Source organism: Tamandua tetradactyla, chromosome 2 (genome assembly GCF_023851605.1).
Source record: "Tamandua tetradactyla isolate mTamTet1 chromosome 2, mTamTet1.pri, whole genome shotgun sequence".
Classification (NCBI taxonomy): domain Eukaryota; kingdom Metazoa; phylum Chordata; class Mammalia; order Pilosa; family Myrmecophagidae; genus Tamandua; species Tamandua tetradactyla.
In genome coordinates, this window is record NC_135328.1 from 159,543,571 (window position 1) to 159,687,749 (window position 144,179).

Consider the following 144,179-nt stretch of genomic DNA (forward strand, 5'->3'; position numbering starts at 1 on the left):
TTGTTTAGTTCCCAGTTTTGAAATTTATCAAAGGTATCTGTAGCCATAGTATATTTTTACTCAAAACTATAATTAAAGACAGCTTTCTCCCAAAGCAGGGCATTGAGTTGGATGTGCGTTTTAATATTATCTTTTTCTTTTCAAAATGTGAGCCATCTCTACATGTCTAACTTTATTTCCAGTTGTTTCTCAACACATACGTTTTTGCGCATTCTCACGAATATGCTACATTTATTCACCCATCTATCTCCTTAGTAACGTTTTTCCAGTGCTTGGAATGTCTTTCCTTTTCCTCTGCTTCACCTTCCCCAAACTTCTAGGAAACATTCTAACCTCCATTTCCTCCTAATTCCTTTGCACCTATGCCCAGTATTATTTTATTGATTATATACTGTCTGATATTGCTTGAAAATTGCAAGCATGTTTACTTGCTAACCCAATGAGTAAAGGAATCATGATGCATAGCTTGTTTTCATTATCTTAAGGAAGACAGTACAGTGTGTTGGAGGAAGCCTGGGATTTGGAAGTAGAAAGTGAGGGTTCTTTTAGTGACATCGTTGATAAGAACTAGGGTATTGCTATATTTCCTTTAGATTATATCATGGCAAAGTCTCCCTGTGCACTGCTGTGTGATACCTTAGAGCTACATTTACTGACTGTTCTCTGTAGAATAGAAATTTGGGCCCAGTATGTATCCAATTCATAGTATAGTCTCTAGTTTGGAAAATATACTTATTGAGCTTTAGATTTGAAACTTAACTAGTCATTGTTAAAAGATTTGTCCTTACTGTGTAACCAAATTTTATTTAGTGGAATTGTTTCTCATAGAATAAGGAAGTCTAGCTGGGAATAGAGGACGTAAATTAAGGAAAGCAAAGGATGATGATTGACTTTTTAATCATATGCCATGTGCATACTAAAATGTTCAGTAAAGGTCTTTTTGGCTGAAGAGTTGTGCAGACGGAAATGTGGACATGTATGACTTAGTTCAATAACAAAAAACTGCATGCACATTTAAAGACGGTGGACCCACACTGAATAGTCTGTTGGACAGACTAAGATGAGAATCTGCTCTAAGACATTCAGGAAAGCAAGTGCTTATACTGCTAATCGCAGGTAAAAGTCAACTTTGTATTTGCCTTATTTTTAACCCTCTTTGAAACTGTGTGCTATTTCATTTCACATTGACTGCCCTTTTACTGTTTTGTGAAGTTGAACAGGTGGATTCTTGAGTTTCTTTTTGGCTGGACACTTCATGTAAAATGCTGTCTATAACAAATAGATATGTCTGAAACTTAATTGGTTTAAGATCAAGACCATACTTGATCCACTCAAATTTTATCTCTATTTGTGAGAACATCTAGAGTCACAGATGTTAGCTCATGGGAAAAAGAAGACCAGACCAAGACTATCTTGCAGCACTGAATCTTCCCTTATATAAAAGTGCCAGACACCAGGCATGAAGATTAAAAATGCAAACAAAGATAGATGTGATTCCTACCTTCATTAGAATCTGTACTTAAAGGCCGTGGGGGCTCATTTAAGATGGCCACTTAAATCAGCCCTTCAGGTCCATGAAAGTTTACTATAGGAAAAGGCATTTAAACTGAGATGCAAAGTCAAATAAGAATTAGCCAAGTAAAAATTGGGTGTGCTGGTTTGAAAGGATGTATATCCCCTAGAACAGCCATATTTTAATCAAAATTTCATTTTGTAAAGGCAGAATAATTCCTCTTCAATACTGTATGTTTGAAACTATAATTAGATCATTTCCTGGGAGATGTGATTTAATCAAGAGTGGTTGTTAAACTGGATTAGGTGATGACATGTTTCCACCCATTTGGGTGGTCTTGATAAGTTTCTGAAGTTCTATAATAGAGGAAACATTTTGGAGAATGAACGATTCGGAGACAGCAGAGCAGAACGACATAGTCACGAGAAGCAGAGTCCACCAGCCTTTGGAGATGAAGAAGGAACATGCCTCCTGGGGAGCTTCATGAAACAGAAAGCCAGGAGAAGAAGCTAGCAGATGATGCCGTCTTGCCAAATGCCCTTCCAGATGAGAGGGGAACCCTGACTGTGTTCGCCATGTGCCCTTCCACTTGAGAAAGAAACCCTGAACTTCATAGGCCTTCTTGAACCAAGGTATCTTTCCTTGGATGGATGCCTTTGATTGGACATTTCTATAGACTTGTTTTAATTGGGACATTTTCTCCACCTTAGAAATGTAAACTAGCAACTTCTTAAATTCCCTTTTTTAAAAGCCATTCTGTTTCTGGTATATTGCATTCCGGCAGCTAGCAAATTAGAACATTGTGGGTGTTGGATTCTGGCCAGCATGTACACTACTCAGAGGAGAGAGAAGTTGGAGTGTTGGAGGATTTGCAAATCATTTGTTATGATAAGAACAGAGTGAGAAAAAGGAGTGTCTTCAGATGAGCATCACCTCATTGGCTGGGGATTAGGTCATAGAGGGTCTCTGTTCTAGTTTGCTAGCTGCCGGAATGCAATATACCAGAAACAGAATGGCTTTTAAAAGGGGGAATTTAATAAGTTGCTACTTTACAGTTCTAAGGCTGAGAAAATGTCCCAGTGAACGTACGTCTATAAAAATGTCCAATCTAAGGCATCGGCCTTCTTGATACAAGAAGGCTGATGAAGTTCAGGGTTTCTCTCTTACGTGGAAGGGCACATGGTGAACATAGTCAGACTTTCTCTCTCATCTGGAAAGGCACATGTTGAACATGGTCAGGGTTCCTCTCTCATCTGAAAGGATACATGGCGAACACGGCACCATCTGCTAGCTTCTTCTCCTTCTTCTCCTGGCTTCCTGTTTCATGAAGCTTCCTGGGAGGAATGTTCCTTCTTCATCTCTGAAGGTCGCTGGTTGGTGGACTCTGCCTCTCATGGCTATGTCATTCTCAGAAATCTCCTTCATTCTCCAAAATGTTTCCTTTCATAGGACTTCAGAAACTTATCAAGACCCATCATAGGAAGATGATCTGATTACAGTTTCAAACATACGGGATTGAATAGGGATTATTCTGCCTTTATGAAATGGAATTTAGATTAAAACATGGCTTTTCTAGGGGACATATATCTTTTCAAATCAGCACAGTCTCAATTAACAATTAAGAGAATGGGTTTTCTAATAAGGGAATGTAGAACACTTAAGAACTTTTTCAATAAAAGGTGGCAAGATGAGAAAATATTTTCTTTAGAATATGTTCTTAATACAGTGTGAAAAATGGGTAGAAAGGGAAGGACAAGGGGCAGGAAGACCATATAGGCAGCTAGTGCAGTAACATTGGCAAAATATGGTGATAGCTCATATAAGCACAGTGGTAATAGGGATGGAGAAAACGGATGGATTCTAGAGATATTTTAGAGGTTTAATGCACAGATTTCCATGATTTATTAAATATAAGCAGTGAGAAAGAGGTAATACATACAGGTTTAAGCAATTGGATGATGTGGAGGTCATTAATTAAGGCAAGAGGAAAGAAGCATCTTTTTTGGGATAGAAAATAAATTCAGTTTTGAATGTATCTAGCCAAGCAAGATGAAAACCTAAGAAATAACAATAGCACAGAAGCCAAGGAAAGAAGGTTTTTCTAGAAGGAGAGAATGGTCAACTGTATCAAATGCTGCCGAAAGTCAAGTAAAACAAAATAAATTTGAAAATTTGCAGGGAGATCCATGTTTCAGTTAAGAAAAGATGGTGGAAGGGTCATTCATCAAACAGGTTAAAGAGGTTAGGGGGTTGAGGTTATTATGGAAAAGGGTTTCCAGTGGGGAAGTTTGGAGAGAGGGAAGCAGTGAGAAAATGTGCCTGCAGAAAATAAAATAGTAACATCAATAATATTCTTGGAGTGCTTACTGTGTGTCTTGGAAAGTGCCTTATGGTAATACAGCATTTACTGTTTCCCCAAACCCACAATATAAGGCACTCTTAAGCCCCCTTTTAAAGATGAGAAAGCCAAGGTTCTGAGAGATTAAATCAATTGGCCCAAAGTCACAAGGCTAGCAAGTGACAGGGCCAGGATTTGATTACATAACCTATATAGTTCAACATCCTGCTCATATCCACGAACTATGTTACTATGTAGATACCCTGCACAAAATGCTATGAGGAAAAATATATAGGAAATAACAGATGAGCACGAGGATTTGTATCTTTGGAGTTTGATCCTTTGGATTAAATCACTGGGATCCCTTGCTGGTTGCCTTCTGACTTGGGTTGTTCAATGCAAGGCTGGTAGCAGGAGGAGAGAGAAATCTCCTCTACTTTATTGCTCTACAATGGTCCTTCCCTACAATAGCCACATCCCTTTGGGTAGCCCCTTCTCTTTCAGTGTTCCAGTTTCCACTGAGCTCTGGTAGAACCATTTCCTCTCCTTGCGCCTTCATCCATAGGGAGTAATAACTGCTTCCAGGCTGTTTGTACCTCATCATCCTCTGTTCCCTTAACTTTATCCATAGCTTTCCAAGTAGGGACTCATTAAAGTCTCCTTATTTGAACCATCTGGGCATGAATTCTGTCTCCTGTTGTGAACCTGAATGAAAGAGACAGTAGCTAAGGGGTAATGGTGACTTGAGGGGGCTGAAAGATTTAACTGGCAGCAAAGTCTATACACTCCATCACCATAAATAATAATGATGAGAGTTATAACACTCATATGCAATTGTTGGCACTTTACGATTTATAAAGTACCTCTGCATAAGTTATATAATTTGAGTAAAAAAAAAAAATCCCAAATGGTAGGTGGTATTATTCACAAGTTCGACTAGCAAACTGGGGCTCAGAAAAGTTAATTTGCCCATGGTCTCCTGGTTGAAAGAGCTGAGCTTCTGAATCCAGGCCTCCTGAGACCAACACCAACATTCTTTCTACTATACCTCATCTGCTTCTTATTAGTTAGTGAGATGACAGGATGCCTTTTCTGTAAAGCCTCCTGCAGTGGGCAGGCAAAGAATGTCTAAATCATATCAGCAATCCCCAAAGACTCAGTGCATTTCACACATAACTAGATTCACATGAAACAAAATTTCTCTCCACCTCCAGGGACCTGTCTCACCGTGTGTAGGTTAAAGAAGACAAAACACATGCCAACTTCATAAATGATATTGGTATAGAATGGGAACAAATAAAGGTCTCTGGAAGCTGAAAGTAACTGGACAAAGTATTTAAGAAAACAATCCACAATGCCAAGAGATTATGCTGCCGATCTTGTTGAGCTTGTTCAGGGGTCTGAAGTCCTTTCCCAATATTTTAGACATTTCTCAAAATCAATACGATTTGACTATTGGTTCAGACTTGCTAAGAATCTTTTAAGGACTTACTATACACCAGGTGTTTCATGTGCATAATCTCATTTTAATTCATGTAGCTGTCTGGAGATGTGAGATGTCTTTCTCAAGGCCACAGGGCTGCTGAGTCAGAGGGTAGAGAATATGATCCAGGTTCTCTAGTTGTTTTAGAGTACGTGTTTCTTGATTCTGCTGCCACAGGTTTGGAAGCTGTTCCCACAATTCCTCTCCCCCCCACCCCTTTTTTCCTTTCCTTAGATATGTCTAGTAGAAACCTTAAAGTTGAATTAAATACCTGGAGTTGGATCTGCTGATTCAGTCTAACGGCATGGAGAAGGAGCTCTGCCAAATAAATAGGGAACAGGGCTGGTGACATGGAAATTTGTGTTACTCAAAACCCAAGTATATTGCTCATCTTTCCCTAGTTGTTTAGAATTGAGACCTGAATTTGTTTTTTGGTATTATGAGGCTATAAACATGGAAAATCCCCCACCAATATCTAAGCCACTGTCCTCCCCCTCCAAGCAATTTTATTGAGATATATTCACATAATCATACAATCCATCTAAAGCATGCAATCAATGATTCACAGCATCACCATTGTTCTTTTTATTGTTTACTTGTCTGGATTATTCAGATTATCTGAAGCGTACTAGTCCCAGGCTTTGTATCCTTAATAACTGTGCTAGTTTGCATCTGTTGTGGACCCCAGAAAAGCCATGTCCTTTAGTCATCATTCAGTATTGCTAGGTGGGAGGTTTTTGATTGTTCCCATGGGGATGTGACTCACTCAGTTGTGAATGGAACATTTGATTAGTTGGTTTCCATGGAATTGTGTCTCCACCCATTCAAGGTGGGACTGCTTACTGTGGTCTTTTAAAAGAGAACCATTTTGGTAAACGCTTCAGAGCCTACGCAGTCAGAGATTTGGAGATGAAAAAGGAAAATGCCTCTGGAGGAGCTTCACGAAATAAGAAGCCTGGAGAGAAAGCTAGCAGATGTCACTGTGTTCAGTATGTGCCTTTCCGGTTGAGAGAGAAACCCTGCATGTCATTGGCCTTCTTGAACCAAAGTATCTTTCCCTGGATGCCTTAGATTGGATATTTTTATAGACTTGCATTAGTTTAGATATTTTCATGGGCTTAGAAATGAAAAAATTACAACTTAATATGTTCCCCTTTTAAAAAACTGTTTCTGGTACATCGCATTCCAGCAGCTTGCAAACTAGAACCATAACTAATGATTCATCTAGACAGTCATTCTTGGTTATTACAACTTCCCTGTGTGACAGTGCTTGAATGAAGCAGTAGCAAAAGGGATGAAGAGAAGAGTACCGCTGGTAAACTCCTCAACATTTAGCACAGAATTCAAGGCTTTTCACAGTTGATCCACACTCACATACTTGTAGCGTGACCTGTCTCTGATTCTTTGCCATCCGTTCTGAGAAACTTTTGCACCAAATTGCTTGAGTTCTTGAACACACCATACCTTTATACCTCTGTGAATTTTTACTGAAATGAACTTCTATCTTACTTATTTAGAAGAATATCTGCATATTCTTTAAGACCCAATTAAAAAACCATCTCCTCTCTAAGACTTATTTGATCCTCTTACTGCTACTTTAGAACTAAATACTACTTTTTCTGTGCTCCAAAACTAGTTGCTTCTTACCTTTGTTATAGGGTTTATCACTGTGTAGATAGCAAGTTGTGTGAATTCCTGACCCCCTGATAAACTCTCCTCCAGGGCAGTAGCTATTCCAAGGTAGATCCACAGTGGAAGGGATTGAGTTCTCATTCTATGAGTTGAAGATTCTCGGATTTGATCATTCTCTGATCCTCAAAAAACATTCTAGACTGTGGTTACATGATGATTTATATCTTTGCTCTCAGATAGAACCAAGCTTTGGCTGGGTGCCTAACAGTATAGTGGACATAAATTAACAGTGGAACAATTTACAGTCTGTCATGTCTTATTGCTTAATGAATTTGTCAAAAATCATATTACTCTGAAAATTATGGCAAGTGGGCTTATATCTTTAAGAGAGAGATTGTTTTAGCCTCACCCAAGCAAAACTGCCTCACAACTTTCCTCTTTTTAATGTGAACATCAGAATCACTGAGCACTTCTGTTTATTTATCAAATCTCTGTTGACTTTCACTCTGCATTAGGGCTACCAGGGATGACCTTGACCAGTTTGCAAATCCCCAGCCCCAGTCCATCTGCTGTCAGAGACAAATAGGATTTAGGAGTCTCTCTTAAACTCCTGATTTTATGCTAATATGATATCATTCATATCTGGCTTATGCCTACCCCAGACTTTATTACTCACTTTTCAAATAAAGCCAAAACCTTGTCCTCTATTATGAGGGCACCAAACAGAGCCCCCTTTTACTTCTGCCCCAATTTCCCTCCTCCTCCTTTTCTCTCCTGTTCACTTTTTCTTTTTCCCATCCATTCCCTCCCCAAACCTCTCCCAACTTTTGTTCCCCTCTGTTTTCAGAATATGAGTCCTCTTTGAGTGGTGCTATTTTATGGGGTGAAGAGTCAGATGACTTGGGTTTTCTAGGCATTGATTTCCTCATTTGTAAAATGGGATTAATAATAGGTAACATGCTATATTATTGTGAGGTGTAGAGTGCTGGACATTCATTCATTCATTCATTCAGCTTATTCATTCTTTTCAAAATATTGGTTGTTTATCTAAAATGGGTCAGTCCGATGTTTGGCATTTAGGATATATACTAGACCCTGCTTGAGGACCTTAGAGTCTATTGGGAGGGTAGAAAACTTGAAAAGTAACTAAAATGAATGTGAAAAGATTAGTGATTGAGATATGCTCAGGCCAGAAGACAGTTCACAGCAGTCTGCACAGGGCTCCTGTGTGGGAAGTGTGTGGAGGGCTGCCAGGACTCTGTTCGGGGAGAGATCTGCCCTTGGGTTTGAGGCCATAGTTGATACTCAACAGTGATGATGTCACTGCTGGTGGTAGCAGCAGCACTGGCAATGAGTTCTGGTTATTATTAATATCGTTTTCTGTCAGTTTCTCTCTCTTCTTTCAACCTTTTTGGTTTGACTGCATCTCTCAGTTTTGTTTTTACTTTTCATTTTTTCATTTCTCTCCCTCCTCCCTCTTGTATTTCCTTTGGGTTCATGGCCTAACTGATGGCCGGTTAAAGCACAATTGGATCTTTGATTACATTATTTCCTAAGGAAAGATTGCCCCAGTGGCACCTGAACATATGGAAGAATTGACTGGTGGGGGCTGCTCCATGGAGGTGGCAGATGCCCCCAGGCAGCTCCCTAGCCCATCTCAAGATCTGTTTGGTTGGCCAAATGGAAGCAGGCCAGCCACCTAACAGTTAACTGTGATTCTTTTTTCCCCATTTCATTTTAATCTCTTTGTTCCATGCAACCAAAGAGCTAATGGCTGGCGAATTTATTATGACCCATTGTTTGGCTTGTGGAATAAACCAATTCTTTGCTTTTCTATGTTCTGACTCCCCCCTTTGTCTGCAATTTTGTTTTACGGTTCTTTTTGTACACATCCAACACATGCTGAGGTTATTGAAAAGCACAAATTACACAGAATTCAATTTGCATATCTATTGAGGGTCCAATCCCAGAGTCCTTAGTCAGGCAAAATGCCCATTGACTCTTACTTCTCTTACCCTGTTCTTCCTTGGCACCAAAACTGGCAGGCTGCCTCTCTGCTGTTTCTAGCAGACCAGGCAAATGGCCTTTATGAGCAGTTTAGGCAGAGAAGCACCGTGGTGGACAACAAGGTAGGTTTTAGGAAAGTTCAGACAAAGTAGAATGGGCAAGATGGAGAAATAGAGGCCAGATAATGGTAAAATGGGGCCAATTTAGCACTTGTCTACCTGAGAAAGTACAGGCATTGGGAGTCACACAGGGTTATATGTTAATCACTGCTTTGCTTATTATATGATTTTTTTAAATTGAACTTTTTATTTGGAGATAATTAGAGATTCTCATGCAGTCTTAAGAAATAATAAAGAGAGATTTGTATCCTTCACCCAATTTCCCTCTTTACTTTCTTTTTGACCTAGTGTAAGTCACTTTAGCTAAATTCAGTGTTCCTCATCTGTAACATGGGAGGAAAAATAGTAGTAGTCAAACTACATAAAATTGGTTTGAAGATCATCTGAAATAATACATGTGAAGCAACTTAGCACAGTGCATGTACCTAGCCTGCTCTAAATACACAGAGATACTCAGAACTAAATGTTGGTAGCCAAAGAATGCTGGTTAATAGAGTAATATTAACTTGGAGAGGGTCTCTAGCAGGATACTAAGAATTTCGACTTAAATCCTTTCAAGAGAAATAGAATTTCAAAAAAAATTTCATTATAATAATGATGTTAGCTCTTTGTAAAGAATTTAAAAAATATAAACAAAAATAAACTAACCTATAATCCTAGCATCCAGTTAAGATTAGTGCTAACATTTTGTTGAATATCTCTTATAGAAAATCTTGTAAACAAAAAAATATAATTATACCTCACATACTTTTTTGTAATCATTGTAAAAATTTGGCAGCCTATTTTAGGGTTGCATAGTATTGCCCAATAAGGAGTACAATATTTTATTTTTACTGTTTTTGAACCAGTACTTCATTATCTCATTGCTGGAGAATCGTCTACATTCTCCATTATTTTTACTTCCTCCTCTTTCCGCCCTCCTCCTCCTCCTTCTATTTATAAAAAGATCTGTATTAAACATCCTTGTATACAAATCTTTACACTCATCTATGACTCTTTCCTCAGGGTTAATTTTTAGAAGTGAATATTTAAGGCTCAAAGGACTGCACCTTTTATTGTTTTTGATACATACATGTTATTAACAGTTACTTAGAACAGTGATTCTTTAACCAGGGTGCATTTCAGAATCATCTGAGGAGCTTTTAAAGCCTATACTTCTCAAGCTTCGACCCCTGGAGATTTTTATCAAGGGAACTCGCATAGGGCCTTGTCATCTGCATTTTAAAGATGCTTCCCAACTGATTACCATTTGTACATCAGTTGGGTACCACTAGATGAGAGAGAGACAATGGTAAAATGCCAGCAAAATTTTCAAATGAGCTGAGGTCATTTGGATAGAATAATTAATTAATTGAGTGATGTTACATCTTTGGATGTTCATATGGTAGGATAATGGTAGAATGTATTGAGGGAACTTAATATATATTATGCTTTTTCTGTAAGTCAGACACTTACAGAAATGTGTTACCACAGCTTATGCATTATCTTAATCATCACAACAATCCAGCAGTAATATGTTCTTCAATACAGAGGAGGGAATCAAAACTCAGGGATTTAACTAATTTGCCCAAGGCCTGTATTTGCAAAGTCAGTTTTGAACACAAGCCTTCTTATCTCCAAAGTCAATGCTTTTATTGACCACAATTTTCATTGGTGAATTTAAGAAAGTTCAATGTAAAATTATTAACTTGGACCTTCTAAGCCAAATGCAAAAAGGCCACCACTGATGGATGTCCTTTATTTAAAGCATCCATGGGAAAGATTTAAAGCAGTGTTCTTAAGGCGTTGTCCACTTATAGACACTAGAATTACTTATGGAATTTGTAAAATTGCAGATTCTCAAACTTTACTATAGATTTACTGAATTAGGATGTCTAAGTTGGGACCCAGAAATCTGCATTTCTAAAAAGCACCCCAAGTGATTCTCATGCACACCAAAGTTTCAGAACCAGTGGTTAAGACTTTATTTAACGTTGGATTTAATATAAATTAACAGAGTGATATGTCTGGGGAAAAAATAAACCATTATGTAAATCAAATTTGTATTGATAAAGAGAAAACACATTGCGGTGTTGAAGTCAATTTTGAGCAACTCACTTTAAGGATATTTAAAATTTGTAACGGACAGCATTTTTGGGGAACTTGATGCACTTGAAGGAGCTGTGTATATTCATCCTGGAACTGAGAAGACTTGTGCATCAAACAGTCTTGCTATGATCCGGATAGTTAAGGGGTGATGTTTGCAGTTTAGTATACACCAGAACCTAATTTTTAGGAAGGTCAGAATTAGGCTTTAAACTCACATAAAAAATTCTACAGCCTTGCTCTTTTTAAAATTTTTTATGCTTTATTTTTATTTTCTTGAGATATATTTACATACCCTATGATCATCCCAAGTGTACAATCAATGATTCACAGTGTCATCATATAGTTTTACATTCATCACCACAATCAATTTTTGAACATTTTCATTATTCAAAAAATAAGAATAGGAATAAAAATAAAAATAAAAAAGAATGCCCCAAACACCCCATTCCTTTTATTTATTTTTGTCCTTATTTTTTCCTGTCCATATACTGGGTAAAGGGAGTGTCAGCCACAAAGTTTTCACAGTCACATGGTCACACTGTAAAAGCTGTATAGTCATACAATCCTCTTTAAGAATCAAGGCTATGTATGGGATTGCAGTTCAACAGTTTAAGGCATTTCCTTGTAGCTATTCTAATATACTAAAAACTAAAAAGGAATATCTATATAATGCATAAGAATAACCTCCAACATGATCTTTCTACTTTATTTGCACTCTCTCAGCCCCTGAAATTTTATTCTGTTTTACACTTTTCCCCCTTTTGGTCAAAGAGTCTTTCTCAATCCCACAATGCTAGGTCCAGCCTCATCATTGGGAGTCATGTCACATATTGCTCAGGAGATTCACACCCCTAGGAGTTATGTCTCATGTAGGGGGGAAGGAAGTGAGTTTACCTTCCAAGTTGGCTCCTAAGGAAAGGTCACATCTGAGCAACAAAAGAAGTTTCTGGGGGGTGATTCTTAGCAATAATTAAAAGTAGGCTTAGTTTCTCCTTTGTGGGAATATGTTTTATAAGGGTAAACTCCAATATTGAGGGCTTGGCCTATTAAATTGATAGTCCTCAATGCTTGCAAGAATATCAGGAATTCCATGTGAGGAATTTTAATATTTCCATATTCCCCAGTCCCTCAAGGGGACATTGCTAATACTTTTTTTATTCGTTGCCCAAATTACCCTGGGTTGTACCAGGGCATCACATTAACCTGTACAAACCACAAGATCTCACTCCCTATTCAAGGTTCCATGTAATTGTGGTGTTCAAATAAACTGACCATACAAGTTAAATTAGATGGCATGCTACAGAAAATATAAATTTTGTATCAACTAAACATCTTTTCTTTTGGTCTGACACAGAAGTTAAAGTTTTAAAATTCTTCTGATGTACCATGGCCCTAACCAGATGTGTTTCATTCATACGCCTAATTGAAGTCTGATCTCTTTTTCAGCTTCTTTACCAGCTGCTGTATGGGGTAATGGTGATTTTCATAACTGCAGAACTCTCACACTGAGTCTAAGGTGTCATACAGATACCAAAAGTTCCAGAGTACGACCAGGTTATACACAAAGAATTCAGCGTCTCAGAATTTAGAAATAACAGTGTGCCATTTTAAAGCTATTATGTACCCCAGAAAAGCCATTAAAGTCCTTTAATCCTCATTCAATGTTGCTGGGTGGGAGCTCTCTGATTGTTTCCATGGAGATGTGACCCACCCAATTGTGGGTGGTACTTTTGATTAAATGGTTTCCATGGGAATGTGTCTCCACCCATTCAAGGTGGGGTTGCTTACTGGAATCCTTTACGAGGGAACCATTTTGGAAAAAGCTTCAGAGCCACCAGAACCAACAGAACCTACAGGACCAACAGAGTGCACACAGACAGAGACCTTTGGAGCAGAAAGAAGCCTTATGAAATGAAGAAAGAAAGCTAGCAGATGTTACCATGTGCCCTCTCAGCTGAGAGAGAAACCCACTTTATCAACCCTTTGTTTGGAGTTAAAGTATCTCTTTTCTGAATGCCGTAATTTGGACATTTTCATTTCCTTAGAACCATAAATTTGCAGCTTAATAAATTTCCTTTTTAAAAGCCATTCCATTTCTGGTATATTGCAAATCCAGCAGCTTCAGCAAAGTAAAACAGATTTTGGTACTAGAGAAGTGGGATTTTGCTGAGGTTTGCAAATACCAAACATATTGGAACAGCTTTTTAAATGGATTAGGGGAAGGTTCTGGAAGGCCTAGAATGCTCTGAAGAGATTGTTGGTAGAAATGTGGACTCTAAAGATACTTCTGATAAGGCCTTAGACAGAAATGATGCATGTGTTATTGCAAACTGGAAGGAAGGTGACCTTTGTTTTAAATTTTCAGATAATATGACAAAATTGACTAGTGGTTTTGACTGGAAGGTAGATTTAAAAAGCCATGAACTTGGGTATTAAGCAGAAGAGATTTCCAAATTAAATGTGGGAAGTGCAGCCTGGTTTCTCCTTATAGCTCATAGTGAAATACAACAGGAAAGATAAAAGCTGGGAACTGAACTCTTGGGTGCAAAGAAACCAGAAATTGATGGTCTGGAAAATTCTGGGTTTCCAGAAAGGGAGACCCCAGAGAAGAGTGTCCCATGTGAGGACTTAACCAAATATGGAACTAATCAGCCATTTCAGAAAAAGCCAGGTTTGGAGATGGAGTTATCTGGGAAGTATTTGTGGAAAGCCCTTTTGTCTCATGGGTATGATCCCAGTTTATTGCATAGAAAACCAACAAGAATGTTGTGGGATCTGTATAAACAGAACCACTGCCAGTCTGGACTGAAAGGGACAGAAAAGGGACAAACTGAAGGAAAAATAACTTCACAGGCAGAACCATGAAAGCTAAGGTTTAAAGCCAAGAAATCTCAGGCCAGGAGAGTGGACCTACCAATGCATTTGGAAAGGTGAGTTTTCCCAGATGGCGGAGGGTGGACCTTCCACCTCACTGCTCCCTTCCAGGCCTTGGAGAGGGTGGAGCACATTCCTTCGGGATTGGGGTGAGCTTGGCTGCCACCACATTGTTCTGGAGGGGTTGAGCATGTGCCCCAGAGTTAGCAGAGAGCCCAGGTGTGGCCCAATGCTTGCAGAAGGTGGAGTTGAGAAAAATGTGGTCTCTCCAAAGTTCACCAAGGTTGCATTTGGAGAGAGTTGGGCTACTGCATAGGCCCTTGGAAAGGGTGGGACTGCTGCTTTCTAAAGCCCCAAGGATAAATGACTCTCACACTTTAAAATCTAATGGAATTTGCCCTGCAGGTTTTAGGAACTATGTGGGTCCAGTGACTCTGTGTTCCTTCCAGTTCCTCCCTATGGAAATGGAAATATGCATCTATAAATGTTCCTCCTTTGTATATTGGCAGCAGATAACTTGTTCTGGATTTTACAGGCCCAGAGCCAGAGGAAAAATTTGCCTTAGGACCATGACTGTAATTGACTTTGATGAGATTTTGTACTGTTTCTGACTTTGTATTGTATTTGCATTGTCATTGAAATGGTTTAAGGCTTTCTGATATTGTTATAGAATGAATGTATTTTGCTTTTGGAAAGAGCGTATATTTGGGGGGTCCAAGGGTGGAATGTGCCTGTTTGAAGTTATTGTGTATCCTAGAAAAGCCATGTCTTTTAATTGTCATTCAATATTGCTGGGTGGGAGCTCTCTGTTTCCACCCAGTTGTGAGTAGTAACGTTTGATTAGATGTTTCCATGGAGATGTGTCTCCATCCATTAAAGGTGGAGTTGCTTACTGGAGTCCTTTAGGATGGAAACATTTTAGAAAAAAACTTTAGAGCCCATAGAACCAATAGATCCCACAAAGACCTCAGAGACCTTTGGAGCAGAAGGAAAATGGCCCCGGAAAGCCTTACGAAATGAGGAAAGAAAACTAGCGGACATTTCCATGTGCCCTCCGATCTGAGAGATACCCTGAAATTCATCAGCCCTTTCTTTGAAGTTAAGATATCTTTTTTTCTGGATGCCTTAATTTGGACACTATCATTTCCTTAGACTGTAAATTTGCAGCTTAATAAATTTCCTTTTTAAAAACCATTCCATTTCTGGTATATTGCAATTCTGGCAGCTTCAGAACACTGAAACAACAGTTATGACCCTGGAATAGATGTGACTCCTGTAAGAGCTTACAATCAAGAGAACTTTATAATAAGCCTTCCCTGATGACCTGTGCTCTCAAATTCAATTTTCAGAGCATGCACAGTATAGTTAATCCATATTAGTGAGGCATTATAATATTTATGGTTTAGTTTCTGGCTTATTTCACTCAACATGCTATTGTCAAAGTCCATTCACCTAGTTGCATGCCTCACAACTTCATTCCTTCTTGTAGCCTGTCCATATCCATTGTATGCACACACCACAGTTCAGCCCTTCTGTTCATCAGTGGATATACCCTTGGGCCACCTCCTTCCCATTGCAAATTGTGAATACTGCTTACATAAATACCAGTGTGCAAATGTTCATTCATGTCCATGCTATCAGTCCTTCTGATTCTATACATAATAACAGGGTTTGCAGGATCATTAGCAATCCTATACTTAGCCTCCTGTGGGACCACCACACTAAGGTTGCACCATTCTGCTTCCCTCCCAACAGTGAATAGATACATTCCTCTTCCCACATTTTCTCCAGCACTTGTATCTTTCTGTTTATTTTTAAAGTTTTATTCACACACCATACAATCTATCCTAGTAAACAGTGATTCCCAGTATAATCACATACTTAGGCATTAACTACCACAATCTATGTGAAGACATTTCCGTTTCTTCTACAAAGGAAGAACAAGAAGAAAAATAATAAAAAAGGAGGAACAACAATGCTACCCCCAAGATATCCCTCTCTTATTGACATTTAGCTTTGGCATATTGCCTTTATTACATTTACTGGAAGCATATTTCAATGTTACTGTAAACTATGGATTCTAGTCTGCATTGATTTTATTTTTTCCATGTACCATCCCATATTCAACACCTTGCAATTTGACAACAATTTGTTATCCCTCATGTAAAAATATTCTTATACTTGTACATTTAATCATCATCATTAACCATGCTAGGTCTTGCTAAGTTATCCCCAGTCTTTATCTTCTATCTTTGCTTCTGATGTCATATATGCCCTTAGCCTTTCTCTTTCAACCATACTCACATTTATCTTAGTTCAGTGTACTTAAAATATTGTGCTACCATCAGATAGCATTGTCCTATCTATTTCTAGATCTTTACAATCAATCTTATGAAAATTCTGTACTCTTTCATCATCAAATGTCCACTCCCTACCCTCTTCCTAGCTCCTGGTAAATGGTGTTCTCAACTTTTAACACTCAAAGTTTTCTCATTAATGTTGGTTCATACTAGCGAGACCACATAGTGTTTGTCCTTTTGTTTCTGACTAATTTTATTCAACATTATGGCAAGGTTCATCCATGCCATTGCATGATTCACGACTTTATTCTGTCTTATCATTGCATGATTCATGACTTTGTTCTGTCTTATAACTGTATAATATTCCAACATATATATGTACCACAGTTTGTTTATCCACTCATCTGTTGATGGACATTTGGGCTGTTTCTATTTCTTGGCAATCATGAATAATGCCACTATAAATATAGGAGTGCAAATATCCATTTGTGTCCCTGCCTTAATTTCCTCTGAATAGCTAGTAGAGGGATTGATGGATCATATGGCAATTCTATACTTAGCTTCCTGAGGAACTGCAAACTACCTTCCAACCAACAGTGAATTGGTGTGCCTCTTTCTCTATATCCTTTCCAGCACTTGTGGTTTTCAGGGTTTTTTTATGATGGCCATTTTTTTTTAGTAGGTGTGACATGGTATTGTGATTTTGATTTCCATTTCCATAATAGCCAATGAAGTTGAGAATCTTTTCCTATGTTTTGGAGCCATTTGTATTTCCTCTTTGGAAAAGTGTCTGTCAGTCTTTTGCCCATTTTTAAATTGAGTTGTTTGTCTTTTTGTTGTTGAGTTGTAGGACCTCTTTATATATTCTAGATATTAAACCCTTATCTGATATGCGATTTCCAAATATTGCTTCCATTGTGTTGACTACCTTTTTACTGAAAAATCCAATTTGAAGGGATTCCATTTATCTATTTCTTTTTCATTGCTTGCACTTTGGGTGTAAGGTCTAGGAAAGCATCTCCTATAACAAGATCTGTAAGATATTTCTCTACATTTTCTTCTAAAACTTTTATGTTCTTAGCTCTAATGTTTAGGTCTTTGACCCATTTTGAGTTAATTTTGGTATAAGGTGTGAGATATGGGTCCACTTTCATTCTTTTTCATATGGATATCCAGTACTCCAAACACTATTTATTAAAGAAGCTGCTCTGTCCCAGTTGAGTTGGCTTGATTGCCTTATCAAAGATCAATAGTCTGTAGATGAGGAGATCTATTTCTGAACACTTAATTTGATTCCATTGATCAGTATATCTATCTTTATGCTAGTACCATGTTGTTTTGACCACTGTAGCTTGTAATATGCTTTAAATTCAGGTAGTGTGAGACCTCCAGCTTCATTCCTCTCTCTCAAGATATTTTTAGCTGTTCAGGGCATCCTGCTCTTTCAGATAAATTTGGTTATTGGTTTTCTATTTCTGCAGAGTAAATTGATGGGATTGTAATTAGTATTCCATGAAACTATAAAAAAATGTGGGTAGAACTGACATCTAAACTATATTTAGTCTTCCAACCCATGAACACAGTATGTCCTTCTATTCATTTAGGTCTTCTTTGCTTTCGTTAGCAATTTCTTTGTAGTTTTCTGTGTATAGGTCTTTTGTGGCCTTGGTTAAATTTATTCCTAAATATTTTATTCTTTTGTTTTCTATTGTAAATGGAATTTTTTTCTTGATTTCCTCCTCAGATTGCTCATTACTTGTGTATGGAAACACTACTGAATTTTGCATATTGATCTTGTGTCTTGCCACTTTACTGTATTCATTTATAAGCTCTAATAGCTTTGCTATAGATTTTTCAGGAATTTCAACATAGAGTATCATGTCATCTGCAAACATTGAAAGTTTTACTTCTTCCTTTTCCAATTTGAATACGTTTTATTGCTTTTTCTTGCCTAATTGCTCCAGCTAGAACATCCAGCACTATGCTGAATAACAATGGTGATAGTGGGCATCCTTGTCTTGTTCCTGGTCTTAGAGGGAAAGTTTTTAGTTTTTCCCCAGTAAGTATGTTGTTAGCTGTAGTTTTCCATATATTCACTTTATTATGTTGGGGAAGTTCCCTTCTATTCCTATCCTTTGAAGTGTTTTCATCAAGAAAAGATGTTAAATTTTGTCAAATGCCTTTTATGCATCAATTGAGATGATCATGTATTTTTTTCTGCTTTGATTTATTGATGTGGTGTATTACATTAATTGCTTTTCTTGTGTTGATCCAGCTTTGCATACTTGGAATAAATCCCACTTGCTTATAGTGTATAATTCTTTTAATGTGCTGCTGGATTCGATTTGTGAGTTTCTTGTTGAGAATTTTTACATCTTTATTCATTACAGAATTGGCCTGTAATTTTCCTTTCTTGAAATATCCTTGTATGGCTTTGGTAGTAGGGTGATGTTAGCCTCATAGAATAAGTTAGGTAACTTTTACTCCTCTTGAATTTTTTTGAAGAGTTTGAGCAGGATTGTTCAAACTCTCGAGCAATCTTGAATTCTTGGTGGACTTAACATGTGAAGCCATCTGGTCCTGCACTTTTCTTTTTGGAAGCTTCCTGTTAACTGATTCATTCTCTTCACATATGATTGGTTTGTTGAGCTCATCTCAACATGTAAATCATCATGTATTTACTTTCATTTGTCTTGAGAAATTTACTGATTTGTCTAGTAATGTCTTCTTTGATCACAGGTTGTTCAAGAGTGTGTTGTTCAGTCTCCATATATTTGTAAATTTGTCAGTCTTCCACCTGTTATTGATTTCCAACTTCTTTTTGTTATGATCTGAGACAGTATTTTATATAGTTTCAAACTTTTAAGATTTATTGAGACATGCTTTGTTACCCAACATATAGTTTATCCTGGATAATGTCCTATGAGCACTTGAGAAAAATGTGTATCCTGCTGTCATGGGGTGTAATGTTCTATAAATGCCTATTAAGTGTAGTTCATTTATTGTACTATTCAACATCTCTATTTCCTTATTCATACTCTATCTAGATGCTCCATCCGTTGATGAGATTGGTGTATTGAAGTCTCCAAATATTATTGTAGAAGTGCCTACCTCTCCCTGAAGTGTTGTCAGTGTGTGTCTCATGCATTCTGTATCACTCTTGTTCAGTGCATAAATATTTATGATCGTTTTGTCTTCTTGATGAATTGTCCCTTTTGTTAACACATAGTATCTTTTTTTTTAAATCTCATTTAATGGTTTTACATTTGAAGTCCAATTTGTCCAATATTAGTATAGCTATCATTGTTCTTTTTTGATTGTTATTAGCGTGAAATCTCAGTTTCCAACCTTTTATTTTCAATCTATTTTTATCCTTGGGTCTAAAGTAAGTGTCTTGTAGACAGCATTTAGATGGGCCCTGTTTTTAAACCCATTCTGCCAGTCTATGTCTTTTCATTGGGGTTCTTGGCTGAGTCACCTTTCCTTGCCTCCAGTAGAGACTCCTTAAAGATATGCCCTTTAAGGAATTATTTCCTTCACCTGACTAGTTATTTTGTCTCTCAGACATACCTTAATTCCTTGCCTGGGGCAGTGCTAAAGTCTGAGATTGCCCATAGCTCTATCTGATGGGCTGTTAAAAAGTAAAATGAAACAAAAAGCAAAACAAAAACAAAAACAAAAACAAAAGAAAGAAAAATAATGAAGAGAAAAAAAGAGTCCTTTTTCTTCTAGCCCCCTCCCTCCCCACCCCCTGCAATTGGAGTTTGGTTGAGCTACCTTTCTTGCTCCTAGTAGAGACTGGTTTTTTTCCCTTCAGAGAACCAACTCCAAAATAGCCTGCCGTGTCATTGAGAGAGGGGTGCCAGCCTGCATGGCTCGGGAGACTTACAGTTCTGCATGTGATATAGGCTGTTCCTGACTGGTATATGATGCGTGTCCAGTCATGGAAGTCCCCCAAGCAGTTGTTCCAGACAGTTTCTGGCTATTTACTAGTGCCCTAAAGGACAAACTAAATTCCACACTCACTATGATGATCTTTTTCTTTTATCCCTTTGTCTTCCTATGTCTCTCTCTTTTTTCTCCTCTCTGTAATTCCTGCTTACCCTTGCCTTGGTTTGTCTGTCTTTCTGCCTCTCTGTTTCTGGCCCCTGATCCTGGCTCTTCATTATACTTTTACTATGTATTGGTTGAATAAACGATTCAACAAAAGGGCTAATGGAAATTGTCAATTTCTTCTGGGATCTAGTATAAGTCCATTTCCAGCATGCCATCTCCTTTGCTCATGAAAATGAAATTTATTTTATTTTATTTTTTGGGAAGGCTGGAATTAGTGTGGGGCCCTTATGTAATTTGAAGAATTAAAAAAATGATATAAAATACTTAACTTAAAACTCAAAGGAAGATTAAAGATTTTTAAAACAGAAATTCACTCCCAAAATAAAATAAAGAAGATTAATAAATTAAATCATTAAGATTAAGAATTTCTGTTCATTAAAGTAAACCATGAAGGGAGTGAATATGAAAGCTGTACACTAGGAATAGATATTCTCCTTAATTATTTGTAGGAAAAAGGACTCATATTCAGAATGTACACATTCTTGACCCATAGGTCAAGTAAATGAAAATATGACACAATTTATAAAATAAGCAAATAACCTGAACAGTTATTTCATAAAGGTGGACAAATAATTTGAAAAATTACTCAACGTCATCTGTGAAATGCAAATAAAAACCACAGTGATACACCAGCACACACCAGTCAAACGGGCTAAAAAAGATGGATAGTAGCAAATGTTTGCAATGTTGTCGATCACTCGTACATTGCTGGTGGGAATACAAATAGATGCATATATGTTGGGAAACTGTCCAGCAATGTATTCTAAAGACAAACACCAGCCTTGAGACCTAGCCATTCCTCACACCTAGGTATATATGCAGGAGAAATGAGTGTATACGTCTACCAAAGATGTGTCCCAAACTGTTCATACCGAAGATTTATTCAGCATAGCCAAATAGTGAAACAATTCAAATGTCCATCAGCTGTGGGAGAGATAAGTTGTGGTACATTTTATGCAGCCAGCTCAGTAATAACAGAAGAATGAAGTACTGCTATATGCAATAACATAGATGAATCTTGAGACATAATAATGAGCAGAAGAATCCAGACATAAAAGAACACATATTTTAAGATTCCGTTTATGTGAATTTCAAGAATAAACAAAACTAATTGATGATGATAGAAATCAGAAAGTGGTTATCCTTACCTGGGAGTGGGTGGGTGGTGGTGAGTATGGATTGGGAGAGGAATCTGCTGGGTATTGGAAATGTTCTATATCCTGAGTTGTGTTGTGGTTTTATGAATGCATATATTCAAAATTCATAGAATTTTAACCTAAGATTTAAGACTTTACTGTTAAAACTACAATGATAAAATAAATAATGATATGCAAAGGAAGGAAATCAACACTTTTGATACATTAGTATAAACCAGATACTGTAATAGACGCTTTTCAGTGACAACAATAAGAAAATTGACTACCATTTATTAAGTGCCAGGAACCTTAAATTTTTTGTGTCATCTAAAAATCACAATGATCCTGTGAGACAGGTGGTATTTTTTATATTTACAGATGAGGAAAATGAAATTCCTAAAGGTTAAGTCACTTTCCTGTGATCTGTGAAGCCAGGATTCAAAAGCAGCTTTGCTATATTCCAAATAATCCCATTTAGAATTTTAGGTTCTTGGGATGAAAATGTTTATTACCTAAGCTGTGTTACTCTAGCACCTGGCACGGGTCTGACATACATTACACAGTAAATAGAGTTGGTTAGATGGATAGATGAATGAATGAATAAATGGTCATGTTCTTTCCATTCTATCAGGCCAGAAGCCTCTCTGCTGGTGATGTCAAAAGTAGGGAAGCGGTGGGGATAAAAATGCATTTTTTCCCTGACTTCATTGATGTGCACACTTGGAATGTTTCAGAACCCAGCAAATCAGGGCTGCCTTGGATTGGTCGCTTTCTCCCTATTAGCCCGCCTCCCCCATTCTCTTTAGCCCTGTGCACTTAGTGAAAAGACCTCCCACAGATAAGCGATTACATCTGTTATGTATCATCTTAATGCTTAACCTGGGCATGGGAGGATGTGCAGATGGCATGTACTGGTCAGTCCTGCCAGTTCTGAAATATTTTACTATCACTCTTATCTGAGCTAAAGGACAAAAAGCATCATAGAGGGATGGATCACTACTTAACACAAGGAAGAAATTTATAAAAGTTGGACATGGCATGAACTGCCTCCTGCTGTAGCTGCATTCTTATCATGGGGTTGTCAAGTTCTTTGGACAGGTTTCTACAGATGCTATAAAGAAGAATGGAGTATCAGTCCAGAGCACGAATGAAATTTGTGGACTTCAAACTATTTATTTGTTTGTTTATTAGCAGCTGAACCCTTTCTGAAAGGGAATCTTAAGTGCAGGTGCAATCCACAAAAGAGATAAAAGAGGTGCTAAAATGGGATGTCAGGGCCACAGTACAGGTGAAAGCCCTAGAACTGGGGAGATCATGTTTTGGAGAGCTCTGTGCGGAAGCAGGGCAGCAGAGACTTTCACTTTTAAATTGACTGTGAAAGTCTTTCTCTATCAGGAGGAAGAGCTGTAACTATAACCTGGGACCTCCTTGTTAGCTCCCCTCCCTCATCATAGGAGCCTGAAGATTTCAGGTGCTGGCTGTACTTTTGTTAGTTAAATAATTGCATAGCTCCAGAGAAGGGGCCCCCCTCTGGGAGTTTGCTGTCGTTTTCTTCACCTCCTTTGCCATTAGAGGCAGGGTGGCCCATTGACAGAACCTGAGTTATGGTGTTATGGAGCTGCATCAGGTCTTAGGTTTGCAATTTGCAGATGGGTAACATAGGACCTTTGGTTTCTCTGGACTGTTTTGTCATCCACAAAATGGAAATCATTGTGTCTGTTCTGCTTCCTCATGGTATTGCTGAGAGGGTCAAATGAAACAATAGCCAATGAAAACTGTGCAACCACCAAACTCTAAGCAAATGCTAGCTATTAATACAATTCCTACAAGCTTTTTAATCAAATATATTTAAACACTTATATTGTTTCAAACCGAGAAAAAATATTGTAAGTTAAATTATGGTCAACTACAACAAAACAGACTCTGCTAAAGTATGAAGTATTGGAACAAATTAATTACAATAATAAGTGCTTGTCACTTTATACCAAAGCCTTCCTCTCTACCTTACAGGGTCATTGTAAAAAATGAGTGAGTACCTGTATTATTAAGACCCTTATAATGTGTCAGTTGTAGTTCAAATGTGATGATGATTATATTCCTACCAGAATCCTTAAGAAGCAGCTTTTAGATGAGCTCTATTTTATATTTGATCCAGAAAGCTTGGGTCATAGCCCATAGCAGCCACTGTCAGAACTGGAACTTGAATCCACGTGAAAGGGGATTGTTGACAATAGGCAGGAGTGATGGGGGAGGGCTGTGTTCTTCTGTGATGTCATTGATGAAAAAATGTACAACCATTTAGGTAAGATGGAGCATCAAGGAGGGCCAGGGACAGACAAGCTGTTTGATAAAGGATAACCCTGCAGAACAACTAGTCTTATTTCACATGTACTAGTCACTGGAGATATAGCCAATAACACCTGGTTCTCGCTCTTACAATGCTCTCAACACTTGCAAAAACAGTTTGCATTTATAGTTTCTTGTACATTCTGTCTTCTTTCTATTGTTGTGTTTTCTTCCCTCAATTCTCAGCCTATAAAAACAGTATCAAAATAAAGTTTGAATGACCCTTCCTCCCTTTCTTTTCTCCATCTTTCCCCCCCCCTCTCCCTTTTCCTTCCTCCTAGTAACCATTTCTTACATGCTTACTATGGGCCAGATTTTATGCTAAGCACTATAACTGAACCATTTAATTCGTTCTCATAGCAGTGCTATAGGACAAGTTCTATTATTCCATTTGAAAATATATAGATTTGGGAGGCTAAGTAATTTGTTCAAAATAGCTTGTCATTACCAGTAAATATCAGAGCTGGCTTTTAGGTCTGGTTCTTTATACTCCAAGTACGTCACACTTGACATGATACTAAAGCTACTTCTATTCAACCTCTATATATGTTTGCTGTTGACACTGATAATCACTCTAATGGAGGTTAAGAATAAAGGTTAGTAGCTTCTGGAAGTCATATTTTAAGAGAGTCAATGCACTATATGTGAGAGTTATAAGTAATGGTTATAAGACTTGGAGTTATTTATCCTGTAGAAAAAAAATAGGAATGGCTATCTATATATTGTCATAATTAAGAGTTGTAGAGTTAGAAAACTTGAATTTGAGTCTTGACTCTGTCATTTAATGGACATGTAACTTAGGAAATTTTATTCAATTTTGATAAGCCTCATCTGTATACTTGGAGTAACAATAGTGTGAAATATATAATTATATGAATCTGAAGCACTTAGCATAATTTAGAGTGTATAGTAAGTGCTCAATATTTTTTGTTATTATTATCGTTAATGTTTTTTCAGATACTCTCAGCAGTCTTGTAGAGGATACTATAATTGTTATATGCTCAACAAGGGTAGAATCTGATGGGAAAAGTTGGTGTTATTCAATACAGTTAGAAGAGAACACCCTTTTCCTATCCTTTGCCCTATGCATATTCTTGTTTCTCTTTCCTTGGGAACTTGCTCTTCCCAAGGAGAGGTGGCTTGACTTTATGATTAGTAAATTAAGTAATAATAATTGGGGATGCTCTTGAGAAGGAGCACTGTCCTGAAGATAAGTTCTCCCCTGCTCAGCCAGGCTGTATGTACCAGTTGCATAGGCCCCCCTGGCTAACTTTGGCATGAATGAGCTTAAGTTTCAGTACTAGGAAAGACATTTTGTCTCTCATGTTAGCGTACACTTTGCAACCTAGACAGAATAAGCAATAAAGTTTATATTTTGACCTTCATAATTCACTCTTTTGCTTGTTGCTCAGTTTATTCAAGATTCAAGTGAAGAAGAGGAGTTCTATTTATTGTGAGCTACTTCAGAGACCCCCAGTAAGCAGTTTTCAGTTTGTATTTATTGAACAATTATTTACTGAACAACTCAAGTGAGGCTTATGCTGCAAGGGGTTGGTGAGTCCAGGTTGAAAAGGGGCTGTCAGAATGAGAGAAGAAGATTTATACAACAGGAAGCCGATAACCCTAAATGATAACGTGGGTGAACGGCCAAGCCAGGGAAGGGAAAAGAGAAAAGTTGGTGGGCCATGTGAGACTTGAGATGATGTCTGGAAGGAGGACGAAGATTGGGTAATTGGAGAATACGTGGGAGGCCTTCCAGAGAGCAAGAGGAGCAGTGCTGACGTTGAGGAAATGACTGGGCTTAGGAGTTTGGAGAGTTTGATTACTGTCCAAACTGAGTGTGTACTTGGTACATTGGTGGAGTCATCAGTTTTGACATTTACTCACTGAATGAACTTGGACAAGTGAATTCCTCTATATAAACCCCAGTTACATCATCCTTAAAATGAGGGCAATGATTTTGTCCTTGTGTCCTTGCACTTGTGAAATCTTAAAGAGACAATGGCTAGAAGGCATTATAACTCCATGCCTGGCAAATGGTAAACACTTCGTACTTTTATTTGTTATGACTTATGAGTAATCTGGGGTTCATGTAAATGGAGTGATTTGCCTATAGTCAGTGAACTTTGGTTTTGCTTTCCATAAAATTGTCATAGTTCTTTGAGCTCTAGATAAAAAAAGCTTTTCTTTGAAATGAAAGTTTTAAATGAAAACAATGATTATCTACTAGACTGATTTTTAACCTTTAACTTGTAGTTTCAGAATTCCTTACTTATTTTTACTAAATTCTTAATAAAATAAATGTAGATAAAGAATTGGCATGATCAAATTCAAGTCTCAATATTTTGTGCCATTTATTGCACTTATGTTAAAAAATATTAAAGAACAGGTTTACTAAGCAGTACTTTGTGAAATCAAGTCTTGCTAGAGGTTCCATCTGCCTCGATGTCTTGTTATAGGTCCTCTATCAAAGTTCCATTTCCTGCCATCAACTCAATTGCTTATTATTTTTGTGTGTTTTGAAATAGTTCACACATGGCAGTTGGGTGAAGATGACCATGTTCTTTGACAAGAGCTATTTCACAGCTAGCAGAATAACAAACATTCCACAGGAGATGAGGAACAGCTATTGACATGCAATCAGAAACAGATGTGTGACACGAAGAACACAATCCTGCATTCATCATGGGTCTCATGAGTCTCAGCCAGCCCCTTGGTGACCATTTCCATCTGTACACAGATGACTTCCAAATCAAGAGTTCCAGCCTAGAACTCTCTTCTCTGCTCTACAGTCACATTTCAGGCTTCCTGCTGGGCTTTTCCACCATGATATCACAGGTGCCTTAGTCAACCTGCTCCCAAACAAGCTTGTTTCTTTCCTCCACATTTGCACTTCCCCTGTCAGGGTGTAAAAGGCACATCTAGTCCCTAACTCAACCAGAAGCCTGGGAGTTGCTCTTTGCAGCAGAACATTAGTGGTTAAGAACGTAGATGCTGGAGGAAGACTACCTGCCCATTAGTTATAGGACCTTTGATAAGTGACAATATCTGCATGTTTTATTTGTCCCGTCTGTAAAGTGGAGAGTAGAGTAGTCCTCGTAGGTCCAGTGTGACAATTAAATGAGTTAATATTTCTCAGTGTTTTTTAACAGAGCCTGGTTTGTAGTAAGTGCTTTAAAAGTGTTTGTTAAACAAATAAATCACACATAGCATTCCTTGAAAGGTATTAAATTTACACATTTTCCTTCCTCTCCGCAGATGCTGCCTTAGTTCAGACTCATCTCTCTGAAAAAAGAAAAATGCAATGATTTTCATTTTCTCAGTGAGCTCTTGCCTCCAGTCTTGTCCTCTGCTGCCTGGGCTCCCTGTAGCAACTAGAAAGACTTTCACGGAGTACAGACCTGATGATGCTGTTCTCTTGTTTACAACTACTCATTGCCTTAGCCAGCCACTTGTCTGTGTATGATCTGGCTGCTGCCTGCATCTCCAGCTGCCTTTTTCCTTCCCATTCACTTTATGCACTAAGCATTACAAAGTAATTCCGGCTCCCTAAGCAAGTCCTATTTGCTCACCTTCCTGTGGGTGGGAGCCCGTTTCTGCCTCGTTCACCTTCAGGTCAAGGTTAAACATCACTTTTTGTCTGAAAATTCCCTGACCGTAGAATCCCTTTACCTTTGCTCCCTTTGGATAGATGATTATCATTGCACCAATTATTCTTTATTGCATTTATATGTTTGCATATATCTCTCCAGTTAGAATGTCAGCTCCTGTATGAGCTCCTGAGGGCATGAACTCTGTTCTCTCTCATATATGTAAATAAAAATATATAAAATATATGTGAAAATTAATTACTTTTAAAAATTCTATTCCAGTATATTATTCAGTATCTGACACAGAGTAGATGCAAAATCAAGATACATTGAATGAATGCAGAAATATTAAACTGAAAGAAATCTTATTGATCATTTAATTAAGTCTTCATTTCATACGTGAGAAAATGGAGGCCCAGAAAGTGAGAGAAGTTAAACTAACTTGTTCAAGGTCTCCCAGCCAGGCAGCATTAGGATATAGACTAGAAGTAGCGTTCAGTCTAGAAAGCTCTCATGACTACACAGCTTGTTATCAGGGCCCTTTTGGATCAGTTATACAATTTTTAATTTTAGTCTGAGGAAGTTAAGTGCTGCCCCATTAGAAACCCCTTTTTGATGCCCTGGATTCAGACCCTGTTGTCGGGAATGTTAGTTGAATCCTCAAACCATTAAGAACTCCCAGGGCAGTAATTTGATTTGTCTACCCTCCAGTTACTCTAAGTGACCTTTTCCCTTTAGCATTTTCATTGAGGTTGGGGATAGGATAGTGAGCTACTTTTTGAAATCTTAATGTGGGAAATCTTTAAAAAGTAATTATTTTATCTGTGAGAACCCTTGTGTGTGTGTGTGTGTTTGGTGTGTTGGGAAAGGGGGTGATGGGTTACATGAGAGTGGATTAGAGGTGAGAACCTGGAGATGCCTCCAGTATGGTATTCTAGTTGAGAAGTCATCAGAAACGAGGAAGGTCAGCTCTGAATTCTGCCAAGTTTTGCCTTTAGTGCTGCAAAATGAAATGAGGTAATGTACTTTATTAACTGTGAAGAGCTTTAGAAATGTGAGGAGTTTTTGGAATCATTGATTGATGGAATAGGAAGGCCTTTAGAAATGATCCAGCAGTCCCGCTTCCTCATTGTGCAGAGAGAAGTGACTTGCCCAAGGTCACAGAGAGGGTAGCAAAGTTGGACCCTGCTCCCTTTCCACACCATGTCTTCTTTCCCGCAGGTGCTGTGCACCCTCACCAGCTACTGGGGTGCCTGAGTGGGATGGGATCTTTCCCTTCCTCTAATTTTTTGTAAATGCTGTTCTCTAAGCCAGGATATTTTCTCTTTCATGCATGCCTGGTGGCACCTCCTCATTCTGTTAGATTCTGCCTCTTCCAACATCCCTATAGTTCCCAGCCTCGCACCTCCTCTTTAGCTCTGCCACCCCCCATGCTTGGTCACAATATAAAGCATGTAGAAAAAACAGCTGCTCTCCTAAAGAAATTGACAATAAACTCTTTCCATTTCAAAGCCCCCCTTCCCCTCCCCACCCGAGGACAAGTTCCCAAACATAATTATGATTCACACTGGAGACATTTTAGGTGGTGGAGATGGGACTGGGGCACAGAGAAGGCTCTGTTAGACACGTTATCTGCCTGATCCTCTCCAAATCAACCTCTTAGGCTCCTTCCTATTCCACCAATATTTAAAGTTAGGAATGTTGCAGGAAGCAGATATCTTGGGACCCAGAACAGCGTACAGTGTCTGTCAGGAGAATATTTACTTCTTCTCGGAGAGATGAAATTACTTGGACACTGATATTTGAATTAGCCGTAGGAAACCCTTCCTATCAGTAAAAGCTGAACAGCCATGGGTGGGTGAGTTCTTTGAGATCAGGGACCATTTTGTTTTCATTTATAGCATGTGTATAAAGCCTGTCTTGCCTGGATGAGGGCTCCATAAATATTTCTTGATTGAATAATTGAAGAATAAAGACTCTGGCTATAACTAAAAATGACCAGGCAGAGGGAAGCAGGGAAGAGAAAGTACAGAATATCCTTTTTCCTTCAGTGTTTCAGGAGCATTCAATATTCAGGAAACCTCACAGTTTCTGTAACCAAATAGGCCAAAGTGATGTCATGAAAATCCCGCTATCACCCACGTGAACACCATCTCATTGCTGTTAATGGAAATAAATGTACCATTTAGTACTTTAAATCACGAAGCAACATTACTGCCTTCTATTTGCAGTGACCTTCTGGCGCCCTCATTATTTTCTTGCTGCGGATATCTGTGCCTGTTCTTGTTGATTCAGCACAAGGAGGCGCATCCAGATGGCACAGGTAAGGTACAGAGAGGGGAGAGAAGAAGGAGTGTCCTGAGGAGTGGAGAAGGGTCACCCTTGATTTCTCCAACCCTCATCCGTGTATTCCTCCATGACAGCTTTTAACACAATGCGTTGCAAGTGCCTTACAAGTCTCCTCACCAGACTGTGAGCATCCTGAGGGCTGAGAGCAAAGTTAATTCCCCTCTGGATGCTTAGTGCAGGATATAGTGTGTTGTACAGTGGAAGTTCTCCATAAGCGGGTGTCATGTAAATGAACAAATGAATGAGTGAACAATTGATGTAAGGAAGGACTAGATTCTTTTTAGCCTCTACCACCGAGTCAGGAGAATTGGCTGAAAGGGTTGGGAAGGGAGTTAGGCTTCTGTGAAGACGATGGTAATTGAATTTGGGGGTGAAAGCAAACAAAGGTAGAACTTTTTGTCCTCCTGGTGCCCACCTCTTCCTCTCTGACAGTCCCCTTGCTCGTTTTTTTTGTGATCTGCATCCATCACTAAGTTTTGGCACTCTCAGTGCCGTGGCTGTTCTGTTCAATGTTATATTCTCACTGACTTGCATGTTACTTGGCACACAATAGGATCTCAATGCCTATTTTAAGAATAAATTTTAAGAATAAAGTTAAAACTTCTGTTCTTTTCTCCTCTCACAGTCAGTCTCCTCTTACCTCCCCACCTCTATGCTGAACACATTCCTTGATCTGCTATGCTCAAAATCTCATTCCCTTGGCATGGAACTTCTTAAATGAAATCAAAAGGGGGGCTAAGCTTTCATGTTGTTAAGCTTTCCCATTTTACAGACAAGGTAAACAAAGTCTAGAAGAAAGAAGACTTTTGCCTTAAATCATAAAAGTTATCAGACCTGGTGTTAGAAAATGCAGCTCTTGTCTCCTTTCTTTGCCATCATAATAGGACACTGAAGTTGAATTTTCTTGTTCGGTGACTTTCAACCTTTCATTTTAATTTTTAAAGTTAGGAAATCCTTTGTTCAAAGGAAATATTATCAGGACTCGTCCATAAGTAGACCAGATAAAGCTAGAACTGCTGTGATTAAAGTAACAGTGAAGGGGTTTGCCTTCGCATCTCACTCCATCCCCCAAGATCACCCAAACCAAATGGGTCCTGGGAGCTTGGAGGAGCACAGTTTGAAAATTGCTGACATAATGTGGCAATCTTTATTCAAAGATTCTGGTTAGGGTGGAGGGAAGATGAACTGAGATTGAGCCCTTACGCTTAGCTTCATGCTAGCCTACATAGTGGCAGTGGAAATTATGAACACCCTACCAGAGAAGAATTGACCAAGACAATGGATAGGCAAGCTCACTGGGAGGTGCATGGAATTTACAGTCCAAGATTCTAGGTTTGAGGCTCAGATTTGCTAGTTACTAAGGACAAACTCCTGCCCCACCCATCCCATTCAACTCAGTATTTACAAGATGTAGATAAAGCATGATAATATCAGTAATGAGCAAGCTATTTTTCTTCTAATGCTGACTATTTCAGGAAACAAAAATGTTTAAGTGCCATTTATTTTTTTAAAAAGTCCAAAATGAAAATAACTTTATTGACTTATATGGGAAAAATTATGCTCTTATAATCTGCATTGCCTCTTTTATTAAATAGGAGGCTTTCACTGAGAAACCTGAAAGCTTTCTAGCCACTAAAATGATAATATCTTGGCATATTTGTGAAATGGCAAAGCAGAGATCAGCTTGTAATGCTCGCTCCTTAAATTATAGAGTAATTTAGCATTGAAGTTTGTTCACCTGCATTATCTCTATTCATTATTGAAAATCTTGCGAAGTACAGGCATATCTTGGAGATATTGTGGGTTCAGTTTCAGACCACTGCAATAAAGTGAATTTCATAATAAAGTGAATTTCATAATAAAACAAGACACACAAAGTTTTTGGTTTCCCTGTGCATATAAAAGTTATGATTATACTATACTGTTAAACTATTAAATTTACAATAGCATTCTGTCTTAAAAAAACAAAGTACATACCTTAATTAAAATGGGACTCAGATACAAAGTGAGCACATGCTGTTGGAAAAATGGCACTGATAGACTTGCTTGGTGCAGGTTTGCCACAAACCCTCAGTTTGTAAAAAATACAGTATCTGCAAAGTGCAATAAAGTAAAGCTCAATAAAACAAGGTGTTGTAGTTTGCTAGGCTGCTGAAAGCAATATACCATGAAATGGGTTGGCTTTTAACAATGGGAATTAGTAGCTTATAAGCTTACAGTTTTGAGGCTGTGAAAATGACCAAAGCAAGGTTTTATTAAGACAATGCTTTTTACCTGAAGACTGGCTGCCAGAAATCCTGGACTCCTCTGTCACATAGCAAGGCACACTGCAGTGCCTCCCTTTTCTTCCAGGCTTCATTACTTTCAGCTTCTTGGTACTGTGGCTTTCTCTCTGAATCTCATTCTTTTATAAAGGACTCTAGTGAGAGGATTAAAACCCATCCTGGACCATGCCTTAATTGAATTAACCTCATGAAAACTACTTGCAATAGGTTTACATTCACAGGAATGGATGAGCTTTAAGAACATGATTTTCTGGGGTACATACAGTTTCAAACTACCACACAAGTTATGCTGTAGTTATAATTAATAATGGGGAATGGAGACTTGGAATGCTAAACTGATTTTCACCAAGTCATCCAGTAAGTTTCCATAGAGCTGAAGCTCGAAGTAGTTAAGTCCAGTTAATGCAACATTTACTAAGTATATCAATGAAGGTAGCCCTAGAGGCTAGCAGCTGTAAGCCTGTAAAAGTCTCAGTGCTCAGCACTATAAAATCCTTTTTCTTGATAATCTCCAGGTCCAGTGTGAGTGCGTATGGTTAGTGGATCTCTTTTAAGCAGTGATTCATGGAATCAGCCTCCTTTCATCTGTGACTCTTCAATCTTAAACATATGTCCCCAAAAGTTACCTGAGGTGCCTCTTCATGCCATTCAGCAGGAAAGGGAGAATTCCATGGCATTGCATGAGAAACTTTTTTTAAGAAGGCAGGCTTGGAAATGGTTTATACCCCCCTTCCATTAGGCTGAAGTCATATGATCATCCCTACCCACAAGGGACTGGGAAATACACTCAGTAGGAAACTGTCTTGATGATCTACCACATGGGTCTTGTGAGCACATGGAGGACCATGGACAGCCAGGTCTTATTCAATATTCTGTGTTGTACTTTGTTTTTGGCATATGGATACCATGTGTTGGTACCCTCTGCTGTGCTGAAGGGTGTTTTTTATGTTGGTAAGATGGATGGCTAAGATCCTAATTCCCCTCCCTTCTTCAGGCGGTATCCATGCTCCCTCTGCCCCAATTCATGTGGCCTGCTTGGGATTGCCATATTGTTGGACAAACATAATCCTGGTCTTCCAAACACAGCTGATTGGCCCAGAGGGAGGCACCACTCAGAGCAGAACCAATTAGAATCCTTCTTTGGGATTTTTCAAGCTGTAATTGAGGAAAAAGGCTTAGTGCTCAGGGGTGGAATCCGTGCAACATGAGGTGCAGGAGCTATTGGTGGCTCTGCTTTCTACCTTGTGGCAGAAGACAGTCTCCATTGATAATGAAGGAAACCAGCAGTGCAAAACCAGAGAAGTGCAGAAAAGAGGTGGGACAAATCCTGACTGTTCACATCCCACATTTCAATTGCTTCAAGCCCAGCTACAACCACCTATTCCTGCACTTTGTTCAAAACTGCCTCTGATTATGTGTGTATCTCAGTACCCTTTCAAAAAATTTCCCCTTTCAATAAATTCGGAGTTGGATTTCTGTCTAAAGCAATCAGAAGGGTCCTGATCATGCCAGTTCAACAGCTAAGAGTGAGCCAGAATTGGACTCCACTGTCTCCAGAAAGGTTCCCATGGCTCCTGGCTATCCTTCACTCTGGTGATCTGCACTGAGCTCATTCTCCACCTGATGCAGGTCTTTTGGGGAAGGCCACAGTCTCTCCTAAGGGACTTTCCTGGTAGGACATTATGCTTGAGGAGTCTAAGCAACTTACTCTTTGGCTAAATGGTAGACTTCTGTTTTTCTTTCATTGTCCCCTGTCACCTGAATCATTGTGTCTTGATGAAGCTTATCTGGAAGTGAGGTGGGTGAATGAGGTCCCAGATTCAGGGTTCACTCATACCTACACCAGGTGATCTGTCAGTCCTTTTCCTGCTGAATCAGCACAAATATTACATGTGGGAAGAGGTCAGAGGTGAGGGTGGACAATTATTTCAAAAGTGCTTCACCTTTTACAAAGCGACTTTCCCACAGATTTCTTTCTTCTGCCTGAAAGGGGATAAATGACTCCATCACACAAGCTGGGTAGCCTAGTGACTTTTTAGGTTTGTTTTCTAATCTGTAAAATTAATTATTATGGGAGACTATGTTATATTATTGTATGCAAAGCACCTAGCACAGTGACAGGAACTTGCTAAGAGTTTCTCCCTTCTGCCTACTCATTTTACCTACCTCTACCCTCAGGGTTCTGAGCAGCAGAAAGAGCTTAAGATGTAGGGGTACAGTGGTTTTGTCCCAACCCTCTAAGGAACTCCCACTTCATCACCCTAACCTGTTCCCCTTGACCCTCCCTTCCTCCTTGCCTCCATGATACCTTCTTTCTTTTCTCCTTTACCTTTCAGTGCCCTTTACTCTCCCCTCCTCCTGTCAGCCCCAGCTGCCGGTATGGCTGCCTGTTCTGATACTATTGATTTTGTTCCGTAAAAGATTGTTCAATTCATTTTCTCCACTGCAGCCTTGCACCAGACCTCAGAGTAGGCCCCACGATGACCGAGTTTATTATGTGCACCACTTAGCCTGAAGGACTGCAACCACATTCCCTCTCAATACCCAGGCAGGATAGGACAGTGAAGGTGAGTGGGATTTATGAACTCTAAAAAGCTAAACAGAGATCAGTAAGCCTTGTCTCCCTCATCTTCATATTTACAGGGCCTAGCACGGGGCCTGGCACAGAGTTGGTGCTAATAACATTTGTTGAAATTTAAATAAATATCTTTTAGCTTCACAGCATTCTGGGCATACAAGGAGAATCTTCATTGAACTTTAATTGTCTGCAGCAGTGGTTCTCAACCCTGACTGCACATTAGAATCACCTGGGGAGAAGTAAAGAAATCCCATGGTTGGGCCTTATGCAGGACCAATTAACTCAGAATCTCTGGTGGTGTGGCTTGAGTATCACAGCTCATTGGTGACTACTATGCAGCCATCATTAGCCTGCAGGATAAAGACCAGTTTCCCTAGCCTGGCACCCAAGGGCCTCCAAGTCTTGGCTCCCACCCTGTTTCCACTTTCACCTCCTTCTGCTTGATTTCACACTCTTGATATTTTGGTCACTATGAACCTCTTGCCCTTACCCTACATGTCACTATTCTTTGGCCCCTGCTGTTTCCCTTCAAGGGTTGCCCCTTCCCTAAGTTCTCTTCATGACCAGTTCTAATCCATCTTTTAAGACCTAGGTCAAATGCTATCTCCCTTGAGAAGATTTTTTCCCAGTCTTTTCCTCTCTCTGGTGCTCCAGATTTTCACCCCTTGCATTATAGTCTCCTTTCTCAATGAGTTTTGCCTGATACCTTCAGTGTCTGTTCTATTGTCCTGAATTTAGTTCTTTCCTCTTTGTTCAGATCTTCCTGCCTGATAGTTCTAACAGTCTCCAAAGCCCACACATCTGATACCTCTGTGGTACTTTAATCCTCTTTCTCTGTGTATTTCACTCTTAGCTATGTTATTAAAAACTCAGTGTTGTTTCATAATTTATTGGTTTGCATGTCTGGACTACCCCCTAAACTGTGACCTTCTCAAGAGCAGGGATTGAGATATTCAAGTCTATATTCCCAGAATTTAGCAAATTGCCTGGCACACAACAGAGTCTCAATAAATGCTTCTGGCCTGAATAAATGAGTGGTCACCATAGCCTTAAAAGAAACTGGTGGGGAAAAGGATTTGAAACAGTCTAGACCATTGTCTGACCGAAAAGCTCATTCTCTATGGCCCTGATTAGTGGGCTCTCTGCTAGGCAGGGAAGGCAGATGGATGGAGGAGTAGGGGCAGCCAGCCTGAGGGTGCCTTCCCCTCATTCCCTTGAAACCCAGCATCTGTCCTATCCTATCCCCTAGCAGCAAGAGAACATTTGTTCCCTGAAGGGCCGGCACTGTGCCAGCAGCAGGTGGTGGCCTGTCCACTGGGAGGGAGGAAGGCAGCAGGCAAGAGCACCGATGTGCGCCTGAGACAAGATGCTACAAATCTGCTCGCAGCACGGCAGTGATAGCAGCTGGGACAGGGTTGCAAGTCACCATGCTCTAACCATTAAAAACCAGTTGCTGTCCCTTTCATAATAATAAATTAAAATATCACTCCAAATTTTTTCTGGTTTCATAGAGAAAACAATGTCCAACCACCAAACAAACAGCACTGGACCATATGTTACCAGTTGGGTTGTCTATGAAATTGATAGGTTTGTTGGTAATTATAGAAAAAGTTTATGGCTGACTTTCAAGATGCAATTTTTCATTTTCTTACAGAAAAAAAAAATGAAGCAACAGCTATAACCAACCAACAACATACACATTTGGGAAAAAGAAGATGAGAATGGAGACAACGTGTTTCTATGGGTTTATTTGGCTGCTCAAAGAATTCATGTGTTATTACTAACTAAGTAACCAGTATCTCTTTGTCAACACTGTCTGCAAACCATGTGCACTTGATGTTGGCAGCATCTGACTGGACATCTATCAAGTTGACCTTAATGGCCCTACGCTGGTTTGAAAGGATGTATGTACCCTAGAAAAGCCATGTTTTAATCCTAATCCCATTTTGTAAAGGCAGCCGTTTCTTCTAATCCCTGTTCAGTACTGTATGTTTGAATCTGTAATTAGATCATCTCCCTGGAGATGTGGCTCAATCAAGAGTGGTTGTTAGACTGAATTAGGTGGAGACATGTCTCCACCCATTTGGGTGGGTCATGGTTAGTTTACTGGACTCCTATAAAAGAGGAAATATTTTGGAGAATGTGGGGAGATTCTGAGAGAGCAGAGAATGGCATAGCCATGAGAAGCAGAGAGTCCATCAACCAGCGATCTTTGGAGATAAGGAAGGAGAATGCCTCCTGGGTAGCTTCATGAAAGGAAGTCAGGAGAGAAAGCTAGCAGATGATGCCGTGTTCACCATATGCCTTTCCAGATGAGAGAGAAACCCTGAACTTCATTGGCCTTCTTGAACCAAGGTATCTTTCCCTGGTTGCCTTAGATTGGATATTTCCATAGACTTGTTTTATTTTTATTTTTATTTTTTATTTTTTTAACATGGGCAGGCACTGGGAATCGAACCCAGGTCCTCTGGCATGGCAGGAGAGAACTCTACCTGCTGAGCCATCATGGCCTGCCCTCCATAGACTTGTTTTAATTGGGACATTTTCTCAGCTTTAGAACTATAAACTAGCAATTTATTAAATCCCCGTTTTAAAAAGCCATACCTTTTCTAATATATTGCATTCTGGCAGATAGCAAACTAGAACAGGCCCCATATGCTTTGGCCTTCTGGGGCCACTTTTTTTTTTTTTTTTTTAAAGAGAGAGGGAGGAAGGGAAGGAAAGACAGAGAGAAGGAAGGAAGGATGGAAGGAAGGAAGGGAGGAAGAAAGGGAAACATCTTTAAACATTTTCTTGTTTTATTATATTTTGTTTGTTTGTTTGTTTCTTACATGGGCTGGGGCCGGGAATCGAACCGGGGTCCTCCGGCATAGCAGGCAAGCACTCTTGCCCGCTGAGCCACCGCGGCCCGCCCTGGGGCCACTTTTTAATCTAATGATCAGATAAAATGGCTTGAACCCTTCTCCTATTTATAGAATAGGAGAATTCCAGTGTCATCCCACAGATTTGGGATAATTCATGCTATAGGCGCTGCTGGTCTCTTACAGGTGCTTGCTATGAAATTTGGCTTCCTGATCAATCAACTCACCTTCTCCCCCCTTGTGGCTGTCCTGCTTCCTCTCTCCACCCTGTGCCATTCATTGACATGCCTTTCCTCCTTTATTCTCCCAAGTGTCACTGACAGAAGGCACATATGTGCAACAGACTTTTACTAAAGCATAGGGATGACTACAGGGATTATAGCACAGCTAAGGCCAGGAGCTGACCTGAAATGGAAATAGGGATACTAGAGTCTAAAAAACTGTGAACCTCTCTTCCCACACTGACTATCTCACTGCCATGTTTATGTTCAGATCCTGTGTAAGGATATCATTCGTTAAACCACAATTCTAAAATTATTATTACTTTATGTGGAGAGTAAGTGCTCTTTTTCCTTTTTTTTATTCTTATCCCCCCAAAACAACATAGGAGATTTTGTGTAAAAACTTTATTTCAAGTAAACAGTAAAAAGTCTTTGACTTTTTTTCTTAAAAAAACCAGGAATCTAACTTTTATCATACCAAGAGAAAGAACTTGATTGGATAAGTTTGTTATCAAATTATTACCATAAAATATCATTACTACTAATACTATTATAATTATCATTACTATATAATTTAGAAGTATAGTAATTTTCAGTAAGAAAGGGATACCTGATTTAGCACCAGGGAGAGAAGGAAGAATTCTTCTTTAATCCACGTGAAATATGCTGCTCTGTATTCCTGAGAGGGAGCTTGAGGGTAGTGGAGAGAACATGTGTGGATTTTGGAGCCAGACATAACTGGCTCCAATTTTTGTCTTAGGCACTGAATGAACTTGGGTCAAGTAATTAACTGTTGTGGATTGAATTATTGCTCCCATGACATGTTCAAGTCCTAACTCCTGTTTCTGCGGCTGTGAACCTATTTGTAAATAGGATCTTCAAAGATTCTGTTAAGATGAAGCCAAACTGAGCCAGGGTGGGCCTTAATCCAATATGTTTGAAGAGCCAAGAGGAACTTGGGCACAGTAGTAGTAGGAGATGGAAGGGGACAGATTGTCATGGGATAATGGCAGAGATTGAGCTATGGATTGTCAGCAAGATGCCACAAGAATGCCACAGACCTTGGAGAAAGCATGGCCTGCCAATACATTTTGGACTTCTAGTCTCCAAAACTGACATCATAAATCCCTGTTATTTAAGCCAACCAGCTTGTGGTATTTATTATAGCAGTGCTAGCAAACTAAGACACTAACCTCTCTGGAACAAAAAATTACTGTTACTACCAGCACAAAACGATTGGGTAGGTTTATGGTGCCTAAGCTTAGGCTGTTCAGATCCCTGATCTGACCAACCTGGGAAAGGGAGTAGGGTGGCACTGTTGCTTTCACAAGAAATGTCATGCAAAATAATCTGCTTGAGGTGATTTCCTCAAAAGAGGGCTGTGGGTATGGCACATATTCAAATTTTCATGGCCTGAAAGTTTGAGGAGGGTGGCTCTGGATCTTTGAGTTTAGACGATGGCACTGATATCCTGGATGCGAACCCAATAATCTGCTTAATAAATAGATGGAGGAAAATTATTTAGTGGCATAAAGACCCTCTTCCACACTTGAAACCATACCAAATGCATAAGATTATTGGTGAGGTCCTGTTCTTGTTGGACCAGAATAAGGTTTTCTAGGGAGGGCAGTAGATAGCAGAAGTTTTCATTCTCCATTTTGGAGTCTTCCACAGAGTTGCTAAATGCAATGAATGGTACATTATACCGTTGCATATGCTATTCCCACTTTCAGGAATGCTTCCTATGATCTCTTTCTCTCTCTCTCTCGGTTAATTGCTACTAATTCCTATACACTTTAGCCCCATGTAGGCTATGTTATGCTTATTATATTTTTTCCTCATACTCTATGACCTAATTCTAATCACCTTTGTAAATACATTATTGAAATATGTGTGTGCATTTATTGTGGTTGTTTGTTGAAAGTCTTTCTCCTTGCCTATCCTTTAGGCTATACTTTATACCCATACATGGTATAGGCAGGCCCTGTCTGCATTGTTAACTGCTGTATTTCCAGTGCATGGCCCAATACTTGGCAGAGTAGGCCCTTGTTTCGGAGATGGAGTAGCTTTCACCAAACTTGTTTCCTCTTCCTCAGGGGCATGAACCAGGCTACATCTCCTAGTCATTACCCATCTGGCTGAGTTCCAGTCAATGGAATGTGAGCAGAAGTAACATGTGTCATTTCCCAGCCTTGCCCCTTAAAACTGCCCATGTGAGATCTCCATGTTTTTTCTTATTACTGGCTTGTGAGAGAAAAGAGTGAAGTCTTTGAAAGCCACATACTGAAGATGGTGAAACCAAAGATGAAACAAACCTAGACCCCTGAACCATCACATGGAATATAGCAACACAGATCAGGAATACCCATTGGATGACACTTAATAGAGAAATATTTGTTGTATTTAAGCTTTTATAAATTTTCGAGTCTGTTTGTTACAGCGGCCAGCATTATCTCAACTAATACTGTGCTCAATAACATTTTGTGGAATTAACAGATGTACACAGAGAAACAAATGAACAGGATCTCAGTTGGATTGGTAGGAATGCTGAGGCCTGCTATATTATGCCAGTCTTCAAGGTAATGAAAGACAAATGATTTCATGGGTTAAAATGAGGTGATATCCCAGATATCTAACATCCCTTTCTATCCTTGTAGTGAAACTAACAAAGGCTTCTTCCTCCTTTGTACCCATAAAAATTCTCTCTTCCTTAATACATCTAACTTCGCCAGTACTCTTGATGCCAAAGTGGCCCTTCCTTCTTCCCTGTGACATTGAAAAATCCAACATTTTCCTAGCAACAATGATCTTTTGAAAGCAACTGCTATTAAAGAATAAACTATTACTTTCCATTTTACATTCACAGGGAAGATACACATTGTTGGAGAATATGGCAGAATTTAGTCTTTGCTGAGGTTTCAGGAGTCAGTTAAAACGAAGTAAAGGTTTTAAGCAGTGACAGGCATTGATTATCCTAATGTACTTGCAATTCTCTACTTGTCTTATTCACATAAAACCTTTTAGATTTAATTCAGGAAGGCTTCTCTGATTTTCTTTCCCCTACTCCATCATTTTTAGTGAAATTTTATTGAGATATATCCACATACCACATAATCATCCAAAATGTATAATCAATGGCTCACAGTATCATTATATAACTGCGCATTCACCACCACAATTAATTTTTTTAAACATTTTCATTACTCAAAAAAGTAAAACTGAAAATATAAAGAACACCAAAAACATCCCAGATCCTTATCCTCCCCATTATTTATTTATTTAGTCCCTATTTTCTTGCTCATGCCCATACACTGGATAAGGGCAGTAGCAACCACATGGTTTTCACAACCATACACTCACACTGTAAAAGCTATAGAGTTATAAAATCATCATCAAGAATCAAGGCTATGGACTTCCGGAGAAGATGGCGGCTTAGTAAGACGCGCGGGTCTTAGTTCCTCCTCCAGAAAAGCAACTAAAGAAACAGAAACAATACGAAACAGCTCCCGGAGTCACGACAGAGACCAAAAAGACAGCGTACCCCATTCTGGAACAGCTGAACGGGCAGGGAGAATCTGCTGCGGTGAGATACCCGAGGGGCGTGCGTTTTCCCGGCCGGGGCGGCTGGCGACTGGGGTCCCCTCCACGCACGTGGCTCCCCGGTCTGACTGGGAACGTTGGATAGCGGGGGCCCTCCCGTCACGCTTGGCGTTTCGGGCCAGCTGGGCAATTAGGACCTGCACTCTCCCAAGCCGCGGCGGCCAGCGACCCCTGCCTCCACGTGCGGTTTCCCGGGCCGACTGCCGTGCAGACAGACGAGCGCCACGAGCGCCACCTACTGGGCAGGAAAAGAAAAACAGAGCCCAGGGATTTCACAGAAAAAGCTTTCAACCAGCTGGGTCCCACACCCAGGGAAATCTGATCAAATGCCCAGACACCAGCAGAAAATAATGGATGACGCTCGGAAAATTGAAGATATGGCCCAGTCAAAGGAACAAACCAATAGTTCAAATGAGATACAGGAGCTGAGACAACTAATGCTGAATATACGAACAGAAATGGAAAAACTCTTCAAAAACCAAATCAATAAATTGAGGGAGGACATGAAGAAGACATGGGCTGAACAAAAAGAAGAAATAGAAAATCTGAAAAAACAAATCACAGAACTTATGGGAGTGAAGGACAAAGAAGAAAAAATGGAAAAAACAATGGATACCTACAATGGTAGATCTAAAGAGACAGAAGCTGCAATTAGTGAACTGGAGGATGGAACATCTGAATTCCAAAAAGAAACAGAAACTATAGGGAAAAGAATGGAAAAACTTGAGCAGGGGATCAGGGAACTGAATGACAATATGAAGCGCACAAATATACGTGTTGTGGGTGTCCCAGAAGGAGAAGAGAAGGGAAAAGGAGGAGAAAAACTAATGGAAGAAATTATCACTGAAAATTTCCCAACTCTTATGAAAGACCTAAATTTGCAGATCCAAGAAGTGCAGCGCACCCCAAAGAGAATAGACCCAAATAGGCGTTCTCCAAGACACTTACTAGTTAGAATGTCAGAGGTCAAAGAGAAAGAGAGGATCTTGAAAGCAGCAAGAGAAAAACAATCTGTCACATACAAGGGAAACCCAATAAGACTATGTGTAGATTTCTCAGCAGAAACCATGGAAGCTAGAAGACAGTGGGATGATATATTTAAATTACTAAAAGAGAAAAACTGCCAACCAAGACTCCTATATCCAGCAAAATTGTCCTTCAAAAATGAAGGAGAAATTAAAACATTTATAGACAAAAAGTCACTGAGAGAATTTGTGACCAAGAGACCAGCTCTGCAAGAAATACTAAAGGGAGCACTAGAGTCAGATACGAAAAGACAGAAGAGAGAGGTATGGAGTAAAGTGTAGAAAGAAGGAAAAACAGATATGATATATATAATACAAAAGCCAAAATGGTAGAGGAAAATATTATCCAAACAGTAATAATACTAAAAGTTAATGGACTGAATTTCCCAATCAAAAGACATAGAATGGCAGAATGGATTACGACCCAGCAATACCACTGCTAGGTATCTACTCAACGGACTTAAGGGCAAAGACACAGACGGACATTTGCACACCGGTGTTTATAGCAGCATTATCTACAATTGCAAAGAGATGGAAACAGCCAAAATGTTCATCAACAGACGAGTGGCTAAACAAACTGTGGCATATACCTACGATGGAATATTATGCAACTTTAAGACAGACTAAACTTACGAAGCATGTAATAACATGGATGGACCTAGAGAACATTATGCTGAGTGAGTCTAGCCCAAAACTAAAGGACAAATACTGTAAGGTCCCACTGATGTGAACCGACATTCGAGAATCAGCTTGGAATATATCATTGGTAACAGAGACCAGCAGGAGTTAGAAACAGGGTAAGATAATGGGTAATTGGAGCTGAAGGGATACAGACTGTGCAACAGGACTAGATACAAAAACTCAAAAATGGACAGCACAATAATACCTAAGTGTAATGTAACTAGGTTGGAACACTGAATGAAGCTGCACCTGAAATATGGTTTTTTGTTTGTTTGTGTGTTTGTATCTTTTGTTTTTGTTTTTTTTCTTTTTCCTTTTTATATATATATATATATTATTAGTATTATTATTTTAATTCTCTTCTCTATGTTAACATTCTATATCTTTTTCTGCTGTTTTGCTAGTTCTTTTCCTAAATCGATGCAAATGTACTAAGAAATGATGATCATACATCTATGTGATGATACTAAGAATTACTGAGTGCATTTGTAGAATGGAATGATTTCTAAATGTTGTGTTAATTTCTTTTCTTTTTTTTGATTAATAAAAAAATTAAAAAAAAAAAAAAAAGAATCAAGGCTACTGGATTACAGGCCAACAGTATCAAGTATTTCTTCCTAGCTATTCTAATACACTAGACTCTAAAAAGGAATGTCTATATAATGCACAAGAATAACTTCCAGAATAATCTCTTGATTCTATTTGAAATCTCTCAGCCACTGAAAGTTTATTCTATTTCATTTCTTTTCCCTTTTTGTTCAAGAAGCCTTACTCAAACCTATGATGCCAGGGCCAGGCTCATCCCTGGGAGTCATGTCTCACATTGCCAGGGAGGTTTACACTCCTGGGAGTCATGTCCCATGTCAGCGAGAAGGTAGTGGGTTTATTCGCAGAGTTGACTTAGATTTCACAACTGAGCAACAAAAGAGGTTTTCTGGGGTAACACTTAGGCATAATTTTAAGTAGGTTTAACTTCTCCTTTGCAGGAAAAAATTTCAGAAGGGTAGGCTCCAAGTTCTAGGGCTTGGCTTATTAAATTGGCAGTCTCTAATGCTTGTGAAAATATCAGGAATTCCCCAGGTGGAGAAGTTTAATAGTTTCACTTTTTCTCCCAGGCTCTCTGGGATGTATTGGGTATTACATTAACCTGCACAAAAAAATAAAATCTCATTCCCTATTCAAGGTTCCGTGTAATTATGTTGTTTGAATAAACTGACCATACAAATTAAATTAGATAGTATGCTACAAAAAATACAAATGTTTTACCAAATAAACATCCCTTCATTTTGTCTCACACAGAAGTCGAAGTTTTAAAATACAATCAATATCATCCTTTACCCTCTAGTCTGATTTATCTTAGTCCTAACCAGATCTGCTTCATTCATATCCCTAACTGATGTCTGATCCCTTTTTCAGCTTTACCAGTTGCTGTATGGAGTAATTCTGTCTTCCAAAGTTGCAGAACTCTAACTCTGAGTCTCAGGTGTTGCACAGATACCCAAAGCTCCAGGGAATGACCTGCTTATACAGAATTTAGAAATAACCATTACAACTTAGGAATAGAAGTAACTGCTGAAAGAGTTCATAATCTAAGAATATTTACAATAAATCTTACTGAACATTCTGTACTCCTTAATCATCGATTGCCCAATCTCAGCACACTTTCGATTCCCTAATATCCTGTGCTCTAGAATTCAATTCTCGGGGTTTGCAAATTATAGTTAGCCCATATTAGTGAGGCCTTACAATAACACTGTTTGTCTTTTCATTTATGGCTTATTTCACTCAACATAATGTTCTCTAGTTTCATGCCTCACAACTTCATTCTTTCCTGCATCTGCTTATTATTCCATTGTATGTATACACCCCAGTTCCCCCTTTCATTTATCAGTTGATGTATCCTTAGGCTGACACCATCCATTGAAAATTATGAATACTGCTGCCATAAACACGAGTGTGCAAATGTCCATTCATGTCCCTGATTTCAGGTCTTCCAAGTATATACACAAAAATAGGATTGCAGGATCATACGACATTCCTAAATTTAATCTTTTGTGGAACAACCACACTGCCCTCCATAGGGGCTGCACCATCCTACTTTCCTACCAACAGTGGATAGCTCCATCTCTCTTTCCACATTTTCACCAGCACTTGTACCTCTGTTTATTTTTAAACAGTTTTATTCACACCCCAAACAGCTCATCCTGAGTGAACAATCAATGGTTTCCAGTATAATCACATAGTTCTGCATTCACCACCACAATCCATACGAGACCATTTCCATTTTTTCCACAAAGAAAGAAGAAGAAAAAATAAATTAAATAAGAATAAAAAGATAAAGAAGGAGAAACAACAACAACAAGAATACCATACTTCTTATATTCCCCTCTTATTGACATTTAGCCTTTGTACATAGTCTTCGTTAAAATTAATGGAACATATTACGATGTTACTGTTAACTACAGAAACTAGTTTGCATTGCTTGTATTTTTCCCATATGCCATACTATTTCCAACACCTTGCAATGCTGACATTCATTTGTTCTCCTTCATGTAAAAGCTTTCTTATATTTGTACAGATAATCACCACCATTTTCCACTCTAAGTTTCGCTAAATTATAGTCCCAGTTTTTATTCTCTATCTTTACTTCTGGTGGCATACATGCCCCAGCCTTTCTCTTTCACTTTAATCCATTCTTAGTTGTTTTATGGTTAGTTTTATTAAGAACAAGATGTTATCTCCCTGGGCTTTGGCATATACAACATAATCACAGTAGTTCTCCCAGGATGTAGTGTTACAATATTCTGCAACATAGCTGGATGCTGATTTTGTTTTTACATTTCAACCTATTTTTGTCCTTATGTCTAAAGTGAGTTGCTTGTAGACAGCATATAGATGGGTCCTGTTTTTAAATCCATTCTTCCAGTCTATGTCTTTTTATTGGGTAGTTTAATCAATTAATATTTAATGTTATTACTGTAAAGGCAGTACTTTCTTCTACCATTTTTTTGTATTTTATGTCATATCTTATTTTTTCTCTCTTTTTATCCTTACTGATAATATTTGCTTCTACACTTTTCATGGGATTTCTCTCTCCTGTCTTTTCCTATCTCCCTATAGTACTACCTTAAGTATTTCTTGTAGAGCAGGTCTCCTGTTCACCACCTCCCCCAGCGTCTGTTGTCTGAAAACATATTAAACTCTTCCTTATTTTGAAGGAGAGTTTTTCTGGACAAAGAATTCTAAGTTGGCAGTTTTTCTCTTATATCATACCACTGTCTTCTTACTGCCATGGTTTCTGCTGAGAAATCTGCACACAGTCTTATTAAGGTTCCCGTGTATTGATGGATTGCATATTACTTGCTGCTTCAGAATTATCTTTGTCTTTAATGTTTGACCATCTAAATAGTGTCTTGGAGTATGTCTATTGGGATTTAGTTTGTTTTGGGTACAATGAACTTCTTGATTCTGTAATTTTATCTTTTATAAGAATTGGGAAATTTTCAGTGATTATTTCCACATTTCCTTCATTATTCTTTCTGCCCCTTTTCCCTTCTCTTCTTCTGATACATGTATATTTGAGTGCTTCATGTTGTCATTAAATTCTCTGAGACCCTGCTCATATTTTTCCGTTCTTTTCTCTATCTGTTCCTTCATGTGTAAGATTTCAGAAGCCCTGTCCTCTAGTTCACTAATTCTTTCTTTTGCCTCTTCAAATCTGTCTGTACATCTTCATTGTATTTATCATCTCCTCTATTGTGCCTTTCATTCTGATAAATTCTGCCAATTATTTTCAAGTTTTTGAGTTCTTATTTATGGTTGCCCAATATTTCCTTCAACTCTTTTGCCATATCTTCCCTCAACTCATTGATTTGATTTAGAAGATTTGTTTGAACATCTTTAATTAGTTGTTTCAACTCCTGTATCTCATCTGAAATGCTTGTTTGTTCCTTTGCCTGGTCCATATCTTCATGCTTCTTAGTCTAACTTGTGATTTTTTGCTGGTGTCCAGGTATCTGAATTCATGTCTTAGTTTATTCTGTGGGTCATCTTCTCTCTTTTACCTAGGATTTTCTTGTCATTGGCTTTGTTCTCTATCTGTTCTTTGACATCAGTTCAACTTATTCTAGGCTTCTAGCATACCTTCTGTTTAACTGGTCAGAATTTTTTTGCTCTTGTTTTTCTGCTTCTTGCCCAGCTTATATGGAACATTTTTGTGAGGAGGCATTCCCCAGATATAACTGACCCCAATCAGATTTTTCCAGACCAGACAGGCTCAGGTCTCAGGAAGGGGGCAATCAGTATCAAGTTTCCCTGAGGATGAGACCCTACAGATTACCAATCTGTCCTGTGAAGTCTCTTGACTCTCTAGTTTATCTATTCTGTCCAGCAGGTGGTGCTTGTCAGCCTGCAATTCCCCACTGGTGTGGTACCTTTAATGCTCAGCAGGTCCCGTGCCTGTCAGGGGCATGTTTGAGACAGACATTGAGGCAGAAGATTCAATTATACTGTTTTCCAGATCCTAGAGTCTGAATTCTCTGAGTGAATGCTGTCACTTGTGCTGTGCTCTGTCCCCACCCACCCCCCTCCCTTCTTGGTGGAAGATATGCCCTTTAAAGAATTATTTTCTTCAACTAACTAGATACTTTGTCTCTCAGACACACCTTTCTCAACCCTTGCCTGGGTTAGTGCTAACAATTGCAAATGTTTCAGGCTTTTTTAATGGGCAGCTAAGAAAAGTTAAAAAAAATCCTTTTTAGAGCTGGTCCCTAGCCTCCTGGGTTCACCAACTAAGAGCTGGAGTTGGTACCTGGCTTTTCCAGTATTCTGAACTCAGCTGACTCCAAGAGCCTCTGTTTATTTTTGTTTGTGCTTTTGTTTTGTCATCCTTGCCTCCATTCTCTTGTGAAAGACCTCAGGTTTCCTTTTGTGCTTGCTTTCGGTTTTCTGTGCTCACAGCTTGGACTGTATTCGTCAGTCCATACTTGTTAATTAAATCCTCAATCGGAGCTTGCTTGAACTCTCCTTGCCTTTCTCCTAGCAGAGACAGCTTCTTTTTTCCCATGGGGAAGTGTCTTCAAAACAGCCTGCTATGTCAGTGGGGAAGGGGTAGCAGCCTTCACAGTTTGGGAGACTTACTTTACAGTTCTGTGCTGTGATCTTGGCCCTTCCACCAACTCTAGATTGGTGTATGATGTCCCCCCAAACAGTCCCTGGCTATTTACTAGTCCCGTCCGGGACTAACTAAATTCCACACTTCCCTATGGTGTCATCTTGCTCCACACCCACATTTCATCTTAACACAGATTGAAATATAGGCTTTTTAATTGTGTTTCCAGAGCATACTTTAACATGCTTTATCACAGTAGTTTTCTCATGGTTTTATAGTAATCTGTTTCTTAGCCTCTCCTCATCCCTCTGATTCATCCCTCTTCCCCTCCCCACTCGACACCCAACACCCAAGTCAGTTCTTGAAGTCAAGTACTGGTTCGTAAACCTTTGTGTGTCTTTGGCATCTAGCATGGTAGAAGTTCTATGCTAATTAAGTTTTTGCATTTAAAGGGAGTAAAGACTCACCTAAGCTGATCTGAAGAGATAAACTTGAGTCCTACAGATCTTTTATCAGGACATCTTTTTTACTTTCTACAAATTTGGGTTTGCTTCCCTCTACAGACTGGGTTCTGTTGCTTGCATCTAGTTTTTGGTGACTCAGCACTTTTTTTTTTTCTATTTTACATATGGCTTCAGTTTGTCATAGCTGTTCTCTTGACCTTTTGCTACTTTATGACTCTTCTGCATCATCTCCCAGTTAAATGGATAAGTGTGTAGTTCCCAATCCTAGATCACAAGAGATAAACTTTAATGGCTCAGCTCCCAGTTTTGAAGGATTTCAGGCTTATGGGAGCTACCTGTATTTGCAAACACTCGCATTGCTCATCACTGGACAAGGCAAGGAATGGCAACAAAAACTGGCTAAGAACTTTAGCTGTTGATACAAAGGGCCAGAATCCAAAGATGGTGAACTCTGTTTGGTTGGGTGGCATATGGGCAGTCCTGGAGCCTTTGCCTTTAGCTCCCAGTGGAGATTGTGATTGTGTCTGTGGGACAATGGGCACCCGGGTGGACACTTCATGGACATCTGATCCTTCCTTTCCATTCTACCCTGGCATGGGCTGCTAGTTCTTCCCCAATTTTTATCCACCTCTTTCAGAAATTAATATAAGCTTTAGCTAAGAACGTGGTAACTAACCTAAAGACTACCTCCTGGGCAAGTAAGAGTGGCCACATAACTAGATTTTGGCTGGTGTAAAATATGAGTAGGAATGTTATAGTTATCTGCCTTGTGCTCTTACAAGGGCTCCTCTTACTGCTGGTTGAAATGAGGGAGGGAGCTAGAGAAGCCATTTTAGTCCAAGAAATTTTGAGAATGGCAGAGAAAACTTGAGTCCTCCAAAATATGGTTTGCCCAGTACTGCTTACGCTCAAGCTGTTATTTAAGAAAGAAATTCATTATTTCATTTAAATGCTGTTACTTTGGCTTTTGTTTTGGAATCATAATTGTGTCCTAGCAGAGATTCCTTGCATCACTGCCCTAGTTCTTGCCTTATTATGTCTCCAACAGACTCATCTGCAATTCTTGTCACCTTCCACTTTGTCTTATGTACTAATGACAGAGTGATCTTTTCAGACACAAAGCAGATTGTGTCATTGCCCGAGTCCTTTCAGGGAGACTGTCATCATCACCTACTTGGGGCTTGCCCGCTACCCACTCCTTAAACCCCATCTCTTTCTCCCGTATATACCCCTATGTCACCCTGAACTTCACCCAGGTGTCCAGATTTTCCAAGCTATTTCTCACTACCATGCCTTTCACCTTTCTGTAAATTCCTGCTAATTCTTCAAGATCTGGCTTGGGCATCACGGCTTCTAGGAATTCTTCCTAAAGCTCACTGCCAGCAAAACAGTTAATTATTCTATCCTTTGTGGCAACTTCAAAAATTAGAATACTCTTATTTGGCAGTGTCTTGTAATTATTTCTTTCTTCTGTTTTCCTTAAGAAACTGTGAGCTCCTTGAGGGTATGACTGTGCCTTGTTTATCTCTGTGCCCACAGGTCCTAAAAACAGTGTCTGGCAAATTTAAGGAGTGCTGATGGAGATTGGCTGAATAAGATGTATAAATATAGCTCATCATTTCTTCCAGTAATAAGGATTGATAGTCATAGGCCAGAGTATTAAAATGTCCCACATTGGGCATTTCACCAAGATGGAAGTCAGTTGCTTTTCTTTCTAGTTTATTCAGTGATCACCAAACAGAAAAACCTAATCTCACAAAGATCACTTATAAAATATCAGTGAGGGTGGGCCACAGTGCCCTCTGTTCTCACTTGCCAGGCCAGAGACCTGGGTTCAATTCCTGGTGCCTGCCCATGCACAAAAAAAAAAAAAAAGAAAAAAAGAAAACAAAAAAACAAACTTTATGAGCTGTTTTCTGGATTTTCTTCATCTCTTCACAATGCAAAGTAATTTACAGACACGCAGTCATAAAGCAACTCTGTCTTCTCATAGCACTAAACATGCCAGCTTCCTTGGAACAAAAGGCCTAGACATACTATTGTCATTCTCCTTCACAGTAATAATTTTTAAAGAAGGAGAAAGCAAAGTAAGTCAAATCTCAAAACCAGAGCAAGAAAGAGTGACATGAAGAAAAGAGGTAAAACAATATAGAATTAAAAGGAGTCCCTAGGGAATGAGAATCTAAGGACTCGGTGCCACATTTCTGTGAGTTAGTGAAGCGGGACTGTTTAGTGTACTTTCTAAGAAGAGATGCATAGGCAAGGCAGTTACCTGTTATCTCATCAGCAAGGGGGAATTATATGGAAATCTGGCTCATTACCCTTGTTCAATGGAGTGTACTACATGAAAGCAAAGACGGAAAGAAAGAAATGGATAATGTTGAATACTTATCAGGGGCCAGGCATTTTGCTTGGTGCATTGCACATATCATCACATTCTTTACTCAGATGAGGTTGGAAATATTAATGCTATTTTAGAAACGAGGAAACAGACTTGCAGAAAGTTTGTGGTCAAGCCAGCACTTGAAGTGAACCTAGCCAATGCCATATCTGGACTGCTGGCTGCCCTCTTTGTGCTCTTGTTTGCTTTCTTTTTTAGGAACAGGCTCATGTACTGTTGGACAAGTCTTTTAGATGACGAGGAAATTTATAAACTTTTACCATTCCTTCAGAGAGCTATAGCCAATGAGATGTCAATGGAAATCACCAAGGGGGACTTCTAAGAAAGTTCTTTATAGGTGGCTCACAAAGCTGGCAGGTGCTCTTTGTGGCTCCTCCGTTCTTTTTACTTCATCCCTGGTATTATTCACAATAGCTGGTGATCCAGTACCCACTTTGGACTTTGAGACAATTTGGGGTGTGAGTGACATGGATCAGAATAGCAGAGAAGAATGACGGAGGGAGCCTGAAGTTCTGTTAAAAACATAGAACTGCCTTACCAGTCTTGAAATTCAACTTTTGAGCTTCTTTTTTTGGGGACTGAAATAATTCCTAACTGAAATAGATATGGATGTTTTCTCATGAAAATATGCTGTCTCCAGAATCATGGCTGACAGAAGAATGGGGAGAGGTTAAAGATCCAGTGGGCCATGATGACTGTAGAAATGATAGTGCATTAAGTTCAACACAACTTTAAGAGTTGAACTGAAAGCAGTTCTGCTCCCCAGGAACCTTACATCTCAGAGGAATGGAACTTTGTGATGGAGGTGATGGAAGCTGGACTCAAGGAACCATAAGAACCTGCATTGTCCTGGCCTCCATCCCCCCACTTCCTGATCTAAGAACTAAAGACTCAGCCTATCCAGTATATTTGAATATTACAGGATCATTCCTTGTGACAAATGAGGTCTGGATAAAGTGTGTAACTTCCCAACAGAACTTTAGGTACACTGTGGATGAATATAGCGCCCTTGCTGCCTCCATGAGTCTTGGGCTATGGCCTCCTAATCTCACTCTCTCCACCTGTGGCCTGCCTGCCTCCCTCACTAACCAAGGAGCTTAATTCTCAAGTATTCTTAGAGATTAGAGGATAATGATTTCAGTCAAAGAAGGTTAGATGAATATAGTGCCCTTGCTGCCTCCATGAGTCTTGGGCTATGGCCTCCTAATCTCACTCTCTCCACCTGTGGCCTGCCTGCCTCTCTCACTAACCAAGGAGCTTAATTCTCAAGTATTCTTAGAGATTAGAGGATAATGATTTCAGTCAAAGAAGGTTAGCTGGGATCTGAGGTCATCACCCTGTTGCTGGCCAGACCCTTTTCCTATGGAGTAGAACTCAGATAGATGTCTCTGATTCAACAAGACACCTACTGTTAATGACCCATCTCTTCCTAAAATCTTCCTACCTGTTCTCTATTATTTAGGCTTTTTAGTGATTGCCAGTTTGTTTATCCTTTCTGCCACTCTTTCTTAAAGGCAGGGGGCACAACTTACACATCTCCCCCTCTAGCCTTCAACATGAAGCTTGGCACGAGAAGAGGTTCACTAAGTGTGTGTTGAATATTTAAATGACTTGGTAACTTGGAAAACTGACTCCATTTTGGAGAAAACACAAACATTGCTGCTCTGATTAGTTTCCCTGCTCCTGGCCAGCTCTGGCTTATGACCACACAATGAAGGCCACAAAGACTTGACCAAGAAATAGACACACATTCTTCCCAACTGAGGAGGCAAGAGGTTGGGAAATGTCAAATGTAATAAAAGCAAGAACTGCTACTATTACCAAACACTGTGGAGAATGTATGCTTCTCCTAAAGGAAAAGTGAGCTAGGAGAACTCTGACCTCAGGAAGAACTAATTGTTTACACTGGAGGGAACTGAAGAGAGAAAAAATACTGTTTTAAATCCAAGACTCTGACATATATTGGGCAAAATATGGTCACTAAATTCTAACTATAATAATATCTACTATTTTGATTACAACAATTATTCCTGTTCAACCTCCTTTGCCACCACTATTGCTGCCATTTTGAACACCTACTGTGTGCTAAGGTCTGGACATGAGATTTTACAAATATTACCTTGTTTACACCTCAAGATAAACTTTGGAAAAGTATTATTAGTTTCATTATGTAGGTCAAACTCTGGTCTAAGAATGTTAAATGTGGCATAGATGGCATTTCTTGGGCACACAAGAAGACTGCATTTCCTGGCCTCCTTTGCAGTTATATGGGGCCATGAAATAGTTCTGGCCAATGGATGTTGAGCAGAAATGACATAAGCCATTTCCAAGTTTGGCTTTTAAAATAATTTTGCACAAACTTCCAGCTCTCTCTTCCCCTTCTGTGGTGACCTTAGAGGCCTTCAATCCCAGATGGAGTCATTGCAAGATGGAGGAAGGTTCCAACTGAGATTGGACTGAGACATAAACAAATAGTAAATATTTCATAATGTTGAATAACTGAGATTTGGAGACTTTTCTCTTACTGTAACTTAACCTAGTCTGTGCTACCTAATATATTTAATTAACTCATGAAGACCACACATCCAATAATTGTAGAGTTGGTGTTTAATTTTTAAAAGAAAATTATTTAGTGTTTATCTGGTGTTCTACTAGATCCAGTATATATACTACTCTCTGTTATTTTTTGGCCATGGTTTTCAGTTTGATGCTACCAAAGCCTCTCCAAAAAGAGTACCTGCCACAATTGTATTCTTGAAGCCTGAAGAGGAAAGGTTTTGATTTTGAGTTCTGTGGCCACTTTTGCACCAGGGGCCAAATTGTCATGGTGTTATACCTGCTTCCAGTCTCTTATATCAACTCAAAAACTGCTCTAGGGATTTCCTTGCTGCTACTGAAGAGGGAAACATGAGGGGCCTTGAGATTCAGTGCTATGCATGCTCATTGCTGTTGGGCAGCAGGGCTGCAGGCTGCACACACACCAGCAAGGAGAGCTGCAAACTTATCCCCAGCAGATGACTCACACATCCTTTGCTTCCCACTGTTATCCAGGGATCTGATTTTCCTGAGGTTGCCCAGGGACTGGGGAAATGTTTTGGAGAGAGATTACGTGCACATGCTTGGAGAACAGTTGCTTCAGAGCTGACAGAGACATGGATATTTGCGGATGCTTGCAGTGAAGACAGAGAGCAGATGCCTAGACATGGGCAGAGCCCAGCAAACATTACCATGTGCTTTCCTGTCAGATGCTAAGCAATCTGGAACTCAGAGTTGTATCCCAGAGGAGCTAAATGAAGGCCCACAAATGCTTAGAGAGGAAACCAATGGCATCAGAAGCTGGAAGCAATGGAATTGAGAACAAGGATGAGCAGATGCTAGCCATGTGCCTTCCCAGCTGATAGAGGTGTCCTGGATGGCATCAGCCTTTCTTGAGCAGAGGTAGTTTCTTGTTGTTGCCTTAATTTGGATATTTTCACTGCCTTAGAACTGTAAACTTGTAACTATCAAATTCACTTTTTAAGAGTCATTTCATTTCTGGTATATTGCATTAGGCAGCTTAACAAGCCAGTACAGATGGTATAAAATAGAGTGCCAGCCACATTACCTGAGGATAAAGAGAATAATCTTTAAGTACATGTTAGTTAGTCAGGGTTCTCTAGATAAACAGAATGAACAGGAGAAGTCTGTAATTATGAAGGTGACTCACACAACTGTGGGGATGGAAGAGTCCAAATTCTGTAAGACAGGCTGTGAAGCTGGCAACATTGAAGAAGGGTCTGGAGGAACTCCGTAGGAGAGCTTCAGTGGCTGAAGAAGCAGTGAAAGAGTCTCTCTTCACCCTTAAAAGCATTCAACTGATTGGATTATCTCATTGTAGGGCACACATCTTACTTCATCTCAGATGTAATCAGCTGATGACTTAATACAGCAGCCTTTCAGTTTATCAGTCAGCAATGAAATATTCTTGCAGACAACAGGGCATAATTATTTGGCCAAGTTGATACCAGAACCTACCATCATAGTCCAACCCTTGTCAACTTGGCAGCTATACACATCACCTTGGAACGCACTTAATTTCCAAATAGAACACGATAACAGATGTATATTTTGCCTAACAATACCCAACTGTCCTGCATACAACCAGAAGTGTACTACATCTCCCCAAGGCAGGGTAAAACTCTTTAGGTAACATTTACTCTTAAACTTCATATCCTATGACTTAAATACTATAAGATGAACAACACAATTTATGTCATATAAGAGGTAAATAAGATATTTACTTATGTACAAATGCAAGCATACCCATAACAAAACAGAGGAAATATTCATATAATCACAGTCCTCATTTCTGTAACTGTTCACGTGGTCATAGTTCATGCTTCTTCTACTATTTATTTCATGTTCCCTTTACCCTCAGAAGGCACTTCAGCTGGTCGTGGTTCTTTGCCAGTTGGGGTAATCCAAACCTTCATTCCTGAAGTTTCAGATCCATTGGTAGTCCTGCCTGTATTGGGCTGTTGCAGTTGTCCATTGAATTTAATGACAGGGCATGGTAGTACTAATAGACACCCTAGGGATCTCCTGCATTCCAAGAAAACTCTTCTTTACCTCCATTGTGTAATTGCAGTCCTATTTCTCCCTTGGTAGTCATGATCAATAACCCCAGACAGAACAATAATCTCCTTTCTTCCTATTGATTCAGTGGCATGAGAAGCCTAAAGCCTAAGGTGGCAGTCTTAATTTCCAGTTCAATGGAATCATCACTGGGTTTCCTGGAAGGAGCACTCCTCCTTTTAGAACTAAGACCTGCAGACCTTAAGTAGAGCTTAAGGTTTCAGGAACAGGAAGCAAAAATTTTCCTAGCAGATCACTAGAGGTGTTAGTGAGCGGTGCCATATATTTCCACCCCTTGATTCCTGGACCCGTGAATCCTGATTATGGGAGAAACAGAACCATATGGTGGATGCTGATTCAGAGCATGCATAGGCTCCTGGAGAACATTGCCCCAGCACTGCAAGATATTACCACCTAGTTGGCATTGTAATTGGGTCTTCAAAAGGCCATTCCACCATTTTATCAACCCAGCTACCCCTGGATGATGGAGAACATGGTAAGACCAGAGAATTCCATGAGCCTGTGCCCATTCCCACACTTTATTTATTGTGAAGTGGGTTCCTTGATCTGAAGTAATGCTGTGTGGAATACCATGATGGTGAATAAGACATTCCATAAGTCCATGGATGGTAGTTTTTGAAGAAGCATTGTATACAGGGAATGCAAACCCATATCCAGAGTATGTGTTTGTTCTGGTTAGACAATCACTGCCCCTTCCATGACAGATGTGGTCCAATGCAATCAACTTGCCACCAGGTAGCAGGCTGATCACCTTAAGGAATGGGGTCTGGGTGTGGGTCTCTGCTGCTGGTAGATTGGGCACTCAGCAGTGACTGTAGCCAGTTTAGCCTCGATAAGTGGAAGTCCATGTTGTTAAGCTCATGCATAACCTCCATCCCTACCACCATGCCCACTTTGTTCATGAGTCCATTGGGCAGTGACAGGAGTGTCTGAGGAAAGACTACGACATATGCACAGGACAGGTCATCTTATCCACTTTATTATTAAAGCCTTCCTCTGCTGAAATCATCCTCTCATGAATATTCATATGGGACACAAATATCTTCAAGTTCTTTTCCAACTCAGAAATGTCTATACATGTACCTCTTTCCCAGACTTCTTTGTCACCAATTTTCCACTCATAGTCCTTCCAAGTACCTGACCATCCAGAGAAACATGAGTCAGTTACAATTGCACCTCTCCTTCCAAGGAGAACTGGAAGGTCAGTTCTCCTTCCAAGCAAAATGAACAGCCAGGTGCACTGTTCAAAGTTCTGCTCACTGGGAAAATTTCCCCTCACCACTGCCCTTTAAGGACATCCCCAAATGTGTTTGTACTGTTGCAGCTGTTCATTTCTGGGTAGTCCCTACATATCGTGCAGAACCATATGTAAGCTAGGCCTTAGTTTTCTCTTCCTCAGTCAACTGACTGTAAGGAACTCCCCAAGAGGTGATGGCTCTGGTCTGGGAAGGAGAAAGTAATATGGCAGGAGTTGGGGCTATGAATATTCGGGCCACTTTCTCATGTAACTTACTCTTATCTTCAGAATCTGCTTGTGCCTTATCTCTAATATACCATTTCCATTTTATGATGAAATGCTTTTGTGCATGCCCAACTTTATGGTTTGGTGGGTCAGAAAACACCCACCTCATGATAGGCAACTCAGGTCTCATGGTAACTTGGTGGCTGATGGTTAAACTTTCAGTCTCTGCTAAGGCCAGTAGCAGGCTAAAAGCCAGTTCTCAAAAGGAGAGTAGTTATCTGCAGCAGATGGTAAGGCTCTGCTCCAAAATCTTCAGGTTCTGCATTGTGACCTGTAGGAGCCTGCAAAAGGCTCCATAGAGCATCCTCATTTGCCACTGACACTTCCAGCACCATTGGATCTGCTGGATCATATCACCCAAGTGGCAGAGCAGCTTGTATAGCAGCCTGGACCTGTTGCAGAGCCTCTTGTTCTGGTCCCTGTTCAACCCAGCAGCTTTTCTGGTCACTTAGTAAATGGGCTAGAGTAGCATATCCAAATGAAGAATATGTTGTCTCCAAAATCCAAAGAGGCCAACTAGGCATTAGTTATGTGAGGGGCAAGATTTGCAACAGCTTATCCTTCACCTTAGGAGAGATATCTCAACATGCCCCACACCAGTCGACACCTAGAAATTTCACTGAGATGGAAGACCCTAGTATTTTCATTGCATTTATCCCCATTTCCTAACCCAAAAATGTCTTACCAATAAGTCTAGAATAGTTGCTACTTCTTGCTCACTAGATCCAATCAGCATGATAACATCAAATCAGTGGACCAGTATGATGTCTTGTGGGAGGGATAAATGATCAAGGCCCCTGTGAATAGGGCTGGAGAGTTGCTATACTCTGGAGGCAGGACAGTGAAGATACAGTGCTGGCCTTGCTAGCTGAATGCAAACTGTTTCTGGTGGTCCTTCCTGACAGCTATTGAGAAAAGTATTTGCCAGATCAATAGTTGCATAAAAGGTACCAGGTAATGTGTTGATTTACTCAAGCAATGATACTACATCTGGAATAGCAGATTGCAATTGGAGTCAACACCTGGTTAAGTTTACAATAATCCGCTGTCATCCTCTAAAATTCATCTGTTTTCTGCAAGACAAAATAGGAGAGTTGAATGGGCATGTGGTGGAAATCATCACCTCTCCATCCTTCAAGGCCTTAAGAGTGGTACTAATCTCTGCAATTCCCTAATATGGTATTTCTTCTGATTCACTATTTTGCTAAGTAGGGAAAGTTCTAGTGGCTTCCTCCTGGTCTTTTCTACCATAATAGCCTTCACTCCATGAGTCAGAGAATCAATGTGGGGATTTTGCCAGTTGCTGAGTATGTTGATTCCAATTATGCAATCTAGAACTGGGGAAATGACCACAGTATGGATCTGGGGACACACTGGACCCACTGTAAAATGGTCCTGAGCTAAAATTCCATCAATCGTCTAACCTCCATAAGCCCCTACTCTGACTGGTGGACTAGAGTACTAGAGTCACAATATGGGTCTAATAATTAATGTCACTTCTGAGTCAGTGTCTAATAATCCCCCAAATATCTGATCATTCCCTTTTCCCCAATGCACAGTTACCGTGGTAAAAGGCCATAGGTCTCCTTAGGGAAGATTGGGAGGAAGATTAATAGTGTAAATTTGGGTCAGTGTAAAAGTTTCCTTCTCCAAAGATACCTGGCCCTACCCTCATTTTAGGGGTTCTGGTTCTGTAAACTCTCTCAAGATTGGGAATTGAATTTTTAATTCACTGTTTTTGTAATTCAAGTTAGAATTCTTTTCACTTGACCTAGAATTCTGCTTATACAGCTCAAACAAGAATTAAGTAGACTGCCCATGTATTTTATTTCTAGGTACCCCACAGTCTACTAGCCAAAACCACAAGCTTCTGTGAGTCAGATGATTTTGATTGCTGCTTTGAGTCTTCTGTTCATTATGGTGGCCATGCCCACCTTGTCTATAGTGATTAACCTTCACCACATGTCTTCTCCCAACTGGGGATCTGATCATCCCTGTTGTGTTTAAGGATTCCAGCTCAGTGACAGCAGTTCCCACAGCAATATCTGACTTACACAGAAGGGTGACTACAGAGCTTTTCAGGGATGATACAGAGCTGATATTACAAATGTATTTATCAAGGTTCTTGAGAAAGAGGTGTTCTCTGGACATTTTGGGGGTTTATGAGCAGGTCTTCTTCATAAATCCATCTAATATTCTCATCCCTCTAAGTCTCTGGATCTCCTCATCTAGATTATACCAGGGAAGTTCTGGCATTTCAACCTCAGGTAATATCAGCCATCTTTTGATCCATGGTTCAGCCAACCATCCAAACAAACTCTTATGCCTTTTCTAACCCCTCAAGCTACAACAGTGAATGCAGAGTTTCTGCTTATTGGGCCCATCTCAATAAATTCAGCTTGATCCAGCTGTATATTTCTTCCACCATTATCCCATACCCTTAATATCCATTCCCACACATATTTCCATGATTTATGCTTATATGGATTGGAAAACTCATGCAGTTCTTTCGGAGTATAGCATACGTCCTCATGGGTCACACTTTTTTACCTCACCTTTCAGGGCCTGTTGGGACTATAGTTTAGTTATAGGTCTTGAAGAAAAGAAGGGTGGTGGGGGAGGGTCATGAAAAGAAACAGAAGTATCTTTCAAGCCAACTACCTCAGGGCATTCTGTTACATTTTTATCTGGTGAAACAGGATTAGTCACTGCAGGAAGAGGAGTGAGGACTGTTTCCCCAGGGGAGGTGGTTCCAGGGTTAGAGGCAGTGAAGGGTTAATATCATTAGGTGGAGTATAGATAGCAGACTCCTCTGAGGAGACTGGAGGCTGGAAAGCTGTTTCCTCAAGGCAGGCTGGAGGCTGGGAAACTGTTTCCTCAAGGCAGTCCATTATAGACCTATCTAGCAAAGGCTCAGTAGTTTCCAGGGATCCCTTCTCCCCATCGCCATCATTATCAAGCCATATATCACCATCCCACATTTCAGGATCCCATTCTTTCCCAATAAAAGCCCTTACTTTAACAGCAGATACCCTGTAAGGTTGAGATTTTCATTTATGTTGTAAATCTGCTATTTGCACAATGAAGCCTTGTGTCTGGTTCTCAGAGATCTCAAGTCTGCAACCACAGGAAATAAGATTTTCTTTCAGGACATTCATGTAAACTTTTACATCATTCATACAACACTGAAGTTTCAAATCTGAAGCCTTCAGCTCATCCCTTTCCCTCATCATGGCATCCAGCACATCTAACAACAACCAGGTGTAAGAATTCAAGAGTTTTGCCACGCAAAGGAGGACTACAAGAGACGTTCTCTCATGCAACATGCAAGGGATTTATTTTCCACACATGTGTGGGGCTCACTGAACACACAGGAACAGAGAGCCCCAGTCTGAGTTTGCAAAAGCTTTTTAAAGGGTAAGATGAGGGGGGTGGGGGTTGAGCATGGGTCACAGGTGCTGTTTTGCAAAAAGCAGATAACGAACAGTTTTACACCAAGCATTTCTTAACAGTTTTACAACAAGTAATCTTGGCGTCAGGATTGTTTATCTTCAGCCTGATGGGGCCCATAATTCTTTTCTTTTCAACTCACACCAAATGTATAGCAGTGAATATAAGATGACACAAATGTTTTTGCTGGATATTTCTGTTATTCAGAAGCTAAAGTATATGTAAATAGCTAAATTAAGCAGGAAAAATAAGCTACTGCTAAGCTTTATAAAATCCTTCTTTACCTAAGAAAAGTTAGCTACTGTTAAGCTTTATAAAATCCTTCTTTACACAGGCAACATCATTATACCTTCTAATTCCACAAAACTCCATAAAGGTGTCAAAACATTCTCAATCATAGCTTGCATCATATAGGCATCAATTAGCAGAATCTAATGGTGATAATTTGAGTATGCCTTTTGCCAGCTCACTCCATGGACTGTCAGTGCCATCTTGATTGTTTGAAACAGGGTCATTAGTGCCTCTGAGTTTAATCAGAGTAGAAAACAAACAGTAAAAACCCAGTTTTAAGATTCCATTTATCAATAACCTCATCTGGTACCAAGCTGTGTTAAAGTTCTCTAGAGAAACAAAACTAACAGGAGAGATCTGTAAATGTGAGATTTATAAAGGTATCTCATGCAACTATGGGCATGAAAGAGTCTACAATCATAGGGCAGGCTGTGAAGCTGGCAGCTCTGATGAATGGTCTGGATGAACTCAGGATCCAGATGAACTCCATAGGAGAGGCTCGCTGGCTTCAGAAGCAGTGAAAGAGTCTCTCTTCTTTCTTAAAAGCCTTCAACTGATTGGATTACCTGAGAGGCACGCCTTAGTTCATCACAGTATAATCAGCCACAGATGCAATCAACTGACTGATGACTTAATACAACAACCTTCCAATTTATCAACCAGCAATGAAACATCCTTGCAGCAATGGTCAAGCCAGGGCTTGCTTGACCAGATAAATGGGCATAATTATTTTGTCAAGTTGACACCAGAACCCAACCATCACAATACACATTTGGAAACCCATATTAGTTTTCTGGGACTTTCATAACAAATGTCCACAAATTTGGTGACTTAAAACAGAAATTATTCTCTCACTGTTCTGGAGCTGGAGTTAGATGTGCAAACTCATGGTGTTGGGAGCACTATGCTCCCTCCCTCTTAAGTCTCTAGAGAAAAATCATTCATCATCTCTTCTAGCTTGTGGTGACTCCAGGTGTTCCTAAGCTTGTGGAAGGATAACTCTAATCTATATTTATGTCTTCACATGGTCTCTTATTACAGAGACATCAGTCATTAGATTTAAGGCCAATTCTCATCCAGTATGACTTCACCTTAATAATTATGTCTCCAAAGATCTTATTTTCAGATAAAGTCACATTCTGAAATTCCAGGCACAAGAGTTTTGAGGGGCACTGTTCAATTCACTATGGATGGAAACTGGGGCATTTTTAGGAAATGAGACAACTCTAATGACCTTATCCCTTCTCTCTCCTGGGTTTCATGGTCACCCCTACCCCCAACTCCATGTGTAGTACTCCCACTTCTCCCTGGGCACTTGCACTTCATTTTTCTTTTGCTACCACTTGGATTACTAGGCATCTTCTTTGTATGCTGTTTGTCTTTCACTTACCCTTGGCCCACAGAGATCACAGAGGATAAGTTAAGTTCCCAGCATTAACTTAACTTATCTTCTTTACATTCCTTATTTTAATTTCCAAGAAATGATGTCTGATTGTCTGCTTTGAGTTCCAGTCATCTGTAGTGGAAGACCAGAATCACATAGTACAAAAATATGATCTCCCAGGCAATAAAATGTGGACTGGATTATGTCACTTGTAAGGAGGTATAAGGGCTGATATCTCCAGTACAACTGACAAAGTGGGTCCTCAGTAGTAATGTGCCCTACTGGTTTTGGATGAAGTCATGATCAGAGTTGATTAATTTTGGGTAACTGACATGAACTAGTTATGAGTATGGCAGAAGCGGCTAGAATAGATAGAAGGGAAAGAGCTAATATATATCAGTAACTATCTATGAGCCAGGAACTTACAAGGAAGTATAATGACCTTGGAGTTAGATAGACTGGCAGTATCTATGCCACTTTGGGGACTTTTCCTCATCTTGTTCTTGGTATTTTCTTGCCAAGAAAATTAAATTACCAAGATTTAGCTTTCTTTGCAGTAAGATGATACCTGCCTCACTGTGTTGCCATGAGTATTAAATAAAAGAATATCTGTGGAAATATATGACACATGGTAAGCTTTCAATTGTGGAATAATTTTAATCATTATTATACTTATTAATGTTTATTTTTATTGGAATATTTATATGTAGGATCCTGTCATACAGAACAGGAGGAAGGAAATACTTGGATTATGGGATGATTGTGTATATAAGCATGGGGGTATGCGAAGATTTGTTTGGAGAATAGAGAGATACCTAATGTTATTGAAGTAGAGTGAAGTGAGTAGGGAATAGGCAAAGATTGGCAAGGGTGATATCATAAATTACCAGGTGTTAGCATTGGCATCCAGTGTCTTAGTTGGGAAGATGCAGATCATGGTCCAGTTAACTCTACAGAGTACTGTCTCCATATTTGTCTTATCCTAATCCATTCTCCTTGGATTCAGAAACTCTTTCTGAATCTCAGATCTTAGCATATAACTCCCCAAATGGAGCTCTTCTAAAGCTCTCAATATCTACTTGATGAAGTCCAACTTCCCAACATAGTATTAAAAGCCCTCATGATTGTTCCAGGATACTATGTGTTTCTGATGCCACAGCTGTGCCACAAGTGAAGACTTGCCCATTTCTGCTTCATTGTTTCCCCAGCTTTAGGGTTAAAGCCTTGAGCAGAGAAAAAAGACAGATGGAGACCAGATTATGTTCCCTCATCTCAGTTGTCAGGTGGCTGGGAAAGTGAATGTTGTTTTCATCTTCAACTGTTGGAAGCAGAGCATGTTCTCAGGAAAGCATGTGATATGAATTACTCTTTCCACATTCCAAATATATATGAGGTGGCTTTGCCCTCTTAGGGGTGTTTGTATTTGAATGAAGCAGTAGACTTTCACTATAATAGTTTGACTTTACAGATATTTTGGTGCCTAGTTTTCTATCTGCTTTCACAAATAAATAAAAAAATCTATCATTTTACATCTAATTTACATGGAATATCACTGGTAAAAATAAACAACATCAACAGAAATTGGCAATTGACTAAAGCTACACACAATTGCGTGTGTTATAGGTGAAAAATAGCTGCATAAATATATCCTCATGTTAAGCTGAAAAATGAAAAAAAGAACAACTGGGGGAATATTAGTCTTTAGAGAAATAATCAACCCAACAAAATCCTTGTGGTTGCTTGAAGTTATGTTCCCAGAAAAACATGTTCTTAAACATAATCTGTTCCTGTGGGTGTGAACCTTAATAAATAGGATCTTTTGATGAGGTCACTTAAAGTTAAGATGTGGCCCAACTAAATCCTAGTGCTGGAGACCTTATAGAGAAAGCTTCAGAGGAGAAAGACACAGAGAGTAACCAAAAACTGGAAGTCAGCAGAACTCAGAAGAGAAAGAAGAAGCCAGGATAGACCACCAGAGCATTACTGTGTGACAGATAAGCCAAGGACTAGGGATTGCCAGTAGTCAGCTCCAAAACACCACAGTTCTGGGAGAATGTGTTGCCCTGATGTCATCTTTGATTTTGGACTTCTCCTAGTCTCAGAACCACGTTAATAAATTCTCACTATTTAAGCCAAACCGTTATGTGGTATTTGTTTTAGCAGCCAGGAAACTAAAACATCATTGAAGGCTAAGAGTAGACATGGTAAAAATTTTCATGGAGAAAACGTGGATGAATAAATCAAATAATCTTTGAAAAATTTATAAATGTAAAATGGAAGGAAGAAAATTGGAGTGTATGGAAATAATGGCTCTGAAAGAAGACATACTATGGCAGAAGATGTAACCATTGAATTTTATATGGAAAAAACATGATCAATGAATGAAAGCTCTCATAAAATATACTTGGAGGGCGGGTAATGGTGGCTTAGTGGTAAAGTTCTTGCCTCCATGCTGGAGAACTGGGTTCATTTCCCGGTGCCTGCCCATGTAAAAAAAATCTATCTATCTATCTATCTATCTATCTATCTATCTATCTATCTATCTATCTATCTATCTATCTATCTATCTCGATACTTGGAAAAGATCGGATTCATGAGAACAATTTTAGAAAAAATAGAAACAAAGATGGAAAAACATTACTGAATAAAAAATTGGGTCAAGATTTAAATTGACTTAATTCCATCGAGATATTTTTTTCCTTAAGGAAAATTCACTAATATTGTTATAGTTCTGGGAAAATGCTTGTTTTCATGAACATTGTGTCAAAGCATTTTTAGGGTCACTAAATTTTGATTGAATAAAGAAATTTTCAGCCAGAAATTACATCACTCATTTATTGGTGTGCTGGTTTGAAACTATTATGTACCCAAGAAAAGCCATGTCCTTTAATCCTCATTCAATATGAGGACCTTTTGATTGTTTCCATGGAGATGTGACCCACCCAGTTGTGGGTGGTAACTCTAGATATTTCCATGGAGATGTGTCTTCACGCATTAAAGGTGGGATTGCTTACTGGAGCCCTTTAAGAGGGAACCATTTTGGAAAAAGCTTTAGAGCCACCAGAGCCACCAGAACTGACAGAGCCAACAGAACGGACAGAGACCCGGGAAAACTGTTGAAAATTCCTGGAGAGAAAGCCAGCAGACATCTCCATGTGCCTTTCCAGCTGAGAGAGAAACCCTGAACATCATCAACCTTCTTGAACCTAGGTATCTTTCTCTGGATGCCTTAATTTGGATACTCTTATAACGTCACTTTAATTTGGACATTTTTCATGGTCTTAAACTGTAAATTTGCAACCCAATAAATTCCCCCTTTAAAAAACCATTTTGTTTCTGGTATATTGCATTCTGGCAGCTTGCAAACTAAAACAAATGGCAATATAGTTATAAAATAATGTATTAAGAAAGTAATGTGTGGCTAAAGATTCTCTCTGAACCCAATGTAAAGGTAGGTGTCTGTACATATCATCTGCATAGATAATTTCTGAGATTAAGCCTCAATGTAATGTGCTACTGATATGAGTATGTTCCCAGTGAGGAAGAGAGCAGCCCTTACTCTCTACTACCCAGAAGCACATGGGAAAGCCCGCATCCTTCCAAGGCACTGACTGGGTGGTGAGATCCAAACGTTGCTCAGGCTGACTTCGCACAATGTCCCAAGAGGTTGCTATCCCTCCTATTCCTTTTTGTCATCCCCTCAAATAACTTAAGCATTGCTGGAAACACAAATAAAACTGAGGGATCCTGGAAGGCTGCTTTTTATAGCAGCAATGCTATGCCAGGTATATGGCATAGAACTTTACTCTAGAAGTAAGACTTATGGAACCATCTCCTCACGTAGTCTCATGGACACTGTGGGCTAAATTCCTTTTCTGCATTATTGTCAGCATCTAAAAGCATTTACCAGGATCACTTTGTAAATGCTTCATTGTGACACCAGACCATAATGAAGGGAACAGATGTGGTGGGCCAACCTCTGGGGGATTGCAATCCAAGGCAGAAAGACAGACAGTGCAAACACAGATGAGCACTCAGACATAACCTGCAAGCCAGGACACAGGTATGACAGTTGGATTGACACAGCACTGGAAGCAATGCAGCATTCTTGAATTTATATATGGAAGCTTTTTTTTTTTTTTTTTTTTTTTTAACCACAGGGCTCCCTCCAGGGCTCCTTTAAACAGCCGGCTCCTTTCATGCATATCTAATAGGTTATGGTTTACAAAAATGCTTTGAAAACACCTTATGCAGAAACATATTGACTACATAAAGCTAGTGACATTGGTATAGGGAACCATGGCCAATATTGAATAATCCAGTAAAGAAATGTGAAATTGTGTTTACATTATAAACAAACCAAGTGCCTTTTTTCATTGCATGAAAGCATCAAAAAGCCCTACTTCTGAAACTAGCACATATCCTGGCACTAGGTAGGTGGTCAACTAATACTGATCAAAAGAATGAATGAATGAGTAATAAAAAACTCTACCCTATTCATAAGTCAAATAGCTAAAACTTATTTCCACTTCCTATTTTTTCTCTTCCTTCACCCTCCTGTTCTCTTTCCTTCTCACATTTCCCTTGTCACCTTTTGCTCTCCCTCTTTCCTCCCTTTCTCCATCTTCACCACCACTGCAGCCGCTGCCGTCCTCCTTCATCCTCTTCTTTTTCTCTTTTTAGCATTTATTATTTTAACAAGTTTTAAATTTATTTTGTATATGGGTTTTTCTCGAAGAGTACTAATAAATCCCCCAATGCCATTTAATAAACTGTCTCCTTTTCCCACTGATTTAAGCTTCCTCAGGACAAGGACTCTGGTTTACTCATCTATGTATCTTTAGTGCCTGTTGCATGGCTTAGAGTGTAACTTTTTTTATTAGGTATGAATTTATTTGTGTTGCTAGTCTCTGTACTTATAACATAATTTAATATTAGGGTCTGTTTGTGGGCTATCTACTTTATTTCTTTGAACTGACTAGTGAAATTGTTGTATCATTTCAAATATGTGGTATATGCATAGAAAAAAACTGGAAGGAAATTTAGTGAAATATTGACTGTGGCTATATCTGTTTGCCTGAGTGTGGATTGTTGTATTATTATTTTTTTAAATCTTTCAGTGTTCTCCAAATTTTCTACAATGAGCATTAGATCCTCTACCAAATAAGGAAAGGAGCTATTTAAAAATAATCTGAAGCTGTTAGTGTTTTTATAAGTCGGCGAACTAGGTGGTATAACACAGGTGAGGTCTGAGTAAATGAGGTTGCACAGCCTCTTGTTTCTTTTCCATTTGTGAACTGCAATAGCCTAGACTTTTAAAAATCTTTGTTTCTGAAAGTGATGATTTTTTTGCTAAGGTCTCATTTTATTTTTTTGCATATTTTAATGCACAGCCACAAAGGATTGCTCATATAGACTGACATGGTTTATACTTCTATTCCTGTCAGATAGTATTATATGCAACCACTTTTTTTTAGCCTCTTCTAATTTCCACACTACCACTTATTGTATTTCATTAAAACTGATTTAGAAATGCAAAGCATATAATTAGATTGAGAAATATGCTATCGATTTAGTTTTCCATTATGATGTTATCACATGCAAAAAAAAAGTCATTTAGTACAATTGTTATGATTAAAACCACAAAAGAGATCTATTACATCAGACTTAGTTTTCAATGCCTGATTCAGTTTAACATATGAAAGAGAGCTTTACCCATTTTTATTACAGATGCATATATCATGTAACCATAAATGCCTATGGGTTAATCATTTCAATTGAATCTATAGGAGATGCAAGTTTTTTCAGGAGGTCATATTAAATAAAAGTAAATTAATACTCAATTTTTAAAGTTGCTGTGGATAATAATCCTATTCCAGCTCTGCATTGTGTAAAAACACATGTCCCAAATCTGAGCAGGATGGCTTTCTATTGTAGAGAGGCTGAGGAAGGGTAAGGAACATGAATTAAGGAGTCAAAGAGAAGTGGGACCAAATAATGGCCCAGGACTGCCTAGGCAAAGGGGGATCATTATTTAATGCTTAATGCTACCATGAGCTAAGCTTTTACAGACATTATTTCGGTCAATTCCTAGCTGTTAAGTTACTGGCCCAAATTCATATACTTAGTAATCGACAGGATTTTCATTTTCTTCATCCCCAAATCCACGTACTTTTTGCAGTAATATCCACTTTCCCCTTCGTGGAATGCTTTTTGGAGAAGTTACTTAATGCTTCTGAGCTGAAGCTTTCTAATCTGCTAAACAAGGATAATAATGTTCTGTCATGAGGTAGTTTCAATGATTAAATGGTTAATGACTACTAAAATTGAGCATAGTGCTTGGCACGTCATAGGTACCCAGTCAATGCACTTGACCTTCCTCTACTGGTAACCTGGGGCAGCCAGGGGTTGTACTGGGTTGGAGGATTGATACTGATTTTCCTTACCCCTTCATACACAAATAAGGAAAAGACAGGTTAAAAAAAACATGTATCAGGTATATATATGGAAAGATTTTGATTATTAAGATGGTTCTGGGAACTAGCTATAAAGATTTCCTCACAGCTATGTTTAAGTCCTGCTTTCATAATCTGCAAAATACATTTAAAACCTTTATTACACACCTAATACATCACTAGTATTATGCTGGATACATTCTCATATATTATGCCATTTAATTTTTTCAACTACTTTATATGATACATAGTTGAAGAAACTGAGTCTCATACAGAGTGAGACAATTTGAGTAATGATATGAAGAATGAGTAAATTTCCACATGCAAGATTAGTAGTTGGATTTGTAGCCAGACAGATCTGGGTTCAAAACTCAGCTCATCACCTGCTATCTAGGCAAATCTAGTATAGTCATTCTGAACCCCAGATTTATCAGTGATAAAATGAGAAATATTAATACTAATACTTACTTGACAGTTGCTTTAGGAGTCCCATGGGACAAGGTTTGTAAAATGAATGGTCAATCTTAGTCCCAGAGCACCACATTTTTTCTAATAGAGTATTTTTTAGAGAAGATTTAGGTTTACAGAAAAATTGGGCAAAAGGACATAGATAAGAGATCCTTTAACCTTGTATAGCTTAATGTAATGCCTGGATACATCCTAGAGTATATTAAGCAGGTAATCAAAAGTATTGGCAAAGTCCCATGATAGATGGGAGAAAAAATATAGAGCTGTTAAACTTTACCATCAGGAAATCCCTTGATACTGTGTCATATTTTAAGGACACCCAAATCAATATGCCATGCCCTTAATCTTGAGACTTACTCTTGTGAAGCTTATGTAGGTAGTGGAGAAGCTTAGAGCAACTATAGGTATGCCTTAGAGTTACTTCTGAAGGACCTCTTTTGTTGCTCAGATATGGCTTCACTCATTCTAAGCCCAACTCTGCAAATGAAATCATTGCCCTCCCCTGCTACGTGGGACATGACATTCAAGGGTGAAAGTCTCCCTAGAGATGTGGGAGATGAATCCCAAGGATGAATCTGGCCCTGGTACCATGGGCTCAACAATTCCACCCTGACCAAAAGGGGGAAAAAGTGTAACTAATAAGGTAACCATGGCAGAGACAATTCAAATAGAGTTGAGAGGCCTCTCTGGAGGTTGCTCTTATGCAAGCTTTAGTTAGACCTTGCTACCTATCATAACCTGCCAAACCCCAACAAGGACCAATCCAGCCAATCCTAAAGAAGACCAGGGCAATATATAAGATTCCACAAGGGGTTCATGTACTAGTGCAAATTTCCAGAAGCCTACAACATCCAGATGTGTCCCTGGATCAGATAAGTTCTTAAACCTAGAGTGCCCAGCTGCTCCAGAACATCAGATAGTTCCATCTCCCTACCCATATTAGTGACAGACCCTCTTAACATGAAAAATGTTAGAATGGCCATAGCCCAAACACCCCTAAAGAGAGGGATAGAAAGATCAAAGATGATGATGGAGTTATACAGAGGAGATAGTATTTAACAAATGAATATGATTATTGAATCATTAAATTGAAATCTCTTTTAATTTCCAGTATCTTAGAGTAGCTAGAAGTAAAAACCTAAAGTTGTGGAATTGGAACCCATGTCAAACTCTAAAATTTGTTCTGCAGCTAATTGTGGTGTTCTGCTTTGAAATTTATTGCTTTTTTGTATGTATGTTATTTTTCACAGGAAAAAGAAAGAAAAAGTTGATTGTGGTGATAAAAAAATTTATTTATTCTAGCCTCCTATATTCTGGAACATCTACAATGAAGAATCTGAGAGGATCATATGATAGCCCATACTTATTGAAGAGTGCTTTGAAAACTATTGCTTTTTTAATTTCTTTGCTTTGTATGTATGTTATACGATACAATAAAGAAGTTAAAAATGACATATATATATCCCTTACATCACCCACGATTTCTCTTGTGAACATATTGGATTAGTGTGATATATTTATTACAATTTATGAATCAGTATTGATACATTATTATCAACTAAAGTCCATGGTTTACATTAGGGTTCACTCTGTATAGTTCTACAGATTTTGATAAATGCTCAATGTCACATATACACTGTTGCACTGTCATAAAAAATAGTTCCACTGGCCTAAAAGTCCTCTGGATTCCACCTATTCAGCCCTTTTCCCACTGCCTCCCCTGCACAGTCACTGATCTTTTTACTGTCTCTATAGTTTTGTTTTTTTCCAGAACGTCATTTAGTTGGATTCATATAGTATGTAGGTTTTAGACTGTTTTTTTTTTCCATTTTAGCAAAATGCAATCAAGCTTCCTCCATGTTTTTCCATAGTTCAATAGCTATGTATAAAAATATTTATTTTTATCACTGACTAATTTCCATTATATGTACATAACAAAGCTTATTTATCAATTCACCTATTGAAGGGCATCTTGGCTGCTGTCAATGTTGAACAATTATAAATAAAACTGCTATGAACATAAGGCTACTCTTTTTTCTGTCTTTTTAAAATTGAGGTAAGTCCACATAATATAAAATTAGTCATTTTTAAAGGGAAAAATTGGTGGCATTTGGTACATTCACAATATTGTGTAACTGCCACCTCTATCTAGTTCTAAGAGATTTCCCCAAACTACCCATTAAGCAGTTACGCTCATTTCCCCCCTTGCCCCAGATCTTTGATGTCTGACTTCTTTAGCTTAGTCCAGTGTTTATGAACTTCAATCTTGTTTAGTAAGTATCTGTAGTTCATTGCTTTTTATGACTGAATAATATTCCATTGTATACACACACACACACACACATAATATAATTTGTTTACCTGTTCATCCATTGATGGACATTTGGGCTGTTTTCACTGCTGTTGTAAATAGTGCTGCTGTGAATACTCATGTACAAATATTTGGTTGAGTACTTGTTTTCAATTTTGAGGCTATATACCTAGGAGTAGAATTGCTGGGCCACGTGGAAATTTTATATTTGACTCTTTGAAGAATTGCTAACCTGTTTTACACAGTGGATGAAACATTTTACATTCCTACCAGCAATGTACAAATGTTCCATTTTCTCCACATCCTCCCTACCATTTATTATTTTCCATTTTTAAAATTATAGCCATTTTAGTTTTCTGGTTTCTAAAGGAGATACCATGTAATGGTATGACATAAACAACATAAATTTATTGGCTTATAGTTTTGAGGCTAGGAGAAGTCCAAAGTCAAGGCGCCATCAAAACAATGTTTTCTCCTAGAAGATTGTGGCATTCTGGGGCTGGCTGCCAGCAATCCTTGGTGCTTGGTTTTTCTGTCAAATGGTAATGCATGTGGTGGCTTCTCCTGGCTTTTCATGTCATGTCCAGGTTCTGTTGACTTAAAGCTTCTGGATATACCCTCTGGTTTTCTTGCTCAGTAAACTTTCTGAGAAAGCCTTCAGTAATAGGATTAAGAACCATCCTGATTCAGATGACTTATAAAGTAATCTCATCAAAAGGCCCTATTTACAATGGTTCACACCAAAAGGAATTGATTAAGTTTAAGGACATGTTTTTCTCAGGTACATAGATACTAACCACCACAGTCTGCTCTCTGAACCCCCACAATACACATTTTTCCCACATGTACAATATGTTCATTTCATCACAACATCCCCCAAATCTTAAGTCATTTCAATAATATTGCATCATATATAGTATAATATGTCGTATAGTCTTATCAAAATCAGTGTTGGCTGTGGTCTGTCCTAGGCTACAATTCACTTGTATGAAGACCTGTGGAAGCTAAAAAACAAGTTATCTGCTCCCAACATACAATGGAATGAGTCCAGGATAAATGTTCCCATTCCAGGAGGGAAAACTTAAAAAAGGAAAACTTAGAAGAGGTTGTGGATTCTGTGGCGGTTTGAGTCTGTTATGTACCCCAGAGAAGCCTAAGTTCTTTTAATTCATCTTCATGGGTGCAGATGTTGCCATGGCTTTATAAATGGATAAGAGCAAGATTCTGGAAGAATGTGAGATACTTGATAAGAAAGGCCTACATTGCTTTGAAGAGACTGTTGGTAGAAATATGGACTCTAAAGACACTTTAAATGAGGATGTAGACAGAAATGATTACTGTGTCATTGCAAATTGGAAGAAGGTCAATCTTTGTTTTAAAGTGGCAGAGAATTTGGAAAAATTGAGTATTGGTGTTGGATGGAAAGAAGAATTTGAAAATGATGAGCTGGGATATCTAGTTGAGGAAGATGCAGTCTGGTTTCTCCTTTCAGCTTATAGTAAAATGCAAGTAGAAAGGGATAAGCTGAGAACTGAACTCCTGAGTACAGAGAAGCCAGAAACTGATACTTGGGAAAACTGAGCACTTGGAAAATTGTCTCCAGATAATAGTTCCCAATGTGAGGGTTTAAATAAACATGAAAACAGTCAACCTTTCAGGACAAGCCAGTAATGGAAAAGGAGTGATCCAGAAGGTTTGTGGAAAGTCCTCTTGTCTGATGTTTGGGACCCCTGTAAGTGCATGCCAAACTGACAAGTTCTTTTTGTGTATGTAAGATATACCACTACCAGCCTGGAATAATGGACAGAAAAGGGACAGAGTGAAGGAAAAATGCCTTCTTCAAAGAAAGAGTCATGGAGGCTATGGTCTGAAGCCAAGAAATGTCAGGCCAAGAAGGTAGACCCACTCATGCACATGGAGGAAGTGAGTTTTCTCTGGGGTTTGCAGAGGGTGAGCCCAAGGCACTCGGCTGCTGGGGAATTGATGGGAGTTTGGCAGCCTCATTGCTCAAGAAGAATGCTGTCACTTCAGGTCACAGAGAAGATGGAGCACATTCTCCAGAGATTGGGGAGAGCCTGGTGACCACCCCACTGTTCTGAAAGGTTTGAGCAGGTGCCCTGAAGATAGAAAATGATCTGGCTGCTTCTCAGATGCTTGAGGAGGTTAGAGCCAAGAATGAGGTGGTCTCTCCAATGCTTGTAGATGTTAGAACCCTCACCACAGTGTTTGGAGAAAGCATGACCACTGCATAAGCCATTGGAGAGAGTGGGACTGCCACCCTCTCAAGCCCTGAGGATAAATTGGATTTCTGTAGATGACTCTCAGGCTTTGAAGTTTAATAGAGTGTGTCCTGCAGGTTTTTGGAACTGTTTTGGACACTTGACCCCTGTTTTTCTTCCAATTTATCTTTATGGAAATCAGAAACTATGTACTATGGCTCTCCCTCCTTTGTATATTGGAAACAGATAACTTGTTCTGAGTTTCACAGGTCCACAGCCAGAGGAAAATTTTGCCTTAGGAAGACCACACCTGTAACTGATTTTGATGAAACTTTGTAGTTAATATTGTTACTGAAATGATTTAAGTCTTTGTGATATTGTAATGGAATGAATGTATTTCGCATACTGAAAGAACATGTGTTTTGGGGGTCCAAACAGTGGGTTGTGCTTTTGCTGGTTTGAAAAGATTTATGCATCCTAGAAAAGTAATGTTTTAATCCTAATCCCATCTTGTATAGGCAGCCTTTTCTACTAATCCCTATTCAGTACTGTATATTGGAAATTTTAGATTATCTCCATGGAGATGTGACTCAGTCAAGTATGGATATTAAACTTGATTAGGTAGAGACATGTCTTGATTAGTTTACTGGAATCCTATAAAAGAAGAAGTATTTTGGAGAAAGCTTCAGAATGTCATAGTCATGAGAAGCAGAGAGTCCACCAGCCAGCAACCTTTGGATATGAAGAAAGAACACCCCCGGGAGAGCTTCATTGAGCAAGAGGCCTGGAGAGGAAGCCAGCAGAATGTTGCCATGTGCCTTTCATTTGAGAGAGAAACCTCAAACTTCATCGGCCTTCTGGAACCAAGATATCCTTCCCTGGATGCCTTAGATCAGACATTTCTATAAGCTTGCTTAATTGGGGGCATATCCATGGACTAAATCTGTAAATTTACAATTTACTAAATTCCTCTTTTTAAAAAGCCATTCAATTTCTGGTATATTGCATTCCAGCAGCTAGTAAACTAGAACAGTGCTTATTTGAATCTGTTATGTACCCCAGTAAATCCTATGTTCATTCATCCCTGTTGGTGTAGACCTATTGTGGGTGGATCTTCTCCTTAGGTTGGTTCTGTGGAGATGTGATCCAGTCCATTCAAAGTAGGTCTTAATCCTCTTGCTAGAGTCCTTTATGAGAGAGACATTTTGGAGAGAACTCAGGGCTAAGAGCAGTCATAGGAAGAAAATACCCCAAAATAGAAGCTAAGAGAGAGATAGAAATGCCCAGAGACATTTTGGAGACACCCATTGAAATCAGAAGCCATGAAAGAAAGACCAGCAGATGTTGCCGTGTGTCTTCCCATGTGACAGAGGAACCCCAGATGCCATTCACCTTTCTTCAATGAAGGTATCTTCTTGTTGATTCCTTAGTTTCAACAGTTTTATGGCCTTACAACTGTAAATTTTTAACTCAACAAATCTCCATTGAAAAGCCAACCCATTTTTGGTATATTGCATTTCAGCAGCACTAGCAAGTGGAAACAGGTTCCAAACAATTTCAAAACCCTGCAGGGCAAACTCCATTAGGTTTCAAGGTCTGAGAGTCACATATAGTTTAATTGTTTGTCCCCCAGGCCTGAGGGAGAGGAGCCCCACCCCTTTCAAGCACTTCCCCAGCAGCCATGCTCTCCCCAAACACTGGGGTGAAGGCTTCACCTTCTTCAAGCATCAGTCTGGCAGCCAATCTGTCCATGAATGCTAGGACATAGGTCTTACCTTCTCTGAGCATTGGGGTGGTGGCATTCTCCCTGAACAATGGGATGCAAGACCCACCCCCTCCAAATGGTGGGACAGATGGTCTACCACCTCCAAGTGCATGGGTGAATATGCCTTTTTCCACATAAATGGGTGTGCTACTGTCTTGGTCTGTGGAGAGATCTTTGGTCCAGACCTTGGCTTCTACAGTTCTGCCCTTGAAGTCATTCTTCCTTCTATTTGTCCCTTCTCTATGTAGTAGTTCAGGCTGGCAGTAGTTCCACTCATATAAATTTTGCAAAAATCTTGTTAACTTTGCATGCAGTTCATAGGGGTTCAGACCATCACTCAATAGAACTTTCCACAAATCCTTCCTGCATAACTATATTTCTAATCTTGACTTCCACTGAAATGGCTGGCTGGATCCATGTTCAGTTAAATTCTCACTTGGACCCTGTTCTCTATGAACTCTCCTTCCAGAAGCTCAGGGAGGTCCCTGTTAGAGCCACTTCCAGCCCTAGTCTCAGACACTACCTAAATAGACTCAGAACTTTCCAAACAACCAATTTCTAGATTCTTTGTTCTTAGGAGTTCATTTCTCAGCTTATTCTTCTACCCTCATATTTCACCATAAGCTGCAAGGAGAAATCTGGCTGCATCTTTCACACTTATCTTGGAAATACCTTCAGTTAATTAACCAAGTTCATTGCTTTCAAATTTTGCCTTCCATCTAACATCAGAATTAAATTTTTCCATGTTCTCTGCTATTTTAAAACAAAGATTGCCTTTCATCAAGTCTCCAATAACATAGTCATAATTTCCTTAAAAAAACATCTTTGGATGACTTTAGTGCCCATATTGCTACTAACAGTATTTTCAAAGCAATCTAGCTAGGCCTGTTCTATAAAGCACTCCACAATTCTTCCAGCCTCTATCCATTACCCAAACCTGTTTCCACAGTTTTAGATTTTTGCAATAGCAGCATCCCACTTGCTGTCATTAAACTATTTTAGTTTTCTGGCTACCAAAGCAAACGTTATGCCATGGCTTGGCTTAAACAATGAGTATTAATGGCTTATGTTTTTGAGACAAGAAGAAGTTCAAAATCAAGGTATCATAAAAACAATGCTTTCCCCCAGAAGACTGTGGCATTTAGAACTAGATGCTGGTGATCTTGGTCCTTGGCTTTTCTTTCACTTGGCAGAGCAGCATGGTGGCCTTTTCTGGCTTCTCCTTTATCTTTTCAGGTTTTGTTGACTTTCAGCTTCTGATTACTCTTTTTGTTTTTTTCTGAAACTTTCCCTATAAGGCCTTCAATAAAACCAATTCTGACTCAACTGTTCACACATTAACTGAAAGAACCTCATCAAAATGTTCATCAACAACCATTATAGCCATCATTGTGGATATGAAGTAGTGTCTTGTGAATTTCTTTTTTTTTGCATTTCCCTAATGACTAATCATGTTGAGCATCTTTTCATGTATTTAGTGACCATTTGGGTATCTTCTTTGAAGAAGTGTTTTTTCAAGTTCTTTTCTCATTTTAAAATTTGATTACTTGTCTATTTGCTGTTGAATTATAAGATTTCTTTATATATTCTGGATACTAGACTCTTATAAAATGTACAACTTGCAAATATTTTACCCATTGTGTAGTTTGCCTTTTTAACTTGATTATGTCCATTGATATACAAATGTTCTCAATGCTTATGAAGCCTAATTTATCTATTTTTTTCTATTGTTGCTTGTATTTTTGGTGTCATATCTAAGAATACATTGCCAAATCTGAGGTCATAAATGTTTACCTCTATGTTTTCTTCAAATTTTTAGTATTAGCTCTTAAATTAGGTCTTTGACCTATTTTTGAGTTAATTTTTTGTATATGGTGTGTGGTAAGGGTTCAAATTCATTCTTTGCATGTGTAATCCAGTTTTCCCCAGTCTACTATCTTTCAGTAGGCAAAACTGAAATATCCTCAAGATGCCAAAGGATTTTGGTATGAACTATGTTAGTATATTAATATGGATGAATAACGCCCTCTTCTTTTTTGAAAGTTATTCTAGAAAATTTCCTAGGGTTTTCTCTGATTAGTGTTAATTGGGACATGTGCTCATACCTGAATTCTACTGAAGATAGGGATTAGAATACATGGATTGGTTAGGCTTGAATCACATGCCCATCCAATACACTGGATCATAATTCATGGATGGAGGATTGGGGAGGGTGATGTAGCAAGACTGTTAATGTTCTGCCCATTTCACCTAGGATCCCAACAACCTTTGAAGCTCTGGCAGAAAGCTGCCCACAGACCACCAGAAATTGCTTTGCCTGCACTCATGGAGATCCAGGAGTAACTGGGAATTTATATCTTCACGTAGGAAACCCTAAAAATCAGTGCAGGGTATACATACCTTCAAATCCCTTTCCCTGATGGGGGCATCTCTCTAGGGTATGGTCAACATTGTCTCCAGGCTCCTTTGTGAGATTGAGTTAAATTTGTTACCTTAGGATTGTGATTGATATTGCATAATTCCTTTTTTCACTTAAGTACACCCTCACAGATTTTCCTGGAAATATTTTTTTATAAGCCCATTTTTCATGAATCCTTTTCTCAGTATCTGTCTCTGGAAAATGAAACTAAGAGATGGTTCTTCAGGGAAATTTAGGTGCCTTGATTACTTAACTGTTGCTGAAATAGTGCTGCATAAATGATGACATCAAAATCTTAGCAGTTTAGCACAGCAAATATCTAATTTCCCTCACAACTAGTCTGGGCCAGCTCTGATTCAGTATATGAGATGGATATAGGCCTGTTCCACCTATTTTTTGCTCTGGGATCAGGAGTTATCATGATGTACTCTTCCTCACCGAAATCCAACCTAAACCAAGCAAACACACTTAACGTCACTGCTCATATCACATGTATTGGCCAAATATTCCATTGGTCAAGAAACAGCGCATAGTGAATCCAAAAACTTCAAAGGGCCAAGGAATATGTGATCTCTTTGCCAGACATTTGGCAAAAGGCATGGATGCATAATTTTATTACCAGCAAATAATGAAGAATTTAGAATATAACCCAGTTCACTATATTGTGTTTAGAGAGTAAAAGGGATGCTACATAGACAAAACTACCAGATGTCTATTATAAATTATAAGAATGCAAAATCTGCATACATTTTTTCCTAATGTTTCAACTAACCCCATAAATTAGCCATTGTGTTTCCTACTAAAAGGTTACTAACTTGAAATTCTCAACTACTAAATAATTGGCTGAAGGTCATAGAGCTGACAAGTATCAGAATCAGCATTGAAAGCCAGGTCAAACTTCAATGTCAACGTTCTTGCTGCCCAAAAGCCATTTCTAGCTTCTTTTTGTGCTCATGGACAAATTAAGGAATCAACTCAGAAAACTCAAGATCCTTTAGAATTTAGTAGGAAGAGGTGTTGGCAAATGTTGCTTTTTTGAAAATGGCCTTATATTTTTGTAGTAGAACTTATAGGTTTTTATTTCAAGTTGTGTGGCCACAAAATGATATGAGTTCCTGGAGGATGCAGAAATTTGTACCTTTTTAGGATGGCACCTGGTCTTTTTTATCTTTATGGAGGCTTTGAATATTTTTAGATTTGTTCTCAAAAGTTTCCTTAATTCATGTTATTTGTAAGGGTAATGTCCCTTTGCCACTTATAAAAGATAGTTGTTGTCTATGCTAAATTAAATTGTTAAAGTTCAAGAACAGGTTATCTTTTCATGACAGAGAAAAACTTGAGAAGAGGTCTGAAGAATGAGTAGACAGATGAGGAAATGTGCCAAAGCAAGTGACAGATTTTCTTTCCCTGATGCTAAACATGCCATCCAATGCGATTGTCCTTTTTCAATTAATTTGGAGGCAGAAGGGTTACAGCCATGTCCCAATCGCCTTTGGGTGGGAAAAAATGTATGGGGAGTCACTTAACCAAAAAGAGGGTTCCACATTTCCTAAAAAATATTAAAGAAATTGCAAATAGGTGGATATATAACACTTATTGAACTCCAACTCTGTGCCATGCAGGTTGCAGAGCCATTTACTGAATTATTATTTATGAGAGTAAATAATAAGAACTGTAGCATTTTATGATTAGGGTAACACTGGTTGCAATAATAAACACATTCCAAACTTTTAGTAAAGAAGTTTTTTCTTGTTCATTTTAGGAATGTTTATTTTTCACTCACTTGGATTATAATCCAAGATAAGCAAGCTTGTTTGGTGGGGAGTTGAAAATACAAGCCCCTTAATCTTTTTGATTTATTATCCTTCAGAGTCACCTGCTTGGAAGAAGAAGAAAGAAACTAGGGAGAAAGTATACTGCCTGCTTAATCACCTTGGCTCCTAAGTGGTATTCTGTAACCTTATATTTCATTGGTGATAACTTGTCACATGACATTTGGCAGGAACGGTTTTGGTTGGGGTTTGGCAAACCATCATAAATAGCAATATCTAGCTGAAACTTGCATAAGAGTAACCTCCAGAATAGTCTCTCGACTCTATTTGAACTCTCTCATTCACTGATACCTTATTTTGTTACAATTCTTTTTTCTCATTTGGTCAGGTGGGCATTGTTGATCCCATGATGCCAGGGCCAGGCTCATCCCTGGTATTTATTTCCCATGTTGCAAGGAAGACTTTTACTCCTGGATGTCAGGTCCCTTGTAGTGGGGAGTGTAATGATTTTGCTTGCAGAGCTGGGCTTAGAGAGAGAGAGGCCACATCTGAGAAACAAAGGAGGTCCTCTGGAAGTAACTCTTAGGAATAATTATAGGTAGGTTTAGCTCCTACACTATAGAAATAAGTTTCATAAGAACAAGCGTCAAGATCAAGGGCTTGGCTTAGTAACTTGGGAGTTCCTACTGTTTGAGAGAGTATCTGGGGTTTCCCAGTTGGGGTAGTTTAGTGGTTCCATACTTTTGCTCCAGTCCCTCAAGGAACTTTGCCAACATATATTCTGGAAGTAACTCATAGGCATAACTAGTGGTAGGCTTAGCTTCTCTGTTACATAAATAAACTTCACGAGAACAAGCCTCTAGCTCAAGGCTTGGCCTATTGATTTGGGAGTCCCTAATGTTTGAGACAGTATCAGGGGTTCCCCAGGGGTAAAGCTTAATAGTTTCATATTTTTTTCTCCCACTCTCAAGGGACTTTGCCAATACTTTTAAGTTATCTTCTCAACATACTCTGAGATGTATCAGGGCATTACATTAAGCTATACAGAATTACAAACCCTCATTCCCGTTCTGGGCTCCATGACTTTGGGTTGTTTAAATGATCTAACCAGACAGGTTGAGTTAGATTATGTGCTACATAAAATTTAGGTTTTGGGCTAAATAACCTCTCTTTCTCTTCTCTCATTGGGTAGGTGAAGTTTTGAAATATAGACAATTTCCTCCTTACTCCTGTATTCTGATTTATCTTAGTCCTGACCTCAACTGGCTTCATTCTTAGCCCTAATTGAAGCCTGATCTCTTTTTCAGTTTCTTTAGTAGTTTGTTGTATGTGGCAATGTTGATTTTCAGACCTGCAGAACTCCTGCTCTGAATCTAAGGCATCACACAGGTACCCAAAATTCCAAGGAAATACCAACTTATACATATATACCACAGATTCTCAAAATCTAGAAATCAAAATTACAGCTCCAGACCAAATGTGACTGCTATAAGAGCTTACAACCTAAGCCCCGATTTTCCTATAATTATTTTCTAAAAGAGACCATATATTTTTTGCTCTTATGTTTCTGGCTTATTTTGCAACACATAATGTCACCCAGTGTTCTAGTTTGCTAGCTGCTGGATTGCAACACATCAGAGATGGGTTAGCTTTCAATAAAAGGGGATTTATTTCATTAGTTCTTCAGAGGAAAGGAAGCTAACTTTCATCTGAGGTTCTTTCTTACGTGGGAAGACTCAGGGTGATCTCTGCTGGCCTTCTCTCCAGGCCTCTGCGTTCCAACAACTTTCCCCGGGGTGATTCCTTTCTGTATCTCCAAAGACCTGGGCTGAGCTGTGAGTGCTGAGCTGAGATATGCTGAGATGTTTGGGCTGTGCTACGTTGAGCCCTCTCATTTAAGCACCAGCCAATTAAGTTAAACATCATTCATTGCAGCAGGCATACCTCCTAGCCGACTGCAGATGTAATCAACAACAGATGAGGTTCACTTACCATTGGTTCATGTCCACAGTAACAGAACTAGGTGCCTTCACTTGGCCAAGTTGACAACTGAATCTAACTACCACACCCAGGTTCATTCACCTCATTGCATGCCTCACAACTTTGTTCCTTTCTGTAGCAGCAGAATATTCAATTGTAAGTATATACCACAGTTTGCTATTCTACTTGTCAGACAGTGTATCCTTCAGCCACTTCCATCCATTGTGCATCATGAATAATGTCCAAAGTCATCAATCTGTGTCTCACATTATCCTCACTTAGTTGTATACTTATCAATACTCTCAATTTTAGACAATTTTCATTGCTCCAAAGAGAAAAATAACCAATAAACACACCCTCACCAAATAGAAAATTCAAACCTAGCCTAACTATTTTCCTACCCACCCCCACTGCAATTATTTACCCCTGGTATTGCTGTGGTGCTATTGATGTCTTCCTGTTAAACATAGACCACAGCATGCAATAGTAGTTTTCTGCCTATACCCCTCTATTATTTACTCTTTATCCAAGATTCATATTTTTAAAGTAGTTCATGCAAGAATGTATTTATATTTATGGTTTTAATTGGTGGGATACATGGATCTATACAGCCCCTTTCAATTATGTTCACCTTCAGTATGGCAATATTACTTATAGACGCACTAAGAAACTACCTTCATTTCTATGCATTTCCTTACATTTAAGTGCAATCTCATTTATCTAACCTTCACCCATTTTTAGATTTCATGTATCTCTCTGTTCTCTTTATTCTATATTGTAAGCCTCTGAATTTACCATTATGAAGGTCATAAAAGCAAAATCAAATAGTATCTATCCTTTTGTGTTTGGTTTATTTCACTCAGCACTAGGTCCTCAAGGTTCATATGGTTGTCATATGCTTCAGACCTCATTTCATCTTGCTGCAGCATGATATTCCATCCTTATGTATATACCACATTTTGTTACTCCACTCATCTTTTGATGGCCACTTGGATTGTTTTAATCTTTTGGCGATTGTGAATAATGCTGGTATGAATATCAATGTGCAAATGTCTGTTTGTATCACTGCTTTCAACTCTTCTGGGTGTATACCAAGTAGTGGTATTGCTGCATCATAGGGCAATTTAGTTTTCTAAAGAACTGCCAAACTGTCTTTTGTAGCAGTTTGTTTTTTCTTTCATTGCTTGTGCTTTGGGTGTGAAGTTTAGGAAGCTACCTTCTATTAGTAGGAAGCTACCTTCTGTTAGTAGGTCTTGAAGATGTTTCCTTACATTTTCTTCCAGGAGTTTTATGGTACCGACTCTATATTTAGGTATTTGATCCACTTTGAGTTAACTTATAATTTTAATTAAAGACACCAGCAGTGCCTAAGTGTCCCAATTTCTTCACATCCTCTCCAACATTTGTAGTTTCCTGTTTGTTTAATAGCAGCCATTTTTTTAAAAATGTGAGGTGATAATTCATTGTAGTTTTGATCTGCATTTCCCTTTTAGCTAATGAAAATGAGCATCTCTTCATGCTCTCTTTCGCCATCTGTTTTGCTATTTGTAAAAATGTCAATTCATCTCTTTAGCCCATTTTTAAATTGGGTTCTTCATTCTTTTGTTGATGAATTCTATTATTTCTTTATGTTTAGAGGAAATCAACCTTTATCCAGTAAGTGATTTCCAAATATTTTCTCCCATTGAGTTGGTTGCTCCTTCACCTTTTTAATAAAGTCACAGAAGCATTTGATTTTGAGAAGTTCCCATTTACATGTTTTTTCTTTCATGGCTTGTGCTTTGGGTGTAAAGTTTAGGAAGCTACCTCCTATTACTACATCTTGAAGATGTTTCCTTATATTTTCTTCTAGGAGTCTTATGGTACTGACTCTATATTTAGGTCTTTGATCCACTTTGAGTTAATTTTTGTATAGGGCATAAGGTAAGGATCCTCTTTCATTCTTTTGGCTATTGATATTCAGATCTCCCATGCCCATTTATTGAAAAGACTATTTTGTCCCAGTTCAGTGACTTTGGGGGCCTTGTTAAAGATCAGTTTATCATAGATTTGGTGGTCTATTTTGACACTCTTGATTCAATTCCACTTGTCAATCCTTCTATCTTTGTGCCAGTACCATGCTGTTTTGACCACTGCGGCTTTATAATAAGGAACTGTTAATCCTCCCACTTTGTTCTTTTTAAGGATATCGTTAGCTATTCAACATCCCTTTCCCTTCCAAATCAGTTTGATAGCTAGCTTTCCCAAGTCTGCAAAGTTAGTTACTGGAATTTTGATTGGTATTGCATTGAAACTGTAGATAATTTGGGTAGGATTAACATCTTAACTGCATTTAACCTTTCTATCTATGAGCAGGGAATGTCTTTCCACCCATTTAGATATTTTTTAAAAATTTATTTTAGCAATACTATGTAGTTTTCTATGTACAGTTCCTTTACATCCCTGGTTAAGTGTATTACTAGCTACTTGATTCTTTTAGTTCTATTTTGAATGGATTTTTTCCCTTAATTGTCTACTCAATTAGGTCATTACCTGTGTATGGAAACATTACTGATTTTTGCATATTAATTTATATCCTGCCACTTTGCTGAATTTGTTTATTAGCTCAAGAACTTTGTCATAGATTTCTCAGGATATTCCAAGTATATATCATGTCATTAGCAAATAAAGTTTTACTTCTTCTTTTCTGATTTGGATGCCTTTTCTTTTTCTTGCCTGACTGCTGTAGCTAGAACTTCTAGTACAATGTTGAATAAAAGTGGTGACAGAGGGCACCCTTGCATTGTTCCTAATTTTAGGGAGAAGGCTTTCAGTCTCTCACCTTTGAATACAATGCTGGTTATGATTTTTTCATGTATGCCCTTTAATATATTTGGGAAGTTTCCTTCAACATAAAGGTGTGTTACCTTTATAGCATCTTTACCTGATTTTGGTATTAGAATGATGTTAGCTTCATAAAATGCATTAGTGTGCCCCTTTCCTCAGTTTTTGGAAGAGTTTGAGCAGGATTGGTAAATTAGTTCTTTCTGGAATGTTTGATAAAATTTCCCTGTGAAGCTGTCTGGCCCTGGGCTTTTCTTTGTAGGAAGATTTTTGATGATTGATTGAAACTCTTTACCTGTGATTGATTTGTTGAGATCTTCTATTTCTTCTCAAGTCAGTGTAACTTCTTTGTGTGTTTCTAGGAATTTGCCCATTTCCTCTAAGTTGTCTAGTTTGTTGGTGTATAGTTGTTCATATTATCCTCTTATGGCTGTTTTATTTCTTCAGGGTCCATGGTTATCACCTTCCTCTCATTTCTGATTTTATTTGCGTCCTCTCTCTTTTTCTCTTTGTCATCATATTGAGGGGTCCATTGATTTTATTGATTTTTTTCAAAGAACCAACTTTTGGTTTTATTGAATCTTTCTATTGTTTTTTTATTCTGCTATTTGTTATTTCTCTTTTTCTATTTGCTTTGGGGTTAGTTGCTATTCTTTAGTTCCTGTAGTTGAGCAGTTAAGTCCTCAATTTTTGCTCTTTCTTCCTTTTTTAGGACATTACATTTCCCTCTCAGCATTGCCTTTGCTGCATCCCATAGGTTCTGACATATTGTATTCTTATTTCCAATCATTGCCAGATATTTACCAATTTCTTGAGCAATTTTTTTCTTTGAGCCATTGGTTGTTTGAGTGTTTTATTTAATCTCTGTACATTTGTGAACTTTCCAGTCCTTTGATGGTTATTAATTTTCAATTTCATTCCATTGTGATCAGAGAAATCACCTTGAATACTTTCAATCTTATAAAATTGTAAAGACCTGTTTTGGGTCCCCAGCATATAATCTATCCTTGAGAATATTCCATGCATATTCTTTTCTAGTTTTGGGGTGTAATGATCTATATATATCTGTTAGGTTTAATTCATTTGTCAAATTATTCAAGTTCTGTGTTTCCTTGTTGATCTTCTGTCTGGTTGTTCTATCTACAGAGGAGAGTGGTGTATTGAAGTCTCCAACTATTATTGTTGAAATGTCTATAGCTCCCTTCAATTTTGCCAATGTTTGCCTTAAGTACTTTGGAGCTCCTTGATTAGAAGCATAAACATTTATGATTGTTATTTATTCCTCACTTATTGTCTCTTTTATTAATATGTAGTGCACTTCTTTGTCTCCTATGATGTCTTTACATTTAAAGATTATTTTGATATTTGTATAGCTACTCTTGCTTTCTTTTGGTTACAACCTGCATCGAACATCTTTTAAGATCTTTTCACTTTCATTCTATTTGTATCCTTGGGTCTGTATCTTTCTTGTAAGAAGCATTCAGATGGATATTTCTTAATCCATTTTGCCAATCTGTATCTTTTAATTGATGAGTTTAGTCCATTAACAGTCAGAGTTATTACTGTAAAATCGGTTCTTGAATCTACCATTTTATCCTTTGTTTTTTATTTGTCAGATCTACATATTTTTCCTTATTTTTCTTTTTATCCTTTAAATTTCCCTTACTTTTATTCTTCAATGCTATGCTCTTCTCCAGATCACCCTCTCCTGTCTTGTTTTTTTTTAACTGACAGAACAGCCTTTAGTATTTCTTGTAGGGTCAGTCTCTTATTGACAAATTCTCTCAGATTTGGTCTGTCTGAAAAATTTAATCTCTCCCTCAACTTTGAAGGATGATTTGGCTGGATACAGAATTCTTGGCTGGAAGTTTTTCTCTTTCGGGATCTTAAATATTTCACACTACTGCCTTCTCACTTCCAGGATGCCTGTTGAGTAGTCTGAATTCTGGCTGATGTGTTTTACCTTATATGTAGTGAGTCACTTCTATCTTGCTGATTTCACAATTTTCTGCTTCTCTTCAACATTTGACAGACTGATTAGGATGTGTCTTAGAGTAGGCATGTTTGGATTTATTCTATTTGGGGTTTGTTGGGATTCTTTGATTTGCACATTTATGTCTTTTATAAGAGTTGGGGGAATTTTTCACCATTATCTTCTCAACTAATCTTACTAGCCCTTTACTCTTCTCTTCTTCTCTGGAACATCAATGATTCTTATTTTGTGCACTTCCTGTTGTCCATCATTTTCCTGAGACTGAATTCATATTTTTCCATCTTTTTTACTATTTGTTCATTTGTGCACTTGAAGTTAATTGTACTATCCTCTAGTTCACTGATTATTTTTTCTGCCTCTTCAAATCTGCTATTGTGGGTCAATAGCATATTTTTAATTTTGTCTACAAAATCTTTCATCACTGTGTTATCTGCTATTTTTTCCACTTATTCTTTCAAATTCTTCTTTATGCTCTTCTGGTGCCTTTTTGATATTTTATGCCATTAGCCACCCCATTGAATTTATTTAGTAGAGTTGCATGAGCACCTTTGGTCAGTTGTTCCAAAGTCTGTGTTTCCTCCAATGTTTTAATTTGGTCATTAGGGCTGGGCTATGCCTGTCTGCATCTTCATATGCTTTGTGATTTTCTGTTGACTTTAAGCCTTTTAATTAACTTAATAAGGTTATTTTGGAAATTGATTTCCCATGATCATCTATGTTTGTGGGATAGGTGGGGTGTGGCCACATGATGGCAGGGTGTGGCACAGGGCTAGGTACGGATGGAGGCACTATACAGGTTCCAGGGTCAAGGGGAAAGGTGTGGGGGTGGTGTTGGCAGGGTGCAGCATAGGCAGTCTTTGAGTGCAGTGAAGGCATGAAGCAGGGGACACGGAGGCAGAGCACAGTGGGAGGTTGATCATGGGGGCTGTGCAGGGACATGCAGTGTGGTGGGACAGGAGCTAGGGGTGGGGCATGGGTGTGCAAAGGTACCTGTTATGGGGGTTGAGGTGCAGGAGGGAGGGTGTGGGTGTGTACATGTGTAGAGTGCAGATTGGGAGTAGGGTATGGGTATTGGAGGCACTGAGGTTGGGGGGCAGGTTCGAACCACCTGGGGGTGCGGTGCACAGGTGAGTGGGTCATGGGGGTGAAGGTTCCAGGTGCATGCATGCATGAGGTGCAGTGGGAGGGGACACGGGTGGGCACGTGCATGGTGCAGGTGCCCACCCGTGCAGGTGTAGAAGAGCAGAGTGTGGGTGTTTGGGACATGAAGGGTGGGCTACTGGTGCTTGGACCTTGGGGTGGGGTTCAGGTGCTTGGGGCATGTGGGGTCAGTGTGCAGATGTCAGGGCACAGGTTGAGGTTTGGGGTGTGAGTGTTTATGGGTGCATGGGCATGAGTGGTCAAGGGTATGGTGTGGTTTGCTTCCTTGTCCCCACCTCTCTGCCTGTGCACTCCTGAGGGCTCCAGGCATTCATTTAGAAAGGTGTGATAGGCTTAGTCCACTAGTTGGATGGTCTTTGAGTAGGGAAAGCTCATTTGCTGGTTTCTGGATTTCCTAAGGGAACTCCAGGCTGTAGAGCTAAGGGGCACTGATATTCCAAACTAGCTGAGGTGGCAGACATTTTCCTGGGCATGACCTCTTGTCCCAGGTGGAGTCCCCATGGAGACTACTCACCTAGTTCTCTGCATCTCAATTCCTCAGTTTTTTCATCCAGGACTTTCCTATGTGGTGTAGAAGATCTTCTCAGGTCATTTGCACCCAGGAACCGATATCCCATTTGTTTTTCTGTCACTAGCTACTCCTTGCGGCAGGAGTGAACCCAGTCTATCCTATTCCACCATCTTCCCAGAAGTCTAATCAAAGTACTTTTTAAAACATGTTAATTTATTTATGTACATTGCTTCATTTAATCCCAGCTTGAATCCAGGGAATTAGGTTTCATTTTTACTACATTAATTTACATGTATTTATTTTTTTTCTTGAACTGTAAGCTTCTTGTCATCAGGATTAGTATCTGACTTGTTTCTGTGTCATCTGCATGGAACAAAGCAAGGACTTGATGTTTGTTGAATGAATACATATATGGACAGATGGATGGTTAGATACTGGATAGATACAAGGCAGAGTGCCAAGTGAATTTCATACAGGGTTTAAGTGTCAGAGCTTAGGGGAAAACAGAAAAGGTGAAGGGAGTTTGGGACTAATCATGCTTATTTGGTAGGGGCATCATGGGTGCCTGATGGTAAACTTATACTTAGGCATTGGGAGAAATCTTAATCAATAAATTCAAACACAAATCAAGAATATGTGATTTGAGGCAGTAGTCCAAGATGGTAAGTAGGTGCCAAAATTAAATGAATCTGGGAGCTAAATTATCTTTCATGGGTTCCAAACAGGTACTCAGGAGTGTCTAGGGCTAGACATTTCTGCTTAAAAAAATGCTGACTTAGTAAAAATTATGTACCTAAAGTGTTTGGTTATCCAAGATTGCAGATAATTAGACTTTCCAGCTAATGTCAACTCTTTCAAAACAATATCAAATGCACATATTTTAGTTAATACTACTACTTAGTCTATGGCTGATTTTCATCATCAATCTTGTAGGTACCCCTTTAATTTTGCTTTTATTTTAGTACTTCCTTGCTTCATTTCTTTTCCACCCCCACATTCTTCTCATCCCCACCCTTATGCCACCCACATAGGGATATTTGATATACAGTATGTCCCTTAAATCTTCTGCCACACAATAGGTAGTGTACCACAATGCTTATGAATGCAGGCATCAGAGCCTGACTTCAAATCCTCATCCTGCCAGGACAAGTTGTGTGACCTTGGCAAGTTGTTTTACCTCTCTTCATTTGCATATAGTTCTTCAAGGAATTCAGTGGATGAATAATACGTATATCACATAAAATTGTATAGTGCTTGGCATAGTGTAGGTGCTTGTATACTTGAAAATGTACATTTTTTGTTTTTAAATGGCTATATTTATAGATTATCAATTAGCTTCCTTTTTTTCATAGAACAACAAAATTTTGAAATCTATGCTTCTTGCTATATATATAATCTACATTCATTATTTCTAAATGGTGAAAAATATTCCATTCTATGTGAGGCCACTCTTTAATCATTCTTTGTCTTAACACGAGATATCTAGGTTGTCTTCAACTCCTTGCTATGACAAGCAGTGCTACTATAAATATAACAGCAAATCTATATCTTAAGATTTTTCTCCTTTTCCCATTAATGTGAGGATCTATATTAGTCCATTTTTCTGATGCATCACCTATAAATTATTGGAATAAAACTATATTATCTTGGTAATTATTTGTTGTTATACTTTTAGATTTTGTAGTCAATATTTTATTTAGTATTTTACATCTTTCTTTTTTTGTATGCTGTATGGCAGGGTCACATTTCATTTTTTTCCATGTGTGTGTCCTGTTATTGCAGCATAATTTGTAGATTTTTTTAGTTTTTATTTGTTTTTTGGGAAGTGCATGGACCAGTAATTGAACCTGGGTGTCCCACATGGCAGGCAAAAATTCTGCCATTGAACTACCCTTGCATCCCCAGTATTTTACATCTTTTAAAAATAAAACTTCATTTTGGAATAGTTTTAAATTTATGAAAAAGTTTCCAAGATAGTGCATACAGTTTCTGTAAGCCCCGCATCCAATCCTCTCCAGTGTAAGCCTCTTGTATGACCATGTTACATCTTCCATGACTAATGAATCAAAATTAATATATAATTATTAAATAAACTCCATACTCTATTCGGATTTCATTAATTTTTCCCTAATGTCTTATTTTTTGTTCCAGAATCTTTTCCAGGATATCACATTATATTTAGTTTTCTTGTCACCTTTCGTTCCTCTGTACTGTGACTATTCAGAGTTTCCTTGTTCTTAATGACCTTAGGTTTTGAGGAGTATTTGTCAGAAATTACGTAGAACCTTGATTTGTGTTTGTGTGATGTTTTTCTCATGGTTGTGGGTTTTGGAGAGGAAGACCATGGAGGTGAAGTCATTATCATCACCTCATATCAAGGGTATATGCTACAAACATGACTTATCACTGATGATACTAACCTTGATCACTGGGCTGAGGTAGCATTTGCCAGGTTTTTCTGCTGTAAAGTCATTTGTTTTTCCCCTCATTTCTATATTGTGAACTTTGAAAGCAAGTGAGTAAATGTAGCCCATGCTGAAGTGGTTGGAATTAAGCTCCATTTTCTTGAGGGAGCAGTATGCTCTTAATTTGTTTGGAATTCTTCTGTATGGTAGATTTATCTGTTCTCTTATTAATTTATTTATCCAATCATTTATTTATATAGGTGTAGATTTATGGTATTCATTTTACTCTTTAGGTTATAATAAATACTAAAGTTATTTATTTTGTTGGTTAAATTATTCCACCTTTGGCCACTAGATACTTTTTCAGATTGGCTCCTATGACCATCTTTTTGCCTTATTGCTTTGGTTTATGAGCATGTCCTTACTTCCTGACACTACAAGATGCTCAGGGCTCATCTAGTACATTTCCTTTCCCAACTAGAAACAGCCATTTCTCCAAGGAACTCTAGTTCCTTTTATTGGAGACTGGTATTAGGAACCAGTTCTTGGGGGCTGGCTGTATTCATTGCTACTAGAGTGTCATTCCTTCTAGGTCCTCTCAGCATTCAGAGTTATATACATATGCATACATATATACATATACATGCATCATATACACTAACATGTTTAATAATCTATAATGATCTAATATCTGTCGTCATCTATCTTCTTATTAAGTGAAAACATGGGTTCATATTGATGTCTCAAACTCTAATCCATCACCAAATGATTCATTCTAGCCTTCTACCCTTGCTTATCTGTACAGTTCCTCAACAACAGCGAAAACCTGACTCCCACCATTGTTACATTTTATAGTCTGAGCTGTATTATTAGGTCCACGTATATTTATATTTGTTATATGTTCCTGCTCTATAATTGCTTCTTATGCCTCATATAATTTTTTTTTATATTCTGTTTTGTCTTTATTACATTTAATGCTCTGGTATTGAGTTCTTTGATATTGTTTGGTATAAGTGTCCTGGTGTTTACTTTCAACTCTTCTTTTCCTTTTTAACTTGTCTATTTTTATATTAAATATGCTTCTGGATTTACAAAAGTCCGTCCTGAGAGTTTTCTGCCTTTGGAGTAGTTACTCCTAACTATTTTATTGCTGTAAATAATGTTAAAACTTATTTCTACCATTTTGTTTATATTTCTTAATTGTTTTATTTTCTCATTCTTTTTTCTTTCTTTCTTCCTTTTTTTCTCCTCCTCCTTCAACTTTATTATAATTCCCTGTGCTAAGATCATGTTTTTATTCTGCTAGTTCAAACATTGCATGATATTCATCCTCACTTAAATGATAGTACAGCTGGATATAAAATTTTTCATGTTATTTTCCTTCAAAACAAATATTTTATTCCATTTTTTCCTCGTATTCAGTGAACCTATTGAAAACTTTGATATCACTTTAATTCCTGTCCTATGTTAGGTGCATTACTCTTATTCTTTGGGAAATATTTGTTTTTTCTCTCTAAGAATCAGATGTTTTGGAAATTCATTATTATATATGTGAGCATTAAACAAAACCCCTATTCTGTGCCAAACTCTACTATCACTTTAAATCTGAAGTCTTAAATATATTTTTATTTCAGAAATTGTTAGTAATGGTTTTCCAATATTTCATTCACTCTTTTGGGTCTAACATAAATGTTGCCACTTCTCCTTTACTCTTCAGTATCTCTTAACTTTTTATTTATTCTTTTAGTTTGAACTTTCCAAATACCTATGGAATAATTCTTTGTCTGGATATTCTAGTCCATTAAGTCATTTTTGGTTTGACATTTTCTTATTCAGCCTATTCTTTGAATTCTGTATAATAGCAATAATTATTTTTATATGTGATAAATCCAGGTGATAATTTTTCATAATAATTTATTCCTGATTTGTTCTTGAGTTATGCTCCCCCTTTTCTGTGAATGTACTTATACAAATTATTCTCCTATCTGGTTCATTGATTCTGCTGCCACTGCTATACATTGTTCAGTTTGTGGTCTTTCTTTTTATTTACCTGCCTTAGTTGTGTCATGATTTTCCTTTTAAAGCTCATGTTCCCTTGGAACACAGATATTAGATAGATAGTTGACATCTGGGTCTCAGCTGTGATTTTCTAAATAATCTTTCTCAGGAGGGAGTGGAGGAGAGAGCTTCTGGGTCTAAAATACAAGCTTAACCATTTCCTACTTTCAACTGTCTCCCTCCCTGTCTGGGGACTTTTCTCCTTAGGGAAACATAAGCATTACTCTTTTTCTAGAGGCTGCCATGTTTGTTGTATTGCTCAGTTCAAGGATTGCTCATGGAAGGGAGAAAAAGAAATAATGAGGTTATCTTGAATTTGAGGAAGCTTAACAGAGGCAGATGGAGCAGTCCCAGGTCAGATTAATCATAGTTCTAATAGTAGTGGCAGGCAGACCAGGCAGGACCTGTGGTTTGCCTTTTACTATGGGCACTGCTGCCCAGTCTATTATTACAACTGTATATAATTTTTGTTTGCTTAAGAGGCCCACAATCTTTTTCTTTTTTTGTTTCTAGGCCCCAGGGATCCTGAATAAAACAGTTTGGGTTCTCTTTTTAAAGTGCGATGATTTTTGACATCAGCAGCATGTATGTTCCATGGGTTCAGCTAAAAGAAACTTTTTACATCAGGTAAAATCCTAAAATGAAATAGTTTTTATGTTGTAAGAGAATAAAAACTATTGGATTTGTGAATATATTGCTGTTTTGAGTAGGATACAGAAAACAGATTGTAAATGAGGTTTTGGGGAGAAGTGCTACTTTGAAGGCAGGTGCCATATGCCACCCCCTCACCCTAGTGAGTCAAATGTTTAGTTTCCAGCAGAACCTCTGCTTCCCAAGTAGAAGGAAAAATGCAAAAGACATTTCAGAGTTTAATTGCTTGTGTTATTTATTTATCTCATGGCTATCTTTCCTAATCATGGAAAAAACCCTGTCTGATTAATGAACAATTTCTGGCTCCATTTCAGAATTTGGCTGCAGTGCATTTGCTATTTGATATCTGAGATGTGTACAACATGTTCACAGTGAATTCTCCAACTGAAAACAGTAGAGTTCAAATAAAGTCAATTAATTCACAGAGTGAATGGATTCAAGCCCAGAATCACATGTCTTGTGGAAGCCTTTTTGATTCTCTTGCCAAAAGATATCTGTTTATAAATGCAGTCAACGTAACTATTTGGTACTTACAGCAGTTACAATCTGATGTGATTTTCCCTCTATGTTTTGGCTGTTCTTACTTAATTGTATTATATGTTAAACACATTTCAAACATTCTTTTTTGTACTTTCTCCTCTAATAACTTGGTCATGTTCTTCCTGTGTTAACATGCAGGTCTTTTTCCGCCCTCAGCTACTCTTTCTCACTCCAACCTCCCTCTCTTTTTCGTCTCCCTTTTACCTTTCTTTCCTTCAATGTGCTCCTTCCAGTTCTATCTCCATGCTTTTCTTCTTTACCTTACCCTTTCCCTCTTGGTAACCTCTTTTGTTTCCTTCCTTTTTCTCCTTCCTTTCCTTCAGTCTCTGCCTTGCCCAGCCTTGTCCAGCTGGGATCCTTGAGGCTGCTCCTTTGGAGTCTCCTGAGCCCATCCTCCTGAGCTTCTGCTCCCATAATCATCTCACATGGTGTGTGGATCTTAGCAGTGTGGTGCCTTTTGAGGCCTGGCTATCACCTAACTTTTTACTTCTGTTCGATTCCTGTTTTGTGCTTCAGTTCCACACTGGGTGTGATCCTTAGCTTGAATCTAAACCTGTTTGGCTGGTGACTGCACATCTCTGGTTAGGCCTAATTTTGGGGTCTGGATGCTGTTCCTGATACAATGGTTTTCCGGCATTGACAAACCAGAATCTTAGCCTGAAATGTTTGGTAATCAGGATTCTGAATTAGCCTTTACATGAAGTATAACAATCTGCATGGAGATTTCTCTAGCTTTGTTTACCCATGATGTCACATTCCTTTTTGGCCTACTTAAGAATCATCAAAAACATGAAAGTTAGTTGCCTCTGGTCAGTCCTGTGACAATAAAGTGCCACTTTCTTCCAAACATTTCATTTATACTCCTCTCACCCCTCTGAATGTTTCTTCTTCTTTTAATAGAAAAATGGGAAAAAATTTGATGCAAGAGAATAATTAACATAACGACTACTTCTTTCTTTAAGTATGGTTTTCTTTTGGCTTTGAGCAACATCATTTTTTTTCCTATCTCTTTTCTTTTCAATATTCTTTGTCAACATCTCATCTATACTGTACCTTTAAGCATAAGAGTTAGTGAGAGTTTGGGACCCTCTTCTTACACTCTTTCTTGCACTCATCTCATTTACTCTTACTGTTTCAAAAGTCATTTTAATAGCAGTTTTGTATAGTTATTTTCCTGGTACATATAGTTTTATTCTTTTTGTGTGCTTCTCAGATTAGGAAAATTAGTATCATCCTGAGATGAGGTTTTAGTCACATGGTATTTGCAAAATTTTTCTGTAAAGCATAAAACATTTCTCTGTAAAGGATAAATGATATTGGCTAGCATTTACTAAATATAACTTGAATTTCAGGCATTATTTTAAGCATTTTGTTTGCATGACTTTAATGAATTGTCACAACATCCTTTTGGCAATAATTATTATTGTCCCCATTTTATAGGTGAAGTAACTGAAGATGGAGAGCAATGTATTAGGAGACTAATTTTCAGGAATAAGAAAACCAACTTTGCCTGATTTAGAAAAAAAAAATTTAAAAATTGCCATATTGATTGAAGAATCAGGTTCAGATGCTACACACCAAAAAATTCACCCAAATCAACTCCAGCAAATGATTCAGAGAGGAAAATATTGCTGTTGCCACCACAGAATGAGCTATTGCAGTGGAAGTTGGAGGCCAACTTTAGGGTTTGATGCTATCTCACTATGATAACTCTGGAAGGAGAGAATTCTTCATGGCCCTGCTACCTGGGGTTATGGATTTCTGATTCTAAATCCATGGTGGATGCTGCTAATTGACAGAGTCAAGAGTCTAAACGCTGGGTGCTGGCTAGACTGTGAACACAAGCATCCTGCTTCTTTATATTCTATGGTGAAAATTGGGTTCTACTTCAATCAGATTTATAAGGTGGAGAATTCCCCAAACATGGGACTGGGGGGTTAGATAATAAGTAATTTAAAAGTATGGCAAATGTCTGCTATAAGTCCCAGAGATGAGAGACACTGAGGAAGAATTTGCTATGACTCATGAGTTAACTGCTATACTTTGCTGCCTCGCAGGCTAGAAATGGAAACAAGTAGATAAAAATATATAAGCAAAACAGTGAAATCCTAATATTCAATTGTTGGAATGCTCCTTAGTGGTGACTTTGACTGGAATTCCTTGTAGAGCCCACCCTACCCCCCTTCAGACATACTGTCTTCATTAATCCTTGAGTTTGGCTAAGTCTGTTCCTGCCTACTGCTTGTTTGCTACCTGATGTTCACCCCTTTTACTTCCTCTTGGCAGTTAAGCCTCTGGTTTGGCATTTCTTGTCTGATGGATGAGTCTTAATTTGGTTTTGATTTTGGCTTGGCTTAATGTTTCTTCGTAGATAACACTTTTTTCTTCTTCTTCTTCTTTTTTTTTTGCATGTATCTGTGCTTTTTAAACAAATATATTGTGAAATCCTCCTATCTCTACGTTTTCTTTTGCATATATTATTTCATGTAATTCTTGTAACAAACCTGTAAGGGAGACATTACTATGGTTAGGTTGCAGATATAGGTATTAAGGCTTAGAGGGATTAAATGATTTGCCCACATTATTGCATCTTATAAATAGGAGATCTGGAAATCGAACACAGGATTGCCTGACTTCTGTGTGTGTTCTTTGTCCAATATGACATCTCATCAAATTTCTTATTTACTCTATTTTACCTGAATACTGTTTAATTCTCGGGAAGGTACTTCATGCTCAGAGGGTTATCCCCTCCACCTTTATTTGACATATTGCTGTTTCTAACCCTTTATGATCCAACACACTCTCATATATGAATGATGAATATTCTTTGCTTTTACTCTAGACAGTAGCTGAGGAAATGGGCTATTTTTTTTCAGAAGCTATGCTTTAAGTATAAAGAAAAACTTTCCGGTATGTTAAAAGTTGCAATTCAGCAATAATTAATTATTGAAGCCATCAGAAAAATACACATTTAACACCTACTATACCACAGACTCAGGTGCTTTTCATGGTTGTGCCAGTTTGAAAAAATTTATGTACCCTAGAAAAAGCCATGTTTTAATCCTAATCCCATTTTATAAAGGCAGCCATTTCTTCTAACCCCTATTTAGTGCTGTATGTTGGAAACTTTAATTAGATCATCTTCCTGGAGATTGACTCAATCAAGAGTGGTTATTCAATTGGATTAGGTGGAGACGTGTATCCACCCATTCCAGGTAGGTTTTGATTACTTTACTGGAATCCTATAAAAAGAGGAAACATTTTGGAGAAAGTGGGAGAATCTGAGAGAACAGAGAATACCACAGCACCACGAGGCAGAGAGTCCACCAGCCAGCAACTTTTGGAGATGAAGAAGGAAAATGCCTCCCTGGAAGCTGAAGAGGAAGCTAGCAGATGACGTCGTGTTCACCATGTGCCCTTCCAGCCGAGAGAGAAACCCTGAAAGTATTTGCCATGTGCTTTTCCAGATGAGAGAAAAACTCCAACTGTGTTCGCCCCGTGCCTTTCCACTTCAGAGAGAAACTCTGAACTTCATTGGCCTTCTTGAATCAAGGTCTCTTTCCCTGGATGCCTTAGATTGGGCATTTCTTCATACTTGCTTTAATTGTGCTGTGCTTTGAAATTTATTGCTTTTTTGTACATATGTTATTTTTCACAAAAAGTAAAAGTGATGATAAGAAATATATGTTTCTTCTAGCCTCCAATGTTCTGGAGTAGCTAGAAGGAAAAATATGAGGGTGAGAGTATGGTGGCCCATGACAAACACTGGGATCTGTCCTGTAACTACTTGTTGAAGAGTGCTTTGAAAACTATTTCTTTCTTCCTTCTTTCCTTTGTATGTATGTTATATTATACAATAAAATAAGTTAAAAAAAACACAGCTTGAAAGGATCAAATTGATTATCAATAATTTTACTCTTGGCCAAAAAGCACTTCAAAATCTACCAAAGGTTAACACCAAAATTCAAACAATTAATAATCCAGAATCAATAAAATAGTTCTAGACATATGAAGATGAAGCAAATTGTGACTCTTAATCAGAAGGAAAATTAATCAGTAGTAACATAACCAGAAATTATAGAAAAAGATCTTAATACAGCTCTTATTAAAAATAAAAATATGTACAAGGATTAAAAGAAAAACATAAATGTCATGAGGAAAAGAATGATGACATTATAAAGGACCAAATTAGACTTCAAGGGATGAAAAATATGTGCTTGAAATGAAAAACAAATAGAATTAAAAAATTAGAAAATTCACAAGAAAAGTTCAGTAAACTTGATGACATGCAACAGATACATCCAAATGCAACTATAGAAAGGAAAAAGACTTAAAAATTGTATAGAGATAGACTTCCACTTCTTACCAAGATGGAGTAAAAGGAAATAGATGTACACTATCACCAGAAACAACCAACCACCCAAACAAATAAAATACGTGAAGTAATGGCTTTCCAGAAAGATGGGAGACAAATGAAGTGAGTAAGTCCTGTGATTGCCCTATCTAACTGTCTTAGGAGAATTTCAAAGCCATACCCTAGGAAGAAGAACCCATGTGAAATTCGATGGAACTCTGAATTGAGTAGATGGAGTTGAGAGTCTGAGGAGACTAAAGCAGCTAGAATTCACAGATCAGACTACCAGAGGCGAGAGCTGCACAGGGATAACTCCAGATATCTGTAAAAGATCCTCCTTAAATATTCTGCAGTTAAGTCAGCTCAAGCTTGTGAGGAATTTACCTTAGAGTGGGGAAAGAAACACCTCTAAGGATAGAGATAATGGTGCCTGGTACTTACACAGGGCTAGGAATAGTGCCTGTTTCTACCAGGCAGACTGGAAAACCTACTGATTTACTGGCATTTGGATAGAATATGCAAAACAATTCACTTCACTAGTAGGGAATAAGTAGCTCTAGACTGAACAGTTCTCTGACCTGACCTAAAAAAAATCTTAAAAACACAATCTGAAATGATCAAATAATGGTTTCATATCAACTTTATCCCAGAACAAAGCTCACAGAAACAGATTGTAATACAAAAAGTATATAGCACACACAATGGTAAGATTTATAATATTTGGCATTAAATGAAAATTATGAGGCATGCAATGAATATGGAAATATGACTCATAATGATGTAAAAATATCAATCAATAAAAATTAATCCAGAGCTAACAAAGGTGCTAGAATTATCAGACATGGATATTAAAACATTATTATAGTGCTATATGTGAGATGAAAGATACATTTGATGGGATTAATTGCTGAAGAAAAGGTGAGAAAACTTGACGACATGGCAATAGAAACTATAAAAAATGAAATATTGGGAGAAAAAATATAAATATATTCAAAGAATCAATAAGCTTTGGGAAAAACTCAGGTGGCTTAACACAAATATAATTGGATTCCCCAATGGATATGGAAAGAGGGAGAGAAAAAATATTTAAAGAAAAAGCCAAAAAATTTCCAATTGGATGAATTTTATAAACCCACAGAACAAAAATTAATAGACTTCAGATACAAAAATCATGAAGAAAACCATACCAAGTAAAATCATAAGTAGATTGTTCAAAATCAGTAATGAAGAGAGAATTTTAAAAGAAGCCAGATGAAAATCATGTACAGTGGAACAAAGTTGAAGATACAGCAGATTTCTCATCAGAAGCACCATAAGTGAGAAGACAGTGGATCTCTCCTCAAAGTTCTGAAAGAAGTCAATTCTCCCCCAAATCACTTAGAGATGCAACTCAATATCAATAAAAATATCAGCAGGTTTTTAAAGAAATAGAAATTGAAATATGCTTACACAATATATATGAAAATGTAAAGAAAATTAGAATAGCCCAAACAATTTTGTAAAGGAACAAAGTTATAGAACTTAAACTACCTTACGTCAATACTTAAATATAAAACTACAATAATCTATCCAGTATAGTATTGATGTAGTGGGAGAAAATACATCAATGAAACAGAATATAGAGTTCAGAAATAGACCTACATTTATATGTCAAATAATTTTAACAAAGTTTTCGAAGAAATCCAACTGGAAACTGATCAGCATTTTAGCAATGATACTGACCAAACTAGATAGCCACATTGCTACTGCTGCTGGAATGCAACATACCAGAGATGGATGGTTTTTATAAAAGGCATTTATTTAGTTACAAATTTACAGTTCCTTCCAGGAAAGGCAGCTGGGTTTCCTCTGGGTTTCTTTGTCACATGGGAAAGCACATGGTGATGTCTGCTGGTTTCCTCTATTGGCTTCTGGGTTCAAATGGCTTCCCCTGGGGCATTTCCCTTCCGCAACTCTGAATGTCTGGGATGAGTTGTGCTGGGCTGTGCTGAGCATCTTCTCCCTTGTCTGACTCTTCCTTTTCAGTCTCCAGTTAATCAAATTAAAACATCACTCACTAGAGAAGGCACTTCCCTTTGCCAACCACAGAAGGAATCAACCATAGATGAATTTCACACGCTGATGATTTAAGTTTTCAGCAAAAGAGCAACTGGGCACCATCACCTAGCCAAGGTGACACCTCAACTACAGTTTGTTTCCATCACTTGGCAATCATGAATGATGCCACTATAAATATTGGTGTGCAAATGTCCATTTGAGTACTTTCCTTTAGTTTCTCTGAATATATATCTAGTAACGGGATTGCTGAATCATGTGGTGATTGCACAGGAGCAGTTGCATCATTCTTCATTTCCGCTAACAGTGAACAAGTGTGGCTCTTTCTCCACATTCTCACCAGCACTTGCCGTTTACTGTTTTTTCTTTTTTTCGATAATTGCCATTCTAATAGGTGTAAGATGATATTGCACTGTGGTTTTTTTTTTGTTTTTTTTTTTTGCATAGGCAGTCACAGGGAATCGAATCTGGATCTCTGGTATGGCAGGCAAGAATTCTGCCACTGAGCCACTGTTGCACCACCCTGCACTATAGTTTTGATTTGCATTCCCCTAATAAAAGTGAGGTTGAGCATCTTTAAAAATTTTTTTGAATTAAAAAAATACATTTTTATTGAGAAATAGCCACACACATACAGTACAATCATATTATACACTCAAAGGCTCACAATATCATTGCATAGTTGTTTATTCTTCATCATGAACATTTTTAGAACATTTACATCATTCCAGAAAAAGAAATAAAAAAGAAACAAGAAAAAACCCATGCATCCCATACACCTTATTCTTCCTCTCATTGACCACTAGTATTTCAATCTACCCAATTTTTACCCTTTATCATTCTTTTTTACTCATCTGTCCATATCCTGGATAAAAGGAGCATCAGAGACAAAATTTTCACCATCACACAATCACATTGTAAAGTCTATAAAGTTATATAGTCTTCTTCAAAAATCAAGGCCACTGGGACACAGTTCAACAACTTCAGGTACTTCCCTCTAACCACTCCAAAACACCATAAACTAAAAGGGGATATCTGTGTAGTGCATAAGAATAAGCTCCAGGATAATCTCTCGACTCTGTTTGAAAGCTCTCAGCCACTGAAACTTTGTTTTGTTTCATTTCTCTCTTCTTCTTTTTGACCAAGAAGACTTTCCCATTCCCATGATACTGGGAGTCAGGTCCCCCATTGCCAGGGAGAGTTACACCCCTGGAAGTCATGTCCAACATAGCGGGAGAGGACAGTAAGCTCACCTGCCAAGTTGGCGTAGAGAGAAGGGTCACATTTGAGCAACAAAAGAGACTCTCTGGGGGTGACACAGTCATAATTATCAGTAGGCTTAGCTTTTCTTTTGCAGGAATAAACTTCATAGGGGTGAACCCCAAGATTGAGAGCTCAGCTTATTGAATTGGTTATCCCCACTGCTTGCAAGAATATCAGGAATTCCCTAGATGGGGAAGTTGAATATTTCCTCCTTTCTCCCCAGTCCTTCCAGGGGACTTTGCAAATACTTTTTTATTCCCTGCCCAAATTAGGGTATATTGGGGCATCACACTAACCTGTACAAACCGATAAGATTTCACCCTGCATTCAAGATTCTATGTAATTATGATGTTCAAGTAAACTGACCATACAAGTTAAATTAGATAATGTGCTACCCAAAATATAAATTTTGCACTTCTCCCTTTGGTGGGTTGGGTATCTTTTAGCATGTTTTTAAGCTATTTGTATTTCCTCTTTGGAAAAGTATCTGCCCACGTTTTTTGCCCATTTTTTAAATGGGTCATTTGTCATTTTGTTGTTGAGTTGTAGAATCTCTTCATATATTCTGAATATTAAACTCTTATCTGGTAAGTGGTTTCTAAATAGTGCCTCCCATTGTTTAGGCTGCCTTTTTACTTTCCTGACAAGTTGGTTGGTATACAATTTTGAGGAGATTCCATTTATTTATTTATTTTTTCATTGCTTGTGCTTTGGATATAGGGTCTAGGAAACCATCTCTTATCACAAGACCTATAAGGTATCTGTAAAACATTTCCCTGCATCTTCTTCTAAAAGTTTTATGTTCTTAGCTCTAATCATTAGGTCTTTGATCCATTTTGAGTTAATTTTTGTGTAAGGTGGGTGATATGTGACCTTTTCATTCTTTTGGATATGGATATCCAGTTCTCCAAAAACCATTTATTGAAGAGGCTGTTCTGTCCCAGCTGAGTTGGCTTGATCACCTGCGCTGGTTTGAAACTGTTATATACCCCAGAAAAGCCATGTTCTTTTAATCCTAATCCAATCTTGTGGGGGCAGACCTATTGTGTGGGTGGGATCTTTTAAATGGTTTCCATGGAGATGAGACCCACCCAATTATGGGCTGAACCTTTAGATTAGGTGGTTCCCATGGAGATGCGTCTCTGCCCATTCAAGGTGGATCTTAATCCGCTTATGGAGTCCTTTAAGAGGGAAACATTTTGGAAAAACAAAAAGCTCAGAGTTGACAGGCCCCTGGGGAAGATGTTTGAAACTAGAAGCCAGGAGAGAACTCCAGCAGACCTTGCCTTTTGTCTTCTTATTTGACAGAGAAACTCTGAATAGCATGGGCCTTTTCTTCAGAGCTAAGTTATCTCTTTCTGGGTGCCTTAATTTGGACATTTTGATGTCCTTGGAATTGTTGCCATTTGCCTTCCCATGTGACAGAGAACTCAGATGAGCGCTAGCTGCCTTTCCTCCAAGGAACTGTAAATTTGTAACTAAATAAATCCCTTTTATAAAAACTAGCTGGTGTTGGTGTATTGCATTCTGTCAGCCTTAGCAAACTAAAACACAGCTCAAAGTCCATCAGTGAATGGACTAAACAAACTGTAATGAGCAAACATCTGATGAAATATTTTATCCAGACAGAATAAAGTCATGAAGCATGTAACAATGTGGATGAACTTTGAGGATATTATGCTGAGTGAAATTAGCCAGAAACAACAGGACAAATACTATATGGTCTCACTAATATGAACTAACATTAATGAGTGAACTTGGAGAGTTAAATTCAGAATGTAGGTTATCAAGAACTAGAAAGAATGTAGGCGTTGGATGCTGAAGGAGTATAGAATGTTCAATAGGACTGATTGTAAAGATCCAGAAATGGATAGAACAATAATATCTGATGGTAGCACAATATTGTAAGTACACTGAATGAAGCCAAACATGAATATAGTTGGGGGATGAAGGCTGGGGGCATGATAGAGGGTAAAGACTGAGATGGTGTAACTTAGCGATGTGTAGAGTGGACAATCATGATGAATAAATGTGGAGATATAAAAATATTTTTGCATAAGGAAGAAGAAATTAATGTCAACATTGAAAGGTGTTGAAAATGGGATGGTATGCAAGGAAAAACACAATAAATGTAAACTAGGGTCTATAGTTAACAGTAACATTGTAATACGCTCCTATAGAATGTAATAAAGGCAATATGCCAAAGCTAAATGTCAATAAGCAGGGAATTTAAGGGAGGGATATGGGGTTCTTTGCAGAAGAAGGAAATGTCCTTATGTAGATTGTTGTGGTGAAGTGATGGCTATGTGATTATACCAGGATCCATTGCTTTTTAAACTTAGGTTGGAGTGTATGATGTGTGAATAGAACTGTTTAAAAATGAACAGAGAGACACAAGTGCCAGAGAGAGAGAGATGCATCTATTCACTGTTGGTAGGGAAGTAAAGTGGTTCAGCTCCTCTGGAGGGCCATGATTGACTCCACCTGAGGCTGGAGATGGGGTTTTCATATATGATCCTGTAACACTGTAGTTAGGTGTATACTTGGAGAAACAGAGAGTAGAGACCTGAATGGATATTTACACACTGGTGTTTATGGTGGCACTATTCACGATTTGCAATGGATGGAGGTGTCCTAAGAGTACATTGATTGAGGAATGGAAGGGGGAACTCTGGTGTATATAAATGTTGGGCTATTGAGTGGCTGCAAAAAGGAATGAAATTGTGAGGCGTGCGATTAGGCGAATAAAACTTGAGGACAGTGTGTTGAATGAGGTAAGCCAGAAATGAAAAGACAAATATTCTAATGCCCCACTAACATAGACTAACTATAATGTGTGAAGTCTGAGAATTGAATTTGAGAGCATAGGTTATCAGGTGCAGGCCTATTGGAAGGTTTCCTAGTTTGTAAGCTCTTACAGCAGTCGCATCTATTCTGGAGTTGTAACTGTTTTTTATGATATGGATTGTATTTTAAAACTTCACCTTATGTGTGAGACCAAAGGAAGCGATGTTTATTTGGTGCAAAATTTATATTTTCGGTGGCACTGTATTTAATTTAACATGTGTGGTCAACTTATTCAATCACCGTAACTTCATGGAACCTTGAATAGGGATTGTGATTCTTCTTACTTTGTACAGGTGTGATGCTCTAATACATCCCAGAATAATCTGGGCAGAAGACTAAAAAGTATTTGCTAAGTCCCCTTGAGGGACTTGGGAAAAAGGAAATGTTAAGCTTCCGCACCTGTGGAATACCTGATATTCTTGCAGTTTTTGAGGACTGCCAATTTGATGTGCCAGGCCCTCAATCTTTGGACTTGCTTTTATGAAACTTATTCTTGAAAAGGAGAAGATAAGCCTACTTATGATTATGCCTAAGAATTGCCCCCAGTAAACTTCCTCTGTTGCTCAGATGTGGCATCTCTCTCTAAGCCAACTCTGCAGGTGAACTCACTGCTCTCCCCTCTATGTGGGACATGACTCCCAGGGGTGTAAATCTCCCTGGCAACGTGGGATATGACCCCTGAGGATGAGCCTCCTTTGGCTTCATGGAATAGACAAAGTCTTCCTGAAGAAAAGGGGGAAATGAAATGAATCAAAATAAAGCTTCAGTAAAAAAAAAAAAAAGTAAAAAACATAAAGCTTCAGTGACTGAGAGATTTCAAAGAGTTGAGAGATCACTTTCTAGGTTATTCTTATGAAGTATAAAGATAACCCTTTTCTGTTTCTGTTTGTGTATTGGACTAGCTAGAGGGAAATACCTGAAACTGTTGAACTGTAATCCAATAGCTTTGATTCTTGAAGATGATTGGATAACTATAGAGCTTTTGAGGTGTGACCGTGTGATTGTGAAAACCTTGAGACTGACACATCCTTCACCCAGTGTATGGACAGATGTGTAAGGAAAAAAGACAAAAAATAAATAAAAGGGGAGAGTTGTTATGGATGTTTTGGGTATTCTTTTTTACTTTCATTCTCATTTTTATTTTGGGTAATGAAAATGTTCAAAAATCAATTGTGATTATGAATGCACATATGTTGTTACTGTGATTCACTGATTATACAATTTGGATGATTATATGGTTTGTGAATATTTATCTCAATAAAATTGCATTAAAAAATTCATTGTACTGTGCACTTGAAATGGATGTATTTATTATATATAAATGATACCTCTATAAAGTTGACTATAGTAAGCACACTCAGATAGAGACATATGAGGGTAACTCTGAACAGAATATATTTGAATGAAGTAGAAGTAATTATTTGTTCTGATATCTGAATTTAACAGATTTAACACCTATGCAATATATTTGAATATGTTTCACAGCATATTAAATCAAAGCATATTAGATTGTCATATTTTCAGGAACTGGATTAAGATGAAGTTTATTGTTTGAGTTATTGAACAAAGAGAATTTAATAATATCAATGCTCAAACTATCAATGTCAGTTTTGCAATCAATATAAAATATGGGCCAGGTTTTATGTTTAATACTTTAGATTTTCATTTACGGACTTGGGTGAGATTTTGAATGACAGGATAAGGAATTTTGTTGTTATGAAGTTTATGATATATTTTGGGGGGTAGGTAAAACAATAGTCTAGAGAAGATTAAACAATATAACAGAAGTGAAAATACATTATGTGATTTGCTATAGAACTGGTACCTATAATTGATTTAAAAAATTGCTAATTATATGTAAGGTGAATTGGAGGAGACAAAAGGCAGGAAGACCAGTATAGAGTCTTTTGCAATGTTATTGATGAGAGATATCAAATACTAAAATCAGGACAGTGTGGTAGGCTTGATATGGATTAGATATATTCTGAAAATACTGCAGAAGCAAATTTTTCTAGAATAAATTTTTCTTGCTGATTGACTGTTAATATACCACAGATAAGAGCCTCTTATTTGGCAGTGAAGAAGCTGTTTCTAGCTTCTCTTTTCCTGTAAGACTTTCTAATTTTGCACAGACAACCAAAGCAGGGATAAGGAATTACCTCTCTAGGAAACATTTGCAATTGCTTTGACCTTCTGTCTGAGGACAGAGATTTTTGCCCAACCTTTGAAGTTTGGTTTAGCAAAGTTTGATGATCATTCAAAAGATACTAACTCTGTATCTGTGGGTACTTGGGTAGTTGCTGGGATACAGAATGTCTTATTCACAAGTCTGACCATAGGGAGCTCACTCACAGTTTAGGGGGTCAACAGAATCTAATCAAGGATGATTTTACTGCATTGTCACATATACGAAGCACAAGGACTCGGGGAGTCCTGAAGAAAACTTCTAACTTGCACTGGTGGTGGAAATTAAAGAAGGCTTAAAGTAGCTGTGCCTGAATGTTGAGCAGGAGTCCACCCGGTGAAGAAAATGGGAAAGGTGGTTATCTTCATATAAGGAGGGATTAGTCAGATTCCTGAAAGAGTCCCTTAGAAATAGTTGATTGACACTATCATTTTTTTAACCCCTATTCTTCCCAACTTGAATCCATCAGAGCAGTGCTATTTTGAGAGGTATTCATAGGTATTGTAATTTGAAAAGAAAACAAAATAAAACAATGCCCTAACACAGAGATTAAGTAAGAAAAAACAAATTAAATACATATATTTTTATTACAAGCTTTCTTAGAACATTTGATTTGCTAATGTAAATTGCTTTATTCAAGACAGATATAAATGCAGTGTGCAAGCATTTTTTTATGGAACCCCTATAAATATCTCAACCATGTGTTCTGGGAACAGTTTAGGAAACATTATTGTATCCTATTCATTTCTTAACTTTTCTTTTGGCGTTTGCCAAAGTTATTGAAAAGATATGTTCATGTTCAACTTCCCCTGGTTCTCATTCAAACTCTTTCTCAAATGACCAAAATCTCACGCTGAATTGGTTTCAGACTTCCGACAGGAGAAAACCTATCATTTCCCCCACAATATTGCTACAATCATACAACAGCCTGGATTTGATTAGTCTCTCAGAGCCACAGCCTCCCCAGGGCCAGGTCAGGGCTCCAGGGCATTCCAAGCAGATCTTCCCTCTAAGATGCATTTCTCTCGACTCAGGGCTCAGCCAGCTCCTGGGCCTCAAGAGCCCAGAGTACCTTGTGCACGTTTCCTTCTTCCCGTCCCAACGTGGAGCTTCATTAGAAAGGAATCTGGTACCTAATACCTCATGAAGGACTCGGATGTTTGTCCTTTTATGTACACAATCTTTCTTTTGGGGCTGAGCAAACCTAAATGCTTGCAGTAGCCTGAATGTCTTGTCTAATAACTGTCTCTGAGGTTCTGTGCTGCTAACCTCCTACCAAGGCAGATATACCCTCATTGACGGATGGAGAAACTTAAGTTTTGAGGGGTTAGATGATTTTCCTATGGTCACAGAGTGGCTCAACTGGCACTCAAACCCAGATCTAGTGGACCCCAAAGTCTGTATTCTTAATCCCTACTCTCTATTGTGTCTTGGCGCCAAATGTGAGCAGCGGACTGGCTTTTAAGTTCTGGTTTTAGGAGAGAGACCTCCTTCTCTCCATGCCCACACCTCACAGTGCGGTTCAGTGTTTTATTATTTTTCTTTCTTTTTTTAAAAAAGGATAATCTCTAAGAAGTTCTGTTCAGGATATTTCACATCATCCCTGACCCAAATTCTTGAAAGTGAAAACCTCTTTTGAGATTTGGTGATTATTTTCAACACCATGTTAAGATGTTAAAATGTGTCTCTAAATTCTTTGTGTGATTGAGGGCCCCGGGCCCACATTCTCAACTGTCTTTATAGCTCTCCCCCATGTGTATACTGTGAATGTTCCTCTACCACATCCTTTTACTATCCCGGTGCACTACTTCTCGGATATTCCACAATTTAATCAAAACAATTATTTTATCGGATGGATATTAGTGTTTTTGACTTGATAAAAGCCATGTCTGCCCAGCGCCTTAGCATGTTGTCATAACTTGGTTTATTATTATTGCCGTTAACAATAATAATCATTTCTGATGGGTAGAAGGAACACTTTATGTTTTAGTAGGTCAGAAACTTCTGCTGTTAATCAGATCCCTCTGAGTATTTCACATCTAGTTTTGATCCCCATACTGTATTCTTAGAAAAAACATGTACTTTTAATTTGATCATGAAGACCACTGTTTGAATAGAATTTTCAGACTTCAGGCATTCTGGTTACTTAAATGGACTCAAAGAGTACAAACCCCTGACATTCCAGAGGCTTCAAGAGTCAACAGCTTCTGGCAAGCAGCCACTCATTCTCCCACGTGGGTTAACTAAGTCAACTCCAACACATCATTTCCTTAGAATTATGTGCATTCTCATAGTACAAAAGAGTATTCCAAAATGAGACCAGAATATCTATGGCTGAAAACTGCTCTTGGATAAACTTTCTCCCTATACTTCTTTTTGGTGAAATATTGTAGCCTTTTTATAGATCCCGGAGCTTTGCAGTCATATCGGCTTCTATTTGTTCAGCACTTTCCTTGTAACAGATACTTCTAACTTCCTTAATCCTCATAGGATAACTGCAAGGCAAATGTCATCAAGAGCATCTAACAGATGAGGAAACTGAGATTAGAACAATAATTAACTTGCTCACCAACTGCTATTAAATGACATAGCTGAGATTAAATTAGTATTTATCAGGTACATACATATTTATTTTTCACATCAATTGAACATAGACTATAATCTAATCACTGTTCCATTAAGTTGAACCACATGAAATTGCTGATCTTCCACCTGCAAAATGGCAATGTTAGGTGGTTCAACCCAATAGTTTTCTCATTTGATCTTAATAGTGGCTTTTTAAACTCTTTTTTAAATTAATGTTTTATAAAATATAGCAACAAACAAAAACAGTCTTAACATATGATCATTCTGTTCTACATATATAATCAATAATTCACAATATCATCACATAGTTGCATAGTCATCATCATGATAATTTCTTAGAACATTTTCATCCATTCAGAAAAAGAAATATAAAGACAACAGAAAAAATTCATGCATACCATACCCATTATCCCTCTCTTTCATTGATCACCAGCATTTCAACCTACTAACTTTATTTTAACATTTGTTCCCCCTATTATTTATTTTTATTCCATATGTTTTACTTGTCTGTTGATAAGGTAGATAAAAGGAGCATCAGACACAAGGTTTTCATGATCACACAGTCACATTGTGAAAGCTATATCATTATACAATCATCTTCAAGAAACATGGCTACTGGAACACAGCTCTACATTTTCAGGAAGTTCCCTCCAGCCTCTCCATTACATCTTGAATAACAGGGTGATATCTATTTAATGCAGAAGAATAACCTCCAAGATAACCTCTCGAGTCTGTTTGGAACCTCTCAGACATTGACACTTTATTTTGTCTCATTTCGCTCTTGCCCCTTTTGGTCGAGAAGGCTTTTTCAATCTCTTGATGCTGAGTCTCAGCTCATTCTAGGATTTCTGTCCCACATTGCCAGGAAAGTCCACACCCCTGGGAGTCATGTCCCACATAGACAAGGGGAGGGTGGTGACTTTGTTTGTTGTGTTGTCAGGAGAGAGAGGCCACATTTGAGCAACAGAAAAGGTTCTCTTGGGGGTGACCCTTAGGCCTAATTTAAGTAGGCTTGACCTATCCTTTGTGGGGTTAAGTGTCATATAAACAAACCCCAAGATTGGGGGCTCCACCTATTGCTTTGGTTGTCCACACTGCTTGTGAGAATATCAAGAATTCTTCACTTGGGGAAGTTGAATTTTCCCCCTTTCTCATCATTCCCCCAAGGGGACTTTGCATATTTTTTTTAATAGTGGCTTTTTGATGCAACCATTGTTAAAATCATCTTGCAAAGGAGGAAACTGTAGGTCAGCAAGGTTAAATAATGTGCTCAGGGTTACACAGTTAGTAAGTGGTATGTTTTTCTTTTTTCTTCCCACCAGGCAATTTGTCACTATCGCATGGTGACTATGATGAATGATGTGACACCTTCATTGTCCTCGGTAGTGGCAATTCAATTTGTTAGTTCTCTCACATTCAATATATTGAGCATATATGATGTAGGTGGATCATATGAATTCAGCCTTTGGAGGAAGAGTGAGATGTGAAATCAAGCTGGATAGTAAAGACTTAGGTTTAAAATTAAAACCAAAAAATCCATCTGAGATGGATTTTCTTTAGTGGCTATGTATGTAGGCTGTGAAGATGGTTCCTAAAACCTTCAGAGGTTGGTTTTATTAGAACGAGTGTTTAGTCTTTCAAAGTGTTGATTTCTAAAGAAACCATACTTTTTGTATAGAGAAGTTTGGTGAATTTGTTAAACAGAGCTTTTCCTGTTCTCTCTGCCTGGAACACCCAGCTCCTGATCTCAAGATTTTTAAGTCTCAGCTTAACAAACATTTTCTCTGTAAAGCTCCTCTGAGTATGTCCAGCTGTAAATGAACGTTCTCTCCTTTTGGTTTTCATTTCATATTGTTTCCACTTTTTGTATGTCACCAGGTACCTACTTTTTAAAACTATGTTTATCTGTTCATCCATCCATCTATTGATTCATTAGTTGCTATATAAGTATGAAGTGCTGTTCACCATTTTGTGCCTTGAGATCAAAAGACACAGTTCCTCCTCTCAAATGCCTACTAGGTGAGACAGATAAATAAAGCAAAAATTGCAAAACAACTATATAATTCTCTATCTTTATTCCAGTACAACATATCTGAAAAATGCAAAGTAACAGTGGCTCATGATGTCTGTGATTCTGTTGGATGGTGAGAACTGGTGGGGAGGGAAATGTGGGAGAGAATGGAATGGTTTAGGAACACTGAGATATGTCTTTCTGGTCCAGCCTCCTCAGTTGAGAATCCTAGAGTGACAGCATAGCCTGGGACGCTATTGACACAGAGAGAAAGAATGCTCATCCCACACTCGGACCATGGGAGCAGTGCAGGGAAGACTTCTAGGAAATGATGCTTGTGTTAAGTCATGAAGGTGTGCAGGAGTTCACTACATGAAGGAAGGATAGTCAGGTAGAGAGGGTAGGTAGCACTTGCAAAGGCCTAGAAGTAAGATATAGAAAGTGTGCATGTGTGCATATTAAAAAGTCTGATATGGATATGTTAGAGCGCAAGGTGAAGAGCGACAAGAACCGAGTGGTCAAGAGCAAGCAGGATCCAGCTAGAGCAAGCAGTGTCTACTTAGTGGTCTGCAGAACGGGGTGGCACTATCCATCCTGTGACTGTGAATGGCTTGAGGGCAGGGATTTTTAACCTGCCTGTATCCAGGTAGGTAGGCTAGTCTCCTACCACACGGCTGGAGATGCTGTTAGAATGGCACTACCCTGTAGTGGCAACTTGGCCATCACTGCTCTTCCATTCTGGGTAGTCCAGCCTACAGGGAAGTGAATTTCAGGAGAATATAGCTAGTTCTTGAGGGAAGACGGAGGAGAAATAGGAACCAGGTAATAAGTGAGAGGGTCTGTTTGGAGGAAATAAAGGCGGCTTAAGTCCATTATCATCATGACGGTACAATACAGCATTCCTTTTCTGAATGGCATTTGTTCCTGTTTACTTTCTTCCTTGTGGCATTGAGCTGGTCTGCATTTGCCATTTAGGCGTAATTACTATTTTATTATTATTTTTTTCACAGTTAAGTAGAGCATTTGAGCACAGCTGAATTGCTGGGAGCCTCAGTGGAAGAAATCTATTAGTGGTATGGCTTGAAACAATACACAAAAGGCCCCTGCGTGTGGTCTGCCCTCTACGCTTTCAACTTCCTTATGTGGAACAATAAATCTCCGAGTCAGCTAGAACGCAGAGACTCCCATCCAACGAGAGCTGCATTTTTATCTTTTATTCATTGGCAAGAACATTAGCTGTAGGAGGTATTCAAATCACACTTTTATTTAAACAAACACAGCTGGATCGCAGCCTCTTAATATAGCAATTCTCTAATGAAAAATAACAACATAGTATTTATCTCTTTTCTTTTGTGTGACTCTCAATTTGCTAAAATTAGGCAGACTTCAATCCCATAGAAAATTGGCATGTTTTCATGACCAGAGCTCATCGCAACTAACTGCAAAATTATAATGGGGATGTAATTATAGGAGGGCATGTGAAATACACATCCTTTTGCTGCTGTAAGCTATATGGGGTTATACAATTATGTTGTAATAACATCATTTATCTTAAAGGAGTTAGACAGCTGACTTCATTTATTTAACTTGAGCACTCCAATTATGTGCTGTGTCAGTTTAACATAAATGCCTTGCCCAAAGAACATGCTGTAATAATAATAATAGGAATGGCAATAATAGCAATAGCACACATTTGTATAGGGCTCTGTGGAATACAAAGTGTTTTCACAATTGCGATCCTGCTGGAGGCTCATAACAGCTTGGTAAGGCAGGTGTCTGAGCCTGAGTGAGTGACTGAGTCCCATTTTACTGATGAGAAAGCTGAGGTTCAAAGAGGAAAAGTAAATTTGTCGAGATTGCACTGTTACAAAGTGGTGAGGTGAGAATTTAAAACCCAAGTGTTCTGCCTTGAAGTTCAGGGCTTATTCTACTATTCTCACCAACGCTACTGGATTTTGGATAGTGTGATTCTTTCCTTATCTTTTATCTTATTTTCTCTCATGACGATCTTTTAAGACAGGCAGAGCAGTCTGGGGCAGTAGTAATCACAGGTAGTAATTCTGTGACCTTGGGCAAATCAGATTAATTTATTGGGTCCTAGTAAAAAATGTTGCTGTAAGAATGGAGCTAATACTTATAAAGTGCCGGGACACAGGTGCACAGAAAATGTATTCTCTTTTCCAGTAAGATGAGAAAAATTTCTTCCATCTCACTCATGATGAAAATGGTGTGCATTTTGCTTAACAGACTCACCCAGCTCACCCAGTAAGCAAACGTCAGGAATGTGACTGAAATTCATGACTGCCTATTTCAAACCTAATTATTGTCATTAGTTTTAATAATATTGTAGGGTCTTCAAATGCTCTGTATCAATTTTCAATTCTTCCAAAAATTCATTTATGTAATTGTCCAGAGATGGAATAAACTACTTGTCTTTTACTTGAAGCAAACCCTGGATTCTCTGCCTGCACAGGGAGAGACTGCAGGTGTAAAGGAAAGAGCAGACTTTAGAGTCTGATGGCAGTGGTTACCAACTGTGTTCAGTCCCTTGATGACACTCAGCCTTGGTCAGCTCATCTATAATTGTTATTACAATCTGAACTTCCTGAGCTGAAACATGAAATACATACTGTTTCTGAGAGGTAAGAAAAAGCTCATAAAATAATAAACTTAGTTTTCTCAATACCAAGCACTGTGCTTTACAAACACTGTCACATTTAATCTTTATGTCAACCCTATAGGTTATTTTTCCTGTTTTGCAAATGAGAAAACTGAGATCTAAAGATTTGTCAAAGAGATATAAAATACATATACTACTTAATGATTTGGGAGACCTTCCTTTCAAGTTCCTTGAAATAATTAGGTAGATTTATTGAAACTTGGCACTTCCAAAGTTTTACATCTTACAGTTTCAAATAGTGGAAGAAGATTGCTGGGTGGAGCCTGTTTGGCTGCCTTCAATTTAAAAAAATACAAGACTTTATAAACTTTTAAAATTATTATGGTTCCTAGCAAAATCACCAAGTTTGAGTTTTCATGACTTAGGGAAAATCAGTGAAGGCATTTATGTGTCTCACCTAATTCAACTTCAGCCTATAGGCCCAGTTATTTTGCAAGCGGGCTAATGGGGGTTAAGAGAGATGAAATAACTTAGCCAAGATGGAATAGAACAAGATGTCATGCCCATGTGACTATTTTCTTTTTCTTCCTTTCTTCTCCTTTTTTTTCACCTATTTATACATACCTACATTTAATTTACTAAGATTTGAGTTGCTGTTTTTAAAAGAACCTTATACTTTCACTGCTTTCTAGGGGTTGCAATGTATTAGAAGCAAACATCTAAGTGAGAAATGATTACAGTATAGGGAGACAGATGCTATAGTAGAGATGAGTGCAAGTCTCAATGTTGGCACAAAGTTAGGGGTTATCAATTCTGTTTAGTGGATTAGGTCAGGGAGGCTTCACAGATGAGGAGCTCCTTGAGAAGAATTTTTTTCCAGATACTTTTAATTGTAAGTAATGGAAAAACTTATATAAACTATTTCATTCTGGAGGGACTTTTATGGTAGAGACACTGCAGTGTTTCATAAAATCGAGGATCTGGTGTTTGAACATCAGCAAGTTTTTTTTTTTTTTTCATTTCTCATCTTCATTCTTGCTACAAATTGGCCGCTTCTGACTTTAGGCATCTTTGGCAAGAAGTATTGTCACTGGCACTTCCAAAGTTTTACATCTTACAGTTTCAAATACTGGAAAAAGATTGCTGCAATAAGTCATCCAAATTCTAAGGCTCTTAATCCAAAATAGTTAGGGAAATAATTCACTGGTTTGCTCCTAGAGCAGTCAGATATGGCTTTTGGGAAGAGTTACTTAGAAATCAGCAGTTTCCATAGGAACCCCATAATAGGACTTAAAAGAGGCAGTTTTTAAAACAGGAGAAATGTTATCAGACTATTCCATAGGTGAGTGGTTCTCAAAGCATGACTCATGGGCAATTGGAATCTCAAAACCCTTATAGGAGGTCCATGAGGTCAAAACTGTTTTTATAATAATCCTAATACATCGTTTGCATTTTTTATTGTGTTGACAGTTACACTGATGATGGAGAAGCACTTTTGGATAAAACTTCTTGGAATCTTAGCAAAAATTCAGGTAGTGGCATTGAATTTCACAAGAAGTTATAGTCTTCATCACCTTCCACTCACAGTTTAAAAATTGCCAATCTTATTTAAGAATGTACTTGATTCATTTATTAAAATAAATTTTATTAAAAATAAATTTATTTAAAAGTATCAATTTGCTTAAATATTGACTCTTATGTATACATACTGTGTGTCCAAATAGGAAGCTTGTATAAAGCACTTTTACTGAAGACTGAAAGTACAAGCACTGACTTGAGAAATAACTTATGCAATTGTTTTTGTTGCAAGCTAAACTAGCCTCCTTTTTTTCATGGAATATCAAATCAACTTGAAAGACTAATTTACAGAAAAACTATGGCTATTCAGACTTGGGTGTTAAGCAGACATCTCATGAACAAAGTAGGCCTATCACTTCAAGGAAACAACTGTCAGTATTTATTACTGATGATAAAATTTGAGCTTTCAAATAAAGGTCAGAATTTTGGAAATTTCGTATCAACACTGTGAGTTTGACAGTTTCCTAATATTTAGACTTTTCTGATGAGATTTGTGATGATATTAACAAATGTGATTTTTTTTGATGTTGTATAGTGCATTGTTATTGCCATAACAAATGACCACAACTTGGTGGCTTAAAGCACACACACACAATATTCTCTCACAGTTCTGGAAACTAGAAGTACAAAATCAAGGTATAAGTAGAGTTGATTTTTTCTGGAGGCTCTGAGAGAGAAGTTATTCAATACCTCTCTCCTAGCTTCTAGTAGCAGTCATTAATCCTTGGTGTTCCTTGGCTCATGTCTGCAGAACTACATCTCTGCTCATGTCTTCACATGGCTTTTTCCCTTGTGTGTCTCTCTGTGTGTGTTTTCTTCTTTCTGTCTCTTATGAGAACTTTAGTCTTGGTTTTTAGGTTTGAAAGGATTTATGTTCCCTAGAAAAGACATGTTTTAATCCTAATAAATTTTGTGGGAGCAATACTTCTTCTATTCCTTACAAAGTACTATAAGTTGGAAATTTGATTAGGTTATCTCCATGGGGATGTGACCCAATAATTGTGGGTATTAAACTGGATTAGATGGAGATGTGTCTCCACCCATTCTATGTGGGTCTTGATTAGTTTGCTGGAATCCTATAAAAGAGGAGACATTTTGGAGAGAGTTTCTTTCAAGAATGAGGAGAGAGACACAGAACCATGACAGAATAATGAGAGAACCACAGAGTCCACCAGCCAGCGACCTTTGGAGATGAAGGAGAATGCTTCTAGGGAGCTTCATGAAGCAAGAGGCCTGGAGAGGGAGCTAGTAGACATTCTCATGTTCATCACATGCCTTTCCAGTGGGGAGAGAAACCCTGAACTTCATCGACCTTCTTGAACCAAGGTGTCTTTACCTGGATGCCTTAATTTGAACATTTTTATAGACTTGCTTTAATTGGGACATTTTCTCAGCCTTAGAACTGTAAAATAGTAACTTATTAAATTCCCCTTTTTAAAAACCATTCTGGCAGCTCACAAACTAGAACACTAGTGACAAGCTTTTGTGCAAAAAAAGAGAACAAGACAAACAAAGAAACAGGAAATTACAGGCCATACAAAGAAAGCAGATAAAAATCCAGAAAACATCAATGGAGAAGACCAGAATGTGGACAAACTGAACAAAGCTTTTAAAAATGATCTTAAAAATGCTCAAGGAAATGAAGGTAAATACAGAGAAAGAAGTAAAGGATACGAGGAAAAAAAATGAATGAACAACAGGAGAGTCTTATTTAAAGAGACAGACTTTTTAAAAGGGAACCAAACAGAGCTACTGGGGTTGAGGACCACAAGAACTGAAATGAAAAATGCTCAAGAGGATGTCAAGAGAAGATTAGAGCTGGCAGAAGAAAAAATTAGTAAACTTGAAGACAAGACTTTTGAAATAACTTAGGCTAAGGAGCAGAAAGGAAAAAAGAAATACCAAGAGGGAAAATAGCCTAAGATACCTCTGGGGCACCATCATGCACACCATTATACACATTATGAGAGTCCCAGAGGAGAAGAAAGAGAGAAAGGGGAAAAGGAATATTCAAAGAAATACCGAGAGAACTTCCGAACTTAGTAAAAAATGAGAATATGCACATCCAAAAAGCCCAGAGAATACCAAATAGGATAAACATGAAAAAAATTTATGCCCTGTCATATCTTGATCACACTGTAAATGCAAAGGACAAGGAGAGAGTTTTGGGACCTGCAAGAGAAATGCAACATGTTATGTACATCTAAATCTAAACAGGAGTCCCAATTAGATTGAGGGCTGATTTCTCATCAGAACCATGAAGGTAAGAAGGCAGTGCATTGAAGTTTATGAAGTGTTGAAAGAACCCTTAGCCATGAATTTCATATCTGGTGAAATTTCCAAAAATGAGGGAAAGTGTAAGATATTCTCAGAGAGATAAAAGGCGTGGGAGTTCATCACCATTATACCTGCTTTACAAGCAATGTTAAAGGGAGTTTTTTAGACTGAGAGGAAAGGACATTAGGCACCATAAAGGCAGCATAAAGAAATAAAGACCATCATTTGTGAAATCACAAAATGTGTATTTGCTGACCACAATACAATGAAACTGGAAATCAAGAATAGAGGAAAAAATGGAAAAATTCACAAATATGTGAAAATTAAACAATGTACTCCTAAGCAACCAATGAGTTAAGGATGAAATCAGAAGTGAAATTAGGAAATATCTTGAGATGATTAAAAATAAAAATGAAACATGCCAAAACTTATGGGACATAGCAAATGCAGTGCTATGAGGTAAATTTGTAGCTCTCTAAATGCTTACAGCAAATAAGAGAAAGACTTCAAATCAGAGAACTAACCTCACCACTGGAAGAACCGGAAAAAGAAGAGGAACCTAAAACCAAAGCAAGCAGTTGGAAGGAAATAACAAATATTAGAGCACAAATAAATGAAATAAAAACAAAAGAATACTGGAGAACAAAGTTGAGTCTTTGAAAAGATCAATAAAATTGACAAACCTTTAGGCAGATTGACAAAGAAAAATGAAAGAAGGAACAGAAATAATGAAAATAAGAAAGGTGAAGGGGGACATTAATACTGAACCCCTCCACCAAAATTATAAAGGACTATAAGAGGATACTATGAACAATTGTATGCCAGTAAATTAGATAATTTTTATTAAGTAGACCAAATCTTAGAAACACACAAACTACCTACATTGACTTAAGAAGAATTAGAAGATAATCCACATACCAATTATAATTAAAGAGATTAAATCAGTAATAAAAAACCTCTCAGCAAAGAAGAGCCCAGGACCCGATGGCTTCACAAAGGAATTCTACCAAATATTCCAAGAAGTCATATCTCCAATTCTGCTCAAAGTCTACTAAAAAATTGAAGAGGAGGGAATATTCCCTAATTCATTCTACAAGGCCAATATCACGCTCATACCCCAGACATATGAAAATATCACAAGAACAGAAAATTACAGACCAACATCTCTTGTGAATATGGTTGCAAAAATCCTCAACAACATACAAGCAGACCAAATCCAACAGCAATATTAAAAGAATTATACACCTTGTTCAATTGAGATTTATCTCTGGTTTGCAAGTTTGGTTCAATATAAGAAAATCAATTGATGTAAGTCATCACATTAACTGAATGATGGACAAAAGCCACATGATCATCTGAATTATTGCAGAAATGGCATTTGGCAAAGTCCTGCACCCTGTCTTGCCAACAACACTTAAAATACTAGGGATAGAAGGAAACCTGCTCAACCTGATAAAGGGCATATATAAAATAACCCACAGCTAACATTTTACTTAAAGATTGAAGGTTTTCCTTCCAAGATTAAGAACAAGATCATCATTGTTATTCGACATTGAACTGGAAGTTCTAGCCAGAGAAATTAGGCAAGAAAAAGAAATAAAAGGCATCCAAATTGGAAAGGTAGAAGTAAAACTTTCACTATTCACAGAAAATATGATCCTTTACACAGAAATTCCTAAGAAATCAACCATAAAGATCCTAGAGCTAATAAGTCGATTCAGTAGTGTAGCAGGATACAAGTTCAATACCTCTAAATCAGTCATGTTTCTATACACAAGCAATAAACAATCAGAAGAAGAAATAAAGAACATAACTCCATTTACAATAACAGCTATAAGAATTGAATATTTATGAATAAATCTAACCAAGGACTTGTATGCAGAAAACTACTAAAATTGTTAAAAGAAATCAAAGAAGACTTAAGTAAATGTAAGTACATTTTATGTTCATTGAGTAGAAGATGAAATATTAAGATGTCAATCATTCCAAAGCAATTTATAGACTCAATGCAACCCTATTCAAAGTTCCAAAACTTTCTTTGTAGAAATCATAAAGCCAATCCTCAAATTTCTCTGGAACAGTAAGGGGCTCAGCTATTTTGACTTAAGCTATTTTGAAGAGAAGAATGAAGTTGGATGACTCAGACTTCCCAATTGTAAAATTTAATACAATACAACTTATAATCAAAACACCATGGTACTGGCATAAGGACAGATATATAGACCAATGGAATTTAAATGAGAGCTCAGAAATCAGCCTTCACATTTATGGCCAAATGACTTTTGACAAGGGGGCTAAGATGACTCAGTTGAGAAAGAATAGTCTCTTCAAAAAATGGTGCTGGGAAAACTGTATCTTTTTTGCAAAAGAAGGAGATGGAAGCCCCCTACCTCATACCATATTAAAAAATCAACTCAAAATGGATCAAATACCTTAGAGCTAGGAGCATTGATCTCCCAAAAGAAAACACAGGGAATTTCCTTCCAGATTTCATGTTAGGCAATGGTTTCTTAGGCTTTAGACCGAAAGCACAAGCAATAAAATAAAAAAAATAAAAATAAAAAAAGATAATGGCACCTCATCAAAACTAAAAGTTTTTGGGTCTCAAAGGACATTATCATGAAAGTAAAATGACAAAGTACAAATATTCATGAAGCAGTGTGGCGTATTCAAGAGCACCAGGAGACGTGCTGATGAAACACATGGAGTGGATTATGGAGAGAGAAGTTTGAAGAAGAGATTCCCTATCAGGCACTATGGAGCTTTCAAAATGTTTTCAGTAAGGAAACTATGTGATTGGATTTGGGGTTAGAGATGGCACTTTTTTTGGCAGTGTAGAAAATGCGTAGGCAAGGGGGAACGGTGGGAAGTGGCAAAACTAGAGCTAGGGATACAGTTTAGGAAGGTGCGGCCGAGAAATGATGAGGAACCTAATGAAGGCTATGGGGTAAGAATGGGAAAGAAGGGTGCATTGTGGAGATTTTAAGGAAAAAGAATTGAAGACACTTTCTTTTTAGGTAGTTTTTATAGGGTAGATTAAATAGCTGGAATTCTGTAGGAGGTGGGAGGTTAGGCTAAATAGCATGATTCTTTAATATGCATATTTTCCTACTATTTAAGGGAGTTGAGACTCAAACAATAGTGACACAGAGTAAACTTATCTATCATGCAAAAGATGTTCTGGGCTACTTTCTGCTTCACCACCATCAACAAATTGTTTTAATTCCCAAGTTCACCTCATTGTCCAAGAAGGATGCTGTAACATCACATCTGCATTCCAGACTGATTGCAAGAGGAAGCAGGATAGGACAAAATGGTCCAGCTTCCACCTGCATCAACTTTCTGTAAGCCATTTTTTTATGGAGGGTTCCACACAACACCTCTACTTAAATCTCATTTCCTAGATCTTTTTAAGGTTAACCACATCCAGCTGCGAGGAGGGCTAGGAAATACAGTTGTTTCGCTGGATTCATTGCCATCTCCAATTACATTAGCATTCTTTTACAATGAAAGAAAGGGAAAATGTGAATTGGATGGCAACTAGCAATCTCTGCCACAGGTATCTAGATTCTGTCTTCTATCCCTAGAAATGCTCTTATTGAAAATTTTCTCTTTTCCTTTTTCTCTGAGGTTTTCCAGGATTGAGGACATCTACTTTTCTATTTAGAAGTCTCTCTTCTGACAACCTCAAATAACCACAATAAAACTTGAGGACTGAGAAGAGAGTAAATGAGTCTCTGGGAAGCATTGTTACTTCTTTTCTGAGCTATTATAATAATCTAAACTGTATGCCTTACTTACCTGCATCATTCACTACACACCTCCCTAAGCATTGCAGCAAGATTAATTTTTCTAAACTGTATTTTAAATCATACTATTTCATTTGCCAAGTATTTAAAATAATTCCTTGTAGTGTAATGAACATTCACCAATGTCCCTAAAGCATCAAAACCAACATTTCCTGTCATACCTCTCATACTGTGTACTTTAACTACATGGAACCAAACACCTCACAGTGTGGTTTTACTTAAGTTGCTTCCATTTTTTAGAGTTCTAGCTATCCAGCTGCATTGGCTGGTGAAACTTACAGAAGGTACATAAGACTTCCTGAGTTCCAGTTCCCTTTCAACACACTCCATTGATGAAAAATTCTAAAACAGAACTCTGTAACCATAGATATATTCCATTAGCATCCTTCCTCAATCCATGTGCAACCATCCACAATATCCTTAGGAAAGGATAGGTTGCTTAGTAGTATAAGTCTGGCCACATGAATAAATGTTACCCCATACCTTTGACACAGAATTCTGCACTGTTTCTCAAATGAACCCTGCAGTTATTAAGGGGACAGTTTTGCTGTTATTGTGTTGTTCACTGTTGTTATTGTTTCTTCCTTTGTCCTTACTCTTAACTCAAATATTTTTTTACTTTGGAAGTAAATATCTCTGTATCATCCATCTCTTTTTACCTATAAAAATTATTAACGTTATAAACCAACCATCAATAAATAAAAGGCCTTGAAGAGCTATCAAGTGCTAGGGCCTCTTATTAATATGGAAAACTTGTTTTCACATTGGTAAGCAGATGTTCAGATGTTCTGGATTTCACTGGCCTCCTTTGCATTGAGCCAGGGTACCCATACCCTTCAAAAATGCTTTGTCTACTCCTAAATGCTACCATTGCAATGATGTTGTGGGAACACAGTAGACTACTTAAAATATCTTCTCCATCTCTGCTCAAGTTTCCAAAATGAGATATAGTATAAATTGTGCAACATTTAAATCAGAGATTGATTCAACTTTGTGCACTATGCAATTTGTAGGACATTGAACAAGTCTTTTGAAATCTGAATATCAATGCCCTCATTAATACATGGAAAATAGCATCTATAAGAGTAGTTTACATAGCCTGGCAACAATCCTTTGTGAAAATTAGGGCATTATTTGCATTTAAAAAGTCCAGACAAGTTAATTAATTTACTCAGTATTGTTTCTTAACTCAGGGTAAGTAAGTGTCATTATGGGATTCAATTCTACAGCTTTTGGTTTCAGTTTTATCATCTAGAATAAGTGAATTATATTGATCTTATATCATGAGGCAATTTGGAACACAAAATGACATAATAAGATGTGAAAAATTCTGCACATGGTAGGTGCTCAGTAGGAAGTGGGCTTGAGAAACGTAGCTAAATGAAGATGGAGGCTTGGGAAATTACCAAGTTGAAAGTCTTTATAAAGAGATGTATATCATTTCTCAAACATTTGCTGAGACTGTCGTCTACTCTGCTATGTTCTATGTACTGAGGTTCCAAAGACAAGACATGCCTCCTGTTATCGAAGGACAATATGAGCTAATACACAGAACAATTCCCAGAAGAGCAGAGTGCTTTACCAATGTTAGCTTTACTGTTGTAATAATTATTGTCATGATTATGGTTGCTTTTGTTGTTATATCTGACTTTTCTGTGATTCCCAAGAAAACTGAGTTGAAGCCAAGACTGAGTGATAATTCTTTATCATGGAGGTGGAAATCTAGAGCAATAAAAGTGAGGCAAAAGAAAATCAAAACAGGAAGGTTAAGAAGCAGTGCAATATTGCATGCTACCTCTCAGGTCATTAGTTTATAGCAAATTGCAATGATGCAGAGCAGATAGCTTGGTAGCTTTGCCCTTGGAAGATATCTGTAAATAGGCTGTAAAGAGAAAGCATACCTCAGAACAGTCCATAGGAATGAGAAAGAAGAGAAAATTTACCTCTTGGGCTCCCTCTAAACTCTTTTTACTCATTGGTTAAAATTTGCCCCGTAATGATGTTAACTTCCCTGAACCTCATGGTTACATTATTTGGTTCCCTGAGCAGCTGTTGGGAAATCAGATCTGACATCCTGTAGTATAGTGTTTCATCTGAGTTCAGAAGTAGCTAAGGAGCCATACTGGACACATGGCTGGTTAACTTGGCTGTATGGTGTCTGCTATGAAAGATGTTTCAGCTTTCTTGAGCAAGTGTATGCTACATCTCATATGGTGGAACTACACTGACCTGCGTTGAATATGTCTAGTATGGAGGCAGCCAAGACAAAGCAAATACCCAAAGGCCTATGTGATAGGTGAAGCCGAGAGTATCCGAAGCCAAACTAAAATGTCCCACATATTATCCTCATGTTCTAATCCACTCTTGCTTTCTTATTTTATCTGGTTCCCATACTACAATATGGGGCTTCCCAAACTGTTTTAGGAGAATAAAGTGCTCTTATTTCTTCTGAAAGAAGGAAGGTACAGGTCCATTCATGAATAAAATCCTCTTGCAGGTATTGACCACTCACAATCTCCTTAAAGATTTAAAGCATGAGAATTAATGAAATAAGTTACAGTATTTGTTGCTTGAACTGGTTTTGAGGCTGTATTGATGTTAATTAGCTCCATACTCTATCATTCTAGATTTTTCTGACCTTTGGCCAGTATATAAACTAGTCCAGTCAGTTGTCTGGTGGAGTAATACTAACCTTTATCCTGATGGGTCTGTGCCATTTCTTGTCATACTCTTGATGGATTATGGTTACTGTCATTGACCATTAATGGTTTTTGTTTGGCATGCAAATATTAAGAGAACCTCCAGTGAATTCTACAAGTTCCAAGGATAAGCCTAAAATAATGGTTATACTCACAGTGTTCCTGTACAGAAGAACCATTATTGAATCCCCTGGTGGATATGTTCCCCATTGCCAAGAACAATGTCACGAGGATAGGAAGTGCAAATTCTGCAGGTAGGTCTGTAGATGTGATTGCAAAAGAGGCCACACCTACTTCCCCCTCTTAATACATAACCTGTGCATACTAGTAGTTGCAGGCACAGCACCATATATTGCTTTTTAGCTCAATGCATATTACATATCCTGGAAGGTGAGAAGCAAGGCAAGATTTTGTATTGCGAATTATCCATTGTTTCACAAATGCCACAATTACAGAACCCAGATCTCTCAGCAGTTGGGTTCACTTAGCCTCATGAAATATTCTTGGGCAGGCTATACATAGAACCTATGCTTCAGTGCATTCCAGGAGATGTAAAAAGGAGAGAGAAATTATTTTCCTGGCTTTTTCCAATTTCTTTTTCATTGGTCATAGTTTATTTCATCAAGTTAATTTACACGCACTTCTAGCTTGTGCTGTTTTCTCCCTTGATATACTACTACTGGTAGTATAAGTATTGTGAGTACCATTATATGTTGGAAGAGAAAGGATTGCATGTGGAGTATTGTAAATACAATGACAAATATGTTCAATGGGTACAGTGGATCATTGAACATAAGAATTGATCATCTTGAGACTCATAACAGTTAGCTAGGAAAATAAAAGAGGAATTGTCTAGAAAATGAATCCCAGTCACAGAGACAGCATGAACAAAGACTCTGAGGCAACATAGAGTATGAAGGAAAACAGTTTTGTATGGGCTGATGTATGAAATATAAGGCAGGATTGTCAAGTCAAATGGGGTTATACCATATAGAGTCATACCTCCTACTTTGAACTTTGAAATAAGTTTAAATACTGGCAGCTGATGAGTTGTTACCCTTTATGTGCTTCAAATTCTTCATTTGCATAACAGGAATGATAACAATACCTCTCTCTCATTTCTTTTTTGGCCATGCAGGTACCAGGCATTTCATAAATGTTAGCCCTTATTAGGGAGTTATGATGCATATTCAGTGGCAAAATGACATGGTAAGATTTATGGCATCAGTGTAGAGTATGGATGGGATGTATCAGGCCAAAAGTAGACAGAATGGTTATTTGTTGATACGATGTTTCAATAATCCAGAGGGTGACGGTGGTTTAAACTAGGCTAGCATCAATGAGAGGGTAGAGAAGATGTTTAGAAAGTGAAATATACAGGACTTGGTAAATAATTTACTGGAACTGGTAAATAAGGGGGGAGGGAAGGCTTAAAGATCACACCCAAGTTTTTGGCTTGGGTGACTGAACGGCAATGATGAGATTAAGTGGGATAGAATATACAAAACGGAAAGAGAAGACAGCAGAAGGAGGACATCTTTAACAGTGCTAAACTGGAGAGGGCCAGTATGAAAAGGCCTGAAATGCATTCATGACATTTGTATTAGTGATGCCAGTGGAAGCGTTTTAGGGAAATAGTCACTATTACTCTTCTCTATAGATGAAGAAACTGAGGTTCAGAGTTGTTGCATGAATTATCTAAGATCACATAGCTAAGTTGGTCCAACAGCCAATGCTCATATTCATTTTTTGATGACAACAACAAAACCCTTATTAGTACCTATCATGTGGCAAGTACTATACTAGAAGATGGAAACTGAAGAAAAATAAGTCAGAGTTCCTGCCTTTAAGGAGTTGACAGTCTTGAAAGCATGTATTTTAGTTTGCTAAAGCTGCTAGAAAGCAAAATACCAGAAATGGATTAGCTTTTACAATGGGACTTTTGAACTTACAATTAGAACTTACAGTTCTAAGGCCATGAAAATGTTTCAATTAAGGCATCGACAAGATGATACCTTGACTCTGAAGACGGGCTGCTGGCATCTGGGACATCTCTGTTGCATGGGAAGGACCATTGTCTATTGGTCCTTCGCTCTTGGGTTTCATTGCTTTTAGTTTCCAGTTCCAGTGGCTTCCTCTCTAGGTTCTCTCTTAGCTTCTCTGGGGCTTTTCTCTCTAAGCCCTCTCAGCTTTTTCTCCTTTATCCTCTCATAAAGGACTCCAGTAAAAGGATTAAGACCCACCTTGAATGGGGTTATTCACATCTCAGATTGAAATAACCTAACCAAAAAGTCCCACCCACAGGAATGGATTGAAAGAACATGGCCTTTTCTGGGGTACATAACAGCTTCAAACCATGACTGCATGCAAACAATTTTAAATCAAATGGCATCAGTGTTTTTATAGAGCTATGTTGAGAGTAAGGTGGGGATACAAAGAAAGATGTCTGTGCCAGGTCCATGGAAATGGTTCCAAAATGGTGGAGTCAATCCAACTGACTCATGAAAGAGAAGTAGATATTTCCAAGCCAATGGCTGGGATGAGTTGAGGAAAAGGGGAAAATGAGGAGACTTTCAGAGAGAAGGACCCATTCTTGGGAAATGACAAGCTATTCAGAACAGGTGGAGGCTGGCTGGGGGTACTTAGTGAGGATTTTGAAAGCCATGTTCAGAAGTTTAACCTTATTTTGCAGATCAGGAATCCTTCATTGGCTTCAGGAGGTCTATGAAGTCACTGAAATCTTTTAATTTTTTAATGGATGTATGTCTTGTCAGAAGCTGAGGGAAGAGTTTTAAGAAGAAATAGCGATTATCAGTTTCACAAACTAAAATAGATAAACATCTGATTTTTCTCAGGAGGTAATCATATTCTATAGGAAAAATCCCATATACTCTTCAGATTATTGAATGCTTCCTACCCTGCAGGTAGTTTAGGTTAATTTTTGTCCTACAGGAAGCAGATGTCAAGACAATTAGAAGTGTGAGAGGTTTACTGGGGGAGAAGGATAAAAGTGGAGGGAGCAGAAGTGTGAAGAACTTTTAGATGATGATTCAGGTCTGACACCTGTGAAAGAAGAGAAAGAAGGAAAGAGATTGAGTAGGAAGAGCCTCAGTCCACAGCACAACTCTGAGAAAGATTTGGCCAGTCTGCTGGCTAGAAGGAAGTACTTGAAACTGTTGAACTGTGTTCCAGTAGACTTGATTCTTGAAGAGGACTGTATAACTATACAGCTTTTTACAATGTGACTGTGTAATTGTGAAAACCTTGTGTCTGATATTCCTTTTATCTAGGGTATGGACAGATGAATAATATTAAAAAAGGATAAATAAATAAATAAATAATAGGTGGAAATAAAGGGTAAAGTTGGGTAGATGGAAATACTGTGGGTCAATGAGAGGGAGGGATATGGGGTATGGGATGCATGAGTTCTTTTTATTTCTTTTTCTGGAGTGATGCAAAATTTCTAAAAATGATCATGGTGAAGAATACACAATTATGTGCTGATATTGTGAGCCATTAATTATATAATATGGTTGGACTTTACATGTGGGGATATTTCTCAATAAAAATATTTTAAAAAATAAGAATTGAGAGAGATGCTGTCATTTACTATCCAGACTTACTAAAGGCTGTCAGAACTGGCTGTGCCAAATCTGACTTCTCTCCTACTGTGGTAGTTTGAAGCTATATATACCTCAGAAAAACATGTTCTTAAATTTAATCCATTCCTGTGGATGTAAACCAATCATAAAGTAGGACTGTTTGATGAGGTTACTTCAGTTTAGATGTGACCCACCTCAATCAGAATGGGTCTTATCCTATTACTGGGGTCCTTTACAAGAGATTGAAATTCAGACACAGAGAAAGAGAAAGCCACAGGAAACAAGAAACTGAAACAGAACCCAGAAGACAAGGAAGGGTTCAAGTGATGCCACCATGTGCCTTCTATGTGACAAGTGAAGAAGCAAGAGTTGACAAGAGCCAGCCCCAGTATACCATGGTCTTGGGAACAAAGCACTGCCTTGATGATGCCTTGGTTTGGACATGTTCCCAGCCTCAAAACTGTAAGCTAATGAATCCCCTTGGTTTAAGCCAACTTATTTCATGGTATTTGCTTCAGCAGCCTAAGAAATAAAATACCTCCATAACTCCATGTGAGAGAATCATAGTGTTTGCGCTTATGAAAACCACAATATGTTTGTAGAGGCAATTTTCCTTTATCTGAAAGGCAGGCATGCGCAGGAGTAAGAAGTCGCTCTGGAAGTTACTTACACAGCCTAGGATAACTTTAAGATGAGGAGACTGGCATTTGCTCCCTGGCTGAATGGGCCTATTAAGTTGAAGAATTTTGGTTTCATGTAAATATTCTATTGAGGACCTGGTGGGCAAATTTTGGGAAGAGCTTAATGAATGGACCTGAAAATATGGGAGGATTACTTGGTCACAGTGATGACTGGGTTATCTTTTCCTTTCTGGAGTTCCCTGGCTGTTGAATGCTTGATAACACACTATGAACTAACAGGCCAAGAAGAGACTATAAGGTTATCTGGTTGCTGAAATCTTAAGGACAATGGAGCAGACCACAGCAATTCACATGGTTCCTTGTGAAGGCACTCAAAGGGATGAGAAGTGTCAGTAACTCTGATGCTGTCCAGAAAGCCACAAAGTATGGAGCCATCCACCTGGAGAGGAAATTTGGGGAGGGAACAATTGGCAAGACTGAAGGTGGCATGGCTGTCCCTCTCTGAGGGGTGCTCAGAGAAGTAGAAGGTCAGGGTAAAGCTGAACATCACTCCAGGGAAACCATATACCCCATCTACTTAAAGATTATTTATTAGGCATCATTGTGGCTAGCTTAATCTCCTATTGCAGTTTCCTCATCTATAAAATGGGGTAATAATCACAATGGATCTCACAGAATTGCTTGAGGATTTAAACCAGTTATTACTTACAAAGCATTTAGAGCTGTGTCTAGCACATTCTGTATTCCACCTATTCCAAGGTGCCATAAGATGCTATTGACTGTTAGACTTACCTGTTACCACTAAAAGAGAAAAAAAATGTTTGCAGTTCAACTATAACCCTTTATCAATTGTTAGTCTCCTTACTATTTCAGAAATGTTAAAATCTAAAAAATTTATTTTAGATTTTATGAAATACAGTAGTAGTGGGTGGTCAAGAAGAGTTATCATTAATATTATGATTATAACATTATAATTATCTGTGGAAATCACCAGCAGAAGATAAACCAGACAAAATCAGGGTTAGATCAGAAATGCCGTCCCTTAATGTGGTGACAAGTTTTCTAAGATGACCACTACTTCCCCTTCTCTTTTTTAGGCCCTTAGCATACTAAAATAACTGAAGAAGGGATTCCTAGAAGAGGGACTAGAATATATGTATCCAGAATTTACTCATATGTTTGTGTAGCTTGCGCACTGTATAGAGGAAATAGTTCATTGGGTGCACAGCATGAATTTTGCCCCCTAGAATTGAGCATTCCACATCCTGCATGATTCTATGTAGTTGCCCTGAACAAATCTCATAGCCATACCATCAACCCTCATCTCTGATCCTTCCTACTCTGATAAGTTGGGGCCGCAGCCTAAGGCTGACTTTGCAAAAGGGGAAGAGACAAATTTTAAACTGAACTCTACTATGAAATTCCATGAAAATGAATAGAAACGATAAAACTTGCCAAATATAAAAAAATTGGAAAGGGTAACTTTTTGGACTGATATTGAAGATGATAATGGTGAAAAAAGTAAAATTTCATGTTTATACCACATCATATTAAGAATCCTCAGTCATCACCTGGTTACATGAAATTGAAAAGATGGTATGTTGCTATTCCTCCAAGAGACAGAAAAGTAATAATGAGCTATGTATTATTAGCGAGGAGAATTCTAATAGTGTAAAGAGGAGGCAGGGACTAATCCCACAGGGTCAGTGGAGGAGAATTCTTTGAAAAGTCAACATTTTGAACCAGCCTAAAACATGACAATTGGAACCCAAAGCAATATCTAAATCCTGTAAGTGGTAAAGTAGATATTTTTGAAAAGGAATCCTTTGGAGTATCCATATCTACTTTCCTGGATCCATTTTAACTAATTCCAGCCCACAATTGTAGCATAAATCTATGATTCCCAAGCAAAACAGAATAGCTACACTTATTCTGTTTTGCTTTGTTTTCCCCATAGTTTCATTGTAGTCTCACAATAGTCCAGTGAAAACGAATTACTGTTTCAGCTAATATGTGTTAAGTTAGGTCTCCTTGCTCTGAGTTCACTCCTATTCCAATTCAAATACAAATACTACATAAAGGGTCAGGGGTTGGCAACCAAATTGTAACAGCTGCATCTTCCCTCCACAGCTGTGTGCTGTAGTGAAGTCACAGGAAAAGAAATAAAAGAACAATTTTTTTTTATAAGAGTAAAGCTTCCAGAGTTTTAGCAATTCTTTGACGCTTGAATGCCATAAAGCTGCCAACTTTTTTTTGGTGGTGGGGAGGGGGTAAAGGAGAGAAGTACTTGCCTTAATGACTGTAAAGAATATCCTAGAATATATTTTAACGATCTTCTATTCAAACTATTCTTTCCAAGGATGTGTTTTCCAAGTAATTATACTAAAACATCAATTAAGAGCCTTATCAGGTATGGTAATGCCTCAGGTGCAATTCTGAAAGTGCAATTATTAGAGTGTAAAGGCGGCTTCAAAACCATCAAGCAATCATACTCAGTCAGCCGTAATGCTGAAGCTAAAATAGCAGCAATTGGCATTTGGAACTATTACCTGGAAAGCCTTGTTTGGGTTGATTCAGGAGTCCAATTTCTATAGAAGAACTGAGAAGTCCATTTGCAGAAGGGCCTCCTTCCTGCCAGATTACCGATCATCTCCTAACCAACCTGCAGTCCATCTTCCTAATCCTTTTACCTCTTATCCACTGAATCGCAGCAGGGTCTTTAAAAATTCTATGAGACCGTGATTCTGGAGAGACTCTCTGATAATCCTCTCCTACAATGTTTTTTTCTCTTGCCATGCTTCAAACTATATTTAACATTAATTTGTCTTCTGGATTGGTTATTGATTGCACTGGAGCACACTGAGGAGCTGGTTAAGAGGCTCCACGCTTTCAAAGTTCACTTGCTTGAATTCACAAAGGATGTTAGGGGGTCTGGGCTACTGTTGTAGGAGGTGTTAAGGAAAGACAGCCTCGCCCTGAGATAAACAAGACACGCACTTCAGTATATTCCAGACAAAACAAATGGGCCTTCTTATCGTTATACAGTCATGCGCTGTTTTCAAAATACCTTCTCACTCATGATCTGTTCTTTTTTTCTTTTTTCCTTCTCCCTCTTCCTGCTTCCTTCCCTCCTTTCCTCTCTCCCTTCCTCTGTTTCCCCTCCCCCCTTTCCTCTTTCCCTTCTTTCCTTTCATTGCTATGTTTCCCTTCATTTCACTTCTCATGACTTTCTTCAACAACATTTAATGTCTGCTGTACAATGTGCTAAAAACAATGTGAATTCGGAACCAAAGATATTCCTTTCAAATTGACCAATGTTTGTGGAATTGACACTTAAGTAAATAGATGATTCTATTGTCAGTTGATAAGGCTATAGTAGAAGCAAAAAAATGTTCCCTAAGTAAAAATCCTGTAACCGAGTGAGTGTAGAGCCATGTGAGAATTAGACTAGGAAAGTCTTCCTGAAAAAGGTGACCCCTGTGCAACTTCTGAAGGAAATAATTCAATTTAGATGAGTGATAAATGGGAGGAAGACTTTTCTAGGAAAAGGGACCAGCAAATACAAAAGATTGGAGATAAACGTGTTTGCTTTGGGGGAAGTACTAGTAATTTGGCTTAGCCACAGCAAAGGGTAAAGGAGATGAAGGTTGTGGAAGGGGTTTAAGGTGAAGGACAATTTATGAAGTCTCCTTCATGCCACATGAAGTTGGCTGGACTTCATCCTGGAGGAAATGAATTGTTCTAAGTAGGGAAAGGCCATAGGCTGGTTAAACTTTAATTAGATTTCTAAGTCCCTTGTCTGCCCTCTGCCCTCATAGTTCACCAAAGGTGTAGTTGCATTCTTAGTGTTGCTGCATCTGACCTAAATGCTGCTGTTGCTTTTACAGAAAGTAGGAGAACAGTTGCTGAGTCAGAATTGCAGTGAGGAGAGTGTGTGGGGAATATATGGATTATTCATGGAGCTTGTGCACTCTTCCAGGTGCAGCCATGATTACCATGGACTGGGCCCATTTGTAATGCAAAAGCATGGCAAGAAAATCCATTTTCTCATTTTCAGAGCTGATTTCATCTCCATGCTCATGTTCTTCTTACAAATTTAGGCTGATATGCCAAACAGGAGGCAGAAAAGCAAAGTGGAATTTCTGACGACTGTTTGCAATAGGAATTTTTAGATGGCAATTTGTGAACTCCTTTATTTTGGTAGGAAATGATTCAGAGAGAATGTATCTTGAGGCCTCATGTTATACAAGAATTGTGCGTGAGTTTTTTTTTTAAATATTTTTATTTTGCAATCCATACATGATGTACAATCGGTGGCTCACAATGTCATCATATAGTTGTGCATTGAATACCATGATCATTTTTAGAACATTTTGCACTATTCCAGAAAAAGAAACAAAAAGAAAAAAAAAAAAAACTTATGCATCCCATAACCCTTACCCTCTCATTGACCACTAGTGTTTCAATCTACCTAATTTTTACCCTTTATCCCCCTATTATTTATTTATTTTTACCCTTTTATTATTTTTTTAACTCATCTGTCCATACACTGGATAAAAGGAGCAACAGACACAGGTTTTCACAAACACACGGTCACATTGTAAAAGCTGTATCTTTATACAGCTGTCTTCAAGAATCAAGGCTACTGGAACACAGTTCCACAGTTTCAAGTACTTCCCTGTAGCAAGTCCAATACACCACAAACTAAAAAGGGACATCTATATAATGCATAAGAATAATCTCAAGGATAACCTCTCAACTCTGTTTGAAATCACTGAACCACTGAAACTTTATTTTGTCTCATTTCTCTCTTCCCCCTTTTGGTCAAGAAGACTTTCTCAGTCCCATGGTGCTGGGTCCAAGCTCATGCTGTTAGTCCTGTCCCTCATTGCCAGGGAGATTTACACCCCCTGGGAGTCATGTCTCACATAGTGAGTTCACTTGCAGAATTGGCTTAGAGAAAGAGGCCACATCAGACCCACAAAAGATGTTCTCCAGGGGTGACTCTTAGCCATAATTATAAGTAGGCTTAGCTTCTCCTTTGCGGGAATAAGTTTCATAGGGACAAACCCCAAGATTGAGGGCTCAGCCTATTGAATTGGTTGTCCCCACTGCTTGTGAGAATATCAGGATTTCCCCAGATGTTGAATATTTCCTTCTTTCTCCCCACTCCCCCAAGGGGACTTTGCAAATACGTTTTTATTTTCTGCCCAAATTGCTCTGGGATATATCAGGACATTACACTAACCTGTACAAACCAAGAAGTCACACCCTATTCAAGATTCCATGTAATTATGCTGTTCAAGTAAACTGACCATACAAGTTAAATTAGATAATGTGCTACCCAAAATATAAATTTCGCACCAAATGAACCTATTTCCCTTTCGTCTCCTATAGAAGTTGAAGTTTTAAAATATGGTCCATATCATTTTTCACTCTGGATTCTGATTTACATTAGTCTTGTCAACATCAGCTTCATTCATATCTCTAGTTGGAGTCTGATCACTTTTTAGACTTTTTTAAAACAGTTATTGTATGGGGTAAAGCTGACTTGTTGTATGGGGTAGTGCTCTAAGTCAGAGTCTCAGGTGTCACATAAATACCTGAAGTTTCAGGAAACAACCAGGTTATACACAAATAGCTCAGTATATTAGAATTCAGAAATAATAGTTACAAGTCCTGAACATACGTGACTGCTGTAAGAGCTTATAATCTAGAACCCTTTACAATAGGCTTCACCTTGATAACCCATGCTCTTGACTTCAATTCTCAGAGTTTGTATATTATATTTAGTCCATATGAGTCAGGTAGGAGCATGAGTTTTGAAGTCAGATAAATTTGAATTGGAGTTCTCTGTCCTTGGGTAAGTCACATTATCATTTTCATACAACATCTGAAGTCTTCATACTTTGAGAGTACCTTCAAATGGAATTGGGTTGAAGAAAGAATTGATTTGTGAAGATATTTAATGTAACTTTGCAGTTACATTTCTTTGAAAACAAAGTAATTGGGGATTTTTGCCCCAAATTTGGAGGGAAAGACATGAAGCCACACATCCATTAATAAGTAACAAATGCTCTATTTATATGACATTGGATATATCTATGGATTAAAATAGAAAAAGCTTAAATTGATTTTTCCTTTAAAATTTTAATAACAGGTCCACCAGCTAGTAGAAAATATAGACATATGATAGCTTGAATTGAAAGAAAAAAAGAGAAAGATCCTGTGAGCCACAATTTCTTTAAAAAATGTTAAAATGAGAGTAATAATACCACGGAAACTTGAAGTATTGTTTCTAGTTACTCACTTTTCCCTGAATCCTTGACCTTGACCAGGTGACTTTGCAGTCTCTCCCACTAGAGGCAGAATATACTTCCCTCCCTTTCACTTAACTTTGGGTTTAATCTTGTGACTTGCTTTAGCTAATGAGTATAGGAGGAATGACAGTGAGACAGGCCCTATGGTAGGCCTTAAGCGATATGACATGTATTCCATCCCCTCTTGCACTTCAACTACTACCACAATCAGCTTTCCTGGAATTTTCAGCCTCCTAAGCCTGGAGTCCAGCGTTGGAGGCTTATACCCCAAACCACAGCAAGAAGCCAAACCCACACAACCTGAAACTTGAAACAGAAATTTTCAGCCAAGCTTCAACTGATTCACAGACATGTGAGTCAGAATGAATAATTTTCATTTCAAGCCACTGAATTTCGGAGCGGTCTGTTATGCAGCAATTGCTAACTGATACAAATGCTTACTGTAGTAGGATGCTTCTAACATGGCTCCCCAATGATCCCCACATCACGATATTCACTTCTTTGTGCCGTATCCTTTACTTGAATGTGAACTGGATCTAGCGACTTACTTCTCCTCCTTTTTTTTTTCCTTTGCATGGGCAGACTCCAGGAATCGAACCTGGGTCTCCAGCACAGCAGACAAGAACTCTGCCACTGAGCCACTGTTGCCCACCCGCAAGTGACTTACTTTTAAACAGTAGACTGTAGCAAAAGTGATGGTGCGGGACTTCTGGAGTTAAGTTATAAGACCATGACTTCCATCTTGCTAGCAATTTCTCTCCTTCTCTCTGTTCATTCTGAAGAAACAGTCGTCCATATGTAGAGACACATGTGGCAGGGAATAGAAGGTTGTTTCTGGTCAACAGCTAGGGAGGAACTAGGGTCTCAGCCAATAGCCTACAATGAAATGAATCCTGCCCCTAACCACGTGGTGAGCTTGAAAGCAGATCCATCCCCAGGTTTGCCTTCAGATGAGACTGACACATTGCATGTTTTTGAGAATCATCTGTTTCAGATCTGAATCAGATAACTTAGCTAAGTCTAACTAACCTCCTGTCTGACTCCACATCCCAGTGCTAACAGTGTTTTTTTGTGTTTGAAGATAGTCATTTTAAGTCACTTAATTTGGGGGTAATTTGTTACACAAGAAAGAAAACTAATAATGCACCCTGTGAAATTCCCAGGAAGAATAAACAAAATAGCATCTGCAGGTTGTCATAGGCAAAATAATGGTATTCCAAGGATTTCCACAGACTTAATTCCTGGAAACTGTGAATACATTACTCTATGTGGCAAAAGGGACTTTGCAGATGTAATTGACATTACAGACCTTGAGATAAGGAGATTTTCCTAGATTATCCAGTAGCCCTGATATAGTCAATGAGATCTTAAATGAAGAGATTCTGTTCTGGCTATGGCAAGAGAGATGTGATGATGGAAGAAGAGTAAGACATACAATGTAAGGACGCAACTCACTTTTGCTGATTTGAAAAAGGAGAAAATGGGTCATGAGCCAAGGAATGCTGGCTGCCTCTGGAAGCTGGAAAAGGCAAAGGAAGCAGATTCCCCCAGAGCCTCTAGAATGGAACACAGGTATGCAGAACACCTTAATTTTAGCTTAGTCAGATGGGTATTAGGCTTCTGACCTAAAGAAGTATAAGGGAATAAATTTGCGTCTAAAAAGACTTAAAAAAGCACTAAGTCTGTGGTAATAGCAGCAATACATATGGTAAACGATCACGGCTTAGTGAATATAAGTTTTTTTCTTCCTTTTTCTTTCTCCCTTTCTTCATTTTTGGAAGAAGTGGAATTTATTCTGTATAATTGTCTTTATGCCCAATGTTAAGCTGTAATTGTTGAAAGCGTGGCCTTTGAGTCAAATTAGCTCCATCCTGAACTAGCTGTGAGATTTTGGAGAAATCCAGGATTTAGCTTCCTTTTGGTAAAATTAAAATACATATTGTACACTACCTTCATAGAGGTATTTGTGGATTACTGAGAGAACATATGTAAGCCCTTAGAACAATGCCTGGCACATGACACACAGTCCAATGCTAGCTATTATCATCTTTATAGCTATTGTTATTACTGGTATTGCTGTTTAGATCCCTGGCTTCAGTTTTCTATTCCACTGGAGAATAGAGTGTTCATTATTCCACTGAGTACCTATGACACTGTCAACAGTGAAACAGTGTTGGACATAAGACTTAATTTTCCTGAGAAGCCCAATGCTTAAACTTAAAACTTTACTACAAAAGTCAGGGTCATTTGCTACATACTTGTTTGTGCCTGAAAAATAGCCACAGTTTGAAATTTTTCCTCTTATTGCTAAAAGGAAATCTCAGGACATGAGAATTGCCCTCAGATATCTGATGGGCCATCAAGTGGGAGCAGAAGCAGATTTTTTTCCCCCTGTGTGGTCTCAGGAGTAATGGGGGAAGCTGAAGTAGAATCATCACTGGAGCTGCATAAGAATCCCAGAGCCCCCTATAATGAGTCTTAATATAGAAATGATGAATTCAGCAAGGACAAAAAATTAGTGTACATAATGCTGTCAAAGGTGTGATGATATGTACATTCTCAATTTCCAAAGAGATATATTCATTCTATCAGTCTAGCTTAAGCAAATAATCAGAGACACAGCTAACAATTTATATAAAGATTTTCTATTATAGCATCAGTTACAATAGCCAAAACAAACAAAATAAAGCACCAAAAAAGGGAAAAGAATGTATTTGCCCATCAATTATAGAGAAAGGTTGAATAAAGCAACACATGGCCACTTACTGTATTAATTACACACATATTAATATAATTACATTATTAAACAATGATAACTATGTTATATAATAATGAACATAATAAATTATTAAAGAAATATTTTAAAAATAAATCATTTTATTGAATTATATTTAATTTAATATTAAATATAAACTATGTACATTAAACATAATTAATTTGACAGACAAATAGAAAGATATAGTATAATTTTAAAGGCAAATAATCAGTGTAAAGAACTGTATATTCAGTAAAATATCAACTATGTAAAACAAATAAACACAAATTATGGTCAGAGGAGAGAAACTCTGATGAAATACATCCCAGTGCTAACAGTGGTTTTCTTTGGGGAGAGGAACTCTGAGTGATTCCCCTTTCTTAATTTTTATATTTCCATTTTCAACATATTTTCATAAGAAAATGATACTCTTGCATTGAGAAAATAACATACTTGTTTTTTTAAAAAAGAGTTAAAAAGTGCTTTCAAAATTTATTTCCCCATACAGTTTTATTTATTGTTCCCAAGGGACCCAGAGACTCCAGTATATTTACACCTGCTCCCACACAAGAAACCTGCTGTACAAATTATTCAAAATGATAAATAATTTACACATACAAATAAATACAAATATCAAAGAAGGTTCCATCCTTATCTGTTAAGTACTTTCCAAGTCTTAGCATAAGAGTGCTAATAATGAGGCTTCTCATTTGTTCTTGAGTTTTAGGTATAACAACAATAAAACTAGTGATAGAAGAAGATGTATTAAGTACCGTTACTGGAGTTGGTGTACTACGGAGTAGACTCCAGTCTACTATGAGTTGGACACTTTACATATATCCCCTCCTTTTAATCCTCACAGCCATTCTTCAATATAAATACCCTATTTTCAATTCGAAGATAAATATATTAACACTTGTCCAAGATTGTCCAAGGTCACCCAAACAGAAATCTGCCCTGCCAGGAGTGTCAATCATGTCTGCCTATCTCCAAAGTCAATGCTCTTCTCAATATCCTATACCATCCTCACAAAGAAAATGCAGTGCAGCACTTTCTCCACTTTGCATCCAAATATTAGCTTTGTTTTTTATGAAGGTGGTTGAGCCGAATCGTATCTCTCAGGTATGCTACAGTTCTTTATAATTCCCTTAGCAGCTCCACAGTGAATCAGGCCAAAACAGTTTGAAGTTAAATACTTTGTGTTCTTCTAAGTGTTAGGATCTTTTCACTTATTTTGCTCTCCTGACCCTTTTCCTCTAGGCTCCATGTAAATATACTATTGAAAAGTCAGATATTTTCCACCCTTTTAAATTTTATTGGAGAGGTGTTTGTACCTGTTTTACTCACTACTTCCTCTATTACTACTAAGGGGAACTTAGTAGGCTGGTTGCAGCTGACTGGCTTGCAGGTGAAGACCTGGATCACAGGCAGTCAAGACCCTGGTGTCCTAGATGTTAATTACCAACTGGATGAAATAGATCTGATCACAGCAAATATGAGTGGGACACAGAGAGAAGGAGAGCCATGAGTAGTAGGGGCAGATATCATAGTATGCCAATAGGTGGGAGTTAGTAGAGGCTGAAGGTTTGAGGTGATAGAAGACATGAGTAAGAAAACATGACTAAACAGAAGAAAGGAGAGTAGCCAGGAATTTGTCAGTGGGCGCAGGGGAAGGAGAATGAGTGAGTCATGGCAATTGTGAACATTAGAGTAGAGATCAGTGGGCATTTACTGCTCCTGCTGCAGTATCCAAACCCTCCCTTGGGAGACTGAAGTATGCAGCCCAATTTAACATGGACCCTTATATTCTTAATCTGCATCCCTGTGGGTATGAACCCATTGTACACTGGGTTTCTTGAAGATGTTTTTAGTTAAGGTATGGCTCGACTGATGAGATTGAGCCTTAATCCAGATTGCTGAAGAGCTCATAAAGAGAAAGAAACTGGAAGCCAGAAGTCAGAGCAAGGCACAGGGAGGAGCCAAAAGCCAGAAGTCAGTGTAAACCACAGAAGAATGGAGAAAACCTTACCATGTGACATGAGACAGGGATTTGTAATCAAGAAACCTGAAGAATTGCTGGGCACCAGGCTATGGGGAGAAACTTTGCCTTGCTAATATCAATTTTGGATGCCTCCTAGATTCAAAACCATGAGCCAATAAATTCCTTTTGTTTAAGCCAACCCATTGTGTGAAATCTGTCATAGCCGCCTGGTAGGCTAAGTGTCCTGATCACTACAGTGGTTTCCAAGTTCTTGATCGGTGTTCCATTTTCCTGAGGCTGGATCTGTAACAATTAAGATTTCCTTTAAAGAAGTTACTAATGTATTGTGTGTATTTGTTTCTGATCATTTTAAATAGCCTAACCATCAAGTTACATCTGGTAGTGTAGTACAAGGGTCTTTCACATAACACGGAAGCCTGGCTGAACACGTTAAAGGATGGGTAACTGATAATAGCCAGGACAGCTCCCTTCAAAACACCTACTTCTGGAATTGCTCTTGCTGGGGAGGAGAGGGAATGAGAAAACACTTACGATGTCAAGCTGTTTTCAATCTTTTTTTAAACCTCAGACATTCTTGTTTGGCATTTTTCATTAATACAGTGAAAACACAAATATAGGTAAGAATGCACATGTCTCAGGTTGTGTCATCTGTCTCCCAACCAGGCTCAGCAATGTGGTGAGAAGGAGAATAAGACTGAGGATGAGAACATTGAAAGTCATGCCCCAAGTGGTCCCATATTAGCGGTGTGATTTCCGGCAAGTTATTAAACTCAGGATTTCAATTTCTTCATCATAAAAATAAGGAGAGTAATAGTTTCTGTCCTCCTAACCATTAGGATGCTCTGCAAGGTGAAAAAAATAATGAATTTGAAAGCTGTTTGAAAATTGTAAAGTGATGAAATGAGCTAGAATATTTTACCTTTAATAAAGATTTATCACTAATAACTCAGTTTTTGAATTTGAACAGTTTTAGTGAAAATACTTTATTATGTAGAACTCAGCTGGGCAGGCTCAGAAAGAAACAAAAAGAGAAATCTCTGATGGCCATTTGCTCTAAGGCGCTGACCATGAGCTGGAAGTGGCATTTGAAATATGTTAGCTGCATCTGAAAGTAGCTGTTGATGTGTGGTTTTCTAATGACCTTTTCTACCTTCCATGTCCCAATAAGAATTTCACAGAGAAGGGAAAAGCCCAAACCATCTCTGACAAACATGCTTGTGACATTTCAATGGCAGTCAACCCAAGCTGCAGGGCAGGGAAAGTGGTTGCTACTTTTATGTCGATTATAGAAAACCGAAGTCCTCTTTTGCTTGTTTGTTTGTTAGTTGGCAGCCCTCTCAAGAGCAACTGTTCTCCACATGTACCTCCTGATTTTTCTCGGTTTTGAGTCTTTGGTTGTGGGCCTTCCATCTTCATCCACACATCCATCAAAGCCAAGTTCAAAGGCCAATGCCATCAAAGTCTTCCCCTGGTTCACCTTAGGTGAGAATTATCTCTTTTCTATCTAAAAGTTCGTAATGCTTTATTTGTTCTGCTTTTATGCCCCTAGAACTTTCTTACTGAATTTCACATATTTCTGGGTGTTTATTTCTTTCCATCACTAAACTGATATGTGCCTTGAGGGCAGACTCTATTTCTGATTCATCTTTTAATCCTCCAGAATTCAAGCTCACACTACTTGGCACAGAGACATTTCAAGAATGGATATAAATTAAAGAGTCCACAACTATAGGATGGCAGAAGAAGGGGTAAAATCTAAGCAAAGGACAAAGTTTATTTCAAAATAGTCTGGCAAGTCAACTCTCTGAAATCTGTGAAATCTGGAACTTTATTTTCCACAAAAGAATATTAAAAATAGTGAATAGATTCTCATAACAGTCCCTTCTCTCTTGGACCAAAAAAAAAAAAAAATCCACGTTTGTATCCATTCCTCTCATTCTCTTACCACCATAATCTCTTTCTTCTCTCTGAATTCCATTTTCAAATGTCTTTTCTAAATTGTTCCTTTATAACTGGGCTAAACCCTCTAGTCTCTCTAGAACATTTGTACAGTGTGTTCTGTAGATGAAGTAGTTAGTATGTGTTATCGTCCACCTCTTTTTTAAAAATTTTTCATCACAGTAGACTTTTTTTTGCATTTGTGAAAAATAACATGTATATGAAAAAGCAATAAATTTCAAAGCACAGCACAAAAATTAGTTGTAGAACATATTTCAGAATTTGGTATAGGCTACAATTCCACAATTTTAGGATTTTACTTCTAGATGCTCTATTATCCTGGTGACTAAAAGAAATTGCAAGTTAATGATTCAGCAATCATATTTATTTGTTAAACCATACCTTCTCTGTATAACATTGCCTATCCCACTCTTTAGGGGTATCTGAATTATGGTTATCTTAACTTTTTCATGTTGGAAGGGGCTGTCAATAATATGGGTTAGGGAGATGGAACTAGCTGATGCTCTGGAGAGACTAGGCCCTCTAGGTTTCAGGACTTACCTGGTCCAGGGACCCATCTGGAGGTTGTAGGATTCTGGAAAGTTACTGTAGTTTGTGGAACCTTTGTAGAATCTTATATATTGTACTAGGTGTTCTTCAGGATTGGCTGGAATGGCTTTGGTTCAAGTTTGGCAAATTATGATAGGTAGCAATGTCTAACTGAAGCTTGGAGTGACCTCCAGAGTAGCCTCTTGACTCTATTTGAACTCTCTCAGTCACCTATACTTTATTAGTTATACTCCCCCCCCCCCCTTTTGGTCAGGATGGAATTGTTGATCCCATGGTTCCAGGGCTGGACTCATCTCTGGGAGTCATCTCCCACACTGCCAGGGAGACTTTCACCCTTGGATGTCATATCACATGTAGGGCAGAGGGCAGTGATTTCACTTGCAAAGTTGGGCTTAGAGAGAGTGAAGTCACATCTGAGCAACAAAAGAGGTCCTCCAGAGGTAACTCTTAGGTATACCTATAAGGTAGTCTAAGCTTCTCTACTACCTACACAAGCTTCACAAGAGTAAGCCTCAAGATCAAGGGCCTGGCCTACTGATATAGGTGTCCCTAATGTTTGACACAGTATCAGGGGATTCCCTGATGTTAAAGTTTAATAGTTCCATGTTTGTTCTCCTGTCCCTCAAGGGACTGTGCCAATACTTTTTGATTGTCTACTTGATGTATTCTAAGATGGATCCAGGCATTACATTAAGCTATACAGGTTGAAAGGCCCTCTTTCTTTTTCTGGGTTCCCTGTGTTTCAATAGTTTAAGTGAGCTATGCAAATAGTTGAGTTAGATTATGCGCTACAGAAAATTTCGGGACCAGACCAAATAAATCTTTCTTTCTTTGGTCTCAAAGGCTCAACCTCCTTTTGTTTTCACAGGGTGACCCTCCCACACCTGGCTGGGCCTAAAGATCCTTGCATCATAGAACTTAGTCTTTCTCTAATTCCCATAACAAGTCTCAGTACCAGTTAAGGAAACAATTTCTTGCTTTAATCACTGCTCCTTTATTTTGCTCGTTAGTTTATAAAGTTTTTCAGTAACATAAGAACTGCTATCTATTGATCACTTGTGTTCCAAACTCTGATAAGATCTTAGCATACTGTTTCATTTAATTCTCACCATAAACCTTAAAAATAGATACTACTATAATTCTGATTTTATAGAAGAAGAAGCTAAGACATAAGTGGTTAAGGGAATTGCTTCAGTTCACTTGGCTAGTCAGTGATGAAGCCATTGCTCAAACCTATACTTGCATCCCTCTGGAGTCAAGTCTGTAACTCCCAAGGCAGTTCATAACAGATGACCAACAATTTTGGGGGAAAGGGGTGAGGAAGGGGACAAGATGATTTGAACAGAGTGTATGCTTTTGTATCTGACAGTACTGGAATGGAATTTGAGTTCTTTGGTTTCCTTCCTGTGAGGTTCTGGACAACTAATTTAATCTTAAGAAACCTCAGTTCTACCGTAAATATAATGGGGACACCTAAAACTACCCCCTAAGAAGAAAAGTAAAGGAGATAATGTGTTTGAAATGCCTAGGTCAATGGCTGATAAAGCTACTCAATAAATAATTCATTTTTCCATCTCTTACCTTTTCCTCTTGCTCCTCTCTTTACTCAAAGTGTGTGGTGATCATAAACACCTATTTTCTGGGAAAATTATGGTGACTCTCTTTATTTAATTGGCTCCCTGTTTGGGCACAATGAATTTTATGGTCACGCTCTGGATGAGTATAGGTGCTTCTTAGATAGTCTGTCTCCCTGCTTTCATTCTCTGCACCCAGTAGTCTTTGTAATGTCAAATCTGATCACTTGTCTCCTCTGCTTAAAACCCCATGCCCCATTGCCTTAGTGATAAAATCCAATGTCTTTATAATAGTGCATATGGTCTTTCTTGATCTGACCCTGCTCCATTTGTACCTTCATCACTTACTCATAACAGTCTTTTATTCAAAGTGCTGGCCAGAGTCAACTCCCTGCAGTTCCTTAAACCATCCATGCTTTCTCCTGCCCCTTCACCTTTGAAAATATCTTCATTTGCATGGAATGTTGTTCTTCCTTTCACTGATATACATCACTCCCTTTGGCTTCCTAGCATTTGGAACATTTTCTGAGTATGAGGGATTCTTCACTTCGAGATGTAGTGTA